The sequence below is a fragment of the Thermobia domestica genome, chromosome 15 (genome assembly GCF_964235325.1).
Source record: "Thermobia domestica chromosome 15, izTheDome1.hap1.1, whole genome shotgun sequence".
In the NCBI taxonomy this organism is placed as follows: Eukaryota; Metazoa; Arthropoda; class Insecta; order Zygentoma; family Lepismatidae; genus Thermobia; species Thermobia domestica.
The window spans coordinates 190,711,587-190,833,482 of NC_137468.1; the positions used below are offsets into that span (position 1 = coordinate 190,711,587).

Here is a 121,896-nt window from a genome sequence, read left to right on the forward strand (position 1 = left end):
CCATTGCGTCCGGGGAGGTGTACAAAGTATCTCAACGTTTTCGTGGTACCTTAACACATAAAAGAGAGGTAGCCCCGTACTGTTTGAGCGGGCCTACCAAGATAGTATTCTACTCTCAAATGGCCATGTCTGTCTCCACAGACAGTCTACATCAGTCAATGGCTCTGGTAATGTACGGTGTACCTCTACCGTTATTAGAAGAAGTCCCGTATTGCTTGGATGATCCTACCGGGAGGGGAGTGACAGATTCCTGTCTGGAAGGGGACTGACCGACGACTGGGGAAGTTCCAGTCCCGGGCTCTGGCCAACGGTTTCTGAACCAGTTGAAGGGAAGAAACTCTGTAGGATATGGGCTAGCACTAAACTCAAATGGTGATTTAACACGTACCATTGGATCCGGGATGAGATATGGGAATATGTCGTCGTGTGTGTGGTACTTCTGCGCGCGAAGGCGGTTGCTAGTTGAACAATAGAGGTAGGCAGGGCCCGGACACTAGGTCCCTCGGACATTGCCTGAGGTTCCTGGATTGGGTTGGAGTCTGCCGGACTGTGGTCATACCGTGGGATTCGGTAGCATATGGGAGCTAATCCCAGAAACCTGGGTAATGGCGAGCATGTGCGGGAGGTGAGCTTGCCTTAAAACACTCGGGCACTATGCCTGCAGAGCATGGTAGGGCCTGACTCGCTAGCAGGTCCGCCTCCACCAATAGGTAATTGGTAGGCAGAACTCTAGTTCTGCCGCGCAGTGGGCGTATCCCACTCCCTTAGAGAATAGGGGTTACACGCGGGCGTCAAGGTTGAGGGACAGATCTTGACAGTGCACGTCGTGCACAGGGACTGATGTCCAAGAAGAGGAACAATGGTCAGGACACTTCAGTTAGCGGAACCTGTCCAAACCAATAGGCAGAACGGCCGTGGGCGCGCTCCCCACGCGTGCACGTAATTGTGGAAGTAGTAGACCACTAAATCCTAATGTCATAAAGGACTGTGCTGTAATAAAGTAAAACATACCGGTACTAAAACCCTATAAGGATAAGTTGGGGTTGTCCTAGCTCAGTCGGTTACACGTCTGACTTAAACGCAAAAGAAACGGGTTCAAACCCGAGCCCAAACTAAACATCTTGTGGGTGCGACCCCACCCCACCCACCTTCACACGCCAATATCCATAACCTAATTCACACACTGCTTTTATAACAAGGAAAGAAAATCTTTGTAGCAGATTGTTTATTTATAACTGATCGAATTGGGCTGGTATGATATGCTAGTATTAAACGAAGGTGTGAAAAATCATACCACCAATTAAAAATATAAAATAACTTGCTGTAATGCCCGCACTTCGCACGGGTCAGATAAAATATCTATATAAACAAACTGAACGACGAAAGAAAAAAAAACACTTATTTTACTAATGGATTTGACACTAATATCGATCATTTTGGATTATATTTACATGTCTCGGTATCCTTTCCTCCCGGTGATCCCCGGCCTACAGCTAAATGGGGTGTCTTTGGGAGTTAATGCGATCGGAGTTTCACCATTGATCTCAGCGACCGCGAAAACTATGAATTTGATATTAATATCGATCATTTTCTACTATTTTTACATGTCCCGGTAAACGTCCCCCCCCCCCCCGAGACTCCCTGGTTCGAATTTAAAAAATGCTTCGTCTTGGTCTGAGTGCCCTGGACCAAGGTATCCGTGACCAAAATTTGGTAACTTTCGGTATTCGTCTGGTCCCCAGGCCGCACACAGACAGACACACAAACAAATCCTTTATTTTATTTATATTAGATTAGATAACTTCTATTATACTCAAGTATACTTAAGATAGATCTGTACATACCGATAGTATTTCATTTCCGATTCGACCACTGTGTTAGAAAGATAGAAAATTAACCAGTTGACGAGAAGAAGAAATGATATGACGTGAAAACCACAACAGAGAGTCTAATAAACACAGAACCGGTTAGTGACGGACTTACCTATGACGCCGCCCCTAGGCACGATTCGGTCGGCCGCCCTTTTGTGTTTCGCAAATATAGGAAAAGCCTCAACGCAATAGGCGACTTTTAATTTTCCGTCATTGGCGCGCTTTTATTCATGCCTTTCTCCAAGAAAGGCATAGTGAAATAAACTGTTTTGAATTTTTATTAATATGTTTTGAGGTGAAAAATATTTAGCCATTTAGGTGAGAGTGAATATGAATAAATTAATCGCTGGACGCAATACGTAAACTAAAACCATTAGTTTACGTTGCTATTTATAGTGAGGGGAAAGTCGCGGTGTTTGCATAGCAAAGTAGAGCCAGAATTTTCTGACATAAAAACGTTGAAATATCGCTGATTTCTCTTCCCTAACACGAAATTCGACTTTATGACATCTGTAAAATATGGCCCTCGTACTTAGATAAATGTTAGAAGATCAGGTTAGTTAAGGTGCTGTTAGTGATTGAAGGTATACTGTAACAATATGGCCCTTGTACTTACGTAAATGCTAAAATTGATACAAAACGATACAAAATACTATTGCCAATATCGTTAAGAATGTTTTGATTTCGTATTACTAAAGAGAAATTAGCATTATCTTAACGGTTTGTGCCTGAATATTCTGGTCCTAATCTACCATACAAAGTCCAATGTTGACCCTACCCCTATAATTAAGAAATTTGATTAATTTATTTTTATTCATTTATTTTCCTCCTTCTATTATCTTCCAAAATATATAATATGTTTCAAAGAAATAAAATCGTAAAATAATCACAAAACATCAAAAACTGTACAGTAAGGCTAATAAATGTTACAAGTTTATTGTGCTTTCTGCATACTTATAGCAGACCATAACTTCCAGGCAGCAAAACCATCGGACTACCTACGTCACAAATGCGACGTTGCCTTATTCACTTATGCTATAGCGTATTATATTAAAGGCTGGCACGGGATATTTCATTAATGATTTTTTTTAATAAACCCTCCCAATTAAATTAAATTGAGGGTCACATTGGCCAACTGTAAGTACCAATGTTCCTATAATTTATCGTAAAAAACTTCTTCCAGCTGCCGCCTCTCAAAGGCTGCGCCCCTACGCACGTGCCTAGTGTGCCTAATGGGAAGTCCGCCACTGGAACCGGTAGTACGTCTCTATTTTTAACAAATAAATTGTGTAACAAACTTTGAACTAATTAACACTGTCTCCAGTTTATTCAAAGAACCACAAACATCCTGTCCCAGATCTTGATACACAACTATTATCTACTTTCTATCCACGGTCTTCCGTTTTAATCTCAAAAAAGGTTTCACGCATTTCTTTTTGTCATATATGCAGAAGAAGCAATCTTTCGGAATTATTTAATGTAATCAGCATAGGTCTATTATATTCCAATGCCTACATACGAGGGCTATCATTAACTATTGCACTCCACTAACTTCTATCCTTAGCCAACTGCATCCAGTTTCTACTTTGTATTCCTATCTCTGCGAGATCCATCTTAATATTGTCCTCCCATCTGCGCCTAGGTCTTCCTAATGGTCGTTTTCCGATTGGTCTTCCATTCAAGGCTTTGAAAGCATTTCTACTTTCTTCTATTCTAGCTACATGACCCGCCCACCTAACAAGGGAACCTTCCGAAAATGATAGTTGGAGAGAAAGATGTGGCCTATGCCAATTGAAAGAGCTGTAACAGAGATGTTCATTCCCAAAAAAGTAGCTGCCCATAGCAATAAGTTCAAGAAATATAAGGAGTGGAAGGAAGTTCGGGAAACAGCAAGGTTGGACAAGAGGAAAATAGTACAAATTCCGGAAAAAAATAGCGGCACTGCAAAATACAATGCTGATAAGTGATGTATAGAAAGAGACTTGCCACAATAAGGAACGAACAAAACAAATGAAGGCCACCAGTGGGGTTAACAGTGTTGCCAACAGCAATGAAAAGTACATGTTTTGCAAAGAGCGCTATATGAGGTGAGTGCAATATTCAGTGTCAACCTGTAATGTAGAACATGAGATATGACTTGTATAATCAGTGGTACAATCTAACAAAAGAAAATAGAAAAAAACAGAAGTACGAAAAACACGGAAAAGACGGAGTTGGCCATAATGCGCCACATTTTATCACGAGCTGTGCATATTAGAATGAACATAACAAGAAGCCCTACTATGCAGGAAACCTACGTACCTAGAGCCGAACAGAAAAACGAGTTCCAAAGTTGTCAACACTGGCCATAAACATTCAGAAAACTCTAAATTAGTTAGGCCACTCGCTTCACAAAAAGAAAAATCCGGCAAGAGGCATCACTCGGAATGCATCAATGTTAGAGTGATTGAGGCAATGTCAAGTCGGGGAACATGAAATGGTTGGGTTGAGCCAACAACCGATAATAGAAGTAGTGAACATTATGTCATGGTTGGGTCGTATGTGGCAATATGCAGGGTGTCCCACCAAACTTTGTGACCTGAAAGATTTGCGAAACGAACAAAAATGTGACGGATCCAGTTGTGCAGGAATGTACCAATGTCAGGGGGTGATAAACGTCTGTGAGAAGCAAGTGCCCCCAGGATCCCCATCATAGAGCCCCAGGAGCCAACTTCAAACTTTCAAATGGCAACAGAGACCGACACCTATAGGACACATTTGCTATCTGAAGCAACAACACTTATAGGAAACATTTGCTATATGAAGCATGGTTTTCAAAATGTCCGCCACAAATATATGTTGTGTCTTAACATGGCATCGAATATTGTGATCTCAAATCGCTGCGAAGCGAAAAGAGATTTTGCAAATCCAATTGCACATGAATGCACTCATGTAGAGGGCCAAGAAAACTTTGTAAGAAGCAAGTCCCCCAGGGCCCCCATCATAAGGCTCGAGGGGTCAACCGCAACATTTCAAATGGGAACAGGGAGCGGATGATATTTCTCTGGATTGATACAACACCGCCTATAAGAAATATTTGCTATATGAAGCACGGGTTTCAAAATGGCCGCCAAAAATGCACGTTGTTCTTGTCACCAAGCAGATATTTTTGGCGGTCATTTTGAAATCCCATGTAGTAAATATTTCTGATATGCGTTGTTGCATATTCGAAGATTTATCGAAAGAAATATAACTCGACCGATGGTGCTATTTGAAATTTTGAAGTTGGCCCCTGGGACCCTATGATGGGGGTCTTGGGGGCACTTGCGTCTCACAGAAGTTTGTCGCTCGCTGACACGGGTACATTCCTGCACAACTGGATGTGTCACATTTTTTTCGCTTTGAAACTATTTCAGTCGCAGAGTTAGGTGGGACACTCTGGATATATCATATAGGCGGTGATAGTACTGCAGACAGCAGCACACAGCAAATCAAGCCATGGATTATGTTTGTTTTCTATAGGTGTGGATATGAGATAGAAAGGCCACCAAAGGTTCCGACACTTCTAGAGTACTGTTTCGAGACATTCACAGGCGATCATTGTACCATGTGTGACGGATTGGCAGTATTCCGCTGTGTTCACTGCAAATGTATCTTCTGTTTGGACCATTGTCTCATCGAACAATTGCACGTACAATGTTGACGAGCATGTACAAATGATGCGAAGGCTAATGCCTGTAGCCGGAATTTTCTTTTTGTGAAGCGAGTGGCCTAACTATATTAGAATTGTCTGGATTTTCATGGCCAGTTGCCAACTTTGAAACTCGTTTTTCTTTTCGACTCTAGATACGTCGGTTTCCTGCATAGTTGGTGCTCTCTTGTTTCGTTCATTCTAATATGCACAGCTCGTGATCAAATGTGGCGCATTAAGGCCAACTTCGTCTTTTCCGTGTTTTTCGAACTTCTGTTTTTTATATTTTATTTTGTTAGATTGTACCACTGATTATACACGTCATATCTTATGTTCTACATTACAGGTTGACACTGAATATTGCACTCTTTGCAAAAACATGCACTTTTCATTGCAGTTGGCAACACTGTTAACATCACTGGTGGCCTTTATTTGTTCCTTATTGTGGCAAGTCTCATTCTATTCATCACTTATCAGCATTGTATTTTGCCGTGCCCTCCTTTTTTTTTTTTTTTTTTTTTTTTTGCGGAATTTGCACTTTCCCCCCCTTGTCCAACCTTGCTCTTTCCCGAACTTCCACCCCTTATATTTCTTGAACCTATTGCTATGGGCAGCTACTTTTTTGGGAATGAACATCTCTGTTACAGCTCTTTCAATTGGCATAGGTCGCATCTTTCTCTGCAACTATCATTTTCGGAAGGTTCCCTTGTAAGCCTCCTAGACTTGACGACCCTAACAATGTTGGGTAAATTATGTAGTTCCTCGTTATGAAGTTTCCGCTATTCCCCATTCCCGTTCCTTTAGGGTCCGAATATTCGTCTCAGGATCTTGTTTTCAAATACTTTCAGTCTATGTTCTTCCCTCAGAGTAAGCGACCATGTTTCGCAACCATACAGAACAACAGGCATGATTATCGTTTTATATGTTTTAAGCTTCAAAGTTCTCGACAGAATTCGCGACGACAAGAGATTTTGAACCGAATAATAACATAAATTCCCTGCTTTTAGTCGACATTTAATTTCTTCGTGAATATGATTTTCGTCTGTTAATATTGATCCTAGATATTTGAAACTATCCACTTTATCAAGTATTATTTAATATTTTAACGCATCCATAATTTGCCGTATTACGGTCCCGACGAACTTCCGTGTATTTAGTATTCTCTGCATTTATTTCTAAACCCATGTTGGCGTGGGGGACCCGGGTTCGATTCCCGGCGGGAGCTTATGTGGTTCGGGTTCCACGTTAATCAGTAGGTCCACGTCTCATATAGCTGCTGGAAGGGACGCTAAACTAAAATCAATTCAATTCTAAACCCATGTTCCAGCAAGCATTTAATAAGATCTCAGCATTTTTTTCTAGTGTTCTTCTGTCATCCCCTATTAAATTCACATCCTCCTAAGTAAAACTTAAATGAAATTAAATCTTTCAGTTTAACGTCCCTTTTTTATGCCCTTTAGGCTAAGGGAAACGATGAATAAAGGAAGTGAATGATGATGAAAGAATTGGTGGAATGGAAAAGTGTAAAATGAAATATTTAACGTTTCTCGGTTATGCCGGTTAGGCTAAAGGAGACGCTGATAGTGAGAAATGAGTGAAACGGTGGAATGAAGAAAGTGGGAGGAAACGGGAGAACCCCGAGAAAACCTACGAGCACGGTGTTTTGTCCACCGCAAAGTCCACACGGCGCGAGCTGGGATCGAGCCAGGGACCCCAAGCACCGGAGGTGAACGCTCTACCACTGAGTCACCGCGCCCCCATGGAAAAGTGTAGTACTCTGAGAAAACCCATGGACACAATCTTGTCCACCAGAAACATACTTAGCTGGAGATCGAACCAAGGACTCCAGGCACCAGAGATAGGCGCTTTTCCACTAAGCCACCGTGTATCCAGAAAAACTTAAACAAAGTCGAATTACTGCATGGCAGAACTTTAAGAAATAACGTCAAGTTACTAATTACTTCACATGCAACAAGTAAACTTTATCCAATTACGATATAGTAAAACTGAGAATATTTTTTGTACTTACCTCCCTCGTATTCATCTTGATAATTGGCGAAAGCACTGGAGGAATATCTTGAACTCCCACCTTTCCTGTGTCCTCCTTTAACACGTCTACTGCTGCCATGGGAGTAACTGTAGCTGGATCCACTGGTCTTTCGGAAGCCTTTGCGATAAGAAGCATCAGAGCCTTCGTTGAAAACTCTTTTTTGATAATGAGTCTGTCCAGCGGACTCAGATGATTGATGCTCTCTGTAAATATTAAATATGGTTGAATTGATCAACTTAACAATTTAGGTAATCTTAAAATTGCATTTGTTCATATCCTTAATTCATTAAATAATGTTAAGTTTTGAAACAGAGGCTAAATATGGCTACACTCTTCCCAAACTCCCATTTCTTCCACTAAAACTCGTGACAAATAGCCTTGCTGCTTTGTTAAAATTCTCCACTGAGTGGGAGAGCGTTTGCCTTTGGTGTGTGGAGTACTTGGTTCCATCCCCGACCAACAGGGACGTACGCAGGAATTTATTTCGGGAGGGTTCCAAAGCTTTTCGGGGGGTCCAAACACAATTTCATTCTAAATTATATTAAAAATTGTAAAATTGCCCCTAAAATTAGACTAACTTTACAAAAAGTTACAGATTTCGGGGGGGGGGGGGTCCGAACCCCTAGGACCCACCCACTGCGTACGTCCCTGCCGACCAATAAGTTTGTGGTGGATAACATTGTTTCCGTGGGTGTCCTTGGGGTATTCTCGTTTCCCCCCACACTCCCATTCCACCAATATATCCATCATCATTCACTTGCCTTTATCATTCATCTCCCTTAGCCTAAAGCAGTGGTTCTCAAACTTGTTGTTACCGCGACCCACACTAAATATTAAAAAGTACTTTGTGGCCCACCTACTTTTACGGTGGTATTTCAAACCAATTAAATTTTGTAAATCATATTTCTAATTTTTTTCATATAAAGGTAACACAGAGCTAACATTATTTTCAACGCAATGCTCTACCCCGTGACAGATTTTGACTCAGCCATTCTCTTTCCATCCTAACCCAGCATCTCTACTGATTGTACAGCAGGACAGGGTTCTGAGTAACCACTTACTCTTTACCCCATTAACAAACGTTTTCAATTTTCATTTCCTGAATGGCGCTTACTTTACAACTTATGTTTCTGCATCAAAATAAAATTTTCACAATTAAAAGGAAAAACTCGCGACCCACGAAAGAAACGGCCCGCGACCCACACTTTGAGAGATACTGGCCTAAAGGGTATAACCGTAGCACGTTACTGAAGGATTTCATTATTTTTTCCATTTTTAGTTATCAATACAGTCATTTGTTTATTTGAGAACCTGAGAATAGCAATACAATGCTTTGGTTATTTTTGTTTTCTGTTTATTTTTTACAGTCAAATATTGGAACCTTAAATTTCATGAATTTCTATTCTAAATAGACCTCTGAGATGTTGCATAGAGACGTGAAGCTCATGGCAAAACAATATTTTCACATAATTTTCGCATTAGTCTATCTTTTAATTTGTAAAACTAATTAACTTACTTATATCTTTTAAAAAAAGAACGCTCTAGAGCAGCGTTTCCCAACCGGTGTGCCGCGGCACAGTGGTATGCCGCGAATGGGTCGCTGGTGTGCCGCGAGAAAATCGGAACCAAATTATTAATTCTATAGCAATCAAATTGCAAGACATACAGAAAAAGGTATATTTGTATTTCAAATTACTACTATGAATCTAAAATTTAAAGTTTCATACTGTGTTACTTTTCTGTAGAACATTTTTCTGTACATTTCTAATTTTGAAAAAAAGAGTATTTGTTATCATTGTTATGACCATTATTGCTTCTTTATTGTTGCAGACTATTTCGTAACTTGGAATTTTAAAATATTATTCAATCCTTCCGGCAAAGTAAACATGCATACGAATTACCTATATTTGTGTTTTAAAAGTAAAAGAAATTCGTTTGTTCGTTCGTTATTTAGTGATCCTCCTTCTTAATGAAAGGTTGGATACAGTTTTCGAAAAAAAAAGTGTATTTTTAACAACTTGAGCCCTATATCTGATTGTAATATTTTTCTATTTTTAAATTAAAATGAAAAATAAGCATAATGATTTACCACGGGGTCTAGCTTTCTTCTCTGTGAGAAGGATGTCAGTAATCAGAAAAAAATACTACAGTATTTTATATTTTCAAATAATAATAATAATAATAATAATAATAATAATAATAATAATAATAATAATAATAATAATAATAATAATAATAATAATAATATGTGTGCCGCGAGAATTCAAGTTACCCTGAAGTGTGCCGCAAGTTGAAAAAGGTTGGGAAACGCTGCTCTAGAGATACACTAATGCACTATACATAGCTTTTTTAGGTCCATAATTCGTAGAATATAACTTTTATTAAAAAAAAAAATAAAGAAATAAATAAACACACACATTGAAATCGTGTAGTATTTTCAAGTTAACCTTTTCCGTACCACTGACGTAAGTGCATACTTCATGATGTTTGCGTGAGCTAATACGAGTGACAACTTCATACGTCACGAGTTATCTCTAAGAATTCACTTTTGTTCTTCCTTCGTATTGCGAGGCAAACGTGTTTCTCATAATTTTCAATTACTGGACATCTTGAGATATAACAGTTTGTCATATTTATTATATTAATGCCGAGAGGGTCAGTTTATATTAAAAATGTATGTTCTGTTGATGTTGAATATCTGGTATTTGGGAGCAGAGTAGTCAGAGTCTAGAGTGGAACAGGTTAAGGAAGTTAGAAGTAATAATAATAATAATAATAATAATAATAATAATAATAATAATAATAATAATAATAATAATAATAATAATAATAATAATAATAATAATAATAATAATTTATTATAATTATTACTACTATTATTTCAGGATATTGAATAAAGACTAAAAAGAAAATAATGACAATAAAAAGTTTAAACAATGCATTTATAAAACGTTTGTATGCATTCATCCTGAGTACTGTATCTTGCTGTTTTTCCTATTCCGAGACTGATATACAAATGAATTTCAATTAATATGTTTTTTCTTCAAATTTCTGTGTATTATTGATCATAAGTTAGCATGAGAATAGTATTACACCAAATATAGTTAGAGCTTGGTTATGGCTGGATGGTTAGATTACGTGTCTTCGGTGTGGGAGACCCGGTTCGGTTCCCAGTAAGAAATCATGTGGTTCGCATCACGTTAAGTAAGTCCAAATGTCACATAATCTAGCTGCTGAAGGGGACGTTAACTATTCAATCAACCAAAAAAATCTGGTTATCAGAGGTTTAATAGTAGTGGTGATTTATAAACGTAACCAAGAAAGTGCTGTCCATTTTTGTGGAGGTCTGTGTTCAATTCGCCCTCACACCGTGAGTTGAATGCGGAAGATGATAAGGTGAAAAAGTAAGTTGTTCGTGTCGGTATACCCAACATACTGAATGGTTGTGGCAGTTCAGTTACATAATGAACTTGCGTAAGGACAGAGTGAATATGGGACCTCCACAGAGTGTCATAAGGGCGTGTATACTCTACGAGTTCAAACTGTGGTCAAACGCCGCTGCAGCGGGGCGGAAGATATGCCAGGTTTTTGGTGAGGGTGTCGTGACTACGCGGACAGTGCAGCAGTAGTTTAACATGTTTAAGGACGGTGACGAAACACTCGAAGACGCACCACGTGCCGGAAGATCAACACATGTATAAAATGAAGATCTTCAGGCAGCAATTGAAGCGAACAGTGACTACACATGTGAAGAACTGGGATTACAATTCAGTTTGGGTGGAGAAACTAGTCGGCAGCACCTACATCAACTTGGGAAGCACTACAAGTTAGTTCAATGTGTCTCACATGATTTGACTCTGGGTCAGAAGGCAACGCGAGCAGACACCTGTGCTTCTTTGCTGTCTCGTCCAAAGAAGAGGCCTTTTCTGGACAGGGTGTAGACATTCTACTTCTCCGGGATAGAGTTGAAACGCGTGGAAAGTCTGATGAAGACATAGTTAGTGTGTTGAAACTGTTACGTGTTATTTTTATATTTTGTGATTGTATTTTATATTACTCTCAAAATAGCCTTGCTTAATGTGTTGTTGTATTAGTGTATATTATGTATGTATTTATTTACAGGAATCAAAAATAGTAAAGATATTTTTCTCTTATTAGATTTTTAACTTCTTAGCAACTTGCTTTGGCTCCAAAAGGAAAGAAATTGAATCTGTAGCAGTGAGTGGGAAGGGAGAGAGTTTCTGCTTTAACGGCTTCCACTTTTATACTGTATAAGGTAGGTGCAGGTAAATACGCCATGTTAAGGGTGTTGGCTTTTTTATGGACTTAATTTTCATGAAAGACGAAGAACAAGACATGTACGTTGCAGAGTATCCTTTTCTGCGTATAGAAAAAAGAAATGTGGTACTGATGCCTTTCACTTCTATTTCGTACCCAAGATAAAAGAAAAAAAGTGTTACAAAGTGGCGTATTTCCCAACACGTGCAGGTAATTACGCCAAGTCTAGGATACTACTAGAAATCTGTATTAAATCTTGCAACTACTTACATCGTCTGTATTATACCCACTTAAATATTACTACACAACATGGCTGCAACAAAAAATAGAATAACCAAAATGTAGATAACATGAAAATAAAAAGATAAAATGTAAAAACGATAATTTCCAAAGTTGAAATGAAGTTCCAAACTGAAAAGTTTTAGTCCATATGAAAATAAACAAACAGTGTCACTCTACCGTGACTTAAAAAAGAAAAATTACTTCAATATTACATGGAACAAGTGAGGCAGATATGACTTTTTGTCATATCTTGGTGTCAAGAATCACCTCCGATACGTTGACGATGTTGTTTTGAAACACCCTGTACATAGCTTCGAGTTAATCTTTAGCAGACAACACAATTACAGATAATAAATTAACTAATTTTAATAATAATAATAATAATAATAATAATAATAATAATAATAATAATAATAATAATAATAATAATAATAATAATAATAATAATAATAATAATAATATTTTAATTAAATTTTTTATTCACAACTAAAAAGGATATAAAATTTTTTTGATGGTGTAAAATAAAGAAATTATATTAAAACAAAAAGTACTAGGTATGCTCTTCCTAAGATTGAGGAATAAAGATTTTACAGATAGGGAAGTGCAGTGATTCCCGTGTATGATGACATGTGTTTATCATATGTCCACGAAGCGTATACATTCTTGTTTTAGTACCCTTTATTTAAAAGAAACATTGTTTTTAAATTATTATTATTATTATTATTATTATTATTATTATTATTATTATTATTATTATTATTATTATTAAAAGAAAAAAATATGTCTACAGCGTTTCTTCAGACAAATTAGTAAAAGAAAAAAGAAACTTACGATCCTGCTTCTTGTGTGTAAGACGCACTTCCTCCAGAGAATGCCTTTCCCCATTCACCAAACTTTAAGAAGTTCGGAAGGTTGTTGTAAAAACTCGAATCATCTGATCTATAAAATAAAATATTCATATTTTTAGGAATATATCCTCTTCGGCAGGCTAGATAATACTCCAAGCATCTATATAAGATATAACATCAATATATATTCGCCCTAAGTTCGTTATATTAGAATTTCTAGAACTAATTAAAACGTAGTTTAGTCACTCAAGATAAAATGTTTACATTAATAACAGTCAAGATAAAATATATTTAAACTCGTGTATTTTCCGAAGACATTCTGCATTTACCTTTTTATTTTTCACAAAATTATTTCATTATAATTGAGAATATATCCACTATTAGTGGCTTTACGTATTATATCAGAACCAGTGATGCCAACCTGACACAATATGAAATCCCATGTCGAGAGGCAAAAAATCCCATTTTAGGAGCGAATTTCCCATGTTATACTAATTAAACGTTTGCAATAATATTTAAATATATATATATATTTCTCTGTGTTAGTCACTTTTTACAATATCTAAATGAATAAACCGTAAATTTCGATCTTCTCGAAAAATCCCATATATGATGCTTATTATCTCTTTCCGAGAAAATAAGGTCTAAAACTCCCACGATATGGGATTTTCCCACAGGTTGGCATCACTGATCAGAACTGTATAGAGAAACATGTTTATACATGTCTGGCCACAAAACTTAACAAGTAAAATGAGGACTAGCTCGGGAGAATAACACTCGCGGGAGTAGGAACTAAATGCACGTTTCTGATTGGTTGGCGTTATCCGTTTCTTGCAACGTAGCATATATATAGCAGAAATCAAACACTTGCTGCTGTCGGTCCTCATGCCTAAGTGTGCTACCGCTACAAGTTAGTAATGAAAATCGCTTTTGGTATGGGTTCAAATTCGTCTCGAGGATTTTTTAAAAATTTCATAACACTTTTTTCATTAAAATAAGATGAAAATAATATACTCAAAAAAGTGATTTACTTACTTTTATGCAGATAAGTAGTAATAGTAGTTGAAGTAGAAGTATGAGTAGTAGTAGTAGTAGTAGTAGTAGTAGTAGTAGGAGGAGGAGGAGGAGGAGGAGGAAGGGGTTAGAATCCCCGCAGGGCTCGTTTTGTCCCCAGCTTAAAACAGCTGGCTAGGGTAGCGCGCGAAAAAGCATACTTCCGGGAGTATTACTCTCCCGAGCGGGTCGTGTTAAGTGCTCAGGTCTGGCCATAAAGAAAAAATATCGTAAGATACGAACTATTGTCCATGTCAGCATATACGTATTTACAAATGTTGTCGTTACAGAGATAGGTTGTAATATAAACAATATCAACTGTAATGTCAGTGCATTTGTTATTAATCAGTTGAAGTGTTTCTTTCAGGCATACTTTGGGAGAATGGAGAGCTTGCTCTCCCGGAGTTGACCAACAGAGCCCCCTCGTGGCTAAGAAAAAATACCTTGCTATTGTCAATATAAGAAACTAGTGTTCCAGTGAAGACCCCTTAATTTGATTTTGTCCCCTCGGACAAAATTTTCTGGAAGAAAACCTGATTGATTGTAGGAGAGGTAGAGGACTGTCGCGTTGAGACCAGTATGTCTCTGTAAGATGTTTCGACAATCAAAATGTAACTTATCCTTACAATTCTGAAAAATGAACTTATTTAAAGATTTGACATCATATTGTCACTAGCGGCCAAGCATTATAATTTCGATTTTTTAAAATTATTTTCGAGCGGCGGTAGGGGAGAATGTTCGTTTAAAAAAAAAATCACATTCAAAGTTTCAACGGATTTACACATTTTATGACCCCTAGTTACTGAAAAAGGATTTTTCAATATCTGTCTGTTCGTTGTACCATTTGTTCTTATGTACACGCATGTCCAAAATGATTGTCCCATATCTATAACTGCCTTCTGGTAAGAATATAATTTGATAATGATTTTGCAGGATACTTTTAATACTGATACTATGTGTATAATCGGGAAATGTATACTTGTGGTAAATTTCATAGAAAAAGAATTATAAATACGAAAATTAGAATGAGTAAAACAAAATGTTCCTAAATGGATAGGGAAATTTTATTTTCGTTTCATTGTTCTTATTTACTGCTCTTTTGACATGAAATTTGCTACATACATGTCTTTGCCCATTACACACATACTAACATTATAAGAAATACCGGGCGAATTCGTTATCAAATTATATTCCTACAACAACATATTTATAGACATGCGACAATAATTTTGGACATGAGTGTACATTCGTCTAGAACAGTGGTTGCCAAAACTGTTTTTAAATCGTGCTGCGAGCTACCAACCAAAAGAACTACCAACATTTTTTAAAAATTTACATTTATTTATTGCTCTGTTTGTTGCTTATTGTTTATTGCCAAATGCCAACCAGACAGTTAACGCGATGTACCGAAAATGTCCTCGCGAGCTACTAGTGGTTCGCAATCGACGGTTTGGCGATCACTGGTCTAGAGAACATATCGTTCTCTCAAGTTAAGGACCAAATTTTAAATTTAAGGTTTCCATAAAATTCTCTACAGGCGGTTTTAGGAGTTTCATTTTACTCCCTTAAATAAAGGTAGTTATAACTGAAAGGTTAAAATAAAGAAAAAATGTGATTTTCTCAAAAAAGGCTCTAACGATTTTGTTCCTTTTTGACAAATTGATATTTCATTAATAACTTTATAACATAGTGTAAGTTGTTTCTCTGGGAAAAATCCAGCAGGGTTAGTTTAATGTAAGAAGTGAGTTCTTTAGGGATAATTTTCTCACGAAATGACTCAGGTGATTTTGTTCGTAATTCTTAAAAAAAAAAAAAAAAAAAAATCTTCCATTACAAACGTACAATATAATGTTCAGTAAGTCATTGTTAACATTTAAAAAAAAACAATGGTCTTGTACTTTTATGGTAATTCCTTTACGGACAATTTTCTCAAGAAAATACTAACAATAAAATTTGTTCATAATTCATACATAAATGCTTTATTAACGATCCTATAATATGACATAATTCATGAGGCATGGAAAAGTTTACAGAATGTTGTAATTTACTTTAGGAATGAGATATTTGCGGATGATTTGCTCAAAAGCGAGTTAGACAAAGGACCCCGCACTTTTCTTATGGAAAGTGGCTTTCGGCTAATGTTGTTGAAACTTCGCTGGTTGATAGTTCTTAACATGTGGATCAAAAGTCTCAATGGGCACAAAGACCGAAATCCACTCCTTCCCCCCAAAAAACCGCCTCCAAGTAGCTGGGGGGATTGAACTTATTTCAGCATGTAAAACAATTTGTTGTTTTAATCAACTCAACAAGGACCCCAAACAACCACATGTTAGACTATCAAACTACCCCACTTGACACCGCCCTTTTCCCCCCACATATCCCCCCCCCGCGAATTACCTTACGGATGTTCCATATTACTGTAGTTTATAGTTGCGCGTATCTGTTGAAATACCTACAGTTTTGGTCTCACCGACGATATAATGGGTTTCACGTATCGCTGATTACGAATCTGAAGTGAGAGTTCTAGAATTCAAGATGGAGGATCAATATGGCGGATCAAAAACACGAAACTCCTGAATGTAGCCACAAATAGCTGTTTACTAGGGTATTTTGGGTCGTTGGTTACGAATCTGAGGTCAAAATTCTTGAATTCAAGATTGCAGATCCAATATGGTGGATAAAAACGTCGAAGCCACAAATCGTAGTAGACTAGAGTGTTTTTAGATCGCTGTTTAAGTACGCAACATTCCTTGATACTTCAGCCACCACGTAGAATTATTCGGCACCCTTGCCCTTTACCAAAACCTACCACAGATATCTTAATGCTGAACGGTGTTAAAATAATTCATCAATTATCTGTTCATTATTTTCATCATTTCGGTTTGCAGCATCTAATGTGGTACTTAGCAATGAGTCATCGGGATATCTAATATTCTGTAAATGTCGTGCATGGCCTAAATACCACAAGACACTTGCAGCGTGCGCACATGTACCTAATGTACGAGCACCGCTTTGACATGTACAGTAGTAACCTTGAATAACATTTTGATCATAATCCTGGTCATTGTGTTAGTAGACAGAGGATACCGCGATGCAATTCCTTTACTGGAATATTTAGGAATTGATCATAGAATGCCCGCACTCCTACTACCACGTGAAAGACAACTATCAACAGAAGAAGCGAATACTTCTCGACTAGTTACTAAAAGTCGATGGATAGTCGAGGCAAGAAACGGGCATCTAAGATCTGTTTTTAAGTTTCTAGCACAAAGATTGAATCTGCAACATGCAAAGAAACTGAATAGTTTCTATCGCATAGCTGGAGCTATTTTGAACAGATACCATCCCGTTATTTTCATGCAAGATGCAACCATTGAATTAGCTAGAGGAATGGGAAATAGGTCAATCATGCCGAACGTTGTTAAAACAAGAGTGGAGGTAGATAATCTTATTAGAAGTAACGGTCAATGGGTACCGCTGAATGATCAAAGCCTAATTGATTTCTCTGTACTTAAGTTAAACTACTTACGAGATTTGACTGTAGGCACATATCAGGTAGATCTCTCATCCTCTTACGTCCAAGATAAACTAATACGAGATAAGGATGAGCAATTCCAGCTTGACGAAAACGTAACTGAACCGGGATTCCTGCGCATACGTCTCTACTCAAGGTTCCGCAATGCAACTAAGCATCAAGTTTTCATAGCATATGTAGCCAATGATGAAGATGACCAGGATTATGATCAAAATGTTATTCAAGGTTACTACTGTATATGTCAAAGTGGTGCTCGTACATTAGGTACATGTGCGCACGTAGCAAGTGTCTTGTGGTATTTAGGCCATGCACGACATTTACAGAATATTAGATATCCCGATGACTCATTGCTAAGTACCACATTAGATGCTGCAAACCGAAATGATGAAAATAATGAACAGATAATTGATGAATTATTTTAACACCGTTCAGCATTAAGATATCTGTGGTGGGTTTTGGTAAAGGGCAAGGGTGCAGAATAATTCTACATGGTGGCTGAAGTATCAAGGAATGTTGCGTACTTAAACAGCGATCTAAAAACACTCTAGTCTACTACGATTTGTGGCTTCGACGTTTTTATCCACCATATTGGATCTGCAATCTTGAATTCAAGAATTTTGACCTCAGATTCGTAACCAACGACCCAAAATACCCTAGTAAACAGCTATTTGTGGCTACATTCAGGAGTTTCGTGTTTTTGATCCGCCATATTGATCCTCCATCTTGAATTCTAGAACTCTCACCTCAGATTCGTAATCAGCGATACGTGAAACCCATTATATCATCGGTGAGACCAAAACTGTAGGTATTTCAACAGATACGCGCAACTATAAACTACAATAATATGGAACATCCGTAAGGTAATTCGCGGGGGGGGGATATGTGGGGGGAAAAGGGCGGTGTCAAGTGGGGTAGTTCGATAGTCTAACATGTGGTTGTTTGGGGTCCTTGTTGAGTTGATTAAAACAACAAATTGTTTTACATGCTGAAATAAGTTCAATCCCCCCAGCTACTTGGAGGCGGTTTTTGGGGGGGAAGGAGTGGATTTCGGTCTTTGTGCCCATTCAGACTTTTGATCCACATGTTAAGAACTATCAACCAGCGAAGTTTCAACAACATTAGCCGAAATCCACTTTCCATAAGAAAAGTGCGGGGTCCTTTATTTATATTTCATACATAAATATTTCATTTAAAAAATGAAATGAAATCTTTTAGTTTAACGTCCCACGATTATGCCCTGAAGTGAAAGGTGACGGATGATTAAAGCAAGTGAATGATGATACAAGAATTGATGGAATGAGAAAGTGGGAGACAACAAGAGTACCCCGAGAAAAGCCATGTTGTCCACCACAAACTTACTTGACCGGGAATTGAACCAGGGAATCGACGGATCAAAGGTAAATGGTCTACCAGTGAGCCACCATGTACCCAAATATTTAATTAACAAATCGAGAATACGACGTATGTCATTTTAAATGGAAACTATCTGAAACTTCACTGTCTACTCAGCGCATCGTTCTGTTATGACCATGAATCTCCTTCCCACTGTGCATGTCTCCTTACTCACACAAGTAGAAGATAGGAGACTCACAAATGAAGTGAATTGCTATGCATAGATGTTGAAGTGTGCTTGTAGCAAATATATAGAAGTAACACGGTATCAAGTGGAAATATTTTTTCTAATAAATCCATATTCGGCCGAGTACGCCTTATTGCCTCTCTTGACGCCTTTAAACTTACCAGTATGCAAAGTTTTGCCACTCAGGTGTAAGCAAAGTGCCTGCAGTGTCCATCAACCCGTCATACGTAACTTCTCTACTGGTTGCCTAACACCATAGTTTCGGCCTGCAACATTAATCTTATGGGCTCAAAACGGCCTAAAATATTGAATAAAACAATAACGACACGGTTTTTGAAAATTTGAATGAAAACTAGACAATCTAGCAAAATTTTGGAATGAACTAGTGAAAACGGCACGTTTCTAGCACGGGTGGTTTTCGAGATCTCATTGTCGAAAGCATGGGCGGCGATTAGGGGGGGTAGAGGGGGCAGTTCCCCCCTCACTTCTTGAAGTAGCCCATTGAGATATATAGTTTCATTTGGAAATGTTAAGCTTTTGTATGTATTACTGGTTCATAGAAAAAATCATAATATTTGCCGTTGCGTGAATACGTATTGGTTGTCTTCCCGTAGAGTTAAGGAAGTCACAAGAATTGGGTTTTAATTGCCACCGAAAATAACCCCAAAATTAACCTATTGGAGCACAACAACTCCAGCATACTTTCACTTCCTACAACGGCTCAAAAAAGAAGTTTTTCACAAGTTATTCTTTAATTGCACAAAAATTGACAGTTCCTAAAATGTCTTTTCTTCTTTCTAATAGTAAGGAATATTGATTAAAAAGAGAGTAATAAGAAACAACTTTTACCTTTTCCATTGTTTTGCAGTGTAATATACGAGTGAAGTGGTGTGTTTAGGGGTGTACGAGTGTATTTACAATTAAATTTAGTGAATTCAACATAATAGTGATACACAGAATAGGTATGTGGGGAAAGCGTGTATTCGTATTTGTTGGTGCAATAGCTATTTCACTGCGAGTCTACGATTTTCTTTACTGTAACAGGGTTAATCGGCTCCAGGGACTTACTCCGTTGTCCATGGCACCTAATTTTTTTGTGCATGAACATATCTTTGTTATGTTTATCGAATGAAACTAGGTTTGATTCGGATGTCCGGATAACAGTTCATGTCCGCTCCTTGTTAGAAGCAACATCGGTTTCTATTGCATTATACGCAGGAATGAAAACTTCAATGATCGTTTAATTGGCTTATTGCTTTCATACAATATTCTATAAACGATTTGCAGATCACTTGTTAAGATAGTTGTAAGCATTATCAACATCGATCAGTCAAACTCAGTACTGCAGAAGCTTTATTTCACAAGTTCTACGAAAGTTTGCTTTATTTCAGTTTTCTGTCCCGTGTTTGTATCGTATAGGCTAAAGGAGACGATGATGATAAAAATATAGGAAATGAAGGAATGAAGAAAATGCAAGAAAACGAATAAGCCCAGAGAAATCCCCCGCATACGGTTTTTATCCGCCATAAATCCTACGTGGCGCGAGCTGACATCAAAACAGAGACTCCAGACAGCAGAGCTAAACACTTTACCACTGAGGCACGCGGCCCCGATTTAACTTATTTGTAGTTTCTAGGTCTATAGGAAGATAATCCAACGAAAGTGATGTTAATTACTTCTTCTGAGAAATATTCCTAATTATAATCGACCATATTAAGTCCAATGCTGCTTACTTGCAACACATCATTAGCTATTTTATAAGGCAATGCTACATGGAAATAAATACCTTGTATTTTGTATCCAAAATATAGAGAAACTTAAAAAAAAAAATACAAAATCATGGTCAGGAAGACGCGTTTCAACCACAAAAACAAAAGGAGGTATTTTTAGGGGAGTTGTACAATTCTTGCCAATTAAAGGGTTTTGCATGAATAGTATATGATTGATCTCTCTCGCCCTTTTCTGAATTTTGGTAGACAACTTGAAAAAAGTGATATATATATATATATATATATATATATATATATATATATAATGTTGAAAGTATGCCAGGTATGTTCTAAAAATGGCGCCCAAGGACAACAGAGCGTTATTCTTCAGGTCAAAGTAAAGTGGAAATGCTATATAATGGTACCATCCAGGGCCTCCTTCAGCCACTATGGGAAATCAAAACTTCGCTGTGTAGCAACGTCGCAGATTAACTTGCAACCAATAACATTGTTCTACGAACCCATCAAACAGTTATATCGATTGTTATGCTAGAAGTGATGCTAGTATCAATCCGTATCGACTTTAACTGTCATCTAGAAAGAATCGATGTAACTATTTGATGGATTGGTATATCTTTCTGCAGTGGCAAAGCGTACTATGAGGCTCTGAGGCCGGGCCTACCCTGTTTTCTACTGTATATTTTCTTTATCTTTGGTTTCTTAAAAAAATAGTCAATACTTCAACATTTCGTTTTTTTCGGTAACAAAATAGTATGTTGGAAACACTTGGAGACCCTTCCGTCTGAGCTAGTGATGGGCAGTGGGAATATTCCCGGTGGGAAGGAAAATAAAAAAATGGGAATATTCTCGGGTTTTTCCCTGGCATATAAATTCCTGGGAAGGAATTTATTTCCATTTCTTTACTTTATCTTCCAAATTATAAGAACCATGCGACTAATGCTTCATTTTCATTTATTATTATTTACTTATAGGCTTTTAAAAATTTGGAGGTTAAAAAAATAAAATTCGTTGATAGTACTTTATATAACTAATAATATGATATTTTAAGTTCAATTTCCATTTGCACTGAAAAGTAGGAAAGTACTAATTTACAAATGATGAAAGGGAACCAGTTTGTAAAGTAATGTAGAAATTATGTAGAAATACAGATGAAGTACTATTAATACACCCCGAACCACCGTTAATAATATACGTCGGTCTGTCTCTTGTCTCTGACTCGAATTTCTGAAGAGGTGCTCGGACTTCTCTTACATGTGAATTAACATGAAATTTCGAGAAATAGGTAGGAAGAAAGGTCGTGTGTGGCAATACTATCGTGCTAAGTTATAAAGATAAGTCAGTATCTTGCAAATATTATGAACATAAATATGTATGTGCAAATGTTGATAAAATGGTGAGACATGTCTCTTCTAGGAGTTACGCAACCTAATTTGCTTATAACATTTAAAAATATAATATGTTTATAATATCAGTAGTAGAGTCAGGTTTAGAAAATCCACTTACATATAAATTTAAACTGATTAGCGGTGTAAACGTATGTGGACTTTCTATACCATTTCTTTCCACATATTTACCTGCATAGAACATGTTGTAAGTAAATATACATTTATGCTTACTCTCTACATATAATAAAATATTAACAAAATAACATAATACAGACATATACATTCAGAATATACATTTTAAGATGTAACATATATACATTGGATGTAACGGTATAATATATGGTGATAAGAAACAAATTTACCTTTGAAATCATAATATAGTAATAGAATTCAATTTTCTTTGTGTTTGTACATAAATTCCCGGAATATTCCCATTTTTGGGAATCTTTCCGGGAATTTTCCCAGGGAAGATTTCCTAAAAATATCTTCCCGGGAATTTATCCATCACTAGTCTTAGCCTCACCAGCTCGCTAGATAGGCTTACGGGTTATGCTGCTCAGGAAGCGAAGCTATTGTCGCTGGGGATTGCACGCATTGTTTGGAAGGTGCGAAGGCTCGCCTCTGGGAGTAGTTTCAGCGTTGAAGGCATCTTTCAGTGCTAGTATGTTATTAAATGATTTCTTTAACATAGAATAGGAAGTTTCTGTGTACAATCATGTATTTCTATTAGCGATAACTTGGGTTAATTTAGGTATATACTTTCAGGAGTTATTCAAAGAAGCTGTTTTTTTTTTCCTACATGGGGCCTGGACCATAATAGCTTGTAGAACATAAGTTTGATACATTAAACATATGCATACATTTACCAAACGCTACTTTACAGTATAAAATAATAATATTTCTGTGTAATTTTAGTTGGGTTTTACATTTCATAGAATCAGAGAGGTGTTTAAGATGTTGTTTCGGGTGATTTTGCTTGTTTCGGGAGGATCTCTTTTTAACTTTATTCCTGGGAATGTAAAAATTCTGCAATATATATGAAGCAATAAAAAATTGCGATAAAATTTCGGTGAGTGCTTAAGCCCTGAAGGCACCCTCTTAAATATGCCACTGCATAGAATACAATATTAAATATCTTGCATTTATACAAATGAAATTCCTTCTGAACATTAACATTTCTAGTGAAGTCATTATCACGTGATGCATTAAATAAGTACGACATTGTTCTTACTTTAAAGTGGGAAATGCAAGTATCAAAGGCTTATCCAAGAAATTTGACAGTTAACTCATTTTCAAATATGCAGGAATTGAAAACAGCAAGTGAGGAGGAAATTTCCCTCAGCCTCCTACAAATCCCAGACAAAAGAAAATATGAACTGCACTTTGAAATATTTGTAGTGGAGCTAAATGGGAATATTCCATTAATAAATATTGCGTTTTTTTCTCATGTAAATATTTGTTGAATAATAATAATAATAATAATAATAATAATAATAATAATAATAATAATAATAATAATAATAATAATAATATACTTTCCACCTAATTTTGCTTATATAAATATTCATTCTTCCTTGTAAAATCAAACAACAACAACAAAACTATGTATACATGTACATAAATTTAATTCTAACAGTGTTAGAAATACAGCTAAGAAAGTTCTTTAAAATAAATAGATGTGGTAGTTTTTTTTTATTTTATTTTATTTTTTTTTTTTTTGTTTAACTCAACAAGGAAAATAGAATTCTGACTATAATTTTAAACATTTCATGATACATTAAATATTATTTGTGTTATTAGTGTATCAGGCCTACCCTATTTGTGGGATTACGCTTCGCCACTGCTTTTCTAAGTTCATCTGCGAAGTTGCCACATAGTGCAATTCGCGTCTCCAGGCGAGGACCCGAAAGGCATACAATTATATATAGTTTTCGCTTTATTTTCACTTGAGGAATAGTTCCCTGTAGTCCGTGGCCGACCACTTGATGCTATTCTGTGACAAACTATTTTTTTTAAGCCATTAGTGATCTTTCTTTCTTTCTTTTCTTTTCTTTTTGTAAAGTAGTGTTACATCAAAATTAATATCTTATTACTGATATTACTTTAACTTTTCCTATCTCGCTTCGTCACTGTATTATTATTATTATTATTATTATTATTATTATTATTATTATTATTATTATTATTATTATTATTATTATTATTATTATTATTATTATTATTCGTGGGGCCGCGGTGGCTCAGTGGTAGAGCGTTCACCTCTGGTGCTTTGGGTCCCGGGTTCGATCCCAGTCCCCGCCAAGTGTACTTTGTGGTGGACAAACACCGTGTGCGTGGGTTTTCTCGGGGTTCTCCCGTTTCCTCCCACTTTCTTTATTCCACCATTTCATTCATTACACATCATCACCGTCTCCTTTAGCCTAACCGGCATAACCGTAGGACGTAAAACTCAAAGATTTCATGTCATTTTTATTATTATTATTATTAAGGACAATATTAGCCTACAAGAAGACTTCAGCAGAATCATTATATGGTGCAAATGTAACACTACGAATATCAATTGTTTAAAAACTACGTGTACGACCTACAGTAACAAATTACAATGCTATGTGAGCCAACACGAAATACAAGGTACTATAATACAGAAAGCTAACCTAATGAAAGATTTAGATGTAACATTTGACAGGTCATTACGCTTTAGTAATCATACATAGAACATATGTAATGAAGCAAGAAAAATAATTGGTTACCTGTTTAATCAATGGCCTGCTTTTTGTGAGTCAGATGCTTTCCTAATCTTATATAAATTACTGGTAAGATCAAAAGTAGAATATGCAAAGGTGGTTTGGAACAGCCTTACAAAAACTCTCGTGAACAAACTTGAAATGGTCCAGAAGTGTTTTCTTCGAATGCTTTGTTTTAGGTTAGGACTGGATTATTACTCTAGCACTAATGAATACTGGAAAACATATTTTAAACTGGAACCACTAGCTGATAGGAGAAAAATAATTAACTCTATGTTTGTAGACAGGGCCGTGCCGGGGGGGGGGGGGTGAGCGAAGCGACGATCCCGGGCGCCGAAGTAAGGAGGCGAAAAATTCGGAAGAAAAAAGGAAAAAAGATAGGAAAAATTGCTTGGAATATATGTATGGGGGCGACGTCGTATACTCACGCCCGGGCGCTGATTTTCCACGGCACGGCCCTGTTTGTAGAAAAGATACTTGACAACCGATGTAGCTCGGACTACATTTTTTTTATATAAAAATTGCGGATTTTAAAGTTCCAATGGACTCTACAAAGGTAAACATTTTATTGCAACCACATAATAGAAAACATATTTTAATCTCTAGACTTTTAACAAATTATAATAGATGCGTATCTTAAAATTTGACTTTATTTTAGAATTTTTAATATAACTTACTAGTTGTTTTCATCTTTATTTTTAATTTTTGGCTACTCAGTGTTTTAAGAATTGATAAACTACACTGTCAGAGTTTATTTTATTATCAATCCATGTTAATAAGTTAATCATTATTTATCTCTTTTACTATATTATAGTGTTAAAATAATGTTGTAGAATATGACAAAGTGCTATATTTTTGTTGCATTTCAGTTCTCAGCCAGGGGCTGAGTTTCATATACACCTATTAGAAAGATAACATATAGGGAAACATGGTTGGAACTGAATAGAGATGGATGTTAATTGTTAATTTGTTTGTATTTTAAATGACTGATTTTAAGATATTGTAGAAAAATGATCAATAATGTATGACTACTATTGAAGTATTTAGTAAATACAGGCATACACTTCTGAGCTTTTCCATTTGTGCATGGAAAAGAGGAAGTTTACAGTCATATGAATGGTGCAACTGTTTTCTCCACATATTTATTGTATCTAAACATTAGGTTAGATAATGCCTAGAGTACATATAAAAGCTATAGGCACAAACGATCTAACCATTGTAGTACGTTCAATGTTCCCATATTGGGGATCTAACCAGAAAATTGTACACACACGCTAAGATACACACTAGACTAGTGGAGATGTACACTCGTGACCAAAATTATTGTCGCATATCTATAAATATGTCGTTGTAGGAATATAATTTGATAATAAATTCTCCCGGTATTTCTTATAATGTTAGTATGTGTATAGTCGGCAAAGACATGTATGTGGCAAATTTCATGTCAAAAGAGCAGTTAATAAGAACAATAAAACAAAAATAAAACTTTCTTGTCCATTTAGCAACATTTTGTTTTACACATTCTAATTTTCATATTTATAATTCTATTCCTGTGAAATTTACCACAAATATACATTTCCCGATTATACACATAGTATCAGTATTAAAAGAACCCTGCAAAATCATTATCAAATTATATTCTTACAAGAAGACAATCATTTTGGACATGAGTGTCAGTTATCCTCTCTCTCTCTCTCTCTCTCTCTCCATATATATAAAAGATCTTGCCTCCCCCCCAAACAAAACCTCCTCAGGACGTAAAAAAGTTTTTATATCATTATTATTATAACAAATTATAATAATAGTTGTTATAATTCTCTTTTAATCTTCTTCAAATGATCTAAATGTCATTATAAAATGGTACTTACTGCATGAGCTCTTCATCGTCGTGTTGCAAATTGTGTTGGGAATCTCCTGTTTCAATTTGTCTCTCTTCTTGCTGTGAAGATTCGAGAACCGCTAACGTTAACAGTAAAAATGCCTGAATGATCCAGGCTTTAATTGATTTCTTTCTCATTGTGAGAAAGCAATCTTTAATCACAGTCTCTTATTGTATATAGGAACTCAGTCTTCGGGTAGTCTACGTGTACCACAGAAAGAAAGATAGACTTGAATGTTGTTTGTAGTTGATATTTGGTGAGGAAAGCCCAGCCGTTAGTCAGTCCTGTGGAAGGACTGCGCAGTTTAGTAGTGTAGGCGCGGCATGTTCCCCATGGAGTCAACTAACAGACTGACAGCAACGCTGCACCATGCAAGAATTAAAAACACAGCTCCTGGCAGGAAGAGGAAATGATAGCAAATTTTCCAGAAGATTAGATTGGCCGCCAGAAAATTTCGCTCAAACCATCCGCCGAGACTAGTTTCTGTCTGATGGTTTGTAGTTCAAATACCAAGAACTTCAAATTAGATCAGCGAAGAGTATACTATTCTTTTAATTTAAACAAAAATAAGGTTACATCTGTTTTCGCCCTAGTTTGATTCTAAAAATTTGGAGTAAGTAGTTCAATCTCTTCGTAGAAAAGCTGACTCTAATAAGCATAACCCTTTTTTTTTTAACTATTTCATAACGTAAAAAAAAAAAAAAAAAAAAAAAATCTTCCGTTTAACCACAAAAGGCGATAGTTTACTGTACTTGCTAGTGATACTGAAACAACCGCAAAGGGACTTCCTCCGAGGTTCGATGTGGCGCTTCCTGTGTACAGTACACCGTCTCCATTTCCCCCCTCTTTATTTTGCACTTTGATGACATTTTAGAGCAACGGAAATGGAGTAATATCTCCGAGAAACGTTACCGCATACGAGATAAAAACTTGCGCTGCAGTCCAATATCTCTGCTCTCATATACATATACGTATTACGATTGCTAGAGTATATTATATGCGAAGCGAATGAACTATCGGCACATATTTTTAACATATAAACTTACACATGAGTTTATAGGCGGCTATAGTTGAATCAAAGGAGATGATTCGATTCCCTAGCTCATTTGTCATACACTTTTGTTTTAAATTACACTGTGCATTGGTCTCAAGGTTTCGTAATAGCAGGGCAATCGCCCCTCCCCAGAAGAGGAAACTTTCTTATTTTATATACATAAATAAAACCCATCCCAAAGTTTGGAGCCCTTAAAAGTAGCAGTATGACAACCCTCCCCCCAGAAGTCGGTCCTGGATCCGCCCCTGCGGTAATAGGGTACAATATTTCAACAATGGACAATAATGTTAACATTGTTTAATTAAAAGAAGTACAGCAAAAATGATATCTTTTCAAAATGTTATAAAAGGAATTGGATACCACAGTAAACTGTCTCATTTCTTCAGTTAGGTTATGTTGTAGTTATTATTGGAACTTTTTTTTAATAAAATAAAACATTAGGCGAATCTGCGGTATCTACACAGCACATCATTCACATGATTATGAATCTCCTTGCAATTGCTCACAACATAAATACATGTCTCTTTAGAGACACAAGTGAAAGGCGTCTTGATAAAAATCGGCAAGGGGTACCATAAAGGGGACATTTAAAAAAAAAAATTCAATACCTCGCACTCTTTGCAAGATTGAGCCTACTTCCGGTTGGAATTTCTAATTCATGTATGATCAGTGTTTTCTTTCTTCTTGCATGCCGCATTTAATAAGCAAATTCATTACATACGAAATTAATTATAATGTCAGTGATATATGGTGTTCATTGGGCAAAACACACCAAACAATGAAGATTCATCTTAGACTGGAGAAATGGTTATCCTACGTTTTTCATTATAATTTGACCATGAATGAAACGCCTGAGAGATATACTACTCCTGTATACAATTTTTTGTATTGGAATGTATAACTGGTGGGATATGATGCTTTACTTTTTAAAAATATTAACACTTCTAGTGTACCCCTAAAATATGTAAAAAAAAAAAAGAAATAACGGCCAAGTTTTTAAAATATTCAATTAGAACTGGACAATTTACACAAAATTTGAAATCGACCAGCAATAACGGCACATTTCAAGCACTTGTGATTTTCGAGATCTCATTGTCGAAAGGGTTGGAGACAACCATATACGGCTAGCATTTTAATATTAAAACATGATCAAAATTATAATAGGCATTTCCGGAAATCTTCGAAATCTCATCCACCAAGAATAAATTACTCCTTCTGTATTTTTAAAAATTAGTAATGACTTCAGCCATGCTTTTGAATTGTTAATAAAAATAAGTATACATGAAATATGAACAAAATAACTTTTTTTTAAAAAAAATAAAATAAAATGTATGTTACGTAAAGACTCGCCCAAGACTAAACTATCGGTTGTGATTTCTTTTTTGGAGAAAAGACTTACTTATTTTATAAAGTTATTAATAAAATATTTATTTATTAAATATAAACAAATTCTCCTGAGTTCTTTCCGAGAAAATCGCCTAGAAACAATAAACCCAAAAGAGCAAGCGTGCACCCACATTTTGGGGGGGGGGGGAGCGGCCCAAGCTTTGCGAGAAAAGTGAAATGAAATATTTGAGTTTTACGTCCCACGGTTATGCCGATTAGGCTAAAGGAGACGGTGATTATGAGAGATGAGTGAAATGGTGGAATGAAGAAAGTGGGAGGAAACGGAAGAACCCCGAGAAAACCCACGCACACGGTGTTTGTCCACCACAAAGTTCACTTGGCGGGGACTGGGATCGAACCCGGGACTCCAATCACCAGAGATGAACGCTCTAGCACTGAGCCACCGCGGCCTCAAGTTTTGGGAGAGTTCAATACTATAAGCCATTACACCTATGTAGTATTGAACGAATATTATTCTGCATCGGAAAAGACAATAAGTAATTATAAAATACTTCCATCTATATTTTCAGAAAACATATGATAAAACTAGATTGTTTTTATAAGAGAAAGAGTACAGATGAAGTTTAAGATCAAATTTTCATGTTACACCAATCAATTCCGTGTTAAAACAGGCATAGTTTTATTGAGAAAGTTCACAAATGTACACTCATGTCCAAAATTATTGTCGCATGTCTATAAATATGTTCTTGTAGGAATATAATTTGATAACGAATTTGTCCGGTATTTCTTATAATGTTAGTATGTGTATAATCGGCAATGACATGTATGGCAAATTTCATGTCAAAAGAGCAGTAAATAAGAACAATAAAACGAAAATAAAACTTACTTGTTCATTTAGCAACATTTTGTTTCACTCATTCTAATTTTCGTATTTATAATTCTTTTCCTGTGAAATTTACCACAAATATACATTTAGCGATTATACACATAGTATCAGTATTAAAAGTACCCTGCAAACTCATTATCAAATTATATTCTTACAAGAAGACAGTTATAGATATGCGACAATCATTTTGGACATGAGTGTACCTTGAGTTAGGAAGTTTTGAGGAGGTCCGGAGTCAGTGGACCCCCGTCGATGCGCGCCTGCCGAAGAGTGTACTATCTCTTTTAATCTTCTACTTAAAAAAAAAAAATAAAAAAAATGATCCATATTATAGAGTTGCTAAGTTATATGAACAAAATCGTTAGTAGCGCTTAAGAAAATATGGAAAATTTTGATTTTCATCCTTCAGTATACTATTATAGTCTTATTTTCGGGAAAATTCGAAAAAAAAACCTGTAGAATCTTATAACAACTATAAGTTTAAAATTTGATCTCGATATGTTGAACAGTATGGCTCTCTACACGAGTATATATATTTAGATCGAAATGGACGACCAGATAGACAAATCCAAAAGTTCTATTTTTGGCATGTAGAGTCATGAAATCGTGCAAATCAGTTGAAATTTCTTGATTTCGTTTTTTTCTTTCTTTTTTCTCATGATTACCCCATTTCTCCTGACTTACTGTCACTCAAAATTCAAAATTCGATAAATAATATGAAAGTAATCAGTGATTAATGAAAACGTCATTCATAGAATTGCCCACAAGATGTGACAAAAGAGAATTTTATCATGACAAGAGACGAGACGAGACAGATGTGTTTGAATGAAACTAGACACGCTTTCCGACGACGAGATATCACTTTTACTATACCTTTTAGAGATGAGACAACCTTAGGTTTCTAGGTTCGTAGGTTTCCTTAAGAAAATTTTTCTCGGTCATTTTTTTTTTTCCTTTTCTTATCGAATTTTCCCCAGTGCGTTGAGTGCTCAATTCCTATGATAGAAGCTATATGGTAAGATTATTTTAGCTAAAAGAAGTATCAACCACATTTGTTTTATTCATTTGCAGCCGTTCCACGAAAAGTGGGAATTTCCCAAGAAAAATAAATATGAAATCTGAGGAATAATGCTATCTGCACTGGAATGGGCATCCTTATATTGTATAAAAACAACTTATTAGTGCATTTATTGTACCTCTTTGTTATATATATTTGTATCACTGAATGAAAGTAGTAGCTCCTTGTCAAAGTTCCGTTCAAACAAAATCAATTTGGCTAACTTGTATCAATTTAGTGGACGAAGTAAAGTAACATATTTATGGGAGGAACGAAACAAGCACATTTGTAGTTTCCAAGAAAGCAGTTAGTATTGTCAAAGCACCTACTGTATTAAACTTATGCAGGGTTTGATGCGTAACAACACGATGTAACCTCCGTTACAATATATATATATATATATATATATATATATATATATATATATATATATATATATATATATATATATATATATATATATATATTGATGAATTCATGTAAAGTCGAACATAGGTGTCTTATTTGCACCAAACCTGCGGAAGGTAATAATGAAGACATTACTAATGTCCCACCTACAAAAACTGGTTTATAAATATATTATTTCCTTTTCAAAAGGTGTAACGGAGGTTACATGTCTTGAATTGACACTGACACGATGTAACCTCCGTTACACAAAATAATGATGTAAATTCATGTATAAATGAAACAATAGGTTTCTTAGTTAAATAAAAACTTCACCTTTGCACCAGGACATGGAAAGGGACTGATAGATACCTTAGATGGTCAAATCGAAAGGACTGTTTGGACAAAACTTCTATGAATATGCTGCCAATTTGTCTAAAAGTATTAATGTGCTTTTTATATCTCAAGCTGATGAAGAAATGCTTCGCCTCCTCCTGAACAAACGTTGGATGTTAGGAACTGATATCATTGGAATACGGAATTTCTATCACTGTGAGAAAATGGATGACAATAATATTCTAGTTGATCTTACCGCAAAGTCCAACTTAAACAAAATACGTTTCTTCGAGGTCGACTCAGCAACCAACCATACAAAGATTATCTCAAAGGTGTTTTAAGTATAGTGATGTTTACACTGATGACGATGATGATAGTGGTTGTGATGATGGCACATTGTCTAGCATACAAATGAGCTATTCTCGCGTTCCTGGACCATCAGTTGAAAAAACCATATCGGAATTCGACCTCTCAGCACATAATATTATATTCTGATTGATTTCAAGTGTGACGCTACAAGTAATGTTGCCTGTAAGTATGCAGGCATCTGTCAGACTGGATGTGAAGATGATAAAGTTCGGGTGGCATTACTAAAATTGTGTGGAGGTGACGGTACATTGTTTCAGTTTGATGGACATAATGAAAAATAAGTTAGCTACAAGCAAATAGACAAAATTTACCTGCTGCATATCTGAAGATAATACGCAACAGGATACTGTACAAATTTTCGCGTCCAGTTGATGAACATGAAAAGTGAATATTTGATTAAAATCAGACAAAGTACCTTCATCTTTAAGAGACAACCTTTAAAACTTGATGAAGTATATTTATTTCTGTTAATTATTTTACGCAAGTAACAGTTTCATTTCTCTTTCCGTAACATGAGGTTATTTTGTATCTTATGTTCTATAGTTTTTAATACTTTCCAATTTCACTGCACAATACTTTGTATTGCTCTTGAGTGGAAATCCTGACCTTGGTATCAGTTATAAACAAACTATTGTATAATTTGTGCTATGTAATACACTCTTCTATATACACACGGTTTGGTATTACAGAGATATCATATCTCGGCTTTCAAGTCTCTGTCTTGTTTGGTACTAGTATAAGACGAACATTCATTAAGATATACATGTTTATAAACTACCTACAGTTCTATGTATGATGTAAATAATTATTGTAGGAACATAAACCGAGTTATATTACTATATATTTAAATATTACCTTAGGAGTAGTTCAGTAACTGATTTCAAATTACTTGTAACCTCCTTTACAAACCATATGTAACCTCCGTTACACAACAAACATATCAAAAATAAAGCAAATTTTATTTTTTCTCCTCACAACTTTTCTTTCACTTCCTAGTTTTATCTTTTAATAAACAGAAAAATCGAACAGCAATAGTTTCGGTGCTACAAGGAACCAGAGTTCTGAGTGCAGAAGTACGAAGAGTTAAATCTGTTCCCAAAAAAATGTAACTTCCGTTACGTAACAAATAATGGTTTTCCTCCACAACGATGTGATATTTCCACATGTACTTTTATCGTATAAATGGTGGCATGGGTATGCATTGTTTGGTCCAGTGGCGTTTTTACGATTTTGTTTCCGGGGGGGGGGGCTTTGCCTGAAAATGTGAAAATTCTGCAAGATTTTTTATATACTTTACTATAGTAAGTAAGATTTCGGGAGGGGCTTAAGCCCGGATTACGGAAGCCCCTTCCGTAAATACGCCCCTGGTTTGGTCTATAACAACACGGAGAGCACAAGTTTTATTTGCATAATATATCACTTTGCAGTAGTAAAAGTGTAACCTCCGTTACAAATGGAATGGCTGTTTGCTTTGTTTCTATATTTTTTAAAAGAAAATGAAACAATGCACACAAATATACATAGGCAATAATGGATGCGAATTATGCTAGTTTGAACACACACACGAACTATTGCTATTGCATTGGTTTACTTCTGAAAAACAGAAAAATTTAAGCATTTATTTATATTGGCCAATCAATCAACGCTAGAAGCTTCCTGAATTTTCACATTTTATCGAAAAAATCCCTTTTCCCTTTTTCATAAATTTAATTTGCCTACGAAATTTCCTTAGATTAGGGACATTTTCCCTCAAACTATTTGGTCTAGGAATTAATTCGTGCGGGTGGACAAGAGATGGCGCAACGAACGGAGCGTCCCACAGTTCCGTGTATCCACACATGTGTTGCAAACCCCTGTCATCGCGTATCGTTCGTAGTATAGGGCAGTGGATTAAAGCGTCAACAACACCAGTTTGTAGTTAAGTGAACATGGCGCAATTTGTGCCTGATAAAGTGTTTTTGCGGGGTGTCTTGCTGCATTACTTTAACATGCAGAAAAGTGCGACTGAAAGTCATCGTATTTTGGTGGAAGTGTATGGTGACCATGCTCTAGCTGAGCGAACGTGTCAGAAGTGGTTTGCACGGTTTAGAAGTGGTGATTTCGGCTTGGCAGATCAAGAGCGAGCTGGACAGCCAAAAAAATTTCAAGACGAAGAATTGACAGCATTTCTCGAGCAGGATTCGTGTCAAACGCAGGAACAACTTGCAGCAGCATTAGGCGTTGATCAAACAACAGTCTCCAAACGCTTGAAAGCCATGGGAATGATTCAAAAGATGTCACATTGGGTTCCACATGAATTGAAAGACAGAGACGTTGAAAGACGAAAAACCATTTGCGAATTGCTGCTTCAACGACAGAGCAGAAAGGGGTTTCTGCATCGAATTATTACGGGTGATGAGAAGTGGATCCATTACGAGAACCCTAAACGAAAAAAGGCCTGGGTGAAACCAGGTGAACCAGGTCCATCACAACCAAAACGAGATATTCACTGTGCAAAAGTTATGCTGTGCATATGGTGGGATATGAAAGGTGTGGTGTACTATGAGCTGCTGCAACCGGGTGAAACTATGAATGGAGAACGTTATCGACGACAATTAATGCGTTTGAAGCGAGCTCTGGCCAGAACACGACCAGAATGGGAGAACAGACATGATAAACTTATTGTTCAACATGATAACGCTCGCCCACATGTCGCAAAACCGGTCAAAACCTATTTAGAAAATGTCGGATGAGAAGTTTTACCCCACCCGCCGTATTCACCAGACGTTGCTCCTTCGGACTACTACTTGTTCGATTGCATGAACAACGATTTGATTGGACAGCGGTTTACTTCTTCAGAAGATATCGAAACATGGGTCTCTGACTGGATCGCTTCCAAGGATGAGGACTTCTTTCGCCACGGAATCCGTACATTGCCTGACAGATGGGCGAAAGTGGTGGTTAGCGATGGACAATATTTTTCTTAAGGTATTTATGTATTTTTTGTATGTACTACAGCTTCAATGTGTGCGTACCAACCGCACGAATTAATTCCTAGACCAAATATGAACACTGAACCTTTAAAATCTTTTGAGTTTTACGTCCCACGCTATACCGGATAGGCTAATGGAGATTATGATAATAAGGAATGAGTGAAATGGAGGAATGAAGAAAGTGGGAGGAAACGGGAGAACCCCGAGGAAACCCACTCACACGGTGCTCGTCCACCACAAAGTTCACTTGGCGGGGGCTGGGATCAAACCAGGGACCCCATACACCAGAGGTGAACACTATACCTCTAGTTTTCATATCAAAACTGTGATAACTAACGAAATGGAATAGGTGTTCGCTACTGTTCGAGAATTGACTTCTTGTATTTGACAATAATCAAGCAATTCATGCTGGGATTTGTTTGACCATATACTTTAGCACTGTCCATGTAACCTTAAACTAATACGACTTAAACATGATTTATGAGTGCAGTATTCAAATAGAAGATCAGCTTAGTAAATTTAACTACCATCATCATGGAGTCTGTTTCCAACAAGAAATGTTTATTTTAAATAATATAGACTGAAACAGAATAGAATAGAGTACACTAGATAGGGATGCGCTCGAGTCGAGACATGTCTCGAATCTCGACTCGACTCGACTCGAATTCGAGTCGAGATTCGAGTCGAGACACACTTTGTAAAATTCGAGACGAGTCGAGACAAACGTATTTCTCGACTCGAATTTTCGAGTCGAGACTCGAGTCGAGTCGAGACAGCTGCTAAAAATCTCGACTCGACTCGAATGTCTCGAAAATTTTTCTATAATTTTTAATATTATTTTGAAGAAAGTGCTCTCTCAGAAACACTCGGCACGAGTATTTCGGAAACTGCAGGACTTGTCAGGTGTTCGAGGAGTGCTGTGGTGATTGTCTTCAGCAAGTGGCGAAACCAAGGGGAAAAGACGTCCAAATGTCGAGGGGTTGGGTGCCCCCACCTCATTACAGATGTCGAACGTTCTAGTCTGGGCAGATTGGTAAAACAGAACAGGCGGCGAACTGCATCGGAACTATGATCAGAGTTTAATGCTGGGCAAAGTACAAGTGTATCTGAACTAGTTTTGTCAAATTTCCGGAAATTTTGAACCTTTTTTTAAAAAAAAAAAACGTTTTTTTTTCGATTTTCTGAAAAAATTGAAAAAAGTAAATATGTTTGTATTAGGTTAATTTTACTAGTAATGATATCTTTTTTTTTCAAACACGGGAAAAATTTAAGTTCAAAAATTTCAATATTGCGAATATTAAAAAATAGCACTCGAAAATAAAACTATTCCAATTATTATCTATATATTAAAATACTAGATTTACGCGTATATGTTTCTCCTCACAGAAAAGTTTATATGTTTGTCTCCAATCCTTTCAACAATGAGACCTCGAACCCACAAGTGCTAGAAACGTGCCGTTTTCATTTGTCGATTCCAAATTTTATGTAAATTGTCCAGTTCTAATTGAATATTTTTGTAAAAAGAAAAAAAGAAAAAAAACATGGCCATTAGTTCTTTATTGCATTTATAGGGGTACACAAGAAGTACTGTGGGGGCGCGGTGGCTCAGTGGTAGGACGTTCACCTCCGGTGCATGGGGTCCCTGGTTTGATCCCAGATCGCGCCGTGTGGACTTTGTTGTGGACAAACACCATGCTCGTGGGTTTTCTCGGGGTTCTCCCGTTTCCTTCCACTTTCTTCATTCCACCATTTCATTCATTTCTCATCATCACCGTCTCCTTTAGCTTAACCGGCATAAAAGTGGGACGTAAAACTAAAGATATCATTTCACTAGAAGTACTGAAATTTTTGAAAAAGTAAAGCATCATACCCTACGAGTTATTTCAACATCACATAGTTGTATATAGGGGTTGTATATCTGTCAGGCGTTTGTTTCATGGCCAAATGATAATGAAAACGAAGGATAACCATTTCTCCAGTCTAAGATTAATCTTCATTGTTTGGAGAGTTTTTTTTTTTTTTTTAATAAACACCGTTTATCACTGACATACTTAATTGTGTGTGTACTTTATTTACTTATTAAATAATGCATGCAAATGCATGCATACACGATATGGGCATTCAGTAAATGGATACTTGAAAATTTGAACTCAATTATCTATACAAGCCGGCTACGGGTGCAGTGCAAGCTACTCTTTGGATTGAGCTTCTTACCGGATGTGTAGGCTACCGAAGGACCACACAGATGTTATCGAAACTATTGTGCTTTGTGTTTTTTTTGTATGCTTTGGCAGAAAGTTCTGTAGATATCGAAGCCCGCCAGTGAAGCCATATCTAGCATCTTGGTGCTAGATCTAGCATAATTCACTCCCATCTAGCATCTAGCATCTTGACTTTAGCATCTTGGCAAAATCTCATTCTTTCCTTTGGAGAACAGAAAAAGAACGAAAATTTAGATGGCTCACTGAGCGTTGGGAATTACCCTTAGTTGAAGCGATGGTTGGAGTAATAAAACCAGTTAGTATTTCCGCTGTTGTATTGTTGAATTCACAGAAATGTTCAAAAATAAGCAAAACGTGACTCTGTACAACTAGATGTTTACTTACCCATAGTTTTATTATTGTCAACTGAACCCTGAGTGTCTGGGATGTTTCTGTCCCTTCTCACTTTACAACTTCAGAGGGGAGGGGGGTATGACCGCTAAAAGAAATGCTTCAGTGCTGCGTCGGAAGCGGCATGTTTTATATATATTTCTTCCCCTGATTCTCTTTCCAATACAGAGAACCGACTCTTTAAATGAAGAAAGAACCCTGAACCCTCCCGAAAATGCAAAAATGAATGATGCGTACAAATAACAAATCTATGGATGAATCAAATAATGCAGATACATGAGAAGATGATGACGTGTGTCTTGTAATTGTTATATTAATATCCACTGGATTAAGTGAAAGTATAAAATGGATTTGATGACTGCCAAATTGACGTCACCTTGGTAAGTCATTATTTTTTAATATTTAGTAATATTAAATTAGATTATAGTTTAGCGTCGTTTTCAGGAGCAAAGCTCTACAAGACGTGAACATACAGTTTAAAGTCGGATTTCAAACACATGAGCTCTTACCATGAATCAAACCTCGTTCGAGAAAGGCGCGCACGCTAACCACATAGCAACGGGGAGCTCAACATTTAGTGATATGTATATTAAGTTGTAAAATTATATTCGTTTAATTTTCACTAATATAATCTTCACAATGTAAAGCATTCGCTAGGCACGTTATCTTGTTTAAAAACAAAAAGCCTATCTCTTATGTTTCCGTCTCGGGGTTGGACTGCGAGATGATAGAAATCCGAAAGAGATGTTTTTATTATATTTTGTGTAGTAGATCTGCTCCTTCATAATCTCCGTGTTTGATAAGAATGAACCTCCCTGGCTCACGAAAATGTACACGTAATATAACAAATCATGCACATTAAATGCCAGACTAATATAGCAAACATTGAAGATGCCCCCCTAGAAAATTTTCTTCGGCCGCCCATGTCTGGAGGTACACAATTTCGCAACTTAGTGGATACGATGTGGATGTATTCAAAGTCTACTTATTTACCCATAAAATTTAAATTTTATAACAATATTCTCAGTGAATACTATTATGGAGAACTATTTTTTTAATTCGATCGCTTTTTTTTTTTTTTTTTTTTTTTTTTTTGTTCACCAGGTCTCGGTAATCGTCTGGCACGAAAAATGAAGTTTCTACAAGTGTTTCCCCACCATTTTTTTTTTTTTTTTTTGAGAAAGGGGTCCTCCAGGAGCGTTATTGATGGTGTAATTCCTACGTTTGTTATATACATGTATAGATATAGATAGATATCAATATAGAGATACTGCGTATATATATAAAGATAAGTAGGAGCGGGTCTTTAAAATTAGTTCGGAAAGATAATATGAAAATCTGGCATAATTTGCAAGAATCTATCTAGTCTAATATATATAAAATAAATAGTTTGTGTTTGTCTGTTTGTATGCGGCCTGGGGACCAGACGAGTGGACCGAGAGTTATCAAATTTTAGTCAGGGGTACCCTGGTCCAGGCCCCAGATCAAGACGAATCTTTTTTTTTTTTAATTCGGACCAGGAGGTCTCAGGGGGCGCTTACAGGGACATGTAAAAGTGGTAGAAAATGGCCGATATTACTGTCGAATTCATAGTTTTCGCGGTCGCTGAAATCAATGGTGAAACTCTGATCACATTAACTTACAAATTCACCCTATTCGGGCCGGGGGTCACCGGGGGGATCGGATACCGGGACAAGTAAAAGTAATCCAAAATGACCGATATTAGTGTCAAATCCATAGTTTTCGCAGTCGCTGAAATCAATGGTGACAATTCCATTAGCGATGATATGCAAATTCAGCTATAATTGTATGCGGACCGGGAAAAATCTTTAAGTTTCTACGTCCCACGGTTTTGCCGGTTAGGCTAAAGGAGACGGTGATGATGAGAGATGAGTGAAAGGGTGGAATGAAGAAAGCGGGAGGAAACGGGACAACCCCGAGAAAACCCACGCACGCGGTGTTTGTACACCACAAAGTTCACTTGGCAGGGGCTGGGATCGAACCAGGGACCCCAAGCACTAGAGATGAACGCTCTACCACTGAGCCACCGCGGCCCCCAATGAGGTTGCAAGCTGGTCAGTCATGGCGGGAGGTGGCACATGCCATAGGAGTGGCACAAAGTGTGATTTCCCGATTGTGGAATCGATTTCAAACAACTGGAAGTGTTCGAAGAAGACAAGGACAGGGCCGTCCACTAGCAACTAAAGCCAGAGACGATCGTTATCTGTTGTTAACAGCCCGTCGAAACCAGAATACAACTCTGCTACCGCGAGCCTTCCGAACAACAACAGGACGCATAATATCTACTCAAACGGTCCGCAATCGCCTTCGAGAAGGTGGTATCTACGCACGTAGGCCTATGGTGTGTGTCCCATTAACTGCATGACACCGTGTTGATCGAAGAGCGTAGGCGGAGGAACATCGTGGGTGGGGACGCAATTAATGGGGCAATGTTTTGTTCTCTGACGAGTCTCGATTCAGTGTAGAGCCTAATAATCGACGTGTTTTCATCTGGAGAGAGTGTGGAACACGACACAATCCCATGTTTGTGCGAGAAAGATCCCAGTATCATAGTGGTGGACTGATGGTGTAGGCAGGAATCAGCATTGGTGAGCGTGCTGAGCTCCACATCATCCGAAATGGCTCTTTGACGGCTCTCAGATATAGGGATGAGATCATGAAAACTCTTGTTCTTCCTTATGCTGGTGCCATTGGTGATTCGTTCCTTTTTATGGATGACAATACTCGTCCTCACAGAGCTCGGTTAGGGGATGAGATGCTGAGGGTATCGCTCGGATGAAGTGGCTAGCATGCTCTCCGGATCTCGTTCCAGTTGAGCATGTCTGGGATATGCTTGGCAGACGAATTGCCGCTAGGCCAGTAAATCCAACAACCATTCCAGAGCTGGAAGTCGCTCTTCTGGATGAGTGGCACAACATCCCCCAAGAACTCATCGATAATCTGATTGAATCCATGCCACGCAGGTGCGAGGCTCTGTTGGCTATTCGAAGTGATCATATGACATATTAAGGAACAATCAGTGTTGTTGCTTTGCCTGTTTATGGGTAGTTCGAGAGGTGCACACATAATCGTCTTGTGTCATGAGCCATGTGAACAAGGTTTTCCGTGCCCCAACTCCAGTATGTGCCTCATTTTTCTAGTGTATCTTAAAGCATTCCTTCTTGTATGATATATATGAGTCAAACACAAGCTTATTCATACACTATCTTAAGGTCTTGTGTGATACTTCAGCTGAACCCCTAATTTTTTTGAGCATTATATACAGTATATATATATAGTGGCGGATTCAGGATATGATCAAGGGAGGGGCTAAACCATAGTTTGCAGTTTTATCCAGTGTAAAGCAGGATTGAAGCCCATTTTATGCAGTGTATACTTGAGTGTGAAGGGGGAGGGGGGCTGTAGCCCCTTTGGATCCGCCTCTGTATATATATATATATATATATATATATATATATATATATATATATATATATATATATACATGATCGAAAATGGCCTCACATCCATACTCGTTGAGATGAGCAGAAGATGCCGTTTAAATCCACAAATTCAGCCCCATTAGTACTCTAAGGAGGATGATGACATGTAAAGATAATTGAAAATTATCGATATTAATGTCAAATTCATAGTTTTGGGGCTCCACAAGTTCATTAGTGACAGTTTTGGTGCAGTTTGTGTCCAAAATGAAACGTATTCTCCCCGTGCGAAGAATGGATATTCTGCTAGTCTGTGATAATAACTAACGGAAGTTTCATTTAATATATTTCTCGCTGCTCAAATTTACTCACTTGTGCGGTATATGTGTGTAAAGTAGAATTAAAACCTGTTGCTTTAAGTATTTTTCCGTTAGCGAAATACATTGTATATACAATAGGACGTCGATAATCCTAACGTCAAAAATCTGAATGCGGTCCCTAGAAGCTTTTTACAATTTGGCTTAACGCTAGCAATAAACAAACAATAGCGTGTCCATCGACGTTATGTGAAGTCAGTGTTTTTACAAAAGTTCATTTATATGTAATTGTTTGTCATGTATTTTTATTTTTATTTTTTCTTAGGCCTATAAGTTTTAAGTGTGATTTACAAGAACAGTGTTATTTAGAGTACAAGCAAGTTCTTCAGAAACATTAAATGTAAGTAGCCTTACGTACGGTAGGATTGTAATTACTGTATGTACTGAATAACCACTGTATCGATAGAAGAACATACCGTACAGTATGTAAGCCTAAATGGCATTTTCTTGGTCATTTTCGAAAATCCGAACAATTTGAAAATCCGAATACCTGTGGTCCCAATTAGTTCGGATTTTCGACTTCCCACTGTATATGTTGCAGACATGTTACAGCAAATAAGATTACTAGCTTCAGGCTAACAAATAGTTTTTAAACTACATTTTCCTGTTTTTGCCAATATTTCCGAACAAACGATTTTTTCTAATGGTTTCAAAATTTCCGGAATTTTACATAGAACAATCAAAATATCTCTATGAAATATATGTTTGATTTAACATATTAACTAAAATGATTCTGTGATTAAATGATGATTCTGATAATACCCAAATTTTCCGTTTTTTCCCCAGCTCGGAAAAACAGTAAAAACACTGTTTTTTTAACCCAAAATTTCCGTTTTTTTCACAGACCTTCACAATACTAGTCTGAACACACATTCCTAACGATGGCGAATGTTAACACTACGATATCGGCAACTATAACTAAAATGAACACGTGACCATCGCCACTAGACCTTGGCACAATGGCAGAGCGTTGCATTGTCTGATGAATCCCGATATCTTCTTCATCATGACGATGTGAGGGTGCGAATCCGTAGTGTTCATAGGGAACAGCTCCTTGACATCTGTACTGCGGGACGGAGACAAACTGGCTGCGGCTTAATTATTATCTGGGGAACATTCAGGTGAGCATCCATGTGTCTAGTGGAGCTTGAGCAAGGCACCATGACGGCCGAGGTATCGCACGCTGCTTGCAGACTACGTACACCCCTTCATGACGGCCATGTTTCCCATCGGTAGTGGCATTTTTCGAAAAGATAATGCACCATGTCGCAAGGCCAGGAGTGTGATGGAGTGGTTCGAGGAACACAGGAGCGAGTTCCAAGTGATGTGCTGGCCCCCAAACTCTTCGGATCTGAACCCAATCGATCACATCTGGGATGTGATTGAACGTGACGTGAGGGTGCATCACCCCCTCCCCGGAATTTACGGGAATTAGATGACCTGTGTGTGCATATGTGGTGCTAACTCTCTCCAGCGACCCACCGAGGAACATTGCGACCATGCCAAGACCCGCTGCCGTTGTTATTCATGCCAAAAGGTGGATATACTAACAATTAGGTAGGTAGTCATAACGGTCTGGCTGATGTGTATGTATATTTTAACTCGTATATTTTGTCTCGACTCGAATTTCGAGACGTCTCGACTCGAATTCGAGTCGAGTCGAGACAGAGACTGTCGAGTCGAGACACGAGTCGAGACAGCAACATATTTTCGAGTCGAGTAGAGACAGGCTTAAATCTCGACTCGACTCGACTCGAACGCATCCCTAACACTAGACTAGGCTAGAGCAGCGGGGAGGACTAGTTTCCTGTTAGTCTTTCGTTTGCAATGGTAGGCCTAATTTACAAAATATGTACTACGAAAGATTTTGTAAACAATGTTCAACATTTTCATAGAATGTAATTTAAATGTTCAAAACATTGCACTGAAAGATAACTACATGGTTTAATAAAGTATAAACATGTAAGAATTACAGCAAAGATAAGTAGCATATTTTTCCCATGAAGGTATCGTGATTAAGAAATGTCAAACTGAGAATCAAACAAAATAATATTCTAGCTCGAGTAATGGCATCATTAATCCATTATGAAATCATGCAGTAATGTTGCATGCAAAACTTATATTTTGGTTGCTTCCAGGTCGCCGGCACACCGAGTCAGACTGGGTCTGAGAAGAGACATCCAGACCCGGATAACAAGTGAGTCCATTCCATCACTGGAGCGAATACGTTCCAAGCGGAGTGAATTCATTAACTACAAGGAACTGTATAATTCCTGCAATTGATCTAACATAGCGGGTATGGCAAGTATTTGAGAACACACATCAAAGGTGACACAGTATCCTGTACGTCATCATTACAATTTTTTTTTGTATGTAAACGTGGAAGAACTTAGGCTAGGGGTCCCGGGTTCGATCCCAGCCCCCGCCAAGTGAACTTTGTGGTGGACAAACACCGTGCTCGTGGGTTTTCTCGGGGTTCTCCCGTTTCCTCCCACTTTCTTCATTCCACCATTTCACTCATCTCTCATTATCACCGTCTCCTTTAGCCTAACCGGCATAACCGTGGGACGTAAAACTTAAAAAGAAGAGAACTTAGGCTAACTGAAAAAAATGAAGAAGTACGTCACCTTAGCTGAAGGCTACCCAAATTCAAGGATCCCTGCATTCCTGAATATCGCCCGGTCCCTGCATTCCTGAATATCTTCAGAACTGGGAGAGAACTGGATTCTGTCAAGGGTGATGTGGCTGCTGTTTCCCCACAGGGAACGACATTTCGCTCTCTGACGTTATCAGCAAGCCCAAATGCATCCGCTCTGTCCAAGTTGCCATAAATGAGAATCCTGGAAAGTCCATGCGTTCACACGCAAGAGGGCTACAGGTTGACGAGGCTACCATCCGACGTGTGTCTCTTTCGTTCTAAGTCGTATGTGATGCGAAGAGGACGGGTTTTGTCCAAGAGAACCAAAGCGAACCCGCCGACCAGAGCCATGTGCTTCTTAACAAGCTGAAACATCCACAGGAGCTCAGAATGTTCTGTATTTTATCTGATGAAAAAGAAAAGAAAAAATTTTGTCCAGGGCCAAAAGTTGAACTGCAAAAGTGGTCGGTGGCTGTGTAAAACCTACCAGAAGGTTATGTCCATCACGCACACCAAATTTGCAGGCACAGTGATGGTTCTGGAGGTCGTGCACAGTGAATGCAACCTTATACCTCCACATTTTTCAGTTAATACCGTTGCTTACACCGAGGTGTTTAACAGGTTGTCATGCCCTGAATTACGGTTGTAGCATGTTCTTCAGGACTCTGTTGTTTTCCATACAGCCTATACCACCGAACAATGTCTACCTCATAATTTGAATGATTATCTTACTCCCATCATGTGACCTCCAACTCTCCAGATATTAACCCAATGGGCTATTACATACGAGGCGTGGTTGAGAAGTCCGCACAACATCATTGCGGCTCTCAGGCAGATGCTGTTCATGAAATGGAAAATATTCCCAACCCTAAACTCATCACAGCAGGCATGCGGTTTCGACAGCGTGTAGAGACTATCATTACGTCTCACGGTGGTTTCATTGAAGATGTCGTCCATTGTGGGTGTGATCATTAGAAACTAATAACATACAAGCTACAGCATGTTACAAGGTAATATATATGGTTTCTCTTCCGTGTCTGTTCCTTATTGCCTGCGGAAGTGACTTTGTTCTCAAATGCTTTTCACACGTTACATATTCTTTTCTAACACATCTACATTGGAAAGAGTAGAAACAGAAACATTTCCAAAAAACACACTTTTTTAACTTTTTTTAATTTAGAAAAGTTGCTTATGTCTCTCTTAAAGTAGGGTTGCCGTATTTCAAAAATGAAAATTCGAGAATCTACTAAATTACTAATACTCCAAAATTTTCCCATAGTTATCTGTTCAGTTTTATTAATTAAAACAAACTTTTTTCTTCTTGAAGGGTCAGCGGAAAATTACCATAAATATCGTTCAAAGATTATAGATTAAAATAATTAAGAAGCAAGATGTAGATTGAAAGAGAAAAATGAAATTAAATTTTGAGTTTTACGTCCCACGGTTATGCTAAAGGAGACGGTGATTATGAGAAATGAATGAAATGGTGGAATGAAGAAAGTGGGAGGAAACGGGAGAACCCTGAGAAAACCCACGCACACGGTGTTTGTCCACCACAAAGTTCACTTGGCGGGAGCAGGGTTTGAACCCGAGACCCCTAGCACTGAGCTCTGAGTGAACGCTCTACCACTGAGCCACCGCGGCCTCACCTAGATTGAAAGAGAGTATTAAAGATTGAACAGTAAAACCTTTTATCCCTGGCCCAAAGAAACGAGTGCTTTGTTCAATGTCAAAATAGTTAAATCTTGAACTTAATTAAATCTATGTTTTATGTCAGCGTTTCCCAACCGGTATGCCGCGGCACATTGGTGTGCCGCGAGAAAATCGAAACAAAATTATCAATTCTATATCAACCAAATTGCAAGACATAGTAAAAAAAATGTATATTTTTGTATTTCACATTACTATGAATTTCTACCATGGACAAAATTACTGCAATTGTAATATATTATTCTACATTTATTACTGTGTAGCAGACAGTATTTCGGCTCGTACACATTTCCACGGTTAGCTGCTATGTTACGCTTCAATTGAGAGTCATACTAATACCGAGAAATGGAAGCACTTGTAACGGTACGCGTCAAGTGAATGTTCGTAGAACACTCATTCGCACGTGAATGATAGAACAACACTTTGTTCAACAGGTGTGTTTTGACTTCGACGCATTACAAGATGTGTAATTGCAACAATATGAAATAATATATAATAATTGCAATAATAATGGTTAAAACAGCAAAGTTAAAAGTACAAGACACTTGTTTGTTCGTTCGTTATTTAGTGATCTTCGTTCTTAGTGAAAAGTTGGATACAGTTTTCGAAAAAGAAAGCGTATTTTTAAAAATCTGAGTCCTATATTTCATTGCAATTTTTTTCTATTATAAAATTAGAATAAAAAATAAGCATAATGAGTTAGCATAGGGGAAAACCAGTGATCGAGCTTTCATTTCTGTGGGAAGATGATCAGTAATCACAGAAAAAAATTACCATGGTATTTTATAATTGCAAATAATAATAATATCTAAGAGTGTGCCGCGAGAATTCAAGTTACACCCGTAGTGTGCCGCAAGTTGAAAAAGGTTGGGAAATGTTGTTTTATGTATTCAATTTTTTTTTTTTTTTTTCAGCTTTTGAATTACCATACTCAGAAGTTGAGGAGAATATTTATATACCTAATCCTGTGAAAAAAGCAAACAATGCTTTCTTCTCTGAAATCCGGGACATTTAAGCGTTCTGAGAAGTATTTCCGGCACGCACATCTCGATTCCGTGACGAATGGTAACCCTATCTTAAACATTACATAGGTGCATTTTCAACAAAAGACACGTCTACATTTGGAAAATAAGTAATTCTACAATCTACATATCCAAATCAACACGTCCGACGCTGACTTTGTTTGGTTGGGCTTAACTCGACCTTGCTCCCTCTGGCTACAAACAGTGATTTACCTACAGCCCCTAACATCCCCCCAGCACCCTCCTAAAATTTTCGGACACCCCCCGGAAATAAATTCCTTACACCCCCCAAGTAGGGGGTGCAATATTAAAAAGATTCATTCTCGTTCTGCTAAAGTCCCTCTAGGACTTTGTAGAAAATATTTTAAATAATCTTATCTGTAGGCAGAACGGGAATTCCCGATCTGTCTAATCTTTCGAGATAGGGAATTCTATGTAAGGAGGAAATTTTTAGGGATATGCAGCACCGAAAAGCTTGACTCCTAGCGTGTTTGTATGCAGATCGAAACTCATGTATAAAATGGCTGTAGTAACGAGGGTGGGAACTAAATCCAAGCTGTCAAAATGCAAGGAAAATTCTGACAAGCACAAAATCACAGGAGTATATGTTGGATGTATCAGTACACGCGTTATATGATTATTTTTTCATTTCTATTGTCCTAAAATGTTATCTGTATTTTTTCCTCTGAAATAACTTTTTCTTTCTTTTAAAATGCTGAAAACTGAATAAAACATAAAAATGTTACAATAAATAAACAGATTAGCTTTAATTACTTTCACACATACCCATATGGAAAGTTCTGGGTATTCCTATTTTAGCATATTTCAGTAATACTATTCATTTTAATTACGAAAAGTAACTGTGATGCTATTTAATTTTAAAAAATCGTTCTTGTGTGGTAGCATATAGCAGTCTTTTATTTTGTATAATGTATACATATTTATTTTAACCCTTTTAGGATTTTTGGTAACTTTTGTTACCATGGCGTAAAATGAAATCTTTTGAGTTTTACGTCCCAGGCTTATGCCGGCTAGGTTAAAGGAGACTGTGATGATGAGAAATGAATGAATGAAATGGTGGAATGAAGAAAGTGGAAGAAAATGGGAGAACCACGAGGAAACCCACGCACACGATGTTTGTCCACCACCAAGTTCACTTGGCGGGGCTGGGATCGAGCCCGGAACCCCAAGCACTTACCATGGCGTAGTATCGTCTTTGATCGCTTATTTAGGTTTTATAACATGTATTTAAGCTAGGTCTTTATTTATTGGTCGAGTCAAGGATGAACGAAAGAACACCTCAGATGCGTTTCGGAACCGGATGGTCAACTTTGCGGCGCCAAACAAGGGCGGAGGAGCGTGACTTCATTTTACCTTAAGGCAAATTTCAAAAGTTTTTCACGCCTTTAGTTTTCAAGATATCAGATTGAAACTTTGCATACGGATTGTATGTACCTTTTGGTATTTGTCAATTTTTTTTAAAGATCCCTACGCGAAACCGAGTGGGGCCCGAGGGACGCAGGTGTTCCGAGCAGGTGATTTGTTTTTCAGAAAAAAATTCCGGTTTTTCCCGATGTTTCCGGTTCAGATTTACGATACGGAGCTATGAGTGGTGCCGTAGAAAAGGGCTTATTGCACTGAAGGAAAGGACGTTTGAACTATGACTCTAGGTTAAATAGTAATGACGCAGTACATTTTTGAATTATTTTTATATACCATATATGTATATATAGAGAAATGAAAAACATGGGTCACCTTCAGACTTTCGAAAATTTCTCCCGATCTTAGTTTCCAAGATACAAGATTGAAATTTTGCACGAGTATTGTGTATATTACAATGTACTCTTTTTTTTAAAAAAAAAAAAAAAAAAAGTCAGATCCCTACGTGAACCCAGGCCTGGGCCAGAGAACCGCAAAAAATTCGAAACATATTCTTTTTCAACCGATTTTCATGTTTTGGTGTATAATACGGACAAGCGAGTAATACCGGTGGATAGTATGCTCTATCCTGAAAAAAAAAAAAAAAAAAATGGGTATGAACCATGATCCTACGCAAAATAGTAAGGAATCAGTAGCTGTTTAAGTGAACGTCTAAGATTTACCTCGAAAAGTGGAAATCCTAAAAGGGTTAATTCTGAAATAGTGATCAAGATTTTTTTTTTTTTTTTTTTTAAGCGAAGATCGAAATGTGAAATATATACTTACTATAACAGTCTTACGTCTTTTATTGGGTTTTCAGCATTTTTTTAAAAAATGTTATTTCCGTAAAGTGAAGAATTTCAGATAACATTTTAGATGCATTGTGGTTGAAATAAAAAAATATATATATTCATTATTTTATTGATCTCCGCCTATGATTCTGTCGCTTGAATTTAGCACGTTTTGTCTGAATTTTCCTCGGGCTTTGTCCTTTAGAATTTTCTCCTACATTCGCAATAATCTGTTTAGTAATTCTAACAGAGGCTGTAAGAAGAATAACTATTTCTTGAAGTTTCATCAGAAATTTTAGATGTTATTATTCTTGTTCTTTTCGGAAAAATGACGAGGATACAGTTCTTTATCAGCAGTGTTACTCACATCTACTTTGGTAAAGATGAATGTGATTTTTTTAAAAATACTTGCGCACAAATGGAAAATTGATTGAGTCAGTTGCAAGAAAGCCGTTTGACATTGCAACTGAAACGAACATAAAATAAACTTAATTCGGTATCATATCAAATTATTTCATATCAAGATTTTATTCATTTTTTCAGTGGTTCATCTCTAACATGCTAAGAATCGCAGTACGTAAAAAGTGCCGCAGTTCACATCCTCAAGACATGTTTGGCCATATATTAAGTAAACAACGCAAGAGGATGCGTAAGGCGACTCTTAAGAAAGAATGTTAGTGTTCTACATCACAACTCCTTTTTCGGCATCACCTTATCAGCTGATTTGTCTTATATACATAATTCTATACTATATGCAATAGTATCATAAATACTTCTATTTTCATATTTATAATGTCAATGTAAATAGCAGCATTACAAAATATCAATATCAATATTGAAATACTGAGATCCTATATTTTTTGTAGTTTCAATCAAATCAAAAGGTCAGATGATCGGGGATAAGGACCGTCTTACGCATCCGTTTGCATTGTTTGCTTAATATATGGCCAAACATTTCTTGAGGATGGGAATTGTGGCATCTTTTATGTACTGCGAGCAGTGGCGGTTTTAGCGGGTAGCCACGGGCCTATCCAAAAATTTTGAAGAATATATAAACACTAAAAAATACAATAAAGAGTAAATGTATTTTCCACTTATTATATTAATGGTAGATAATTATTTAATAAACAGCATCAACCACTGCTATAAAAGTAATTTCCTATTGTCATTAATCAATCAAATGTGCATATGTACCCATACCCGAGGGAGCGGGCCTACCCAAAATTAAAATCCTAAAGCCGCCCCTGATTGCGAGGCTTAGCATGTTGGAGGTGAATTACTGGAAAGATGAATACAATATTCGGTCTTTATACTAGACCGAAGTAAGTTTGTTATATCTTCGTTTCAGTTACAATGTCAAACGACTTTCTTGCAACTGAGTCAATCAATTTTCAATTTCTCTGCAGGTAGTTTTTTTTATTATTATTATTTAAATCGCATTCATTTTTACTGAAATAGATGTGAATAACACTGTTAATAACAGAACTGTATTTAGTTATTTTTCCAAGAAGAACAAGTAGAATAACATCTAAAATTTATGATAAAACTTAAAGAAATGTTATTCTTCTTACAGAATCTGTCACAATTACTAAAGAAAAATTATCTTGAAGAAATCCCTCCATGGATAGAAGTCTTCGTTTCGAAAGATTAGGCAGAACGGGAATTCTGCTTCTGCCTAAAGATAAGATCATTTAAAATGTTTTCTACAAAGTACTGGAGAGCCATTAGGCAGAACGGGAAGACAATTAAAAATCTTGCTATTTTGGTTTTTAAAAGATGTTGAACTCTTGTTTTTCGACAGATAAATTTTCAAGCAAAGCACGCAATGCAAGAATGAATGGAAATCAACCTTTACACGCCTGTGATCGTCACAACAACGTTTGATCAATCGATTGCCAACAATTTCATCTCGACGTCGCACCAAGCATGAGAAAGTCGACGCTAATTGGTTCTGGCTGAGAAAGAAATCCAATGCAAACCTTCGTTGCATCAACAAATTTTAGTTTGTTAGAAAAAAGAAAAAAATTACAAGCTTATGATAGTATACGACCTTAATGCAAGATTGCACCCCCAGATTTCTTTAACACCCCCCTAAGTTCAAAATTCTGGATAAATCACTGGCTACAAACTTGTTTCCAAGACAAGACATCTCTTTCACGACCTTTTCGAGTCTCAACTATTGTCTCTTTTTTAGTTTAACACCGCACAATTATGCACTAATACGAAGAGATACGGTGATAATGAGATAGATAATAAAGGTACAATGACGAAAATGGGAGGCAACGAGAGAACCCACGGAGGTAATCCTAATTAAATATCCCTGTTCTGTACTTTAACCCCCGGCTAATTAAGTAAATAAACTTTGCCTCATCTTATTAGTTCAAATACCATTATAATTGCTTCACAACAATTGTTCAATATTGAAAATTACGACCTTCCGCGAAATCAAACCTAGGACCAAGGGCCCCATTACGTACCAATCTTCGGAAAATTCTCCGAACAGCAAATCAACGCAAAAAAAAAAAAAAAAAAAAAAAATTATAACTGCTATTTCGATTACCGCAAACTAAATCGCAAACTTTGCGTTTCGTTGGTAAAAAATTAGTAAGGAATGTACCCGCAAGTTTGCTAAATGTTTGCTACACTGTGGTCATAAGAATTGAAAAGTTTCCTAAAATAATTGGGATGCATTCAGTGTCTTAACAAGATTAGTTAATTCGCTTGCAATAAGAGGAAGTTGCGTGAAGGTGTTGTCATTATTAAGTAATTTCTAATTTTAGAGCCTGATATCGAGACGTCAACAGGATGTTTATAAAGGGAATTAAAATGTACACTGCTTTTGTTAGATTATAAATGAAAGTTTGTGATCGCGACAAAATCCGATATGAAGATTTCAAGTGTTTATAGGACAAGTTTTTAGTTGTTTGTGTTGGTAATATAATTGAAGCAAGCGTAAAAAACATTTTACCAAACACTTAATGTGCATTTATGTATCTGTTGATCTACTCCACGATAACTTAAAAAAAAACTAACGATCATGCAATTAACAAAAAACTGTCCACGCCAGGATAAATTTCTAATTGTGCTTTAATTTAATGACATTCCGCCTTATGCAGAGTCCTTTCGACGTACGATTAGCGTCATACTAAACTACAGACTACTGCAGGAGACTTTTTAGTATGGTACTAATCGCGCTTCAAAACGACTCTGCATAAGGCCCATTATTTCTAAACATACCTATTCGTGGGTATCACGAGAAAAATTGCCTCAAAGTGTGCCCAGCCTTTGATATAATTCTACGGGTGTGTTTTTTACTCTTATTTGAGGATGTTGAATCTAATTGAATCATTTTCAAATATATCCGACGGTGGAATCAGGAGCAAAATCTCCTCTAAGTTAGGATATTTATGTTTATTTATATCCTAAATTTAACTAAGACCATTTTCTAGATGCCTCATAGATGTGTACGCCTGAAAATATTTCCATAGGATACAGGATCTTGTATACTGGATCAAGTGGAACTATAATGTGCTTGGGCACTTTTATACTGGCATAAGCACTACTTCAAAGATCAAAACTTTTATGTCATATTTCTTGTGAACCTGTGAATAGGGATATGTTTTAAAATAATGCCTTTGGAGTCACCACCATCATCATAAGTATTCTGCCATTATTGGCAGGTTCTTGCTGCAACTGAAAAGCTTCCATACTCTACGGTCTTTCGCCAACTTCTTGATACCGAGTTTTTTGTTTTGATATCGCCCATTTATTGTAGTCTTCTTCGCCCTCTCCCTCACTTTCCTGCCTCCATACTCTGTAGCACGTCCGTCATGATACAATTCCTTCTTAGTCATTGTCCCAAACAGTTCCTCTTCTTAATAATATCTAAAATTGTTCTTTTCTCCTCCGCCACCTAACACTCTCTCATTCGTTTCCCGACCAACCTAATTCTCTTCATTCTTCTTCACACCCACATTTCGAAAGCTTCCAATTGTTTTTTGTCAGTTTTGCGCAATGTCCATGTTTCCGACCCATATAGCAGAATACTCCACATAAAGTACTTTATGATTTTTTTCTCAACTCTTTATTCAAGGTCCCACAAAACAGACTTTTCTTCCTCCTAAAATCTTCTTTCCCTATCCATTTCCTATGATGGCTTTTATTTCACGTTCACACTTCATATCATCATTAATCTGTGCCAGATTTAGGTTTGATGGGGCCCTAAGCTATTAAAAGGGGCCCCTTACACGTCAAGCTTTAGAGGTAGTTTATATGTCAAGCTTTAGAGGTCCTTTATACCTCAAGCTTTAGAGGTCCTTTATACCCCAAGCTTTAGAGGTCCTTTATACGTCAAGCTTTAGAGGTCCTTTATACGTCAAGCTTTAGAGGTCCTTTATACGCCAATCTTTAGAAGTCCTTTATACTCCAAGCTTTAGAGGTCCTTTATACGCCAAGCTTTAGGCGTCCTTTATACGTCAAGCTTTAGAGGTCCTTTATACGTAAAGCTTTAGAGGTCCTTTATACGTCAAGCTTTAGAGGTCCTTTATACGCCAAGCTTTAGAGGTCCTTTATACGTCAAGATTTAGAGGTCCTTTATACGTCAAGCTTTAGAGGTCCTTTATACGTCAAGCTTTAGAGGTCCTTTATACGTCAAGCTTTAGAGGTCCTTTATACGTCAAGCTCAGCGACAAAATGTCGCCGTTTTTTAGATTTAAGTATATGCTATATGCTAATTTATGAACCTAATAGATATCTAAATAGAAAGAAGGGCCCATTACAAGTAGGGTTTTAAAAACAGGGGCTCCATTATAACAGCGGCTGGATAACAGGGTTCTCATTACAAGTGAGGCTGAGAAATAGAGTCCTATTACTTGCATTATAAAAGCCTAATACAAATTAATACAAACCACCATTGTTACATGTGCATTTTATCTTATTTGATTTTTCTTGTTATTTGGAAATTGCATTACAATCAGTTTCTTCTTTAATTTTTTGGGCCCCCAAGAGAGTGCTGACCTGAGCTACAGTATAGCTGATTTAGCTTATACGTAAATCCGGCACTGTCACTAATAATACTACTCAGGTATTGAAAAATAGTCACCTGTTCTATTTTCTTAATTCCTGCTTCTTATTTGACTCCGACTGCTTCGTTCCAACAAGTGTCTTCAAATTAGAATAAAAAGCACAAGTAGAAATTATATCCAGCGTGACCACTTTTTACCAGTGACATGGTCTTTAGTTCTTTGTCTTATCTTAATGAAACGTGCTTCATTCAGACTCAGGAAATGAACCATTGCTTGGAATTCAAATTTATCAGGAATGAGCAGTTTGAAAGACTCATAACATTAGGATTGCCATTCATCCGGCTTTCATGTCCGGTAAGCATTGAAATTACTGAATTATTTGATTGGATTATTAGTTTAAAAGCTACGCTCCGGCACGACCACCATCCTGTACAGAGTGAAGAAATAATACTTGCCTTTTATTATTATTATTATTATTATTATTATTATTATTATTATTATTATTATTATTATTTCAAAGTAAATTAATTGAAATGTAAACAACGCACTTTTAACTTACAACGGAAGTGTTCAAAGTTACGTTTTAAACGTTAGTTCAAAAGTTAACACAAGTTAATTAATTAGACTGCTTGTCATCATGTTATTCCTATCTACTAAACTAATTATTGTCCTTCCTTCATTTTCCTTTCTTCTGCAAAAATATTAATTTACCCCGCGGTGAATCTAGAAGGTAAAAACTAAGGGGGGTGGAAGCCAGAACCCAGATTATCATAGGTATATCATGAGTTTACAATAAACTTTCAAAACTGGGGGAGCCCAAGCCCCATCGACCAAAGTCGTTAGAATTCACCTTTTGATTTATTCCGTAAATTGTTTCTTTGGCTCTTTTATCTCTCATTAAGTGCTCCAGCATAGAGAAAAAATTGACACTGGAATTCTGATTTACTGTCTCTTTTGCAAACGAAGCTATATGGGACGTGGACACTTAGCTTAATGTAAGACTCGAACCACCTAAGATCCCATTGGAAATCGAATCCAGGCCTCTCACGCCCAACGTATGTACGCTAACCAAGAGGCCAAGAAGGAGCATTTGGCATTTGGCATATATATAGGGGATGTCAGTTGAATATGAGCATAGTTAATGAAAATACTGGTATATCTAAAAAAATTATGTATTGCTGAAAGTAAAAATTTGCAACAAAAGAAAGTCTGATCTTTGGTCTACAAACGCTAAAAAGTACAAGGTTATGCATACTTTTGTTCGTGAGTAATAAACAGGTTAGTAATGTAAGCGCGCAGTGCTCATATTTTCCGTAGTACAAGGGTAATATGAGCACTTCATAGTGCAAATATTAGAAGCATTTCTTTTTTTAATATTTTCACATGAAGTACAAAGCACATACAAAACCATGTACAAAAGAAGAAATAAAACGTAAATGATTACAATAATGAGCAAAAGATAGTTGCACATCACGTAAAACAGTTCATTTCAAGAGTCCTGTGTATTAGTGTGACGTAAATAATTAGACATTCATCTGCTACAAAAATCACAAACAAAGAACTCAGGGCACTGAATGTTCACCCAAAAGACATGATACCAGTCTTGGCACATATCACACTTGATCCATTCTTTCCCTTTGGAGTCTTAGCTAAACTTTCCTTCACAAATATGACAAATACTATCATTCTTCTCACACGGTGTGGATGAACCTGTCTTCTTTCTTGGCGTAGCATTTCTGGCGTTTTCTTCAATGGAACTATTATTATCTACTTGAACTTTAGATTTATTTATGCTTCTCCGCACACATAGACTGTGACAACACCCCTCCCACACAGGGCTGGGGTGACAGACTGGGAATGTATGAAATGTATTCAAGCTGATTATGAACTTGAAGTTTCTGGTATATATATAAATGACATGTCCAATTTCGTTGTATGACGATGAACGGATGCAATAAATTATGATTATGATTGTAGAATTTATATCATCCATGTTATTACAAATTATGTTATTACGGAATATCTACTTTATTTAACATCTGCAAAAGCTCCTCACGTCAATTTTTCTCATTATGTTAAAAAAAAAAAATACGTGTGCCCATATTAAACTGAATTCAAAAGCTCATATTTCACCGATTGCTAATGATATTTTAACATGCTGTAGTTGGCAACTCAGTTTATAGGAAAGAAGTGAATAAAAGACTGGCGTTGCGTACCTAGACAGAACTGGCTATAAATTCAGTAACAAATTATATACAACGCATACATATCAAGGCTTATCTTATTATCCATTATCCTGATTTAACTATAGTTGTTGGAGATACCATTCTGTAGGTTCATCGCCACTGATTCACTTGAGTTAGATACCTGACTAGTGGAATGGAGATGAGGGAGAACATCGTTAAAGACACATCGTGAAGAGAGAATTCGACGCCCCTGGCAGTTCAACAGGATTGGTATCCAATTGTTGACTGACTCCAGCGCTTCCAGATTCTTCAAGGTAAACCCATTCGTCTACCCAGATGACAAGGATGACACCAGTCTCATTGGAATATCAGGCTAGTGCTCATCTTTTGTTTCATACTTTAATCCTTTTTTTTCTCTCTCTCTCATCTTTCCCACAACTAGTCATTCTCAAAATTGAAACATTTGAATTTTATTTAAATTCAACCATAACTTTTACGGTTAAGTACCGTGTTGAGCATCTGTTTCATCCCCAATTGTCACATTCATTTTATGAGTATTTAGAGATTGTTCTGAGCTACAAACTGATGGCACATCGCGGCACAGTATACCTTCATGAAAAGATATGATTTAATTATCTTTGTTCACACCCATATGAAAAAAGTTCCGCTTTAATTACCTTTGTACACACTCATATGAAAAGTTCAGCTCTAAGTACTTTTGTGCATACCTATAAGAAGTTAAGCTCTAATCACCTTTGTGCATATCCTTATGAAACGTTTGTTTTAATTACCTTTGTGCACTCTCATATGACAAGTTCAGCTCAAGTCACCTTTATGAAAAATTATGATTTAATTACCTTTCTTCACACTCATATGAAAACAGTTCCGCTTTAATTACCTTTGCGCACACCCATATGAAAAGTTCAGCTCTAATTACCTTTGCGCACACCCATATGAAAAGTTCAGCTCTAATTACCTTTGCGCACACCCATATGAAAAGTTCAGCTCTAATTACCTTTGCGCACACCCATATGAAAAGTTCAGCTCTAATTACCTTTGTGCATACCTATATAATAAGTTCAGCTCTAATTACCTTTGTGCACACCCACATGAAAATTCTGCTTTAACTTTCTTTGTACCTACACACCCATATGAATAGTTTTGTTTTAAATACTTTTGAGCACACTCATGTGAAAAGTTCTTCTTGAATTATCTTTGTGGACACCCACATGAAAAGTTACGATTTAAGTACCATTGTGAACACACATAAGGACATTTCTGCTGAAAAGTCCAGTTCTAAAGTTGTGATTTAATTACTTTGTGCACCAGGGGCGGATCCAGGATGGACTTCTGGGGGGCGGTGGGTTGTAATACTGCTACTTAGAGCTACTTTTAAGAGCGTCGGTTCCTCTTCTGGGGGAGGGCGATCGCCCCGATCGCCCCCCTGGATCCGCCCCTGTTGTGCACACCCATATGAATAGGTTTGGTTTAATTTCTTTTGTGCATAGTCATATGAAAAGTTCTTCTTGAATTATCTTTGTGGACACCCATATGAAAAGTCCTGCTTTAATTGCCTCTAGTGCGAACCCATATCAAAATTGGACGGTGTAGAACCAGAGTGAACCAAACTCATGAAGTAGAAAACGGAAAAATGTAAAGTTTCCACTCTTATGCGCTTTACTGTAAGCTTCACTTTTTTAACACGACAGTACATCACTTTACGAGTGATACAGTGTGTTCCTTTTACCAACACAAACAGTGTGTCAACTCAAGAACCAGAAAATACCAATATCTCAAAATCAGCTGAAAGTGGAGTTGGTTCACTCTGGTTCTATACCATCCAATTTATGATTCAATTACCTCTGTCTACACTTACGTATGAAAAATTCTGCTTTAATTACCGTTGCTCATATTCATATGAAAAATTCTGGCTACGCTTGTGAATGTGGTAACAAAGCAAATTCTCAAGCAGCAGATGATAATTTTGTTTCTCTTCTTCAAGCAATTCCAATTAGTTGTACAGTCAACAAGAAAAATATATCCCCCTGGCTGCTATAACTCCACAAATTTGGGTCCAATACTTTTACCTCTTTCACAAACGCCTTCACGTCCTTTTCCTCTTTCTTGAAGTTTCGTCTATCTGCTTTAAATGATAGACTTTGTCCTTTGGTTCTTTGAAGATTCGAATGTGGTTAGATTTTTGAATGAATGTCATCCTTAACTGACTTATATAATTTGGCAACACCCGCCGGCAACTTCATTATAATAGATTATAATATTATAAGTTTTTCGCTTCGCTTGTTTAACCTCCATTGTAATGGGAGCATTCTATCCTGCTGTGTGACCATTGTAGCAGGAACTCAGATCTCAACATTTGTTCGTTTAAGCCCAAAGTTGAGACTTAACGTCTTTGTAGCACAGGTCTGACTATAATTCCACATCTGAAGCATCTAGGATATAACAGATCTGGATGTGGTCCGCGATATCCCGTGTAGAACATGAGAATTTTACAAATATTAGGTTCTGTTGAAGTTTGGCCGTTGGTTTGAAATCCTTGAGTTGTATTTGGATGCTTGAACAGATGTGAACGTTTCAAGGTAGGCATTTCTTCCTTCAACAAGGTAATCTGTGTGTCATGCTGTTGTAATTCAGCCGAAATCCAAACTTTAACCCTTTTAGGATTTATGGTATATTTTTATACATGGCGTAGTATCGTCTTTGACCGCTTATTTAGGTTCTATAAAAGGTATTTAAACCGGGATTTTTATTGGTCAAGTCAAGGATGGACTAAAAGACACCTCAGATGCATTTGGAACCGGATGTTCAACTTGACGGCGCCAAGTGGGGGCGGAGGTGCGTATTTTTTAAAGGCAAATTTTTTAAAAAAATACGCCTTTAGTTTTCAAGATATCAGATTGAAACTTTACGCACGGATTGTGTGTACCTTGTATGAACCATGATCCTACGATAAATAGTAAGGAAGGAATAGCTGTTTAAGTGAAAATCTAAAATTTACCTCAAAAAGTAGAAATCCTAAAAAGGGATCCTAAAAAGGGAAATCCTAAAATCCTATCTTCATATAACAATTTCTGCATTTGTCTTACCCAAGATGAGACTGTAGATTCGTTTAAAGAACATAGCACTATTATTACAACTCAAATCCTTAGTGAGGTGAAGAGAGATGTCGGTAATCTACTTTTCTGTTTCTCAAATCTGACAGACTAAATAATCCAGTTCTAATCTGAGGGCATTATACCTCCTGTTTTATGGTTTACTCTATAAACAACAAATTCAGTGTGGTAAGGATTCGGCTCGTGGGTTTAGCCTAGAAGGATTTGGGCGATTGGAACAAAGCTTGCAGGATTCATAGCTCTTGGGCCTAAAATTAAAACGCGAAAAAATTATATTTACACACACAAGGGTGGTCGAAGATATGTCCGTCAAAAATAGTCCAAATGGGATAAAACTTGCAAAATTTAATCTCTTTAACGTCCTGGGAACAAAAATATTTTAAAATTTCTTTATATCCCTATTTGGCAGGAGCAGAGGGGCATAATATCCCATAAATCCTATGATTTGGTTCTTTGGTCTAGCCTAGAAGCAGTTGAGCAATTGGAAGGTAACTTGTATTATTCATAGCTCTTCAGATTACTATTAAAATGCGAAAAATAGCATTATCTATTTACACACACACACACACACACACACACACACAAGGAGGGACCTCTAAAGTTCTGAGAACGTAAATACTTTTTAAATTTCTTTACTTGACAAAAGTATAGGGTGCATATTCCTGAATAAAATCCTATGCTTTGTCTCTTCATCCTAGCCTAGAAGATGTTCGTTCCAATCGCCCAAGTTCTAGGCTAGACCCAAGAACCGAATTGGGTGCACAGTGGCTCAGAGAGCGCTTATCTCTGGTGCGTGGGGTTTCTGGTTCAATACCCGCCAGGTAAGTTTTTGGTAAACAACATCGTGTCCGTGGGTTTTCTCGGGCTACTTCCGTTTTCTCCTACTTCATCATTCCATTAATTCTTCCGTCATCACTCACTTGCTTTAATCATAGTCTCTCTTATCCTAAAAGTCATAATCGTGGGACGTTAAACTGAAAGATTTCCTTTCCAAGAGCCGAATCCTTATTGGCAGACCGTTCCACTTTAGTTAGGGCTATGATCCACCAAAAAGACGCCGTTGTTTGGGACCGATCTTAGTGTCTTTTTTTTTTTTAAAAAAAAATACAATTTCCATCATAGTATAGAGGACTTTTCTTTTAAATTAACCAATCATCTCCTTACATAAGCACATAACAAAATAAAATTCGTTATTCTTTTTTAATTCATGTGTTAAAGCTGATTAAAATGTATTACGTTCTTATTTAGGAAATCCTGTGATAATCAGTTTCAGGAGAAATACGCAGTTAGTAGATCACAAAGGAACTTCCTGCATGAATGCATAAACCTATTAGTAGATAAATATATGAGCAGTTTAGAACGTAAGGGGGATTTCAGGGTTTTAACTCCTCCTTGAGGAAATTATTATGTAAAAATAAACGTTTACCTATACTAACACCTTAAATTATATGCAGGGGCGTCCAAAGAAAATTTTCAAAGGGGGGGGGCATCTCCCTGGTTACTATATTACGTCTGACATTTATGATATTTAATATACATGGTTTCCTATATTACGTATGCATTTTCGTGAGTCAAGAGAGGGCCCGGGCTACACCATGCCCCCCAACGGGCGCCCATGATTATATGGAGTAAGGACCTCAAACCTAGGGCTGCCAATTTTCCAAAGCAAAATGTCGGACGCTTCATGTAGATTGTCACTTTTCGAAATTAAATGTAGGGATATTTCAATCAGCTATTTGGGACAGGGATGTGCCAGCGAATCTCTTTTCGTAATGATGTCTCACGGTCGATAGTCAAACATTTTTACTCTCCCTGAACAAGAAACAAACACACTGCGACTGTCCTCACAGCAAACTGCATCTGGCTTCTCAATGGCAGCGTTTGTTAGGTTTCCTTAAGAAAATTTCCCTCGACTGACACAAAATTTCTGAAGTCATATATGCTCGGCCAATAAGATTACAGAACACCAACCTCAAACATATACTCAAACGTTTGACATCGGCAAATATGTTTGCTAAATTGGTTGCAACTGGAAGTGGACAATACGGCAAAATAGCAGTGATGCAGGTATAAATTCAAATGTCTATATTAAGAAATAGAAGTTCCCTGCCATATACTCAATGTTACTGGATAAAATGGCAACGCTCTTTGCAACTGGAATTATATACCTCTCACTTCCTTTCATTTTTAAAATAATTTTTAAGAGATGCATCAATAGTATCTTGCGCTCAAGAACAAAGATTTATTTTTACTGAAGAATACATGATTTTATTATTATTATTATTATTATTATTATTATTATTATTATTATTATTATTATTATTATTATTATTATTATTATTATTATTATTATTAAGTATTCTGACTTTTGGCAGGTTTTGGGACTTTTTTTTTTTTTTTTTTTTTTAAGTTTTAGATTTAGGCCTGGAAATGTTTCTTCCATGTTTCTCTATCTTCAGCTTTCTCTTTTAATCCCAATATTTTCTTCTATCTTTCAAATCATCGATGAGCTGTGTTCTTCTTCTTCCTATTCCTCGCTTCCCTTTCATCTTGCCTTCTATGGCGGGATGAAGAAGACAATTTCTCCGCAACATGTGTTCAATCCAATTAGCCTTCTTACGAAGGGTGCTCGCTAGAAGCGCCCTCTTCTTTCCTATCCGTTTTAACCCATTATCAGCCATTTTCCCTTTTTTGGGACGGTTCTTTTTACTATTTTTTGAAAGTGTTTCGAAAGATATTCTTCAAATATTTCATTTCCTTTCATTTGTTTACAGTCTCTTCTGCATGATACAGAAGTTACTTGCAAACTTTTAATAATACGATGCCCAAGATATGGCGCCACGTTATGTCGAAATTGCATTTTCCAGCTGTGCAAACTTTTTTCCGTTTTAGCGTAATATTTGTACCGCATATTCAATAAAATAACGTTTGTCCTATGACAACATGTATCTCAAAGTAATATGATCGTCTGCTATGCAGGACATTGGCTGGTTACGTTAGTATTGTTTCCTATGTGAGTTATAGTTTAGTCTTATCCAATATTGGTAATTCTGAAGGTATTATTAGATGCTGGTAGTAAGTAACGAATGTTGTATTTCGTTGTACACTATGACATTGTATAAGCCTGCCCTCACAGTGGGTGAAATTATGAATTTATTAGAAAAGTAAGATAGTGATGAGATCGACCCCTGCCATTTGATGAACAGCAATCAGATGAAGAAAGAAATATATCGTGGTTTCATGGACCATAGATTTGATAAAGAAAATGAAATTCTCATTGTGAAACGGAATCATAACGGAGATGAACTAACAAATGCATAAAGATAAGTGCACAAACTCCTTTAGGATAACAATAAAGTAATTTAGAATTACGTGTATGTAAAACAAATAAGTGTGCAAATGTGTATTCAATTGGAACAATTTCATAAATTTCCCAATTTCAAGGACTTTTGTGAAATACAAATATAAAATGCTTACGTATTCTGCCATTGTCCCAAAAATGGGACGGTTTGTATTTCCTGAACTATATCGGCTATTTCTATTTTATCACTAATTTTGCGTCTTTATATCTCACACAGTTATGAATAAACACATTTTATGACATTAACAACGATACAAGAGTTTTGGCGGGTAATGGGTTAAAACATCCTTCTTTGTTACCTTCTCAGTTCATTTTATATTCATCTTCCTCCAACACCACACTTCGAAGCTCTCTAAATATTTCTTCTCTAACTACCGTAATGTCCAAGTCTCTGAATCCTATAGTCCAATGCTCTATATTAGCACTTGACCAACTTCTCCCTTAGTCCAATGCTCTATATTAGCACTTGACCAACTTCTTCCTTAGTCCAATGCTCTATATTAGCACTTGACCAACTTTTTCCTTAGTCCAATGCTCTATATTAGCACTTGACCAACTTTTTCCTTAGTCCAATGCTCTATATTAGCACTTGACCAACTTCTTCCTTAGTCCAATGCTCTATATTAGCACTTGACCAACTTCTTCCTTAGTCCAATGCTCTATATTAGCACTTGACCAACTTCTTCCTTAGTCCAATGCTCTATATTAGCACTTGACCAACTTCTTCCTTAGTCCAATGCTCTATATTAGCACTTGACCAACTTCTTCCTTAGTCCAATGCTCTATATTAGCACTTGACCAACTTCTTCCTTAGTCCAATGCTCTATATTAGCACTTGACCAACTTCTTCCTTAGTCCAATGCTCTATATTACCACTTGACCAACTTCTTCCTTAGTCCAATGCTCTATATTAGCACTTGACCAACTTCTTCCTTAGTCCAATGGTCTATATTAGCACTTGACCAACTTCTTCCTTAGTCCAATGCTCTATATTAGCACTTGACCAACTTCTTCCTTAGTCCAATGCTCTTAGCACTTGACCAACTTCTTCCTTAGTCCAATGCTCTATATTAGCACTTGACCAACTTCTTCCTTAGTCCAATGCTCTATATTAGCACTTGACCAACTTTTTCCTTAGTCCAATGCTCTATATTAGCACTTGACCATCTTTAAAATTACATATGCTACATTCGTACTTGGATTTCTTTAGGGAGAATTAAGGAGATGTTAGCGAAGAGCAGGGGGACGTTTCCATAAGGGCATTGAGGTAATGGAAAGCAGATACCAAGAAAGGTGGGACTGTGCAATGATGGGTGATTATATTTGGGGGTTAGTCCATGACGAAGTAAACTTTTCCCACAAAAGAAAAAGAACCACTAACTTTCACTTTTGACTACGGAATTCCAGTACTTGATGAACACTTTCCTCCAATCTCAGTACTTTTGTATATAATTTTTATAAGAAATGTAATATTCATATATTTTAGTATTTATGTATTGTTATGTAGATTTTTGTTACCCAGAAAGTTGATGTCCAAAATGTGTTATGTTTGTAATTCCATGTTCCTATAAGACACAATTGTATAATATATTACTGTTTGAGTAAAATCTAATATGCTTATAGCACTACAAATTTTTACATTACGGGAAAGTAACTGTCATACTCGTGTTCAGCGGGTGCAAATCATTAAGAAACCAATGAAAAATCAACAGAAGCACTACTATAATGTTTGTGTTATGCTTGTAGTTCAATGTTCTCGTAATATACAATTGTATAATATGTTACTGTTTTAATAAAATCTGATATGCTTATATTATCACAAATTTTGACATTACGGGAAAATAACTGCCATACTCGGGTTCAGCGGGTGCAAATCATTAAGAAACCGACGAAAGACCAACATAAGCACAACCTTGATCAAAATTTGTATACCAGTGTTATGATTCACTGTATTTAACATATTGAAGATAACCGTTCAGTCACTTGAAATTCGTTGTATGAATCATTTATTTGAATTCAATAAACGAAAAAGCCGAAATGACAACTTCCACTCATCCAAACGATGGTTCAAAGCCCTTGTTTTTTTTTCCTTTCTTTTCAATACGATATCAGCGCGCATCCGCATTCTGAATGAGAATGCGGCTGCTGATTATGCTTTATTTTGGAACACGCTACAGATAAACGGAGACATCATTTCAGCGTCATTATCAAAGTAGCTGCAAGAGCGGAGCGTTAATTCACAGAATCCGATTTTGCTAATCAGAAATCAGTCTGTCTATATGTAAAATATCCTGAAAACAACCGAATACAACAGCCTCTCTCTCTCTCTCTCTCTCTCTTTTTTTTTTTTTTTTTTTTAAAAAAAAAGATAAGTTCGCGTTGAGTAGCAATAGAAGTGAAGAAAGGAAGTACTGACCTAATATTGCTGCAGTACTCGGAAGCTATTTCTCCTAAAGTCACAGCCAATTTAAAATATAGAAAATATCGAAATTCAGAAATGTATTTCCTTAGTCGGATGTCCGCAAATTTGAATCTAAATGTATTGAAGTGATTTTTTTTTTACAATCAAAACTTAATTTAAAATAAGCTGCAGTAATAAATGAAAGGTACGGGTAAGCTACATTAAACTTCTACGCTTTCATATATTATATTAAAGTGTGCCATGCTGTAGTTATTATGGAAACATTTATTTACGAAATATGAAGAAAATTATAATAGGTGATTCGGAAAACTTCGTCGGAAGAAAAGTCACCGCCAAGCATAAACTACCCCATGTGCATTTTAACGATAAATCACTTACGCCATTTTGCTTTGCAATCGTGTTATTGAAATATACTTATTTATGAAATATGAACAACATTTTAAGTAAAAGTTTTCGTAGAACTTTGTGCAAAGAAAACTAACCCTGACAGTAAGCGTACGCGCCTTTGGCGTGCGAGACCCGGGATCGATTCCCAGCGGGAGCTCGTGTGGCTCGGATTCCACGTTAATCAGAAGGTCCCATTTCATATAGCCTCGCTGCTGAAAGTTACATTAAACTGAAACTCAACTCAATACATATCATAGTTGTTACTGAAAGATTTATTTATGAAATACGAACAAAATCAACTGCAGTTTTTGAGAAAATCATCTGAAAACACTAATCTTCAAGAATAAGCTACCTCGGTGGATTTTTCCTCAGAAAAGTGACATATACCATATTATAATGTTGTTAATAAAATATTGTTTTATTTTTTAAAAAAATCGTTACAGCAGTTATCAAAACAATGACAACTTTCAATTTTCACCCTTCAGTAAACTACCCTTACTTTTGAGGTTGGAAATAAAGTCAAACACTGGTTTAGGCACATTGAACAGTATGACATCTAAGCGGTGTACGCTATATACATAAGGACGAACAGGTTGACGTATCGTACATAAACCGATATGGAGCCGTGAAGCGTGCAAATTCGTTGAAATCTCGATTTTTTTTTCAATCACCGTCCTGCCTTTCGTATCGAGTTTATTGAGCAGCAACGTGGGCCTCGTTTCGTATCAGTCTTTACAAAAAGCAGCGTACAATACCACTACGCAAAATACGCACAAAGTCCTAATAGCTGCTGTGTTAATTCGCAAACTAAATCCAAATTTTGCATTGCGTTGACGCAAATCCTTATTTAAGAATTGACATCGCATTATCAGCAGCAATTTTAGCGGATTTAGTAGCATGATGTTGGCAACTATGACTTCGTAAGAAGTAAACAAATAACATCCGCTACACTACGTGCGTAATTGTGCAATGCGCTGGGATTTTTGACAAATGTCAATGGCATGAAGTAGGAAGAGTAAATGGATAGGATACGGTAAGGTAAAGTTCGAATTAATTTCCGAGCACGGAAGTAGTCACCCAATTCAATGCAGTCTCGATTTTGTGTACCATATCATACAGGTAGATGTGGATATACAACAATGAACGTCATGCAATTTAATGAATGTGAGATTAATATTGTGAAAATCAGGATGTAGGGAAATATCTTGCAGTCCGTGACAACATTGCGAGTGAAATTTCCGTTTAGATTGGAGTATCCAAACCACCACATTTTGCTACATGTGCAGCATTTAGTTGCAGAATTCTTCTTGGTGCCAGGGGGCGCGGTGGCTCAGTGGTAGAGCGTTCACCTCCGGTGCTTGGGGTCCCTGGTTCGATCCCAGCTCGTGCCGTGTGGACTTTGTGGTGGACAAACACCGTGCTCGTGGGTTTTCTCGGGGTTCTCCCGTTTCCTCCCACTATCTTCATTCCACCATTTCACTCATTTCTCATTATCACCGTCTCCTTTAGCCTAACCGGCATAACCGTGGGACGTTAAACTTAAAGATTTCATTTCATTTTTCTTCTTGGTGCCCTAAAAAGCCAATATTCTATTAGAGTCTATCTCATCTCTACCCTCGGAAAATATGCGAAATACTTCGACCCCATCCCTTCCACCCTCTGACAGGAAATCCTCCCTTTGCTTACGTAAAAGAAGTGAATGTTCTCAGCTGTGTTGTCAATTTCTCATTCCATCGTTTGGGCTTGACGAGTGAATATCATAGGCTACTTAGAATGGCTAACAAGACAGACGACATCGAATTCCGTGAAATAACTCATTCTGGTAAAGCTTCCGCATCTAACAATTGAAAGATCTCGGCCGCAACAACTTGTCCCTCCTTTCGAGGAAGGTACGGGAAATCAACAACATAGCCAGAATTGGCACAGTTGAAATTGAAAGCTTTACCTTCATCGTACCGTTCGTTGTATAAATTGATAATAGTATCATGCAGGAAAGGTTCTAGAATGCTGGTCCGCACACAGGTGAAGGTGGGTTAATAGACAGATTTTCTTTTAACCTTTAAAAACCAGAAAGTAGAGTACTTTATTAGTCATTAGATAACATAGTTGCAATAGACTTCGTCAAGAATAGTATAAATTAAATATATATATATATATATATATATATATATATATATATATATATATATATATATATATATATATATATATTAGTAAAAAAAAATACTCTATTACTAAATGACAGTTAATAAAAGGGCATTAGTGCTGTATCGCCGGACCAATTTGAAAATCGAAAAAAGTACCAAAATGTTGTAGTAGTAGTAGTACTACTACTAGTAGTAGTAGGAGGAGGAGGAGAAGGAACGGGTTAGAAGCCCCGCAGGGGTTCGTTGGTTTCTGTTCTCGACATGAAATGTGAAAATTAAAGACTTGCCCGAAGTTTTCTGTGCATTTTACGGCAGGATTAGCTGGTTTGAACCAAAAAGAAAGAAAGAAATGCTTTAAATCCTGTGAACTTCATGGTGACGTTTCCACATATCAAACCATCTGCATTAGTTTTATCTCCTTTTCACCTTTTAATCAAGGTGTCCCATGTTCAATTCTCGGTCGAACCACAACCCTTCTTTCATGTGTAAACCAAGTAGCTGTTTGGATGTCACTTTAAAGCGGAAGTCTTCTTTATAACCTCGGTATTACATAAAGATGTTAAGCCTAAACATACGAAACGAAGCCAAATTGTATGTTTTTGTTTGTCTGAATGCTTGTTGCTTTATAAAGAAACAAGGTTGCCTAAATATATTGATAGACACTGGCAAAATTTATCGACTGCCTACGTAGCTTGCAACATTAGCTTGGCTTGGACTTCGTTTTAATTTTATTGAATGATATCTACATACTAAATTTGGAATTTAATGCCTCAGTTTTAGCGTACTGATTATGATACGTTGACCTTAGATTTTACATGCAAAGGAAAAACAGGATTTGCTTTGCACTTAAAGTAATAATAGGATTTTCCCAATGGCTAACGCGGGGTTTCCCGATTTATATGTAATTCTGTATAATGGTTTCACTTGTGCAACTATTTATCTTTTTGCCCTGAAATGACTCTTGACAATTATATTAACAAGTATGTAAAGATCAGTACAACGTATTTTTATCAGGAGTTCTTCGTGAGTGAGTCGGCAGACTCATTGCATTTGTGGCCAATTAGTCCTAGTTTCGAGTCCAAATGGAGGACAATTTCTCTCGGATGTAAGCCGGGAAACTGTTTGGATTCCGCTTTAAGCTTATAAGACCCCTTCCATCACAATCCTGTCGTTGCATAACAACAGCAAGGCGAAACAAACTTATTTCTTGTAATTTTTTTTAAAAAAAAGTTTAAACCAAAAAACCGTGTTTTGTGGGTTTTTCAATAAAAATCATGGTTTTTGCCAACCCTGTTCTACAGTCTATGGATCCATATAATAAAACAAATGTACCTCTCCGCGAAATAGTCCATTCGCCTCCACATACAGTGCTGCTTACATCAAAAACAACCACTTTCTTAACTATTACTATTTCTCTTGCCTGACTTTCACTCATTCTTCCTCACAAACTTAAATAAATTCTCCAGTTGACCCAGTAAATTTCCTAAAACTTGTCCGGCGATACAGCAGTTAACCCAATAAAAGAATTAAAGCTATTATTAATTAACAACTATTAAGTAATACAATTTGCAATTTATACGTCACATTTACATTAATGGCACTACTATATAGAAATAAACAAAAGCCCATTATTCCATTATTATAGGGTTAAGCCCAATATTACATCCCTCAAATTCGGTTGAAGTTCTGTAATACCGTAGCAGTAGCAATAGCAATAGTAGTAGTAGGTTAGTTAATGATAGATTTGGATGAGTACTACTACCAATACCACCAACCAGAGGCCAAGTTTGATGAGCTACAACAAAATAAATTATCTCAAAACAGGGTTGGCTGTTTTAAACCAGCTGATTTGAAAAAAAAAAGAAAAACCTTTAAACCAAAAAACGAAAAATGTTCGTAAAAGTGTGAGTGTTCGTAAAATCTTGATGACCACACATTTGTAGGTTATCACGTGTCACTTCCGCATATTATTAGTATTATATTCAGATCTAAACTCCCCATTCATTACTCAAAGAGATAATACTACAAAAGCAACTTTTTTTTTTTATATAAGTTTATGAATGTTTCTTTTGTGATTTTTTTTAAGTTCATTATTATTGTTATGCAATTGCAATCAAAGAAAAATTCTAAATATTGTTTCCTTTCAATAATGTTTACTATTGATAAAATTCATCGATATACCATATTTGAAAGGGGGGAATACAAACCCTACAAGAGGCATTTTCTGAAATCAGAAGTATCTTTGGTATCTATTTATGTATAAATGTGTCTGAGCGAAAGTGGATTCGAATAATTATTATCTTTATTCACTTTTCTTACTGATATGCAAATTAAGTCGATGTATTTCTTTAACTTGGACTAACAAAAGTCGTAGTGAACTAGCTTTGAATTAATTAGTTCTTCTGTACTTTGAAGTATTTTGAAATTGTCCATCTGTAATTATGTATAATGGTTTTACTTGTGCAACTGTTTATCTTTCTGTCCTCAAATGACTCTTGACAATTAGACAATTATATTAAAAGTATATAAAGATCCGTACAACGTATTTTATCAGGAGTCCTTTGTAAGTGAGTCGGCAGACATATCGCATTTGTGGCCAATTAGTCCTGGTTTCCAGTTCAAATGCAGGACAATTTGTTTTGGAAACGGTTTGGACTCAGTTTTAAGCTTATGTGACTTTTTCCAGCATAACTCGGTTGTTGCATAATAGCACCAAGGTGAAACAAACTTATTTCTGTCCATATGTGATATAAATACATAGAGCAAAGTATTTATACCAACAAAACCTGGTTTAAACAAAAAAAATTGCGTTTTTTGGTTTTTTCAATAAAAACTATGGTTTTTGCCAACCCTGCCTGAAAGTATTAACTAACCAAAATACCAGTTGCAAAAAAGCATTTTTGCCAATAATCTACATTATAAAATAATAGTGGGGGACGTATACTAAAGAAATAGTCACAAAACTAAAAATTACATTGTAAATTAAAATGTAGATCTATATTATTTTAGGAGATGTATTAGAATAAATCCTTTTATGCAAATGGTATTTTTGTAGTTCATAGTTTCAGAAATTTATCTTGTAATTCATCGATCTTTCCCTATAAAAAAAAGTAAATAAATAAATACTAATAAAATATTAATTAAATATATTAAAAATAAATTTAAAATACTTCAAAAACTACAAAAAAGGGCGGAGTGGGAACCTATTCTTGTAACACTAAATTGGTGCAAAAACCCGCTTTTGATTATCACTTTTTTTCGTAGTAGCGATTGATCCCAAAACCTGAAATGGTTTATATCGGTACTTTAATAGAAAGATAAGGATGAAGGAGGTAAACTCTTCTTTTGGGTAATATCGAAAGGCCATTTCTTGTTCTATATTACCGGTTTCACTTCTGTTGTGTGGAGATCAATATTCAAAGAGAAAATGATAATAAATTTCTAGAACTCTGTATTTTAGCAGAGGAATAAGAATAAAGATGTAACATATTGTTGGAACGCTGCATGCATTTCAGGAAAGCGCTTCTCGCTATCTATTACCGTTTCCGTTGTGTGGTGATTAACGTTGAAATAAGAAATGGCTGATTTTTACCTGATTTGAATAGGATGTTAAGAGAGGATATGGAATCATTTCTTGGAACACTAAATCTACCGGTGTGTCAGAAAATCATTTCCCGCTTTCTTCTATACAGGCTCAGTGGTAGAGCATTCACCTCTGGTGCGTGGGATCCCTGGTTCACACCTAGCTCGCGCCAAGTGGGCTTTGTGGTGAACAAACACAATGTACATGGGTTTTCTCGAGGTTCTCCCGTTTCCTCCCACTTTATTCATTTCACCATTACATTCATTTCTCATCATCACCGTCTTCTTTAGCCTAGTCGGCATAACCGTGGGACGTAAAACTCAAAGATTTCATTTTTTCGCCCTCTTTTACCGTTTTTGTCTGAAACATAAAAAAAAAACAATGTTTTAGAATCGTAAGGTACTTCCACAACAATTTTTACAGAGAGAGTTTGTCTACGGGCATATGATTTGAAGTACTTACCAACTAGTTTATAAAAATTGTTGTGGAAGTACCGCAGGATTCTGAAACATGGATATTTGGATAGAGCACATACTAGTTCTTAAGAGAAGTCTTAAACCGACTACGGTAGCTCCCATAGTTTTGAACCTATGGACCTTTAAAGTTCATTTCTTTTCATGTTTTTGGCAGTCTATAATTCCGAAAGGAAGCATTTGTGTACCCAGGTTGTTCTATACTTTTTGTCATATCTTGGTGTCAAGAATCACCTCGCAAAGGTTGTCGGTGTTGTTTTGAAACACCCTGAATATCTATATCTATATCTATCTATCTATCTATCTATCTATCTATCTATCTATCTATCTATATATATATATATATATATATATATATATATATATATATATATATATATATATATATATATATATATATATATATATATATATATATATATATATATATACAGTATATGTACAGTATATACAGGGTGGTCGTGCATGAATGTCGGAAAATTCGTGAGATGAATCTACAGGTAAAAACAAGCAAAAAATGTCATATGAACATTGGGTGAATGCGGCTTCGTTTGGACGCTAGAGGCGTCTGAAATGTCACCTTCCGAGGCGGCGATTTGCAATATCTCAAGAACGGAGAGAAATACGAATGTCGGGTCAAAACATATCAAAGGAAACCCCATCCGAAGAATCCAATTATGCATAAGTGGTGGCGAAACAGTGGCGGCGCTAGAGGGGGGCACAAAGAAAGTGAATGAAACATGGAGAAAAGTGAACAATTTACACTGAAAAATTGTAGGAGGGGATGTTACTTGGAATATGCAACAACAAATGTTAATGAACAAAGGCAACAACGGCTAGTCTGTAGGGACTTTATGGGAGGCGGATTGTAGGAATACAGTATCTTTGTAATGGTGAGAAATAGGAATGTCGGGTCAAAAGATGTTAAAGGAAATGCCATCCGAAGAATCCAATTATGTATAAGTGATGGCGAAACAGTGGCGGCGCCAGGGGAAGCGTAAAGAAAGTGAATGAAATGCGGAGAAAGGTGAACAATTTACACTGACAAACTGTAGGAGCGGATGTTATATGGAACATGCAGCAACAAATGTTAATGAACAAAGGCAACAATGGCTACGCTGTAGGGACACTATGAGAGGTGGAATGTTGAAATACAGTATCATTTTAACGGAGAGAAATAGAAATGTCGGGTGAAAAGATATCAAAGGAAATCCCATCCGAAGAATCCAATTATGCACACGTACTGCGGAACAGTGGCGGCGCATGGGAGCTGCAAAGAAACTGTTAAACACTCATAGTGATGAAACGTGCAGATCGTAAAAAACACGTATGGAAGATGAGACCCAGTGTACTGTAAAAACAAGAGGTATTATACTTACCATGGTCAACATAATGGCATTTTATAGCAGCTGTTCAATATGTTCTCCTTGTTCTTCGAGACAGACAGTTATACGATGGCGTAAGGATTGTCTGACTGGTGCCAATATCGCTGGTGTTTGCCGTAATGTGGCAAATGCAGCACATACACGCTGGCGAAGATTTTCAACATCATACAGGGGCCGTGTGTACACGAGACTCTTCACGTAACCCCACAGGAAAAAATCTAGGGGATTCAGGTCGGGTGAACGTAGGGGCCATGCTTGTCTGCCACCACGACCTATCCACCTGCGTGGAAATGTTTTGTTCAGATATGCACGAATAGTGTGACATGAGTGGGCAGGGGCGCCATCATGCATAAACCACATACACTGTCGTGTCCTCAGTGGCACATCTTCAAGCAGAATAGGTAGGTTCTGAGTCAGAAACTGGAGATACGATATTGCGTTCAATCGCTGTGGTAAAAAATGTGGTCCCACAACGTTGTCGCCAATAATACCAGCCCACACATGCAATTGAAAACGCTGTTGATGCTTCGTCTCTACAATTGCATGCGGGTTGTTGAGTGCCCATTGATGGTCATTGGGGAAATTTGTGATGCCATCCCGTGTGAATAATGCCTCATCGAGAACAATACCTGTGTTAGAAAGGCTGGTGATACAGGGCAGCGGCGGTATAACCAACGAAAGAAACGTCGTCGGGTTTCATAGTCACCATCGTATAACGCATGCGTTCGTTGTACGTGGTATGGTCTGAGATTATTACTATGCAAGATGCTTAGCACGACTTGATGCGAAACGTCTTCCTGCCTTGCTATTCGTCGGGTACTAATACTCGGGCTCCGGGTCACATGTCGGAGTACCCTCTCTTCCAGGGGGGGTGTTCGAACGCGTCGTCGTCTCGGAATGTCTGTGTTGGGAAGGAATGACCCAGTGTCCCGCAATCGCTGATGAATACGAATAAACATCCCCGGTGCTGGAATTTGTCGATCTGGGTAGCGTTCCGCATATAACCTACGTGCTTCTTCTGCATTACCTTCCGCTAAGCCGTACATCAAATGCATATCTGCCATTTCGGCGTTAGTGTATACTACCCTATTCATTGTGGTGCATTACACATAGCGCTTGTCAACATCAACACTGTTTCACACGACACAAAGTAAACCACATTCACATACACATGGATTACTGCCCTGCCTGTAGAGTGTAGCACTAAAACGCTTGTGCCGTTACTGTAATTGCCCCATTCAGTACGAATGAACTGTGCGCTGTCCTCTGCACCTTCGATGCGAACGCTCTCGTTACCCACGCTTTCACTACTCCTATAACTAACTCTACTACGCGACGCTCTGCACGCCCCCTTGTTCCACCTACTGTAGCTATGTGCCCTGTGTCGTCGGACATGTATCATACAGTACACCTAGAGTTGTATTCCTTGTTTCCTGATTGCTTTCAAATAGTTGTGTTTTCACCAATTTCAACTTTTCTCCATGTTTCATTCGCTTTCTTTGTGCTTCCCCTGGCACCGCCACTGTTTCGCCATCACTTATACATAATTGGATTCTTCGGATGACATTTCCTTTAACATCTTTTGACCCGACATTCCTATTTCTCACCATTACAAAGATACTGTATTCCTACAATCCGCCTCCCATAAAGTCCCTAGACTAGCCGTTGTTGCCTTTGTTCATTAACATTTGTTGTTGCATATTCCAAGTAACATCCCCTCCTACAATTTTTCAGTGTAAATTGTTCACTTTTCTCCATGTTTCATTCACTTTCTTTGTGCCCCCCTCTAGCGCCGCCACTGTTTCGCCACAACTTATGCATAATTGGATTCTTCGGATGGGGTTTCCTTTGACATGTTTTGACCCGTCATTCGTATTTCTCTCCGTTCTTGAGATATTGCAAATCGCCGCCTCGGAAGGTGACATTTCAGACGCCTCTAGCGTCCAAACGAAGCCGCATTCACCCAATGTTCATATGACATTTTTTGCTTGTTTTTACCTGTAGATTCATCTCACGAATTTTCCGACATTCATGCACGACCACCCTGTATACAGGGTAGTAGGTAACTCCACCGACAAACTTTGGGAGGCGATTCCTTATACGAAATGAAAGAAAAAAGTTTTAATAAACATGGGCCGAAAAATGCCTCCTTTCAAAGTTATGATCCATTGAAAATTCGAAAAATCATTTTTCAAAACTCCCTAAGTTAGAAACTATAGGACCTATCACAAGCGGTTTAAGGAATTACACAGGAACTCGTATACGCTCTATCTAAATATCCATGTTTTACCATCCTCCGTTATCGGTGAAAGGAACTGGAAAAAGGAAGTTGAAGTATAGGAATTCTCCTTTAAGTACTAGTGGTGCGTTCGTTTCACTGGTACCGGTGAATACTGAAACGTCGATATTTAGATCCATCCTCCGTTATCGGTGAAAGGAACTGTAAAAAGGAAGTTTCTAAATTAGGGAGTTTTGAAAAATGATTTTTCGAATTTTCAATGGATCATAACTTTGAAAGGAGGCATCATTTTTCGGCCCATGTTTATTAGAACTTTTTTCTTTCATTTCGTATAAGGAATCGTCTCCCAAAGTTTGTCGGTGGAGTTTCCTACCACCCTATATATATATATATATATATATATATATATATATATATATATATATATATATATATATGACCGATATTACTGTGGAATCCATAGTTGTCGGGGTCGCTTAGATGAACAGTTACACTTCCGATACCGTTTAAATGCAAAATCAGCTCCGCAACTTGGGGTAGGGGGAGATATATTAAAATGTCCGATATCAGAAAGCACTTGAGTAATTGTAAAAAGTTGCAGACCAACGGAACATATTACTACTTTCCTTATTTTAACGCAGCAAAGCGGGTAATTGACAGTAGTCTAAACATATAAATGAACTCACTTTGCTTCGGTGTTTTATATACAGAATTGGATTATTCAAGGAAAAAATTGTATATCTTGAAGCAAGTATTGAGAAGTGAAACTATCTCAAGAAGAATCTTTCCAGAAATACTGTTTTACATGTTAAAAGTGAATGAGCATAGTTGTAATTGTCAAGTGTAAATATATTTGTGTTTTTATTATTATTATTATTATTATTATTATTATTACAGAATAAAAAACTACATAATGGCTCAATAATTTCTTCCAGTTTGAGATAAAAGTGTGCGCGACCGTGGCCCTAGCGCGGACCGAAATATAAGAAGTATAAAGTTTGTAACAGGGATACAAAAGCAGCGGAAACTGTTACATATAAAAATATTATTTAAAAAAAAAAATCTTCAATTTTCTTTAACGACAACGAGCTTTCCCTCCGTAGATAAAATGTTAGAGCTCTTATTTTCTGTATAGGGAAATTCGTGTTCCAATTGAATTGATTTTGAGTTTAACGTCCCGTTCAGCACCAAGGCTATATAAGACGTGGAGCTACTGATTAACATGGAATCCGGACCACATGAGCTCCCGCCGGGAATCGAACCCGGGTCTCCTACACCAAAGGCGCGTACGCTAACCGCTTAGCCACGGAGGAGCTCAAATTCGTGTTAGATTCCCGGAGGGAGTCTCGTGTTCGAATCCCACGTAGATTTACAAGTCTATGTTTGTGCTGAAAAGGGCATTAACTTCCAAACAAACAGAACACTGATCTTCTACTCCTGATCTTTGTGTGGACAAACACCATATGCGTGTGTTTTCTCGGAGTTCTTCCGTTTCCTTCCACTTTCTTCATTCCACCATTTCATTCATTTCTCATCACCGTCTCCTTTAACCTAGCCGGCATAACCGTGGAACGTAAAACTGAAAGATTTCATTTCATTTTTTCTACTCCACATAAAGTAAAATCTCAGTCTTATCGACGGGATGAGAACCCCTTTTAGCATTCTTTGCATTATCAGTCGGTAATTGCAGCACTCGAAGGAAACTGTGGCTTTTTCAAATATAGTAGTACTTCCGTTTCATTCTAAAAATGGTTAGAATTCATATTGCACATGAACATTATGAAACTTATCTGTTATATACAGGATTATTTCCGTTATTTCCTTGTGGTCACCACGTAACTAGGAAAGGAAGGGTATGATTGGAGGCATATATTTATCATTATAACTTTTAACGGAAATATTCAAACTTATCTGTATTCCAGCTAGTTAAAAAAAAAGAAAAAAAAAAAAAAAGATAATAAGTAGGTACGCAGAATTAAGTTATTAAAGAATTGTTCCATATACATTTTTAATGTTAAAAGGTTATTGAGGAAAAAGGTATCCAAATAAAAAAAGAACGTATCAACATCTATAGCCATACTTGCCTAGAGTTCATTGTGACATTAAATTTCGCAGGCAAAGTCGTTTCATATTTAAGCAGGTTTAAGCAAATTTTATTTCTTGGGGCAGGGGGAAATGATGCTAAAGAAAGAAAAAAAGATGAAATGTAACAATGCCATAAATCACGTGAACTTAATGGTGACGTTTTCACATATCGCAGATCATCTGAAGGTCCGTGGTGGCTCAGTGGTAGAGCGTTCACTTTCGATTCGCGGGATCCCTGGTTCAACCCCAGTTCGTGCCAACTGAGCTTTGTGGTGGACAAACACAATGTGCGTAGGTTTCCTCGGGGTTCTACCGTTCCCTCGCACTTCCTTCATTCCACCATTTCATCCATTTTTCATCATACAGTCTCCTTTAGCCTATCCGGAATAACTGTGGGACGTAAAACAAAAAAAAAAAAAAACAAAAAAAAAAAAAAAAGATGATGATGATTTTATTGATGAGCAAATTGTATCAAGTCGCTATATTTCTGACTCGGTGAAATTAAGTTGGACTAAATTAGACCTTTTTACTCTGTAGTTTGTTGAGATTGTCCATTTATTTTAACAATGTGTGTAACTCTATACAGGCACACACTCTTGTGACTTATTTCTGTTCATATGTAATTAAATAAATACATATGTAATTTAAAGCAAGTTATTTAAACAAGAAAAATCTTTAAAAAAAAAGCATTTGTTTTGCCAACCCTGTATTGTAGATATGGGTCATTGTGATAAATCGTGAAAACTGAATTATGATTGATTTGTATAATATTTTTACTCTACGAAGGAGAGATTCAACGGAAACTGGACTTTTGTTGTAAACAAATTTCTGTCTTCTTCAAAATACTCTCCATTGGATGCGATGTACTTTTCGAGTCTTCTTCCCCACTGTTTAAAGCACCTCTGGAACTCTTCTACATTGATATCGTACCCAGTGCCCTCTAGGAAGCTCTTTTAACAGCCTCCACACCATGAAAATGCCTCCCTTTTAGGTTTTTCTTTCTTTTTTCATTTTCAGGAACAGAAAAACAGTGTACGGGGCTAGATCTGGCAAATACGGGGATGGAGAACGATAGCCTAGCTCTGAGAGCCTAAATAGCTCAAATTCAGACGATTTTTTTAAATGCTGTATGACAGGCGAGGAACAGACTTAGGCAACACGTCTTGGATGAACTCCAGTTAACTTCTGTCTGTTCTGAAATTTCATGGCTCTTGAAACGACGATCTTCGTTGATTTTTTGTTGGATTTTTTCAATGTTTTTATCGTTTTGAGAACGAGTATGATCATCATCATCTCACCTCATGAAAAGCGCCCAAACCACTCGAAAATTTGTGTGCGGCTCATAGCATACATCTTGAAAGCCTGTTGAAGCATTTGGTAAGCTTCCGTTGTCGGTTTTTCAATCAAAAAGCAAAATTTCAAACACATTCTTTGTTCATTTATATCTGCCATAACGATTTTGCAGAACAGTTGAGAAAAAAGAACACTACGATCAAACTTAACCTTCTACGCATACCACCGCTTCTGCAATTGATTTGAGAAGGTTTCTACTAGACCCACCTAACGGGAGAACTTCCTACTATGCCTAGGAACGGTCGCGCGCTTTCAATCCGGTTTCTTTTGGGTTCTCCCTCGTATTTATCCTGCGATGGAAAATTTATCGAGTTTTCTTTGATGAGAATGTTTTGTTACACATGAGATAGGTCACACAGTTCCTGTGCTACTTTCTGGGGTTACAAATGAAATATTGGCTTGGAAAGTAAGATTTATCACAGTAACATATCCTAGTCTCAAAAGAAAAGATTTGTAATATTAGTTGCAGAAAGATAAAGGACACAATAAAAACTCATTATCATCATCATCATCATGATAGGTATTCTGCATTTATTGGCAGGTCACTTGCCGCAGCTGAGAAGCTTCAATGTTCCACGGTCCTCCGCTAACTTCTCGTCTTCGCGTATGATCTTTCTGTTTTAATATCATCCATTAATTGTAGTCTACTTCGCCCCCTCCCTCTCTTTCCCGCCACCATACCTTCTAGGACGTCCCTCATGATACAATCTCTTCTTAGGCAATGTCCCAACCAGTTTCTCTTCCTCTTCCTAATACTATCTAAAAGTGTTCTTTTCTCACCCACCATTTCTAACACTCTCTCATTCGTTTTCCGCTCGACCCAACTAATTCTTTCCATTCTTCTCCACACCCACATTTCGCAGGCTTCCAGTCGATTTTCATCATCTTTACGTAATGTCCACGTTTCCGCCCTATACAGTACAACACTCCACACGAAACACTCATTATAATAAACAGAAAACGTCTCGGTGTCACGTTAATTCTTAATAGTAAATAGTTACTCTAATAGATGTCGCTACGTACGCCTGTCTGACACCAGCAGATATCGCTGCCTGAAGGTTTGTTGTGTATAGTAATTGCATAAGAAATATGGTTGATTGCGAAACTAATAAATAAAAAAGTTTGTTAAACGTAAACAGTTAGAGGTTTTAATTAACATTTAACTTCTGTGACATGAAACTTAATGAGTCACGTTAAAGAAGAGGCGAATATACCTTGAAATTGTTTGTGAAATTAATCGAGATGTTCTAGGTAGGTAAGAGCATTATGTCTATATGAATATTTTAATATGCATTCAAAAGGGCCTGTCAGAAATAATGATATTAATAAATTTTGCAGTTGAGCTTGGGCAGGTTCAATTAGATTTTTCTTTCTTTTTTTTATATTTAATTTTCGGAGAAGAAGATTTCATTAATGTTCTGATTACCATCACTCCGTTTGTATTGTAGTGTATTTGTTTCACTTCTAAATTACAAGATTATAATTTCGGTGCTTCTGTTTACTACAAAAGAGAATATAGATCTTGAAGTACGAGGGTTGTTTTTTATTTAAGGTCTGATTGTCAGAAACAAAACTGGTAAAGATAGTGCCATACATTTGTGGTTATTTCTTCTTTATACATTAATGTATTTTTTACATAGTTATCTTGTCTCCTTAAACATGTAGAATTTCAGGGTATTCAATTTGGCAGTCGTAATGTGCCACGTATGAGTTGAGGAATTGTCGTGTAAAATGAGAATCCTTTTCAATAATTTTTGTCACCACTGTTTCATTTTAATTGCCTCGTACAGCTGGTCCAGTAAATTAGCATAATGCTTGCCGGCGATACTAGTGTTCCGGGGTAGATAGTCCACCAACAGAATATTGTCTTTCCTCCAGAACATTGAATCAGGGACCTTCCTTCCTAGTTTCTGCAGTAGCGTATACTGGTTTTGATGGCTATGGCTTCTACTTACATTATTATATTATTATTATTATTATTATTATTATTATTATTATTATTATTATTATTATTATTATTATTATTATTATTATTATTATTATTATTATTATTATTGGAATTTAGTTTCTACAGTTAATTATTGTACAGTCTTCAAAATAAAAAGACTTACAACACTTTCTTTTTATCAAGTAGATAAACATGATTTGTTCTTCACTAGAAAGATTTATCGTAATAGTTAGAACAGGAAAACTACTGTACATTTTTATCTTCATTTGCTGCACAAAGTATCCCTACATTTTGCTTTGGATAAGTTGTAATGTGTAACCCTACTCACACCCAGAAATGTTTGTTAAGGGGAGTTCAAGCTTTAGGGCGGGGGAAGGGGGCAATACTAGAAACCATTACGCGTAAGTATTATTGAAAGGATATTTATTATTCTGTACCCAAAAAGACGATAATTAATTGTAAAGTACATCCACCTATATAAAACTAGATATTATTTATAAGAGGAAGAAAAAAATGAAATGAAATCTTTTAGTTTTACGTCCCATGGTTATGCCGGGTAGGCTAAAGGAGAGGGTGATGACGAGAAATGAATGAAATAGTGGAATGAAGAAAGAGGGAGGAAATGGGAGAACCTCGAAAAAATTCACGCACACGGTGTTTGTCCACCACAAAGTTTACTTGGCATGAGCGGGGATCGAACCATGTATCCCATGGATCAGAAGTGAACGCTCTACAACTGAGCCTTCGCGGCCCCGTAAAAGAAAAAAGAATATAGATGAAGTGTAAGATCAAATTTTCATGCTTCATCAACCATTTCCCTGTTAAACAAGTAGAGTTTTATTGAGATAGTGTACAAATGTATGTTAGGATGTTTTGAGGGTGTCCAGACCCGTGGTTACACCACTGTGTGCGAGTTATAAAAAACGCTGAAATAGGCGATTAGCAACAAAAGAGCCTCAGTCTGTAAAAGCCTTTGCAACGTAACGCAAATAATGAAACAAATAATTACAGTTGTGTCAACTATCGCAAAATACTGTAAAACACAAAATTTTCATTGCGCTGACACAAACCGCTACGGAACGAGACTAAAGATGTCCGAGACAATTCCCGGAGACCCCCAAAATGCGTTGTCATTCTCGTATAACTTCCCTTTACTTTTGCTCACGCTCAAGAAACCGATTACTGTAGAGGCAACTGGTGTTACCTGCTAGCCCATTCGTATGGTGCGGGCGAAGGTGGAGGGAAGGGGAATGAGCTCATAACTACACGATTCTTCTTGCAGTTGAGTAACTATAGGAGGTTTCCTGCTGCGTTGCCAGATTCAAAATCTCCTAAGAAAGCGAGACAGAGTGCGTGAAAAAAAAAAAAAAAAGAGAAAGAGACAGAATGCGTGAATTTTTCTAAATTCATACATTTCGCAGAAACTTTTAACATTCATGCATGTTGCCACGCTGCTTTCTGGGGTGCAGTAATAGATTTTTATACCACTACACCTTACTTCACGTTCGGACCTGTAACACAGCAATGGTGCAGAGTTACGAGCTGTACATTACCATATGACCTACATAGGATTACACATGCAAAATTTCATTGTTCTACGATATGTAGAAGTGGGTCAGAGTAAAACTTTCTCGCGCACCTCCCGTTAGCCGGCAAATTTCAAAGAAATCATACAGGTGCAAATTACTCAGAAACTATTGATTTTTGACCCGCGGTTCATATAGGTGAAAATGTTCCAAAATAGTTGTAGAACATCTCCTTGCAAGGAATGCATCGAATTACCAGTCACCCTGTATATATATATATATATATATATATATATATATATATATATATATATATATATAATATAAGAATTAGAATAACATCATTGACAATACTGGATATATTTACCTGTTTCCTTTTTTCAAGTTGCCTTATCTCTTAAGAACTAAATGTTTTAATTAAAAATTAAAATTATACTAACTGAAGTATCCAAATGTTGACGGCAAATTAACGTTACATTTCAGTGACCTCATGTCTTCTTTTACATTGAAACGAAGCGTCAACATTTGGGTACTTCAGTTACTATAATTTCAATTTTCAATTACTAATGTGCATTTTATTGCGTTATTAAGTAACTACATGTTTTATTTTTTAGGTGCTGGCGTATGAGATACTAGTATACCGGATGTAAGGGAAATATGGTCTGTTTAGCATCACTCTGCCCTATGAATGTATTCCGAAAGTTGTCTTTGAAGATTTTGTCACTATGTTGTGTTCACAAACTGGTGTTCGTTATTGGATTCATAATCGGAGTATGGCTGGCCGTTCTCATTTGTAGACCATCTACAAGTGAATCTCCAGTTGTACTCAGCCCATATGCACAATGGCTTTGGAGAAAAGGCCTGATAAGTAAAAGAATTAATCCAGAACTTGTCAGCTACAGCAATATCCACAAGTCAGACTATTACGAATTGCGATTTTTGTTTAGTAATGTCCATTTAGTGTGTGTAGTGTTTGTGCGAAGAGTGAAGAACGCAGTTGCTGTCAACAACACATGGGGCAGACATTGTAATGAGTTAATATTTTTCTCGTCATTCCATAACGATTCAATTCCTTTGATAACGTTCCAATCCTTGTCCTCGTGGCATTTCTTGTGTGATAGCATACGTTTTATATGGAAGAAGCACAAAACGAAATTACAATGGACGCTCTTTGTTCCTGATGACGTGTTTGTGATTCCCGAAAATCTCAAAAACTATGTGGCTCATTTAAATTATAATGAACCATATTATATGGGACATGCGATGTTGTTCTGGGGAGTATCTTATAATTTGGGACAAGCAGGTTATGTACTAAGCAAAGGCGCAATACAGAAGCTTTATAATAAGTTTCCCACTACGGACAGCTGCTCTAAAGGAGGCGTGCGGTGGCGAAATGAAGATTACTATTTAGGTAGGTATCTCTGTCACTTAAGTTTAGTGAAGTAGCCTTAATATTTTATGGTAACGGAACCGAAAATGTTTTGGGTTCCAGTCCCTGAATCTAAATTACATGTTTTAATTGGGTGTGCTTCGGGGAGAGAACGGAAATACATGACGGCATATTGGCTCTGTTGAATAAACCGAAAACGATAATACAAGGTGTGATCAAAAAGTACGGTGAATGTCGTTGCACAGTGGTGCCATCTATCGATATTATATCCATTTCAACTAGTAAACCCGGTAGCCTAAACCTGTGATATAGACAGTGTCGAGTTTGAACGAGTTGTGACATGTTAGTTGGCTTCCAGAGGCAGAAGAGTGAGAACGTGTTAAGGGTGTCTGTCGCGCACTAACATTAAGTTTTGTTCTAATCTGCAAAAAAAAAAGTGTCCAAGGAGCTCACGAAACGTCAAAATCAGTGTATAGTGATGAAGCGATGGCATTGAAGGCTGTTTACAAGTGGTATGAGCGATTCAAAAGCGGCAAGGAGTCAATTGAAAACGAGCAACGATCGAGACGTCTGTCGACGTCAAAAACAGATGAAAACGTGCACAAATGATTTGTTCAAACAGGCGAACTTTTGAGAGCTTTTCAAAGAACTAAACATCTTGTATAGGCCCGTGAAAAGCATTTTAAGTGTCGATTAAATGGGCAAATGGCTTCCTTCTTCACCACGAAAACACGCCGTACCACATCTTCCTTTTAATCCGCGAGTTTTTAGCCGAAAAAATATTCCTGTCTGTCCACGTTCGCTGTGCTCTAGATGTAGCACCATGCGTCTTCTGGCTCTTTTCAAAATTAAAACCGTGCTTAAAGGAAAACGTTTTGACACTAGTCCTGACATTCCATGACAGAGGAACTGAAAGCTCTTTCAGAGATGCTTCCAGTCATGAATTCAACGTTGGGATAAGTGCTTTACTAGACAAAGGAGATTAAATCAAATTCCATTTAAGCTTATTAATTTGTTTCTAATAAAATTATTCACCGTATTCTTCGATCATATCTTATACGTTGTGTTTCCAGAAGAGAACCAAAAATATTTTGACATCATTATTTACAAATACCAGGGGAAATTAACTTTGATACGGAGTCCGAAACTGCTTTTATTAGAGAATTTTCTCGGGATAATTGTTTTTCGGTTTCGGAACCGGAACTTAGTAGAACCGAATCACGATTGTTGGTTCCGTTACCATTAACAGCTATTAGAAATAAGGGTACTCGATATTTTTGTTGAGGGAGCTTCGGTGCCGTGCTGTGCACAGTAGAAGCGAATGAGTTATTTTATTTATTATATTTTGTTTTAACGTTTTAAGGAATTCGCTTTTTTTTTTTTTTTTTTTTTTTTTTAAACCGATATAACGGAATGTAAGTATTACAGTTGCCGTCTAGTTTTGAAGTTTGCATGCTTGTTTTTGGTAAATTTAAATGTCTGTTTTCCATGGACGAACACACACCTACTTATTAATGTATGTGTCGCATAAAGAGCACATGCTTAGGCTGTTCAATTCTATGATAGTGTTGGACAGCTTAGTGGGAGCAGGCACGTAGCCAGGGGGAAGAATCCGGACTCCCCCTTCGAAACAGAAATGAAAAAAATAAATAAATAAATAAATAAAATAAGGAAGGATGAAACAGAAAGAAACGAAAAAAAAGAAGAATCAGTGTTAAAAACAAAAAGCGTTTGGTTACTTGAAGGAATAATAAAAAGTTTCGTGGAAAGAAAGTTCTGTTAACATTTGTCTCAACAGAGACAGAAACACAGATATTGTAAAATATTTTACTAGACATTATTTGATATGTACTTTTTATAATAGTTGAGGTGATAATGATACGAAAATTGTTATATTTGAATGAACAGAGTTAGGGACGTAAGTTAGATACTGTAAAATCTTTTTCAAGACTTTTATATATATATATATTTTACTCGAGATTTCTTCATAGTTTGTTATTAAAATACTTACTAACATATCCTCATTTTATTGTCCTAACAAACCAATATTTGCCTAATAAAATAGTCTAGATTGATCGAGCTACTGGTGTGATAGCCACAATATTCCATGTCACGAATTCTTACGAATAAATGTTCTCATGTATAAATATTCACCGTTATTTATTCCTTATTTATATGTCAATGTCAGCTGACATCTGTCATGAAAGTCAGGGAATTTCCTGCCAAAAGTAAGGGAATGTCAGGGAAATAGAGTTCTCCAGATCAGATGCTTAATCATCAGTCTTCCTTAGCCTAAAGGGCATAATCGTGGGACGTTAAATTTTAAGATTTCATTCAGTCATTCATAGAAGAAATAGAAGTGTGGCGGCCCTTGATTTGTTAAAAACACAATGTATTCGCTTCTTTTTATTTTCAGTTCCTTTTTCCATAGACTCGTTAAATTAGGTGCTGATCCTTTTTATGTAAGCTTTCCCGTCTTGACTTTGTTTTCATCGAGGAAATTGTTGGTAGACAGCGATGCGCCAACTTAATACAGTGGTGGGAGAAGCTCAATACATTAATGTATTTTTGAATTATGTTTTTGTTATTATATTTCATAAAATTGCGGATTCCAGGCGGGAGCTCATGTGGTTCGGATTCCTCGTTAATCAGTAGGTCCACGTCTCGTATATCCTCGCTGCTGAACGAGACGTTAAACTCAACTCAACTCAAAATTGCGGATAAGTATAATAGTATTGAATAGTGAAATAAAATAATAGGTAATGAAATTTCTTTCAACAGGTAAACATTTAGCGTCGATGAATATTTCTCCAATTGATACGAGGACAAAATTTGGCGAGGGAAGATTCCATGCTTACAGTATACAGCGATTATTTTCGGATGAAGTTTCTTTGTTAAGTAGCTACGTTAAGCGAAGCATTTATCCGGTAAAACTGGTAAGTTGAGCTGTCTTTTCTTTCCTTTCTTTAATCATAAGCTATGTGTCATTCTGAGAAAAACGAAGGTACGGGGGGAGTCCAAAAATAAGTTTTCCCAGGCGACTGTAGACAGAGGTGGAGATCCAAGACCAAAAATAGCATGTGACAGTCAAGATCAGACGAATCTTTATTTTTCATATAAGTACCACGTACATTAAGACATTTGTCTTACCGGTCTATAAGCTTCAAAAACCCTTTTAGGAAATATACAGGGCTCTGCATACAGAAGAAGCGTCGAGCAGTTTCTGTAACGTCAGCATTGCTTCCAAAGCGCCTGAAGCCGAGAGTCTTCTTCTTCAAAGCCGGGAACAGATGGAAGTCACTTGTTGCGAGATCAGGACTGTATGGTGGATGGGCAATTCGCTTCCACCCAGGAGTTGCGATATGGTTATACGAGAGGGGAAATTTATTTTTGGACTCATTCTCGTAGAACAGTGAATAAAAAAAAAAAAAGATAAAGAAAAGGAGGGAAAGGACACGATGTACTAAATAACTTCATATGCCGTAATTATTAATGTATTTGTTAGATGAATGTAGTTAAGTAATTCGAGAATACTTAATATAATTTTTGTAGACAGAATTTAAATAATCAGTATAGTTTTATGTTTAATCTGAAAACGTGAAGTTTATTTGTCTTAAGAAGGAGTGTAGTGCACGTGTCAATGAAGACGTTAGTATTAATTTCTATATATGTTTTAGGTCCATTTGTATCAGAAAATAAATGAACTGTATAATAGGTAAGTGAAGTTTCGCATCTGAATACAGCGCCTGTAACAAGCTGTGTCAAATAAAATCCTAAACTTTTTCTCTCCGCCAAAGATACTTTCAAATAACAATGGCTGTGAAGATATCAAAATTATTATTATTATTATTTTTTTTTTAACTGCAACAGTAAGTATCTGTCTTCGCTGGATCTTAATTCAGAATTTGGGTAAAGAGAGGGAAAAGCAATGTCCTTATTTCATTGCCCGGGTATTTATTCCCTGCTATTATGTAGCCCGCATAACCAATATGTAATACTGGTTGTATGCGTTCAAGGCGTTTTTGCCACAAAAAACATAAATTTTGACTCCGCATCAATCACCCTGTCACCCCATCCAAGCCGAATGCCAAGTAAACTTGTGAGCAACATCGTGTCGGTGGGTTAACGGCTTCGTACACAATTAGATCTGGTGAAGCTGTATCTGTCAACGAAATTTGGTGGCTCTTAAGTAATTTTATGTGCGGAAAGGTGATGACAGATCTACACACTTACACACACATTATAATGAAAGATAAATGAAATACAATAAGAAGTATATCTGGCACATTATTATTAACTTACTAATAAAATTGACTTTATGATACCTATATGTTTATCCTGTGAAAATTTTTCAACACTCTCCTGTCTCTGCATCGATCACAATGTACGGAGTAAAATCTAAATAAGAATTGGGATAGTATTATGAACAGTTTTACTCAAAAATTTAGGTTCCTTTGAAATGTATCACATCTTGCTGTTCCGAACAAAGGCGCGGGACATGGCGACTCATTGGTAGAGTGCTTACCTGTAGTACAGGGGTCTCTGTTTCGATCCTCGGCCAAGTAAACTTGTGAGCAACATCGTGTCGGTGGGTTTACTCGGGGTACTCTCGTTTCCCCCTACATTCTCATTCCACCAATTCCATCATCATTCACTTGCCTTAATCATCCGTCTCCCTTAGCCTAAAAGACATAATCGTGGGACGTTAAACTTATATATTTTATTTCTTTTTCAAATGTTCAAAGTTGTTCTGTTAGGAGGTGGGGACATGTGAAATACAACATTTACTGCATTTATTACATTGTGTGACTGCTTAATGGTTAATAAATCTTCATCGTTGTTCGCTTTTTCAGTAATATTTGATAATTTTACGTGTTACAGCTTTTGACAAATTAAGTTATTTGAGTGCTATCTAAACAGTGATTATTCCTTACTTTCTTATGAAGAAGTTGTAATTTTCATACGTTTAATTTTTTTTATTAGTAGTGTGTGTTTTGGGCGTTGAAAATTTTGTCAGGATAAATATATAAACTAAAAAAGATAAGTTTTTTTGTTAACACAAGTGAAGTTAAAACGTAGTAAAAATAACTAATATGAATACTTTAAATGAAATCTTCTGTATTAGTAATAATGAAAACCATCTTGTTTGTGATCGGATGACGGCGAATTGTTGAACCGATTAATGTGAATTTTTGAACGTAGTTAATACCTACCTCGAAGTGAGATTTTATTGTATCATTTTCATCAAAATGCATATAGTACTGGGGTTAGGGGAAGTTCAGAATTTTATGCTGTAACAATGGATTCATTATCGCATCAAAACATTTAATATATTTGAATAAAAAATTTTCTTGTAGGCCGTATATCTGGAGAACTTCATATAGTGTAGCCAAACCCAAACTATCATTTAACTCAGTATGATGTGCTTATTCCGTAGAAAATACGAAAAATCGATTTAGGAGAACTTCAAAAATTTTCTGGTCCTTGATCCAATTGGATCAAAATATCCAATATATTTTAACAAAAATTTTCTTGTAGACCTTATATTTGGAGAACTACATATAGTTATGTCAAACACAGACTATCAGTTAACTCAGTATGATGTGCTTGTTCCGTAGAAAATACGACAACTCGATTTAGGGGCCGTTTAAAAATTTTGTGGCCCCTGATCTTAAAACAAATTATTGGCCAAGATTGCAATCTTTTGATCCATTTTTGGTTTTTCTAATTTTCTTGGTTATTACATTTAAATATTAGTTTCTCATTGTTACACACCGTCAAATATTTTCCATTGTTATACATGATGAAATATTTTTCATTATTTCTAACATGGACGTTCAATGTAAACCATATAATGACATTGAGGAAACATATGAACTTCGGAAGGAAAAGCAGGCATATTGTGTCCAATGACGGAGTTACAGCATCAGAGCACGAGGAAATCAGACGGAAGCGGTTAGACAGCAAGGGAAACGTGAGAGATATTTAGCACTTGGGATGGGCTGGGTTTTCATCATTCCATTTATATCGAAATACCTGTCTTATAGGAAGGGGAGGGGAGAAAGGAGATTGATACAGTTTTCAAGTATATGTTACACATCTAGTTCCCCCAGATGTTCAGCTGAATGCTTTACAATCCACAGATATGCTGCACAGGGTAAAATGACAATAAATGTCTAGTTACTAATAGATACTATGGGATGCATGTAAATAAAGTAATAAAGAACGGCCATTTCACCTATCGATCCTTCATTCATTCGTCCATCCAACCAACAAAGAAAAGCCTGCTGAGCTTACTGAAAACTATCATTCTCTTATCATTTGTGCAAGTTTAGTCCAAATTTCAAAGCTATAACAGGAAAAACTTTAATTTCGTAGATCGTATGGTGCAACGAATTTACACATTTGCTGATTCCTACGTGCCGAAAATGTTAACTTTTTGATTAACAAATTTTAAACTTATAGTTTCTATAAGATTCTACAGCCCAAGGGAATTTCGTTTTTTTTTTTTTTTTTTTCGTACCTCAGTTACCTTCAGCAAAGCACAAATGTTAACGTTTTACAACTATTGACAGCATAACTTACCCAAAGGATAATAATAAGGGTAGTTTACTGGAAGGTGAATATATATATACGAGCGTCAGTTATCCGCTTTGCTGGGTTAGGAAAAATTAGTAATATATTCCGTTAGTCAGTCACTTCTTACCATTACTGAAGCGCTTTGATAGATTATGTTTTTTGTCTTGTCGGTCACTTTCGATCATTTGTGTATATCTCACTCTTCACCCTTTCCATAGTTGTGGGGCTGAATTTCGACTTAAACAGCATCGGAAGTATCATTGTTCGTCTTAGCGAGCCCGAAAACTATGGATTCGACACTAATATCGGTCATTTTCGATCAATTTTAATATAACTCCCCCCCAACCCGTAAGTTGCATCGCCAAATTGAAATTAAAAAAACTATCTCTGGCGCGAACCTCATCTATGTTGAAAATTTGATCGAGATCGGTTGGGTGGTTAAATCACAAACGTTTTTATGTATTTTTATATATACATAACATATACGTATATCCTTTCCTTCCCACTTAAGTTACACCGTCAAAGTGAAACGATAAAAACCATTCCAGCCCCGAACCTTATCAATGTAGCAAATTTGATGGCGATCAATCAGTTCATTCAAGAAGTATGAAGCCACATAGTCACCTTAATTTATATATATATATATATATATATATATATATATATATATATATATACAAAAGGGTCGTTCAAAGTTGACCAGGACTTCCATTTCTTCAGAGGAAACAGATAGCACAAGAACCATCAAACTATGTCAGCTTTTCAAAGTATTCTCCGTGCGCGTCGAGGCACCGTTTCCATCGTTGTGGCAGCTCCCTGGTTCCTTTGGCGTAGAAAGAACTTGGTTGTTGTCATAGCCACTGGAGGACATCGTTCCGCAGTGCTGCATCTGTCGTGAATTTCTTCCTTCGGGGTGCAAACAAATGATAATCACTTGAGGCTAAATCTGGACTGTAGGGGGATAGGGCAAAACTTCCCAGCGCATTTCAGCCAGAGTTGTTTTCACATTGGCCGTGTGAGGGCAGGCATTGTCGTGGAGAAGAATAACATTTCCAGACAAAATCCCGGGTCTTTTCTTGCGAATGGACTTTCGTACAGCACCGGTCAACAATGTGGAGTAGTACTGGGCATTAATTGTCCAGAAAATCCACATGAATAACATCCTTCATGTCCCAGAAGACACTTGCCATGATCTTTCCAGCGGACGGCTGTGATTTGCTTTTTTTGGGCGGCCGGAAACCTTTATGCTGCCACTCCATGCTGCTTCTTTTGGCCTCTGGGGTTGAATTGTGCAATCATGTTTCATTACACGTGATGATGGATTGCAACAATTCATCACTTTCGACTCGAAACTGTTCACAGACCGTCATGCGTGTCCACTTCCGATCAAATGTCAGCTGGCAGCGAACACACCTTGCACAGTTTTGCGGAAGCGTAAGTGGTCGTGAATGATTGTCTCAACACTTCCGACACTGATATTCACCTCGGCAGCAATATTCCACACTGTTACTCGCCGGTTCTCAAGAATCATTTGCTCAACACGTGCGATATTCACTGGTGTGACTGCAGTCGGGCGAATGTGTCCATGCGCTTCATTTTTCACCAGTTCCCGTCCTTCGCGAAACTCTTCACACAATTCGTACACTCTCGTCCGTGACATCGTTTGTTCATCATACTGTGCTTGTAATCTTCTGAAAATGTCACCTGGTTTAACTTTCTCCTTCACAAGAAATTTGATTACACACCGCTACTGTACAGCCACAGACACACTGCTTGCCGCCATGTTCGCTGCAACTGTTGCGCCAAGTACGTCATACCGGGCGCTAGTTACTCGAGAAGAAAAAAAGACGTCGTCCTGACGTGTGTCGTGTCACCAAAGAACACATATTGGTGAATATTTGTAGAGGGTGTATAAACTTGGAGCGTTTGTGGTTCTTTTCATATATCATTCATGTGTGTACGAGTAATACTTTTGAAAATATAGCCTTTATGTATGAAAATATAGTCAAAACGAATGAATTATTTATGTTAACCTTATATATATATATATATATATATATATATATATATATATATATATATATATATATATATATATATATATATATATATATATATATATATATATAAAATATGAACTGCTGAGGCGATGAAATTTATATTTCGTAAATAAATCTTTTATTAACAACCATGCAATATGACATGTCAGTTTTTCATGAAAAAAAAAAAAAAAAATCCGAAAGGTAGTTCTGTTCCAAGTTTTCCGAGAGCGCTTAGTATAATTGTGTCGATATTTCATAAATAAATGCTCTAGTAATAACTTGCATAGCTTGATTTAATTTAACAGAGGAGAGCGAGAAATGTCATTTAAACCGCACCGAAGTTTAGTGCAATGATCTGTACATTTTATTTACTTTTACAAAGACACGGGACTGTATGCGTTAGTAACATTCATTTGTCGCTATCAGTATGGTTTTCATTTCCTCGTTAGTTTTGCTTTATTTGTTATAACTATGTCTGAATATCAATTCATTCACTTTTTCTGCATTATTTTTATTCATTGCAATATTTCCGAAGTTGTGTAAGAACGGTTTCTAGTTATCTTATCTACGGGAACTTCCGATCAGATTTCCTTAAATGTAATCAGCAAGGAATTTACTTCTTCTTTTCTTTCTTCTTTCGTTAATCACTGACCTTATACCATCTTTTATCAAATCTATAACGTCCACATCGTTAAATCCTTATTGTCACAGCGTGGAAGGACCATGGAAGGGTGATCACCTCTGGGTTGAGAAGACCGTGGTTCGGTCCCAGGCGAGTGAGTTTATCGTGTTCGTGGTTTTTTTTCGGGTTGTCCTGTTCTCTCCCCCATTCTCATTCCACCAGTATTTGTATAATCATTCACGTACATTAATCACCCGTCCCGCGGAACGTAAAACGTGAGCTTTCATTTCCTTTTCCTTACCGCCACACCGTCACTGATTTACTAGGCCAGTCTAGGATGGAGGAGGCGTATTTTCACATCGTCAGTTTAGCGAATCTAGTTAAAACAAAGAACATTGGCAAGCGGTATCTGGTTCGATTCCCAGTTGGGACACGCGCTCGAAGAAGTTTCAGGCCAGCCATCTTGAGACAGGTTTTCCTCATTCACACCAGGCAAATGCCAGGATAGTACCTAACATATAGGTCCTTTATGCCATTTCTGTCCTTTCCCTATCCTTTCTTCCTTTCTTTTCCTCGGATAGTATGATGGCTGAGGGACGTCATCCCTCATATGTGACGGGCTAACATTGCCATATATGCCGAAAGCCCTGAAATCTAAATTCTAATCCTAAAGAATATTGGCAACAAGAATCAAAACGTTTTATCAAATGGATTCAGTAGAATAATCAATACACAGCGGACGTTAGGCAAAATTACTGTTCTTTAATGTTAAATATATGAAAAAAAAAAATAATAAGTAGGAAAAATGTGCCACGTGTACATAACGTGAAGGAGTTTGGTGTGTATTGCGTTATATTTCCTAATTAATATTGAAACCGGAAGTTGTACTAGATTATTGCTTCCTTTTTAGTAGAGATATTAGATTGGAGATGGAATATATGCTTAATTGATTGCGGAAACCCGCTTCTTGGTATCTGTTACCATTTTTACTCTATAGCGATCAACGCTTAAAGCAAAATGGTTGTTTGTTGGCACTTCCGGTTTGGAAAGAAATTTAATCTTTTAGTGTTACGTGCGATGGATATATCCTGTAGACTGAGGGAATCTGTGATAAGACTAAATGAATTGACGGAACGAAGGAGGTGGAATAAAAAGGGGAGAACCCCAGAGAAAATCCACGATGGTGTTTGTTCACCAGAAGGCCTGTTTAGCACTAGCTGAGATCGAATTGCATACAAAGCTCAACTTTTAATGATAAAACTTTCACTTTTTTTAAAAAATTAAACTTTTAATTGGACACCTGCGTCATTCCAGACACTCCAACACACCTATGTTTTCTTTTCTGCTCTATCTCCACAAATCATGGATATTTAATTCACTATCGCAATTCATCAGTTTTTCTCTACCTCTCTTCTCTTCGTATGCATCCCGCGTTTTTCCAATTTTTTAATGCTTCTTCCCTTTCCAATCCTTCCACACTTTTCCAGTCTATTTTCTGTCCTGTTTCTCTCACATGCTTGTATACTGCGGTATTATCCCTCTTCAATCTAACATCGTCCTTGTGTTTAATCTTTTCTTCTAACTTCTTCCTTATTTCTCCTGTATAACTCATTTCGCATTCTTTGCACCTAATTGTATATACTAGCTCGTCCTCACTTTGTTTAATCTCCGTTTTTCTTGTCTTTTCAACAAGTCTAATATTTTCCTACTCTTTCGTGTATGTTCTCCTTTCTTCAATAGCCTCTTCAGGACTTACTTCTGCTTTTCTTGTGTGCTTTCTATTCCCAATCATCTTTTTTCTTCTTTTCCTTTCTCCTTTCTTGCTCTCCTTCTTTAACTTTGCTTTACTGTATCAATTCTGCACTAATGAATTATGGAAATTCTCTGTTTTCCTCTCTTTTCTCTTCTTCACTGTCTTATCATTTTCATCCTCTTTTCCATATTTCTAATAAAATTACTTTTAGTTCCCTCATCTACATCGCTCCTTCTGTGACAATACACAGCCCCTGAGCATTCTTAATTAAGGCAAAATAGTTCGAAAGCTAGAATGAATGCCATTCATATAAAATGTTACAAACGGAGTTTTCGAAAGCGCTTGAACACGTCTTAACACATTTTAATTAGGAGTTCATATACCTAATTTTATTTCCCTAACTCTTGAGATGCTCGTGAGTTACTCTATTTTTGCATAAATTTCGAATCCTTATCCACCCAAGGATAGCATTTTAAAAGTTCTAAATAGTGCACGGTCTCTTCCCCGCAGTTACCTAGAAGTATACCAATGGGAAGTATAGCCATCCCTGCAGTTACCTGGAAGTATACCAATGGAAGTATAACCATCCCCGCAGTTACCTAGAAATTTATCAGTGGGAAGTATAGCCTTCCCGCAGTTACTCAAAAGTATACAAATGGAAAGTATATCCTTCCCCGCAGTTACCTAGAAGTATACAAATGAGAAGTATAGCTTTCTACGCAGTTATCTAGAAGTATACCAATAGAAAGTACAGCCTTCCCCGCAGTTACTTAGAAGTATAACAATGAGAATGAGAAATTGAGTTGATTTTGAGCTTAACGTCCCTTTCAGCAACGAGGCGATATGAGACAGGACCTAGTGATTAACGTGGAATCCGAAGCATATGAGCTCCCATCGGGAATCGAAGCCGGATCTCCCACGCCAAAGGGGCGTACGCTAACCGCTTAGCCACGAAGGAGCTCGAACAATGGGAAGTATAGCTTTCCTCGCAGTTACCTAGAAGTGTACCAATGGGAAGTATAACCTTCCCCGCAGTTACCTACAAGTATAACAATGGGAAGTATAACCAATGATGTGGATTTATGTAAGGGCAAACATACAAATAAATATTTAGTTTTATGCATAACTTATTACTTGATTAGTTGTACAAAAAACGTTTTTTTCGCATTTTGATATCAATGTGATTAAAATAAATACCACTTGGTACATCTTGTGTAAATGCCAGTTGACACTAAAAAGAATCTTAATTGTTATTTTAGGGCGTTGAATGTTGCAGTGATATGTCCATCACATTTCATGGCACTGAGGCAAGTAAAATCTATACCTATTATTATTTGCTTTATCATGTCAAAAGTTTCAATGTGGTTGGTGGACTGGGAAACCATCCTCCCAGTTCTGTTCGAGAAGGAGAGATGTGGAAGAAATTCCTTGTGGAGGAAGGATTGTTCCGAAATGCTTCAGATATTGGCCAGATAAGCGCTGATCAGTTTTTCGAAATATGGAAGAAGAGGATTTCCCCGATGTCACTATATGAAAATTTAAGAGGCAACACAACTAGTAGTAAGGTGACTAGTATGTCTGATGTGCTGGAAAGCCTGCTGAATTCCGTCCATGTTAATACGTCTGTTAATGAAATATAATTCCCTAAGGGTTAGGATAATTATTTAGATCAAAAAGAACGAAAATTCTTTTGAGTTGAAATTAAGCTTACTTGTGGGTTATAAATTGGAACAGAACAAATACTGACTTAAGAACTCCGAAAAGTCATTTCTACAGAAGATATGGAAGTTTGTTATTGGGTCCCATTCTATGTCAAGGTAACTCAAGTTTGAGTGTTTTTCACCTCCTCAGAATCTAAATTTGACTCCTCAATTGCTCTCTTACCATAGTGTTCACAAAGGTCTACAGGATGTTCGGAAACAAAAGCCAAAAATAAATAAATAAGATTTGGGACATCAATTCTCACACGAAAACATGAAAAAAAAATATAGCACAACATGGGTGCACACATGCGTCATTTTAGAGCCATAGTCCGCCGAAAATTGATCAGAACGGTACAAAAAGGGTTATAACTTAAGAATGAAAAAGAGCATAGTGCTATTTTGTCCCTAGATCTCATTAATGTATGGAATATGTAGGGACGGCCAATTCCGGAATTTTTATTTTCCGGAATGTGAAACCGGAAAAATCCGGATTTCGGGAAAATTCCGGAATTCGGAAAAACTTCAGAATGTTTTCGAAATCCGGAAAGTGAAATTTCCGATTCTGGAAAATTTTGGCCATTCCTAGAATGTGTATCAATTCCTGATTATCACTTTTCATTTCTAAAAGACCTTATACATTTCCTTTTATATTTGCACGCTAATCTTGTCAGCTCCTGGTTCATATCGACTGTGCGTTAATGGAGCTTAGGCTCGAAATAAACACTATGTTCTTCCACCCGATCTTGATCCGACATTTTGTTCTCAAGTTATAACCCTATATTTTATGGTTTCGACCCAATTTTAGGCGGGTAATAGCTCCGAAGTGACTTATTTATGCACCCGTGTCAGCATATTCATACTTTGGTGAGATGATTCGTTACCCAAAGTTTTTTGGACGTCTCGATTTCTGCCTAGTTCCGTGTGTTGTAACTTTCCGAGACCCTGTATGTTACTCTCTTTTCGAGTGAAGGTATTTTTCTCCGGGTTTCTTTCCAAAAACTCGTAGCATATATTTTCTGTATGCGTGTTTGGCACTAGTACTTTCATCCATACATTGTAACAGGCAAAATATTTTCAATTTGTATTATTTCGTTCGTTAGAATCCAATTATTCTTTGACTAGTAGTCAAGGTTAAAATGTGTATGAAGGAAACAAAAGAAAAAGACTGAATTATAATTATAAAAACATCTCGAAAAAATGTTAGCTTTCAGTATGAGTTCACTGGTGGAATGTTGCCAGGTCAGTTTGACTTTTTTTTTTTCATTCATTGGCAGATAATATGTAATATACAAAGTCCGCCAGAAAAATATATACACTGTTTAAGAAAAAAAGTATATATCATATTTCTTAATTACATTTAATTATTGTTCATTCTTAATTACACGTGTTACAAACCTTCAAATAAGCATATGTTTACATTAGATATTCGAAATGTTGGCCATTGCTTGGGACGCTCGAGAAACTTTGCCAGAAGATTACAGAGACATGTGCATTGGTCTCCATTGATACATTGACCGCTGTAGCTGTAGAGACTGCTCGTCGTGCCATGCGCTTCAAACTTGTCAACAATGCAGTTGATTGTTAGGCGGGTTGGTGGTTCAGTACCAAACTCCCCTCTCCACTGACGCTGTACTTCGATGGCATTCCCAAACCTCACAAAACATTTCAAAACGTACTTACATGTGCTGCTCGAACGTCAAGCGTGCACCTGCCATTTTCTTATATCACTAACCGTACTGACAGTACCGACATCTGTTGAGCGAAAAACCGTACTATAACAATTTTAACTGAAACAACTGACAATGACGACATCTGTTGGGCTAAAAACCATTCTACAACATACTTAAACAGGATAACAGGATACCTACTCACCTAGAAAACCTAGAATTAGCCTGGAATTTGTTTTTGCACCTGGAAAACGTAGAAGCAGCCTGGAATGTAACAACAGATCTGTTTTTTTTTTCTCAATCTTACGTTTTTCACTGCATATAATAGAAAAATCCTCACTTTTCTTAAAGGTTTATGTTTTGTGAGTATGTTGATAGTGACCACGGGGATACCTGAGCTGAGTTCTGTTACTGATTCCACTTGCTTAACAGACTTTATTACTATTATTATTATTTTTAATACGCTTTCTGTGGCAGAGTTCCCATAGACCTAGAAAGTCTTTAGGTGGAATTTCTGTCCATATTTTATGTAGCAGTTCGAAAACATTTTTGTCACATTAATAAATCTAGAAATCAGGGAAATATTGGAAACTTTTCCTTTAGGAAATTTTACGAAAAAGTAAGGGACTAATAAGGGGAAATGGTACTTAAACTGGAAATCAAGGAAAATTGTCGATTTTTTCTCAGGAAGTGAAACATTCTTTTACATTTTGTCTATTTGTTAAGAAAAACCGATAATTGAAACACGAGAGGGATATTATCAAGGGATGTAAATCACACGTTAGTTAAAGGTGAGAACTATTATTATTATTATTATTATTATTATTATTATTATTATTATTATTATTATTATTATTATTATTATTATTATTATTATTATTATTATTTAGTTACTGCATATTTTTTCAACTGGCCTTCTGGTAGGGGTTATTAACAGCAACAACTTTTCTTTGTTTAACTAAAAATAGCGAGCTGGAAAATAATATAAATAGATCTGGAAAAAGCCTGGAATTTGAAAACAAACATCCAGTAGTAGACACCCTGTTAACCCTCCATAGTTTGTGTGGTCAGCGCGCGGAGTCTCACTCCGCAATATTTATCATCTTTTAATGTATACTTTGTTTTGAAGCTATATTAAATTATTTAATATTTTCTTTGCAATGTTTTTGACAAGGGAGAAGTTACACAACAGGTTACACCTGGCGGTGGCCTACCAACTTAAGAAAATTAAAATTTCTCTATCCGCGAAGTGTGATTCCGCGGCGCGTGCTACGGCGGGTAAAATTTCAGAATAATTGTCAATGCCAGTATCTTGTTACAGAATGACAAAGAATGTATACATTTTTCTAGGGGACTTTGTATTATTGTACATTGTATTGTTTAATAACATTTTAAAATCCCAATTGAAAACTAGACAACAGGTAAGCTTCATTTTCATTCTGTGCGCATTGGTAATGTTGATTTACAGACTGATTAAACCACATGCCTCTCCTGCTGGTCCTACAGCAATACATATACATTGTGTGTAACTCGTGTATGTATGTCAAGTTGAGAATCGATATATATATGAGAAGATTTCCGGACTGGCATTTAGGTAGTATTTGTGGGAGGACAAGAATAAATCATTTATTGAATAATGTTGAGGTATTTCCGTTTTTTAATAACTTTAGAAAGAAGAAAGAAAGTATTTGTGTTTGATTCATAGACATGAACAAGATATAATCAGACTAACAGTGGCAATGTGATTAATTGGCATAGTTCTAATTTTCAAAATATTTTGTTAAACATTCAATTCAGGTTATAAAGAATATCCATTTACTTCATATACGAGGGATGTTCAGAAAGTAAGGTTACAAAAGGCTGCAGTGAGACGTGTATATATTATTTCATACAACCAATACAGCCAACAGATACTACATACATTAGGTTATTTTTCGACATAGTCTCCATGTCGGTTGAAACACTTTGTCACATCGTGAAATGAGTTTGAAAATTCCCTGCTGGTAAAAATCCTGTTCTTGAGTGTTCAGCCACGTTGTTACGAAGTTTCACCTCCTCGTCTTTAGTAAAGTGACGGCCTCCTAGGTGCTCCTTCAACTGCGGAAACAGGTGAAAGTGACTTGAAGCGAGGTCCGGGCTGTTAGGGAGGGTGGTCGATGATGTCCCATCTGTGTTCAAATCTGTTGGTTCTGTGCTGGGTCGGCGACGTGCTGACGAGACATTACGGCCTCTTCATAACCCTCTACCATACCAGTTACTGTGAATTTTAGTATGTTTCGGCCAAAGAAATCAAATAATTGAACGGATTTCTTTGCGAGACCAGTTTTCCAAACGTGTCTTCATTTGTTTACCAGAACTAACGCCATAGGTGGCAGGTAGCTGAAACTCTGTACAGTTGCCAACTCCATATGTTAGAAGTACCACACACTCCTCATTTCTCTATAACAGACGAAACTAGAAGTATTGGCTTTGTAACCTTAGTTTCTGAACCTCCCTCGTATGTTGAAATTCTGAGTTCAAAAATAAGTGTGTATGAAACTGTTGTAGAATACGGTCAAACATTGTAGAGCTATCATTCGTGTCGTTTACAATAGTGTATTTTTATAACATAACGTAAAATAGCATTAAGAAGAACCGAGGCTGTTGGTTTTATCTTCTGTATTATTAAGAGGAAAAATACAGGATGGGCCAAAAGTAGGTACACAGTCTCGTACTGATCGGCTCATGGCATTTTACATCATTTACTTATTATCCACACAGGTATTAACTTAGTTTCTTTATTGTTCTTAATATCTTTTCACTTACACCTGAAGCTTCGAACAGACTGAAGTAAATAAATGCATTATCTTAATAAATTAAAATGTCATACGTGATCGATGCTTTCTGTACACCTACTTTTGGGCTACTCTGTATACGGTAAGTTGAAAGAACCGTTTGTGCTTTCTTAATCATATTTTTCACTATAACAGATATCAAACAAAAACTTACACCTAGAGATTATAATAATATTTTCCTAATTTTTAAATCGGAAAATAATTCAAAATGCTGTCTTCTTGTTTGATGTTCATAATATTGACAAAATGTTTAATTCATTCCACACTAGAATCTAAGTGTATTTCAAGCTACTTTAGTTGTGTTTATACAGTATTATCTATGCAGTTATGCGTTGTTTCGATTTTAAGTGATTTTATATAGTATTCTATCGCAGTTCTTTAATTATGGATGCAATTTTTTTTTTCAGAAGAAATATCTTTTTCAATATTATATACACTAGTAGCTTGAATATGCTAAATTTCATAAGTAAAATTAAGTGTACGTGTGCTCTTTTATTAGGAATTGATTACATTTATATAAAAGTTATATGATAGTTGACATACTAGCTCCGTTTCAAGCAATTTATATGTTGTTAATGGTTGTTGCCATGAAAGTGTCGTCTTTGCAATTAAACTTAAGTTAAAACTGAAACAAGATGGAGTGGTGAAATACAACAAATACAATATTACGTTAATTTCATATATATAGGTAGATAGACAGACATCATGTTTTCTAAAAATGGCACCCACGGACTACACTGTCAGGGTGTCTATCGGTTACGAAAGTCACGAATGTCACGAAAAAGTCACGAAATCAGAAAACGGTCATGAAAGTCACGAAAAAGTCACGAAATTTAGCTTTTGGGTCACGATTTTTTTTAACTATGCAAATGTAAGTACAGATTGAAAAATTTTGTTCTATAAAACGTCAAAATTCACCACCAAAAATGTCTATGATCGGTTTTAGACGCTACCAAATTGCAAGCAAAATACGCTTGTATCGCATGGATGAAAATTCGGCCCAATTCGCACCCAAATTCGCTCTTGAAAATGTTAGAAAATTTTAAGATTTGGTAAAGAAAAGGTCGCGAAAAAGTCAAGAAATTTCATTTTGGAATTTTAATAGACACCCTGATTGTGCTACTCTACAAGTCAAAATAAAGCAAGAAATATGTAGTTTTGTATACCTTTCGGGTCCTCGTTTATAGACATGAATTACACTATGTGGCAACGTTCAGATAAAGAACCAGAGTGTTGAGCTACCAATCTATGAAATAATATAATTTTTTTTTTTTTCAGATAGCAGTTAGTCATTACATATTAATATTAGGACCATTTATTAGCGTTAACAATCGATATAACTGTTTGATGCATTCGTAGAGCGTTTGATGGTTCTAGATTAACACGCGACGTTGCCACGTAGTGAAACTTTTGATTTCCTGTAGCGGCTAAAAGAAGCCCCGGAGGATATACCGTTATATAATATTTTCGCTGTATTTTGACCTGAAGAATGGTGCTCTGTTGTCTATGAGCGCCATATTTAAAACACCCAATATATATTACTTTTCTTATTTTTTTTTTTTTTTAACTATTATGTGTTGGTATTGTTATTAAACAATTATTTTGTTCGTTGTAAATTTTTTCCGTAGTTTGTCAATTTCCAGTTGAACCAAGGAAAACCAACATAGACAACTTTTACTGTAATTAAATGCAGAACGGTGTCTAGTACAAATAAGTATATACCTGAACATTCAGAAGCAGCTATTAAGTTCCGTACACTTTCCTTAAATTTATTGTGTAACTTCGGTACGAATAGAAAATAAGTTCATACAGTTCCTAAGAAGTGTTTTATAAGTTAATTCGAAGAGTAAAGAAGTTACATTGTAGTACTACGGTAGCACTTACTCGAGGGGAAAAAAAATCAGACGTATGATATTGAATTCCTCTGCGGTCATTAAAAAAAAAAAAAAAAAAAAAAAGATAAATATAAGTATATATGGTACACGGTTTAGACGTACGTCTCACTAATTATTATTTTCATACTTTGTTTTTTATATATAGTATTATTTTATATTAATAGAAAATAATGTACTTAACAAGAGTTGTGCCTAGAAATCTTGTTTTCTATATAATTTCGAAAACTATTAATAGGCCGACCGGTCTGTTTGGAACTTGCAATAGAACACGTCGCAGTCTAAGTTATTGTCAATCGAAGACATTTTAATTTTATTTGAGAACAACATAACAGGTAATTCTACCCAATTGCAGTGTTCATATCAGAGCTATATCAGGGTGTCTATCGGTCACGAAAGTCATGAAGAAGTCACGAAATCAGAAAACGGTCATGAAAGTCAAGAAACAATCACGAAATTTAGCTTTTGAGTCACGATTTTTTTATCTGTACAAATATAAGTACAGACTGGGAAATTTTGTTCTCTAAAACGTCAAAATTCACCACCAAAAATGTCTATGGTTGGCTTTAGACGCTACCAAATCGCAAGCAAAGCACGCTTCTATCTCGTGCATGGAAATTCGGCCCAAGTCGTACCGAAAGTCGCTCTTGAGAATGTTACTAAATTTAATGGTTTGGTAAAGAAAAGGTCACGAAAAAGTCAAGAAATTTCATTTTGGAATTTTAGTAGACACCCTGTATATAGAATAATTGTAATACATTTGCGGATTCTATCCTGACTCATACCTATATATATCCGGAACATTTGTACATTTACTCAATTTGTAGTATACTTCACCCATCCTCCACGTTGGTGACTGTTTTGTTGCATTTGTTCGAAATTTCTTACAATGAAAGAAATTTCTATTGCCCACACGTATGTCTCTATTGAGTACCCTGAGATTAAAGGCAGAGACCAAATCCTTACTATTTAATTTGTTACTTAATATTTTGTACAAGCAAATCATGTCATTTAATACTCTTCTGTGGTTGAGAGACATTGTGTTAAAGTTTTCATTAAGCGAAGTACTATTATGATATCTGAGGAAGATACCTGTTCTCTTGTATACCAGAAACCGCAGAAATTTATTTTGAACTCTTTCTATTCTAATAGAGTCTTTGTTCATGTGGAGGTTCTATGTAATAGACGCGTATTCTAATTTTGATCTAACAAATGAAAAATATAATTTCAGTAAAGCATTCGACTTATTAAATTCCATTCCCATTCTCAAAATAAATTCAAGATTCCTGTTTGCGTCATTTACAATTTGGTTTATATGATGCTCAAATGATAATCCCCCCCCCCCCCCTCCTATATGATGTTCCCCTTTATTTGTTTGTCATCCATCGTATATATTGAAATTTAAAGACATTCTGCTTCTTAATGAAGGACACAGTTTTGCATTTCTCTGGACTTACGTTTAACAAATTGCGTTGCACCAATCATTTAGTCTGTCTAGATCTTCCTGCAAGCTAACACAGTTCTGTGCTGTTGTAATTCTCTTATATAATTTTAGATCATATCCATAGAGTTCATCGTTATTTTTATACATTGACTGAAAATGAGAGCCACATAGTTCTCGAAATGATATCAAAAAAAAGATTTCGAGGCACACTTTACATTCTTCTGTATTAATAATATTTATTTTAAGTATTTCTTTTTGTTTTTTTTTTACTTCTGTGTTTGTGTTGTTGTGGGTTTACATTTATACAACAGTTTTTTTTTTTTTTTTTTTTTTTTTTTTTTTTTTACAATGCCTCTCTAAAGTTTCTGTAGAGCAACGTTTCTCAACCTGTGTTCGAGATCTGGACTTGTGATCCTCTTAGATTGAACATTAGTCGTTAAAAGGTAAATAATGATAATCGTAAATAAATAAATAAAATTAAAATTGAAGTGGATTTCGTATCATACACTATAGTTGAGAATCTCAAACATAGAATCTCAAACACAATAGTTGGAGATTATATTCACTTTGTGTCAATTTTATCAAATATATTCGCTGAAATACCCGTTCTTCGGACGAAAAGAATAGATTTTTAAAAAGTATTTGAAAATTAAGAACTGAGTAGAACAAATAATTATGGGAAACACCATGTATATCCTTGTATGAAATGGTCCTTCTTCCTTAACTGAAGGACTTGTGTATTTTTTCCATTCTTATTTTTTTTCTGAACATTTTCTCCTTATACATAGTAACGGTTATATGATAATCGCATTTGTTACAATACATATGTATATTCTTGTGTTTGTTATGTTCATTTTTGTGTGTTTAAAGGCGTGTAAATCTCGTATTTTTGATAGTGTTAATTTCTTGGAGTAAGAAAATCATTATAAGGGAAATATATACAAAGCTGCTTACCTGAGATGTTGAATTTTTAAACTTCTTGCCGATAATTTTGACAGCTTGCACCGTGCTGTCTTTGTTAGAGTATGTGAAAGGATGGATAATGCTTGTAGACAGACTAAAGTATATAAAGAAATGCTGCTTTATCTGGTGTGAAAAGAAATATATGTATATATCTGGAGTTGAACTGATTCTTGAAATGTAAGATAGAGGAAAACCACTTCGGCAAATATGGTTTTCTCGGGAGAGCATTTTTAAACTTAAAACACATCTATCCATTCACGTGTTCTGAGCCTTCCCCACTGCCCTAATGGCTATCGCACGGGGTCCTTTCGTGCACGGGATCTCGGTCTGATTCCTAGTAATAAAGCCTTAAAATTCGAACTCTCTGCGGTGCTTCGGATTCCAACTGAAAGTGTATATCCACATCTGATATGGCCTCGGTGCTGGAATGCTACGCTGAAGTCCAACCAACCAATCATTGCTCCGTTAATGATAGACAATGATAACTTTCGAAATTATCAGCAACAAATTTAAAAACTGATTCCTTTAGATGAGAAGTGTTATCGTTTAATGAATGTGTTCATTTCGCAGTATCACGAATTATAACAAGCTGTTTTCTACGAAGAAAACGTATTAATTCCACTAAAAATTATAGAAACGGTAGAAGGTATGCGTTTCTACAGTGTAGAAACCGTCCACATACGGCCAAGCGTACCCGAAAGCTCTTGGATGGTTTTGGATGGGAAGTGTTCGATCACCCACTATACAACCCAGATTTGGCGTCATGTGACTACCACCTCTTTTTATAAGTTTCAGTGTATTCATTGGGTCTGTACTTTCTCATGATATAGAGTATGTAATTGCAGAAAGTGAAACGTATAGAAGAACATGGGTGCAAAATGAAATGATAATCAATTTACTTCTCTGTTAATCTGTGTGGTAAAGTAAGAAGTCCGTTAGAATTCGGTCAGCAATTAATGCTTGTTGTGTTTGCTCAAACCTATACTTATTGATAGCTATTTCGAAATGTTGTCTTCCACAAGTATGTCTCAAAGAAGAAGTCAACTCGGTTGATTTTTTGTATCGTTTTGTAGGTAGTTGACTCTAGTGAAATACTGTAGTGACAATTTTTAGCTTCCCTCTTAAATGATGTCTACGCTAGATTAATTCCCTTAACGTGTACGGGTATAAAAACATCACAAAACAAATTGTAGGCAATAATTTCAAAAATGGTAAAATGCATTCGATCAAACAATAGTTTCTGGATATCCACTCTCATTCTTAGAAAATTGGTAAATTAAAACTTAGAGAGATTGCGATGTTTATATTTTAAAAAATATTTTGAGGTTTTGATATTCAGATCTTCTATATAAATTTTTAGTCTTCTGAGTGCTCATTTATTGGAAACTGAAAGTATTGAATTCGATTCTGTTAATATATATATATATATATATATATATATATATATATATATATATATATATATATATATATATATATATATATATATAATATTATGTGACTATTATTACAAAAATGATGTAATGGAACAGGACTCGTTCCTTTTGTTTATATCAGAGGTCTGCAACTGGTGAACTGATTTTAGAAAAGCCTTCTTGATGAAATCAAAGGCCATATAAATTACTCTATATTTAAAAGAGCTGTGGTATATTTAGAGGGGAAAAAAAGTTTCTTATCTTGCATTCTGGAAATTCTTGATTACGAGGGATGTCCACAAAGTAACACGTTTTGGCCTATCGCGGCAGTGGACAGGTCTAGAGTCGCCATCTTATTGTCAGAACGTTGCGACACTCAGTACGCATCCAGCTATGGTAGCGTGAGGACTGTGATGTTTTTACTGTGCTTTCTGTGACGTGTTACAATGTGTTGCAATAGAAAATCCCGCCTCTTGTGAGGTGCGTTTTGCGATTAGGTTTTTGTTATATATATAAAGCCAACTGAAATCCATCGTCAACTATGTGAAGTGTACGGACATAGAATAATGAGTGTTGTTTTCTTCACGACAACGCACATCCACACACGACCATGCGTACCCGAGAGCTCTTGGGTGATTTTGGAGGTGTTCGATTACCCACCATACAACTCGGATTTGGGACCGAGCGACTACCACCTCCTCCCAGCGATGAATACATGGCTCCCTACGCAACTCTTTGATAATGACGCCGATCTGCATGCCGGTGTAAGCCACTGGTTGAAAACGCAGACAGCAGATCTCTACCACGACGGTATTTGAAAAATTTGTGCTACGGTATCATAAATGCCTTAATTTGCATGGCCATTATCTGGAAAAATGGCTTTAGAGTGCATCTTTTCAAATGTACATAATACAATTTGGTTTGTTCATTTTGTTACCTTTTTTGTTTGTTTGTTTGTTGTTTCAAAACGTTACTTCCGGGACAGCCCTCGTATTAGCGGTGAACGTAAAAAATAAATGTCGAAAGATGAAACTTATTAATCTGGACAAAATGATAGATGCAAAACCTTATGCGCAGTTTTCGATAAAATGGAGGAAAAGTAATTTGTTTCTAAACGTTAAAATTTAATACTGTACTAGAAATGCGCTACTTATTCAAATGAAACTGAGACCGAAATATACTCTCACGAAGCTCTTCATTATGATATTAGCACCATAACAATACATGATTCGATTATTGTGATACTGTGTAAATAATTAATACTTTTCTGACCAGAGTATATCCTATTATTTATTGAATGTAAAATAAGTTGTAAAAGTTTCAATAACATAACGTTATCTTCATCAAACATTAACTGGCAGAAATATCTTCATAGCATTAAATTATTATTATTATTGTATAATTTTTAATTTTTAATATGTAACAATCAGGTATTGTTATAATTGACTGTTTCAATTTTAATTTTTATAAACATTATAATCAAGTTTTTTTTTATAATCATTATTTTCAATTTTTTTTTCTTATCTATTAAAATGCTACAAAAGCAGTGAAAACGCCCGAACTCCAACCTCTAACATTGGATTTCAAACCTTTCATTTGCGGTTATTTGTGATTTCACGTTTAACAAGATAAATATTTTAAAGAATGTGTGCTTTAAATAAATTATTTAAATATATCTTTTTTATATATAAAATTTATGTTTTAAAATTATTGTTCAAAGCCTTTGTATTTTAATAACCCTTCTCCAAAATCAATGCAAATGAATTGTGCTGCCATCTTTGGAGTTCTTTTAAACTATATGTTTGTGGCCAATCCTTTCGACAATGAGATCTCGGAAACTACGGGCTCTAGATAGATGACGTTTTTACTGATCGATTGCAAATTTTCCATAGATTGTCTAGTTCTAATTGAATATTTAAAAAACATGGCCATTATTTCTTTATTACATTTTTACAGGTACACTGGAAGTGTTGAAATTAAAAAACAAAAAAACTAAAGCATCATATCCTATGCATTATATATTCCAACAGCACATAATTGTATACTGCGGTTGCATACCTCTCAGGCGTTTTGTTTCATGTCCAAATGGTAATGAAAAAGGAAGGATAACAATTTCTCCAGTTTAAGATGAATCTTTATTTTAATGTTAGAAGTATTTTGTCCAATGAACACCATATGTAACTGACATTATAATTAATTGTGTATGTAATGTATTTGCTTACTGCATGCAAGAAGAAAAAAAAGTGATCATACATGAATTACATACTCCAACCTGAAGTAGGCTCAAATCTTGCAAGCGGTGCGAGATATTGAAAAAATAATCGACAAAATCTTGCCTTTATAGTATCCTTTGCCGATTTTTATCACGACGTCTTTTACTGTGTCTGTAAAGGGACATGTACAGATGTTGTGAGGAATGGCAAGGAGATTCATGCTCATATGCGAATGATACGCTGTGTAGAGAGCGCAGGTTCAGCTAGTATTAAATTATTCCAAATATCAGTTAATTGCGAAGTTTCCTCTCAATTCAATGTTCTATCGTATAATTTTAGTTTTATTGCTTCTCTTAATAATTTTTCATATCCGTGATTTTTGTCCTTCCATTGTTTCTAACAATCTATCCCATAATTCATGTATTTAAAGTCCATTTGTCCAGTTCAGTAATCTTTCACTTCTTTCTTTCTCAGTCTTTCGTGCTTCTTTCCATTTTCTTATTATTGTTCTATTTTCTTTTTCTAGACCTTGGATCCCTTTCCAATCTATATAATATTTGTATGTAGCGTTATTCTTTCTTTTAAGTCTCACATCGTTTCTATGTTGTTATACTCTCTCTTTAAGCTTTTTCCCTTTTTCTCTCCAATCTATATCATATTATAATTCATACGCTTCACTTCATACACACTATTCCTTCATCTTCATTTATGTCTTTCTTACCATTTCTTTTTTTCTTAACCACTTCTAGAATTCTGCGTCCTTCTTTTCTGTATGTGTTCCCACTTCATACCACCTTTTCTTAATAAGGTCCTCAGTATCTCTGTCTTTTCTCCAAAGCTCATTATCCCGTACCATTTTCTCTCCTCCTCTTCCTTTATCTCTTTTTTTCTTTCATTTCCTTCATTCCTCTTCTATTTTGTTTTTCTTTATCATCTTTTCGTTGTACTCATTCTTGTCTAGTAGATTGTGGAATTTCTTTGTATTCTTTCTCTCTTCTGCACTCTTATTTCTTCTATTCTCTTCATATTTCTTGTGAAATTCCTTTTTGTGCTCTGATCTACATAACTTCTTTTATGACAGATATCCCTGCCGCAAATTCTTTGCTATACCATCTTGTAGTCAGTCTTTCTTCTTTTCTACTTCTTTTTCTAAGCTTATCCCTTTCTTTTTATCTTCAGTGCTCTTTACAAACTTTTCTAGTTGTCTCCGTCTTCCTTTCCATATTCCTAAAGTCATCCACGTATCTGAAATACATTATTTGGTTTTTCTCACCTTCTGTTCCTATCTATTCAGTATTATTTTAGATAATACTGGACTTAATTTTCAACCTATACTGAAAACTTTTTATTTTTACTAGTTTGTTCCATAATAATTAAAAATTATAAAATGAAACAATTAAAATTATACAACAATAATAACTTAATGCTACGAAGATATTTCTGCCAGTTAACGTCTGATAAAGATGCGATTTATTTTAAACTTAATAAGTATATACTCTGGTCAGAAATGTATTAATTATTTAAGTAATGTTCCAGATGAGGTGTTACACATTTTGACATTAAGAAAATATTTTCTTCCGAAGCGTTGTTAATTTAGAAATATCAAAAATGTAAAGCGTATTATTACTGATAATGTTAGATTATAAAATCTGTTGTATTTTATTAAACAGTAACAGTCCAGGAAAGTGTTGTTCTAAACACTTCTTTGAAATTATGTCTAAAAGAAGTGACTAATAAAAACAAATGAAATGTTTTTTTTTTTTTTTTTTTTTTTTTTTTAACTATTCAATATGTAATTCATCAAGTTACGCATTAGATATACTGAACAAAGAATTTATACTCATGCCATTGACTTTTTAAATAAACAAGTTGTTCTTAATTTTATACATTTTCAACGAACTTAGAAAGTTCGATACTGAATTCCCTATTGCTGTGTGTGTATCTGTTATTTGCGAAGTTTTCAAATTTGAGCCTTCCATTCCATAGAGCATCAAAAACTATCCGAAAGAAGTGATGAATTTTTTTGCGTCACTTTTACCGTTCCCAAAATATTGTCCAAAAAAAAAGTTCGGATTTCGGGAGATTTAAGGAACTATATCTCGGGAACCCAAATTATATTTTGCGAATTTTTCAATTTTGAGTAATGTAGTGATTAATTTCATATTTTTAAACGCGATTTACATGTTGATTGTAAAATCCAGCACCTAAATCTGTTTGTATGTTAAACTTTTTTTTTTTTTGATTCCGTGTACAATTTCAGGACCTTTCTGTTTTTAACGGAACACAATATGCATATTGTGAAAAAGTATCAATAAAACATAATATATATTTGTAATTGTTATTATACTTTGTAATATTTTGTATATCTGCTAAATCCATTTGTACTGTTTGTTGTCTTCGTAAAACAACATATGGTAGAACGTTTTAACAGAATTCTTAAACAAAAATGTGAAAAAAATTAGTACTCAAGGAAATTATAAATGGATAGATATATTACAAGAATTATTTAATAAGCATAATAATAAAGTACATAGAACAATTGGTATAAATCCTGTAGAAGTTAGAAATTATTTTTTTAAAAGTTTATTCTGGAATTCTCTTGAAGCATTCCCAACTTTTTTTTTTAAATTAAAGGTGTTAACTATAGTTTTAAATACTCAAAATCAATATTTTGCGAAATATTCCAAATCTAAATTTTTGAAATCAATTTTTTTACTGGAAATGAAGAAAGTATAGATATAGATGAGTGAATAAATAAATTTACTTTGATATGAGTTTTATATGCATTCAATTCATAAGGTGAATGTGTATTTTGAGGGTGCCTACTAGTATATAAATAGGGAAACTCAATGATACGCACTTGTAAAAATGAAACAAAAAATATTCTTTGAATATGTATTCTGCAGTGTTACCACTTTCTTAATTTTTTTGAAGGTAACTTCGTTCGTGAAGACGATAAACTTCGTATTTTATAATGAGTAAAAGTTCCAACCTGTAAGTAATATTAACATACAGTTTTATATCGTTGTAGTAATTAGTTTTGTATTTTTTGCAGCTAGTTGAACTTTATTGAAATATTATATATGTATATTTGAATCGAATAGTTTTAAAAAGGGTTGTGAAAGATGGTTGAAGTGTTAGTTACGTAGTTGTAATCTGAAATATTCTCAGATAGTAATGTTAGTTACACATTTATATAAGATTGTATGGGTTTAGATATGATTAAAGTCATATCCAGATATCATTCATATACTCACGAATGTATAGGGTTGTGAACACAAGTAATCAGGGATTAAACCTGTTACTAGGAGTAAATTTGTTGTGGAAGAAACTTCTATTGTTATGTAGTTATGGAACAGCCCAGCTGAATTAAAAATCATTATTATAAATCATATAATGTCGAATGTAAACTTTTCCTCTGAGAAGTAACATTATTTTGATTCTTAAACATAATAAGCAAACAATCATACCTAATAGGAAGATTTATTGATCAGTAGAAGGGAATAAAATGTTAAGTAACTCTGAGCTGACTTAAGGCAGACAATATCTCCCCCTTTTCCGTAGTTTTTTAATTTTCTCTTGAAATTCCAGTTCAATCTGTTTTCTGCTCTTGAACCCCTAATTCATATTTTCTTCTCTCTCTTGAAATCCCAGTTCAACGTGTTCTCTCCTCTTAAACCTCTAGTTCTTGTTTTCTCTCTTTTGAAATCCCAGTTCAACATGCTCTCTTCTCTTGAACCTCTAGTTCATGTTTTCGCTCTCTCTTGAAATCCCAATTCAACGTGTTTTCTTCTCTTGAACCCCTAGTTCATATTTTCTCCTCTCTTTTGAAATCCCAGTTCAACGTGTTGTCTCTTCTTGAACCTCTAGTTCATGTTTTCTCCGCTCTCTTGAAATCCCAATTCAACGTGTTTTCTCCTCTTGAACCCGAGTTCATGTTTTCTCTGCTCTCTTGAAACCCTAGTTCAAAACGTGTTTTCTCCTCTTGAACCCTAGTTCATATTTTCTCCTCTCTCTTGAAACCCCAGTTCAATGTGTTTTCTCCTCTTGAACCCTAGTTCATGTTTTCTCCGCTCTCTTGGAACCCCAGTTCAACGTGTCTTCTCTTGAATCTCCTAGTTTGTTTTCTCCTCTCTCTTAAAGACTCAGTCCAATCAGCCTTCTGCTCTCTTTTGAAATGCTACTTCTTCATTCACTTAATTACACGACATTTCGTATAATATTCAAAATATTTGTCGTTAGCAGGGGTACCCACAAGGGAAAGCACAAGACACATTGTATTACTGAACTCAAGAGAAGACTGATTTTAGAGACTCAAGAGAAAACAGTTTCAATCAGCTAGCAATTAAACTGTATAATTGATGCAAACCTGTATTTGGAGGTGAGGGATATTAAGCCTCATAACCATTGGGTAAATTCATAAGTGATACTGTTTTTTTGTGAGGAGATATGGTGATAAGAGGTGAAATTTTAATGGAGATGAGCAATTTATGTCTTTAGTAAACATTTTTGCTTCTACTGTCTGCATTCCATCAGCTAGCCGGTCGAGGCTTGAAACTTAAATTGCTTTTTTTTTTTTTTTTTTAAACATATTCCAATCTCAACGAAGTTAGATTGAGCTGTCTTCGTTCCTAATGCTGGAAACTTTAAAACCGTCCAAATTCTACGTTCAGCGATAGATTATAATGAAAAGGAACTATATATAAAACTACATGAATTTACATAAAAGGGTACTTCCGGTTGATATGAAAATTTGAAATTTGGAATGCTTGTAGCTTCTAGGACTAATCCACACGAAACTTGCCAAAAGTGAATATTTTTAATTTTTAGGGGATCTAGAGGGGGGATGATAAAATTCTCTATGTTATTTAAATGGACCTTTAATCTCATGTTTTAGGATTTATAATAAAAACTTGATATTCGGTATGCTTGTATATTTTCGTTAACGTTACCGAAGTAAATTACCAAAATTAAAATTTTCTAACTTCAGATTGGTTTTATGGGGTGCTGAAAAATCTTTCCCATGTTATTTATACGGGACATCTTTTACACCCCAAAATATTTAGGCACTTCCTGTGGGATTAGGATGATGAAATTTGGCATGATTCCGGGACGAACCCACAAGAAAAATTACCAAAAAGAGAATATTTTTAGTTTTTAAGGGTCTAAAGGGGGAGATAAAGAAATTTCTATGTTATTTAAATGGGGATACTGAATATTACCTTTTAGATAGTTGAACTAAGAAAAGAAGCTTGAAATTCTGTAGAATTGTGGGTTTAAGAGGTACGAGGCCGTATTCCGAGCAAATGAGGGAGTCTGGGGGTGGAGCCCCCAGCTAGCCAAAGGCTAGTGTATATAAGTGTTAAATGTAAACGGAATGGTTTTGATGAATTTTCTAAGGTTGTGTATTTGTCGATATGCATTCCGCGAGTGTAACTCAAGGAAAATGTATTGTGCCTTTATTGAATGTTAACTGAGTTAAACAAGGCACAAACTGTTACTATAATTGTTACTCTAACAAAATAGAACTGACTAAAATCCACAATTATAAAGTGTTCTTCCAAGTACGTGTTTTTTCAATATTTATAGAGTAAATACCTATATTTTGTATTGACGACTCATTTGTTTGTAACTGTTTTTATGTAACAACTTTTTTTTTTTTGTCTGTTTCGAATAAAATAAATCAAAAATACTTTTTGTTTCTTTATTAATTAAGTTTTGTGCTAGTGTTGTAGTATTCAAGTTGTTCTTGACTATGTAGCACACTTTGTGAACAGTTTCTTCGTACCCAAGTCAAAAAGGTGATTTGCGACTTGCAGAAAGCGCTTAGTTTGAGAATTACAAAAAGTGAGATTTTTTTGTACCATTATTTTTACAGGGTGACAATTAATGAACTATATGAAATAAAACCGTCATAATTTCTGAACGGTTTGTGTGATGACGTCCAAATTGCATGGCTGACCACAGGGCATGCGCATGCGACGAAGCCCACCTTCATTTGGATGGATTAGTCAATAAGAAAAATTGCCACATTTTGGGGACTGAGAATCTGTATCTCGCAATGGAGAAGTCTCTCAGGGTGTCTATCGGTCACGAAAGTTACGAAAAAGTCACGAAATCAGAAAACGGTCATGAAAGTCACGAAAAAGTCACGACATTTAGCTTTTGGGTAACGATTTTTTTTTTTTTTTTTTTTTTTTTTTAACTGTATAAATGTAAGTACAGATTGAAAAATTTCGTTCTATAAAACGTCAAAATTCACCACCAAAAATATCTATGGTCGGCTTTAGACGCTACCAAATCGTAAGCAAAGTACGTTTCTATCGCATGGATGAAAATTCGGCCTAATTTGCACCCAAATTTGCTCTTAAAAATGTTAGGAAATTTTATGATTTGGGGAAGAAAAGGTCACGAAAAAGTCACGAAATTTCATTTTGGAATTTTAGTAGACTCTGAAAGGGTGACGGTGCGGTGTACAATGTCCAGCCATGGAATAGTCGGTGCTATATTCCTTGACGGCACGGTGACTACTGCACGATAACGACGGTTTTGGAAAATTATTTCATACCCATTATCCAAAGTGACCCTGATTTTGACAAGATGTGGTTCATGCAAGACGGAGCTCGACCCCATCGGACTATGAGTGTGTTTGACGTCCTGGAGGAGTATTTGGGGACTGCATTCTGGCTCTAGGGTACCCAGAGACCACCATATTCCCCTAATCTGAACCCATGTGACTCATTTTTGTGGGGCTATGTTAAGGACAAGGTGTACAGCAATAACCCCAAAACCATTGCCGAGCTCAAAACGGCCATTCAGGAGGTCATAGACAGCATCGATGTTCCTACACTTCAGCGAGTCATCCAGAATTTTGTTGTTCGTCTGCGCCACATCATCGCCAGAGATGGCAGACATATCGAACATGTCAACTTAAATCCAAATGTCTGTAGTGCCGTTTACATGTGCAATACAGTTTGTATACTACGTAGTTTGTTACTAATTTCCGTTTTGTTTCATATAGTTCATTAATTGCCACCCTCTAGCTTAACGTTGCACGATTATGCGCTGAGGCTAAAGATGGTAAGATTGCTGATAATGGTGGAATAACAAGTAAGAAGAACACGGTGTTTTTCCACCTTAGAGCTTACTTTGCAGGAGTTGAGATCGAAGCAGAAACCCCACGCACCAGAGGTGAGCACTTTTACCAATGAGCCACCAAACCCCTATCAATAATTCTTGTATGGGCGGGGTTTCTGGTGGACAAACACCGTGTGTGTTGATTGTCTTGGTGTTCTCCCGCTTTCTTGATTCCACTGGAATCGCAAATTTCGAGCGTATATTTTTGGGTCCACGAACATTCATAGTTTTCTCATCAAATCATGAACTTTGTGAGCTACGACGTTTCTTTTTCAAAAACAAACTGTATCATTCCGACACAGTTATTCGTTGTTTCAAACAAATAAATCATTATTCTAACATTTATTGTCCTCTGAGAATCTGAATATTGCCAATGCTTTATAAGTCTTACAGACAAATGCTAGCTGCAGCGCCTTGGTCATGTGACATTACACAGTCAATTAAAAACCTGCATTTTATACCTTTGTCTAGCTACCATAGCTCACCCACCAAGTAGAGGCCGCGGTGGCTCAGTGGTAGAGCGTTCACCTCTGGTGCTTGGGGTCCCGGGTTCGATCCCACCCCCTGCCAAGTGAACTTTGTGGTGGACAAACATCGTGTATGTGGGTTTTCTCGGGGTTCTCCCGTTTCCTTCCACTCTTCATTCCAACATTTCACTCATTCCTCATCATCACCGTCTCCTTTAGCCTAACCGGCATAACCGTGGGACGTAAAACTCAAAATTTCATTTCATTTTTTTACCCACCCAATAAGTACGTTTTACCGCGCAGTTCGTTGAAATTGTTCTCGCCGTTAACATGTTGCGCGCATATCGTCCATAAAATGTATATTTTTTAAATATCTTTGCCAGAAGTTCTAATTTACTTACATAAAACTATTATACCGAACAGCGCCGAAGTTACTCATTTGGAAATTAGAAAGCAGAAGAATTTAGTAAAATATATGTCATTCATCTTTATTAAATATTTCTTTCGTCACGTAGTACCGAAATACGGAAAGTATTCTATGAATGAATTGAAAAGCTCAGTTATATTGAATCAGTGCTGTTTGATTCTTTGAATAAGTACGGAGTAAGAATAGCGTACCTCACGAACCATTGGCGTAAGAGATATGGAACTCGGCGTATGAACTCTTCACTAAAATTAAGGGAACACGAGTTTCAGCGTTTTTGGAAATTTCGCTCCAAAGGGAAACATTTATAAAATACTCTAGTTTCCCTTCGTTCAATCAGAAAGTGCCGAATGTAAGGAGTCGCTTAATAAGAGATATGCGAATATACAGAACAGATTTCAAACATTTATTTCTCCCAAACTACAAAAGATAGAAACATGAATCGAACGTTACTTGATTAAGAAAAGTTTACAATTTATTGTTAGTAATTATGGTGTGCATTCAATATGAGCACCGTGTGTTACACGACAAATGTCAAAACGGTGGCTAATGCAAAATTCGTACCTTTTGTTGTGGTCGTCAGGATGCAATGCTTACAATAACTGCAGTTTGTATGTCTTCATGTGCAGACGATGTTTTAGAACTCGCCATACCGTTGGTTGAGGAATGTTAAATTCTTTGCTTGCTCGTGATGTGGATTTCTTTGGGCTCCTTTCGTAAAGTGTACGAATACGCTCGACATTCTCGTTTGATGTGCGTGGACGTCCCGTGGTTTTACCTTTACAGATGCAACCATCTTCTACGAATTTTCGATGCCACTCGTAAATTTGCTTATGATGCGGCGGTTGTTTATTAAATTGACGGCGAAATGCTCGCTGAACTGCAACAATGGACTCAAGTTTTGCAAATTGTAGCACACAAAAAGACTTTTCCGTGGTGACGCCGCCATTTCACTACAGACAAACAACAAAAAGCAACAGCGCCAATGCGGTCGTGATTGGAACTTCTATCCGGGCTGTTTAAATTGTAAACTTTTCTTAATCAAGTAACGTTCGAATCATGTTTCTAGCTTTTGTAGTTTGGAAGAAATAAATGTTTGAAATCTGTTCTTTCTTTTTGAATAACCCTGTACAACATAGGTTTAAGAGCATGACATACTAAAAATAATACAAATTTTTTCATTTTTATTTTGCTTGTTTTTCACAAGTGAAAGGAGATAATGAAATGCAACTTACCACAATCATAGATAATGTTATTCAGCAACAGGAAATATGAACCTCAAGAATTTTAAGTGTCATCATCCATAGGAATTACAGTGTTGCCAGAACAATTCCCCCAAAATCTAAGTTAAGGCAGCGACTAGAGAAACGAACTTAAACTGCACTTGATTACGTATCATGTCTTGGAATTCTGTGAACTACTTTTTTAAAATAATAGTTGTATTTAGTTTGTAATAAACGATGTAGTTTTAATATACAGTTGTTAAAATTAAATAATTGTTATTTAAAAATGTAATTCACAGGATACCAAAACATGATACGTAATCAAATGCAGTTGAGTTCGTTCCTCTAGCCACTGCCTTAACTTAGATTTTTGGGGGAATTGTTATTCTGGCAACACTGTAATTTCTATAGGTGGCAGCACTGAAAATTCTTCAGGTTCATATATTCTGTTGTACAATAACATTATAATTGTGGTAAGTTACATTTCATTACCTCCCTTCACTTATGAAAAACAAGCAAAAGAAAATGGTAAATTTTGTATTATTTTTAGTATGTCAGGCTTTTAATACTAACCCTGAGAAACTGGCTGATCTCCTCTTTGAAGATAAATTGTTAGATATTAATAAAGAAAGGGGAAGTTGGACCCTGACGAAATTTATCGTTACTATAATAATTTGTGGGGAACGGGACTTCTATAGATGATTTATATGAATATGAACTTTATAGTTAGAGGAAGGCAGCGTCCTATATAGCCTTTGAAGAAGTGATGAAAAAAAAAAAAAAAATTTCATGTGGTTCTGTACCAGGACTGGATGGTCTGAAAAAACATCACATTGATAAAATAGGAGTAATATAATCTTTGTAAATTATATAACCTTTTGTTAGTAATGGAGAACGTTCCAACTGCATGGTGTCGCAATAGGACAGTCCTTATCCCGAAACATAGGAAAGATTTACGTAAAACTTCAAATTGGAGAGCCATTAGTAATTCTTCAGTAATGATTTGTAGATGTTTTGGAGACTAATTGAAGAAAGGTTTGGATATCCGTGAGGCGCAAAAAGGTTTTATTCAAGATAATAGTACTTTGATAGTTGTTTTACTTCAGATATCCTTATTAAACGTGGTAAAACTAAGCGGTATATGGGTCATTTATAGATGTTCAGAAGGCTTTCGATTCAGTGGCATGTGTAATAATTCTTCGAGCCCTTGAAAAGAGATCTGTTCCCCTAAACTACAGGAATATAATTGGTACTCTGTCTAATAATAATACCAGTACAGAATTTGGCAATGTAGGTGTATTGCCGAAAGTTAAGCGAGGAGTCCACCAGGGTGATCCTCTTGGCCCTCTCCTTTTTAATTTGGTATTACATCCAACTGTTCGGTAATTGTTTAGGATGGATATGTTTGGAGATTATCAAATTCCTCTTCTATCGTATGCGGATGATGATATTAGTAATAATGAGAATGAATAATAGAAAGTTATTATAATTTTTGGAAATATTTCGGCTAAGTTTTTTTTTTTTTTTTTTTTAACCTCAACCATAGGTTAGTTGTCAACGTGGAAATTTTAAAACTTTTCTCTCCCTTGGGACAGCTGTTATATGCTTTGATAAGGTCTGTTTTTCGTAACTGCATCTAAATATCCTAGCCTTGGTCTTGCTGTTGCTACTTTTTCTTCTGCCTTTCCCTCTATCAACACGGTGATCCAATCGGAGTGCCGAATAAGATGGCCAATAATGCTGCTGCTTCTTTTTCCTATTATCTTCATGAGCTGTCGTCCTTCATTAACTTGCTTTAGTACGTCTTCATTCCTTTTCCTTTCGGTCCATGATATGCGCAGCATTCTGCAGCAACACCACATTTCAAATGCTTCCAGCTTGGATATTTCAGCTTTTCGCAATGTCCACGTCTGTGATCCGTAAGGTGCTACGCTCCATACCAGTGTCTTAATTAAGCGTTTTCTAACGTCCAACGGCTTATTTCTTGACGTTAGCAGTCCCCTTTTCCTATTGAATGCTTGTTTAGCCTGCGCTATTCTGGAATTTACGTCTTTTTTTTCTTCCGTCCGAGGATATTAGACTTCTTGATTAGGGGAACGTATTAACATCTTCAGTTTTCTCTCCCTCTAGCCACACGTTTGCCTCTTCCTGTCCTGCTTTTGTGCACTTTGTTTTTCTTCTTATTTATCTTCATTTTGCATATTTTTTCCAGTTGGTCGTTCAAGTTTGAAAGTGTTTCCTGCAAATCCTTTTCGTTCTCCGCTATCAGTGCTATCATCAGCAAACCTTATTCTACTGAAAACCTGTTCAGTTGCTTTTACGCCTTTCTCGTTTTTATAAAAGAATTCCGTCATAGCCTCTTCTAGTCTCAGTACATGATTTTTACTACAATATGTCGACGACTTTACTTGTCGTACCCTTATAAATTAATAGAAGGTAACGTAATATGGAATAATAAAAACTATTTAATTTCAGTAATAAATGTATTTGTAGACAAAACAGTATATGATACAGCACATGGTATATATTCATTCTAGTTAAGTATCTGATTTTTCGCATATGTATATTTACTACAAAACTACGACATTCATAGGTGCATTCTTGTCTGTGTAACAATGCAGTTATTTCCGATTTTGCTTACAATTTCTATGTGAAAGTTGAAAAAACAAAAGCATATATATATAACAAACAACCATTACAGGCATTTTTAAGGAAATATAACAAAGCTGTTGCATTATTTTGCTTAGAATGTAGAAACCACTTTTCCTTTCGGATTTTAACACTTTATTTAACACAAATGTTTCATTTAAACGGTATTGAAAAAAACGAAAGAAGCAAATTTCAATAAAGACTAACTTAAATCGTATTTAACTAAATATATGTTAGGTCTGGCATCAGAGTGATAATACATAATAATAAAAGAACAAATCAAAAGTTATTTCAGCTTACATGTTGGACAATAAAGGAAAAGTGAACACACTCAGTGGCGTACGCAGAAGTTCGTCAAGGGTGGTTCAACCTCATAAATTCAACGCAAATGTTTGTATACGTATCTTAAATGTGTATGTTTCTTCTTTCGTTATAGCTTGCTCAAGGGGAGAGTTAAAACCCCGAACACTCTCCCTTTACGTTGGACACATTACACTTGATTCCAGTGCAGAACAAGACAGTCCTTTTTGTTAGTTTAATAATGTATAATTTTCCTTTTCTTATCAGATACGGAAGGAAGAAACAGTACTTGAAGAGGTCGATCATTTCAAATATCTGGGAAATACTTTAACGAAAGACGCTTACTGCACCAAAGAGATCAGGTCAAGAAATGTTATAGCCAAAGAAGTATTCAACAAGAAAAGATCACTCTTAACTAACAGGCTCAATATTGGACTAAGGAAGAAGTTGGTCTAGTGCTTGGTATGGAGCATTGGACTTTATGGTTCAGAGTCTTGCACATTACGGAAGTTAGAGAAGAAATGGAAGAAATGTTTAGAGCGCTTCGAAATATAGTGTTGGAGGAAGATGGAGAAGATAAAATGGACAGGAAGAGTAACAAACGGATGTT

General features: G+C 36.2%; 1 protein-coding gene across 2 annotated transcripts; it reads left to right on the forward strand.

The window, feature by feature from the left end:
- The first annotated feature begins 66,718 nt into the window (after window positions 1-66,718).
- LOC145671419 (glycoprotein-N-acetylgalactosamine 3-beta-galactosyltransferase 1-like) lies at window positions 66,719-97,845 on the forward strand. 2 transcript variants are annotated; one of them, XM_081740592.1, is made up of 4 exons: window positions 66,719-66,863; window positions 83,184-83,980; window positions 86,741-86,895; window positions 96,215-97,845. In XM_081740592.1, exons 2-4 carry the CDS (start codon window positions 83,227-83,229, stop codon window positions 96,593-96,595), a joined length of 1,290 nt encoding a protein of 429 aa, XP_081596718.1. In that variant the 5' UTR covers window positions 66,719-66,863; window positions 83,184-83,226; the 3' UTR covers window positions 96,596-97,845. The 2 variants fall into 2 exon arrangements, with proteins under 2 accessions (XP_081596718.1, XP_081596717.1); XM_081740591.1 differs by having other exon boundaries at window positions 66,733-66,868.
- The last annotated feature ends 24,051 nt before the right edge of the window (window positions 97,846-121,896 follow it).

Excerpts from the sequence above, each read along its gene's own strand:
- LOC145671419 (XM_081740592.1), top strand. The coding sequence starts at position 83,227 with ATGGTCTGTTTAGCATCACTCTGCCCTATGAATGTATTCCGAAAGTTG. Across the intron at positions 83,981-86,740 it reads AAATGAAGATTACTATTTAG|GTAAACATTTAGCGTCGATG; the intron begins GTAGGTATCTCT and ends TTCTTTCAACAG. Across the intron at positions 86,896-96,214 it reads GCATTTATCCGGTAAAACTG|GGCGTTGAATGTTGCAGTGA; the intron begins GTAAGTTGAGCT and ends TTGTTATTTTAG.